The sequence below is a fragment of the Lissotriton helveticus genome, chromosome 1_1 (assembly GCF_964261635.1).
Source record: "Lissotriton helveticus chromosome 1_1, aLisHel1.1, whole genome shotgun sequence".
NCBI lineage: Eukaryota > Metazoa > Chordata > Amphibia > Caudata > Salamandridae > Lissotriton > Lissotriton helveticus.
Genome location: NC_136057.1, coordinates 1,481,064,884 through 1,481,209,062, shown reverse-complemented (window position 1 = coordinate 1,481,209,062; position 144,179 = coordinate 1,481,064,884).

Genomic DNA, 144,179 nt, shown 5'->3' with positions numbered 1-144,179 from the left:
GGAAAACTGAAAGACAAGAAAAGAAAAACGAAGTAAAACCAGAGACCCGCTCAGCAGCGACCAAGGCTGCAAGGGAGTCAACACTGGACCCAGAAGGGAAGACCCATCGCGTGCAAATGCTGACTGCAAAGGAGCAGATGCGGCAGTCGACCTTACCGGAATCCTTCACCTCTAAAGCATCCCCGTTGGTTAAGTTGCAGGTGGTTGACCCTCGGCAATCTGGGGCAGTGAGCGGACATCCGACGGTACCGCAGATTTAATCGGGAGCTCAGCGGCTTTCACCCGAACTGAACGCTGGTGCCGAGGAATTAGCAGACCGCGAGGACGCAAGCGTCGAAGTCCCGGTTGCTGGGCAACCACCGAATGCTGCGGGAGACAGCACGCAGCAAGCGGCGCAGAGCACTGGAGTGAAGACGGTGAGCGAAGGGGGAACAGAGAAAGCCGGCTCAGAGGGTAATGCACTAGAGCAGCTGGAGAGGCACAATAATACTCAAATGCTAGACGCGCTGTTAAGTGTGGAGATTGGACTAAATAATAAATCTCTGCAACACCCCGACCCGAGCTGGGGAAGTACCCAGAGCCTGGGAGATCAACAAGTGCCAGGGACAATGGTAAGAGTGGGAGAGAAGTGAGAGGCATGAGGGGAGGCTCCCCTGAATTTTTTTCAGTCAATGAGGGCTCCGACACAACAGATATTAGCGAACTTGAAAATGAGGAAAGGGGGAGCTCCACAGATCAGTCTTCCGGCTCAGGCACAAGCAAGGACTCCAGGGATCTAGCGACCAAGAAGAAAAAGAGGGTTGGAGTCAGAAGAGACGGAAGAGGGTCTAGAAATAGTATGAATAAGAAATTGTCGTGGGACTATTCTGCTACATCAGAGACTTACCAGGAAAATGATCAGGATGACGGGGAAAATGTTGGGAGGTCAAAACCTCAAAATGTAACTCTTGAAATGCTATTTGGAACTTTGAAGCAGATGCAGTCCGAGGCAAGAGCAGAAAGCCGAAGAGCAAAAAGAGACACAAAAAAACTTCAAGCTTCGCTGAGAAGAGTAAATAGAAAGCAGGAAGAAGTCGAGGTGAGAGTAACTCAAGTTGAAGAAAGGACTAGCAGAGTGGAAGATGAGGTAACAGAATGGCAGACTTTTAAAATGGAACAAGGAAAGGTGGTGGAAGACCTACAATGGAAGTTAGTAGGTTTTGAAAACCGCCAAAGGCGAAACAATGTAAGACTTTTGGGGCTTGAGGAAGGGCGGGAGGGGCCGGATCCTAGAGGATATGTGGTTAAAGTATTAAAAGAGGCCTTTCCAGAATCAAAATGGCACTGGGAACTAGAAGTGCAAAGAGCCCACAGGTATCCTCTGTTCGTTAGAAAAAATCGGGGGGGGCAAGAGAATGTACTACCAAGAGCAATGCTGGTCTTTCTAGGGAACTTTTTAGCAAGGCAAGAAATAATCGATAAAGCTAGGCCTGATTCCAGAAAGACAGCTGACGGAAATACATTTTTTGCCAGACCAGATTTCTGCCACATCACCGTGGAAAGAAGGTGGAAGTTAAGGCAGATGATAGTACCCTTCCAAAAGCAAGGTGCAGAAGCTTATCTGTTGTTCCCGTCAAGATTGAAAGTTATCAGGAAAGGGTACACCAAGATGTTCACGTCTGAGATAAGAGCAGCGGAGTATCTGGCAGAGATCACAGAGTTAGACAAAGGAAAGGAGAGTAGAGTCAGAACTCCACCAAAAACCCCAGCAAATAGCCCACCAAAAACCCCGTAAGTGGTAATATCAAACAAAAAAAGTATACACGGATATATTTAACAGATGAGAGATCAGGATAGGAGAGAGTAGCGACACTGCAGACTACAGGGGCTGCACATAGGCCAGGATTGGCCTATTTGCCTGTAGCAAGGGGGGGGGGATCCAAAAGGGAGGGGGCAGAGGGGGGTAGGGGGGGAGGTGGGGGGGGGAAAGACACGCACGTAGGAGGTGGTCACAAGCACAGTACACGTAGGAGACTAAAAGAAGATGTGTGGGACAAGTTACACAATAATGCAGTAATACAAAATGTAGGTAAGGAAACAATGAAGCTTATTGAATGCCGTCGGCATAGGTATATACAGAAAGTAGGAAAAACTATGAAGTGTTATGACTTGTAGAATAGTCTCAATAAACATCTGTGGACTTAATGAGCTAAATAAAAGGCTTAAAACTGCTGCCCTGCTAAAATCGCTAAATCCCGACCTAGTATGCCTCCAGGAAACACACATTGAAGGCACTAAGGCTTATTTACTGGACCAGCTTGGTTTCAATGTACTAGCGAAAACTAATCAAAACACAAAGACGAGAGGGGTGGCGATCTTGGGTAGGAGACAGGATACGCAGGTTAAGAGGAAGATGGAGGATCAGTGGGGTAGATGGGCCATAGCAGAACTAATTTTCAGGGGGGAAACTATTACGATTGTCTCGGTCTATGGATCCACAGGAGACAATCCAGATATTTTCCAATTTTTAGACACAGAACTGGCGCAATGGCCGGAGCCCATTATATTTTGCTGTGATTTGAACATACATGACGCAGACAGTAGTTTTTTAGATCCTGGCAGGAATTATTCAGGGAGGAAAAAGAGGACTTATAGAGCCTTAGCAGATATGGTAATGAATAACTCGTTGGAAGATCCGTGGTTAAATTGTCACCCAAATCTAGATGGGAGCACCTTTTTCTCAGCCCCTCATCAGACATTGGTTAGGTTGGATTATTTTTTAATTACGAGAGGACTGATAGATAGAGCAAGAATAGATAGGGAACCAAGGATCATCTCAGATCATAGCCCGTTAGTATTAACTGTAATAGCTGGGCAAAGGAGAAATAAAGAGCCAAGACAATGGACTTTTGATAGAACGCTGCTCCAGGATCAGTGCTATAGGGGAAGAATGAGTAAGTGGATTGAGGAATACTGGGAGATAAACAGAGGTACATCATCACCAGGGATAGTGTGGGATGCTTTTAAAGCTGGAATAAGAGGGGAAACCTTGAGGAATGTATTAAGGCTCAAAGAATGTTGAGGGCAAAAGCTGAACAAGCTAATAAATTAATCATGGAAGCAGAGGAAGCACTTATGATAGCCATACATACACATTCTCCAATCGATCAGATACTATTGAAAATAGTTGCTCTTAAAGCCGAAGTTATGGACGGGATGGCGAAAAAGACTGTTGAGAGGTACATTGCAAATAAAGAAAAGGTTTATGAACTCAGTGAAAGAGTGGGTCACATATTGGCTGTGCGAGCCAGGCAAAGGGATGGGATGACTGATATAAAGGAGATTAAAAATTCTCAGGGAGTTAGGGTTAAGGAAGCGGAACAGATCAGAGAGGTATTCAAGCAATTTTACACGGAGCTTTATACATTAGATGGTCAGGAAAGAGAGGAGGATATAAGGACTTACCTAAGTGAGATAGAGCCTCCAGTGTTAGCAGAGGCGGACAGGAAGGGGTTGGAAGAGATACTGCAGTTGGATGAATTGGTGGAGGCTTTGAGGGACTTACCATCTGGGAAAGCATCTGGTCCGGACCAGATTCCGGTAGAATTCTACAAAATATTTCAACCTTCTCTCCTAAAAGAAATGTTTAATGTGATGCTGCTAGCACAAAAGGGCGAGTCTGCTCCAGAATCATGGGGTGGCGCAGATATTATTGTAATACCAAAAAAGGGCAAACCCATAGACGTCCCGGGGTCTTATCGCCCCATTACTCTAATGAATGCAGATGTCAAGGTGTTCTCCAAAATTCTGGCGAAAAGGTTATCCAGGGTAATCGAATCACTGGTAATTTCTTCTCAGCATGGGTTTATTCCGGGTAAGGGAACAACTCAACATACCAAACTAGTAATCACGGCATTTGATGTAGCAAGCACTTTAAAAGATCCGATGGCAGCTCTGTTTCTTGACGCTGAAAAAGCATTTGGCAGGGTCTCCTGGAGGTACCTGTGGGAAGTTTTGAGATGGAACGGGATAGGTGCAGGATTTATAAAGGCCCTGCAGACCTTATACATAAACCCGACGGCCAAGATAAGGGTTAACAGAGGACATTCATCTGCAGTTAATATCCAGAGAGGAACAAGGCAGGGATGTCCCTCTTCTCCTCTGCTTTTCGCTTTATACCTTGATCCTTATATACGTAAGATGGAAAGCAATGATCAGATTCCACCGCTAGTTCTAAATGGTTGTAGACTTAAGACGTTAGCTTATGCGGACGACGTGGCCATTTTGACTGCAAAACCTACAGTTGCTATTAGGGCAATTGAAGACGAAGCTGTGCGATTTGGACAGTTTTCAGGTTATAGTCTGAACAATACTAAAACTCAGATTGTCAAAAACCACTGGGTAATATGTAATGATGACAGAGTGGCGGGAGCGGCAACTTATCTAGGGGTGCAAATCACAGCAGAAGTAGATAAGATTGTTAAAAATAACATGGGCCCTTTGATAGCTCAAGTTAAAAAGGATCTGGAAAAAATGAACAATCTACACTTGTCATTGGTCGGCTGTACAAACATTATCAAGATGATGATTTTACCTAAATTTCTGTACTTTTTTAGGGCTATACCTTTGTTGTTTGAAGCCAGTTGGTTCAACGGTATAGAGGCTTTATGTAATAGGTTTATCTGGGCACACGGTAAGACCCGGAGGGCCTATAGATATATGACACTTCCTAGGGAAAAAGGGGGCTGGGGTACACCAGATTTCCGTTTATATTATATGGCTACTGTTTTGCAATATATACAAGGACTTATTGGGGGGAACATTGATGATATAAGAATGCACAATATGTCTACTGGGGTTTATGCTGTTGCACTAGGGTCAAATGCCTATAATTGTTTTCTAAAATGTACAGATTTTAGTTACTTTAAGAGAACCAGGTTCAAAACTGTTATGACGGCAGTTACGGTATGGAATGCTTTTTTAAAGAAAGTTAAGATGGGGAGGTATAATAGATATGTCTCCCTGATTAATAACAGATCACTCCCAGCGGAAATATTTTCTGATCAGACAATGGCAGTGTGGGCAGTAAGTGGGATTACGCAAAAAGGAGATTTGTTCTCTCAGGATGGTTTTAAGCAATTCTCAGATTTGCGAGATACATATGGTATACACAACAGGGGTTTTTTCAAGTACTTGCAGATTAGAAGTTTTTTAAAAAACAAAGTGGGAGGTCCAGTAGGCTTTAATAAAATAGAAATAATGGAGAAAATAAAGCTGATGGGGGATTGCACAATTAGGTCCTTTTATGCAATTCTGCTGAAAGAAAAGCAGGATGACCTAGAGAAATTTAGCAAGAAATGGGCAGACAAACTGGGAGTTGAAAGCAACTTGTTTTTCGATTCTTTAAACTTAGGCTGCACAATATTAAGAGCAGCCCCTCTGCAGTCTCAGCATTATAAAACATTATATTTTCTTTATTTTACGCCTGCAAGGATAGCAAAATGGGGTGGGAATACAGGAATTAATTGCCCCCGCTGCGATGCATTGGAAGCAGATAGCATACACATTTTTGCAACATGTCCCCAACTACAAACATTGATTAAAGAGATAGAGGGTTTTTTAGCAAGGTCCTTGGGTATTGTGATTTCCCTTACACCATCTTGGATTATGTTAGGAGTGACTGAGCGGGAGCAGGATCAGTATGCAGAATTTTTGTTTGTAATAATGGCTGTTTACAGACTGACAATAGCCAGAGCTTGGCTAGATAAAAATCCCCCAAAATTGCAAAATTGGTTGGCTAATACGCTGTACGCATACAATATAGAGAAAAATATCTATGCTCGAAAAGGGAGGAGAGGAAGACGCTTGGGGAGAAGAATATGGGAGCCATTAAGTAAATGGAAAGAGATGCAAAGAAAGGATGACTAGGGGGGGATCGGGAAGATTGAGGGGATTTAATCTCCCTTTATTTGTTCTGTTTTCCTCCTTTATTGTTTGTGTTAGATTCCCTCACTGTTTAAAACAAGGTGTTAAATTATTTTGGTTGAAATTATTATCTGTATTGCATACTCCAAAGATGGAACTTATATATTAGAAATCAAGTAAAATACTGTAATTGTCAAAATGTACTTAGTGTAAGTTAAACTGTGCTTAGTTTGGTGAAGAAAAATAAATTAAAAAAAATAAATAAATAACCAAACCGGTCAATTCAGTTCTATGCTTCTGAAGTCAATCTGTTATTGAATCTGTCACCTGTGAGCTCAAGGACGTTCCCAGGTGCTGGTGAACCCTAGACAAGCAGTGCCCGAAGATAGCTTGAGAGAAAGCACGAACCTCTATCCTTTTACACCTTACTATCTGGATATCGATACATCTTTTTCCTGGAGTACAGCAGCAGGAGTCTTAGCCCGCTGAGCTACTTTGACTTAGAGCATGCCTATAAGACTGTGACATTTTCTTTGGTATTTGTAAAGCGCACAACTCCTCCCCAGAGGGATATCCCAGCACTAGTCTGAATCAGTAACTGATTCCTATTTAATATGACTAAAGTGGATATAGCCATGTATTCAATTCTTTTCTAAAAGTTAGTCAATCCGGCACTGTACGTAGATCGTGAGGGAGCTTATTCCAGGGGGTGGCGGCTAAGAAGTTAAAAGAGCGTCCAGCCATCCGGGATTATGCAGCCTGCACTAACTGGAATTTGTAAACAAGAACATAGCAGTAAATCAGAAGTTCTTGCCCTTTATCGAACTAGAATAAAAACATTCCATGGAGTTACTTCAAGGTGCATTTTGTCCCCTTTTTAAAAGCACTGATCACATTTTGGCTCATTGCTTCTCGCCCATTAGTGTTCTGCACTTCCGGGGTTTGCCTTTTGTACTTGGTATTAACTCCTAAAGTTTTCACAATACTGTTTACGTTTATTTTTTAACATAGGAAATACCTCTGCCTAACCATTCGTCTTCAATCTTTGTGCACACTTTTGCATTATAAAAAGGATTTTCAACATCCACAATAGTTACAATCCCTACATTTAATATAAATGTGAGTAGTTGTCCAGAAAATATGGTGTGGGATCCAGACCTTGTAAGCGAACGGTGGGTACCCATTTGTTGTGTTATGGTACTGCCCAATGCTCCCCGGCTGTCCCAGGCCCTGGCTGAGACACACGCAAGAAGGCTCAGGAATAGAGAGAGAAGAAAGACTTACAGCACAGGCAGGCACTGGTCCGCCAATATCAGTACCCATGCACAGATTTACTTTTCATTTTTGCTCATGTAAGGCTCAGTGGCCCTTCATGACGCAAATGTAAATGTAGTTGAGCTTATATAGCGCACAGCTACCCGCAGTGGGTTTCCCGGTGCTTGCTTAGGGAACCCTTCCTGATATTCCCCTGTGAGATAGCAGGGTATCCACAAGGTGAAAGTCAGGCATCCCACCGCGAGGGGCCGTTGTGGAGATTAAGCAAGCTATTGCCCAGAGTCGCAGAGTGTGAACCCGTGAGTCGAGGAGGCACCAGGGCGAGAATTATCGAGTCCGTGGAATTTTTAGCCCAAGACCCACCGAGGCAGGGAATTGAACCCTGGTCCAGGACCGATCTCAGCTTCCGGGTCTGCCGCCTCTAACCCCTGAGCCACACTTCTCCACAGCAAAGTGGCACTAACGGCAATGCCAATCAACTTTCATAAACAAAAGGATTTTTTGTAATATAAAGTTGACATGAGCACTGCCCCAATTGCCTTTTCGTTGCTGATCGATATAAAGTAGGAGTAACTGGAAAAACAGTGCAAACACTCCTGGATTTCAAATAAAGCCAAATCTACTACAGTAGCATGAGCTTTCTTTGCATTGACACCTAGCACCAAATTAAACCCCGCACAAACAATGGGCAAGTGGAATATCATGTTATATTTCCACAGGAACATGTGATATCTGTGACACAATGGACATTTTACAGGGCTTACGCATGCATGGTTGCCTGCACATAGAATTTTGTATTGGAGAGTATTCCTCGAGTACAAATCTCACGCAAGATGCCAATCTCTCCTATTTACACCATGGCACAATAAGAAGTGTTACACTAAAATGACATTTTTCCCCCACGAATACGGCTGATTACATCATTGGCACGCATTTCTGTGTAAATATTGTGCTTTTCAAAGTTTTTCTTTTCGTCGACACAGCACTGTAGAATTTAGTAAAACCTTCCTTCAATGTTTCATCTTAAGTTATTGCTGAAACTACCTCCAGATTTAGTGGGAGCATCTCAGAGTGGTATCTAGTGATTATGGAGTCTGGAGCTTTCAAAACATGCTCCCGAGGGCTGATTGGACAACCTCTTGTATTGAAAAACGTTAGACAAACCTCAGAAATATTACATGAAATCAGGTTGATGGGAAACAGGCTTCACAAAGTCTGATTCTGTAGTGACTAGCTTACATGAAGATAGGGATAGGGACAAGTCCGTGTGCTGGTGGCAATGAGCTCACATGCTCACCATGGAATGAAACGCAAGCGAGGAAAATGGGTCACTGAGCCGTACTTCGACAGGACAAAGCATCAATAATTGGAGTGCAGTGGGCCCTTCGAAGCCCTGGGCCTGGTGCTACTTCACCCGCTGCACAATTGATCACCATGCCCTGGCTGGTAGTGACAGGGTCACACGTTGGTAGTGAGAAAGCCCAAATGTTGTTAGTGGCACACTGAAATTCTGGTAGTGAACTACACATTACTAGTGCCAGGCTCACCTGTTGATGGTGGTATGCTCAAATGTTGCTAACAACATGCTCGCCGACTCAGGTCTTGGTAGTGAAAGGCTCATACGATGATAGCGACAGATTCACAGGTTAGCAGCAACAAAACTGGTGCGAGTGATGACCCGCTCAGGTGCTGGTGATAACAGGCTCACGTGTTGAAAGTGTCAGGCCATGGGCTTCTTGCGACATTCTCTTACCATGATAGTGACTAGTTAATGGGTTAGTAACAACAGACTTGTGTCAGTAGCTAAAAGCTCTCAAGTTGACAGTGTAAGACCCTGTCCCTTAACTACAATCTGCAGGCGTAGACACTCACTATTTCTGAGTAACTGTTTGCTACAACTACATGCATGAACTCCCACACTAGCAGTATTGCACACCTGTTGAGAAGTGACAGTACTCTCACATTCAAGTTGAAGAAGTGCGGGCACTTAATACCTGACTGAACCTGCCTATTTAAACACTTGGTGGCCTCAAGTCCTAGTGGCGAAATGTAGTGACAAGGTCCAGGTTAGTAGCAATAGACTCGTGTCAGGTAGTGACAGGTGTAAGTGGCGACAGCACGCGCACCCTGACTTCGGCCCTTGTCTTGTAATCCATCAGTGCGGCCCAGACCGAGGCCCTGGTGCACGCGCCCGCCTGCTTTCCCGCTCTCATCATGTTGGCTGCCATGTTTCATTTGTGGCGGGCGTCTGACACGGACTGTGCGCCGGACACGGGTGACATCCGCAGTGACAGCTGGTGTGCTGCCTCCAGCATCGTTGCAGAGACCGGGGAACTTCGGTTCATTTTAGTCGCAGAGAGAGAGAGGTATCTTTACCCTACCTTTGACATGAGTTCAGCAGAGGTCATTCTAGCCCCTGCAGGAGGCGCTTGTCTCTCAGCCTACTTGTCTAGCTGCTGGATGCGGTAAGTGTCTTTTACTCTACTTTGTTATTATGTACATTTTTAATTGTAGGTTAAATGTTTAGCTGTGAAGAAATTAAATTACTGTATCTTTTTTTAAAGCAAAGGCACTCGCTGGAAACTGATTTCGGTGTTACTGTAGTGTTCTGAGATTCTAAAGCACAGCAACCCCCGAGGAAGCCGTGAACTGCTCTGCCTTGATACGCAGAGTGTTAAGAGCTAAATAAGTGTGCTGGGAGCTCAGTTTGGGCGGAATAGTAAGGTAAGGAGTCAAGTCAAGTCAAGTCAGAGAATTTATATAGCGCACTACATACCCAGAGGGTCTCAAGGCGCTTAGGGAGGGGAGGAGGATTACTTGTCAAATATCCACGTTTTAAGTTAAAGTTTTAACTTGTTTAAGTGTTTTAAGGACACTCTACAAAAGCACTGACACTCACAGACAAGCAGTCAAACGCTACTGCCAGCATCTCACACCCCACCCTCGTATATCTCTTACTACTGAGAGAACTCTCACACCTCGCAAAGTCTAGCAGTCATACACTTCAGACTGCACTCTCACACTCACTAATAGTCTCACATCACCAACAGCACTCTCACACCACTCTTGAACTAGCAGTCACACACTACTGATAACAGCACTCTCACGCCATTTATAGACTACCAGCCAAACACTCTAGGACACACACTCACACACTAAGAAACTAGCGGCAAAAACAATCATTCTGGATCATAACTGAAAGTGTTTTCTATTTGATTAGTGAGTTTGTGTCCTGTTGTGGATTGACCTGTGGGTGAAAGCAAGAATAAGCCAATGGCTGGTAAATAGATGCAGGAATGCAAAAATTGAGTGACTGAGTACACAGATGATGAGTGATTGAGTGCATTAACAGATGGATACGTGGCTGCAGAAATGGTAGCCTCCAGAGTCCAGACACGTGTAAAATGAAAAAGGAATGGTGAACAATGTCAAACATTCACCCCCTAGAACGGAGATCTGGGCCTAAATCCATCATTTGTTTTTCTCACCACGCCATTCCAGCTTGAACCCAGCCAAATGCACTAAGTGACTTGCCATAGTGGGATAGTGCCATAGTGACTTGGTCTGATTTCTTTTTCTTGTATCCTTTGTGATCTCTGCCCTTTTTTCTTTGTCTAGCTGTGTCTGCTTTCACATGTCTAGCACCGGGAGGCCATGTCGGGTAGCTGTGCGCTTTATAAGTGAAATAACAATAATAATAATAATGCAAATCAGTCTTGACCCTGCCCGCCCCCCTCACCCCCCCTGGGAACAGTCCAGCCCGAACTGCCAGGCCAGGTCCTCCCTGGACTTGAAACAAGCATTCTAAAACCTGTTTCGGGGTATCACCTCTCGCCAGCCAGGATAACAGGACTCCAGTGTCATCGACAACACGGGATCCAAAGCCATACCGCTTAGGGCAACAAATGAAAAAAGAACAATTGCAAGCATTCCTTGCATCACCTTTTGTGTGTTTCATGCATCCAGGCACTTTCAGTATTAAGTCAGACCTATTAGTTTTACCAATACTTGTTACATATTAGGGCAAGGCATGAATCCCAGTATATATGATGGACACAAAAGTCACCTTTTCCCAAAAGTCCACGGTCATCATTTACATAGTGTTTTTGCAGAATGCTAACCAAACATGGCGGCAGATCTGCCTCTGTAGATCAAGTGACTGAAAAATCACATGATTAATATCGAAATACAATTATATCACACCACTAGATCGACTTACACAATATTGTTATGTAAGTAAAGGTCAAATTAGTAATTATAAATGGAATAAAGTACCCCCTGCCGTACATTATAAGGGTACCGCAAGTCACTGAGGAGTTCCATAACCATATAGGGGAACGAGACTGATGGCCGAGTTCTTTTTTAAGGTTATGGAATGCCTAGGTGACTTGCAATATCCTTATCATGTACGCCAGGGGGTACATTATGTGATATAATACATGGTCACACCACCATCTTTCCCACAAACCACCTAAAACATTGGTGTGTAGCTCTTTCATATGAAAGAGCAAGCATGTTTGCAAACATGAAGAATACAAATAAAAACTCTGGTGCAAAATTAAACACAACAAGAACCTGTAAGCTATTTGTTGCAAATATTAAAAACAGTTCAATAGAAGTCAGGTTTAAAAAAAAGTGTCTAGGAAGCGCAAAAACATAAACCTGTTCTCTCTGTTTGTCATTGTAAGCTAAAAAATTGAGCTGAAGAAAGAAAAGCAATATGTTTTTTAAATTTCTGTAAACAGCCGACGTCTAATCGGCAACTGAGTGTGTCACTGATTATAAAGGAATTAGATACTGGCATTTGTACGGGGATTACAGAATCCCATGTATTATATACTTACCTTGATCATTAGTAATTATCCCCCAGATGCATCAAGCATACATTTTGAGAATTCTAAATTGCGAAAAAATACCGAATTGCAATTTAGAATTCGCAGAATGGTATGCATCATGAGAAGCGATGGAAAAAAGCGATTCGCAATCGGCCGCAATTGCCGATTGCGAATTTTGCAAAATCGCATTTTAATTGCATGTATATGTATGTATAAATTGCGAACTCGCAATTACCGAAATAGCAAATTGCAAGATCGCAAAAACAGGAAGTCGCATTTCGAGCACATTGATGACATCACAACCAGGAAGTAGGCAGTTCCCTCCCTCATTCAGATCACTGAGCCTGAAAGTGGAAACAGCACTGGCCAGAGCACCACAACAGACCACCTGCAGCACTACACCAGGACACAAAAACCTAATTAAAATGTCCCAGGAAGCAGCAGGGAGCAGTGCACCAGGAAGGAAAAGGAAAATTAAAATTTCGGAGCAGGAACTCGAGTACCTCATTGAGGGAGTCACTAACGACCATGATCGCCTTTTTGGAAAGGAGTCCCGGAGGATGCCTAAGGCGGACATGAGGCGCAGCTGGCTGCGCATCCGCGCAAAGGTTAACTCAGTAGGAGTGACCCAGCGCTCCATCGATGAACTAAAAAAGAGGTGGTACGACCTCAGAGGGCATGCCAAGGAACGCATCGCTGAGAGGCTGGGGGAGCGACTTTCCACCGGAGGAGGAGACCCCACTGTTGCACCCAACACTCCACTGGAAGACCTTGTGGAGGACACCCTAAATCCTGCAGCCTGCGTGGGGTCACCCGGCTGGACTCCTCCCGACTCACCCAACGATCCCAAGGTAAGTGCCATGCGACTGCGACCCCGTCCCCTAATAATGCCCATGACTCCAGAGCAAGCCATCTGATAACCCCAGTAATGCAGGCCATGCACACCTGAAATGCCCTACTGCATTGTGGTACCTGTAGTGTGACCACAAAGCCCGGATACCCCCACACAGCCAGACCTGTCAAGTGAAAGTTATTCCTAAAGCCAGTCAGGGAAAGCAAGCCTGCATGCATGTAGCAACATCCCATGTGCAAGATACATATCATTAACCATGCACCCATTTACATCACAAGTGGATCTGAACAACCCAGCACCGACAGCGAGGCCCTACACATAGAGGAGAACCCAGAGGACACCAAGGGTGAGGGTCCTCCTGCCCCACGACCCGGACCATCTCACCCAGCAGCAGAAGTACCACCACCTCCCCATGTGGACATGGCCACCCCTGCAGCCACAGGTGCCCAGCAACCACCCCAAGTGACACCCATGGCAGTGGTACAGGCCACACCACCAGCACCCAGGAGGCAGACACGGCGCACAGTCAATGTGCGATCACAGCCCAGTAGACTGAGGCAGCAGCGCAACGTCGCAACACGCACTGGCAGGGGGGTACCTGTCCGGGATCCTGGGCTGGCCATCGAACGCTGGATGCTTGCAGTACACCAGAAGCAGGCACGGCACTTGGCAGCCATCCACCTGCAGCTGCATAAGACTGCGAGAAATGTGGGCCACCTCACGGAAAGCATGCAGGACATGACCGCAGCTGTCCGTGAGAACAGCCAGATCCTGGTGTCCCAGCAGGATATCACCCGCCGCCGCCACCGCCAGCTGCTGACCCGCCTGTCATCCTACACCAGATCCAACCACATAATAGAAAATGCCAAAATGCCACCTCCCAACTTTCGCGCCGCTCCCTAGCAATGCAGGTGCAGATGGTCCAATGCTGCCAGGATGTCGTAACGACCCTAGAACAGGTGACAACAGCTGTGCAGAGTCTGCAGGCGCCTGGCCATGGGCAAGCAGGTGGGGGGGATGATGCCAGCGAGGGCACTTCCAGTCACGGCAGCCTGTCCTTGCCGCTGGTATCGGAACGCCGCCGCAGCACCAGGCCCACTGCTGCATCACGGTCCAATAGTGTCGTGGAGGACGTTGAGAGGCGACTGGGTGCGTCCAGCCGGAGGCGCCAGTGACACTTTGTACTCTACCAGCAGGGCCATGCTGATTACACAAGCACGCCCTCTAACCCATAATGGAGCTGTATGAGGGAATACAGTTTGCATGAAACATGTAAAATAATTGTAGTACCCATTATTGTGAAAAAACAATAAGAATTTATGGTCTCAAGTGAATCCGACTCATGTCATTATTACATTTGTCATGCATGGGTGCAGTGTTGTGTGAGGGGAATGTGTGCACTAGTTAAGAATTCTTTATTCGATGATTAAAAATCACCATAAAAGCACATATGTATATATATACACAATTTAAAATTCCAATAAATCTTTGTCAGAATCCTGCTTGTGATACTATCTAATACATATAAAAGAGAAAAAGACAATCTAAAAAAATACAATGACAGTCTTGACAATCATTCCTCCCCTCTGGTTACCCTTAATCGGACCGCCATTTTAATGAAATTCATGATGCAACACAATGTCAACGGGTCAGATGCCTGTTGTAAGTAGATTAAGGCCTCTCGAGCATGTTTCATTTTAGCTTGTTTTAAAATATTTACCAAGAATCTACGCCTAGGCATTGAGTAAAAAGGACACAACAATACAAAATGAAGGGAATCCTGCGGAGACCTATTGTCACAACCGCAGGTTCCCTTCTGCTCAATTGTAGTTAAAAACCCTACTGGTGACGCTAATAAATACGGTAATAAATTGAGCCTAAAACGACACATTAAAAACCTATCCTGGGCGTTATGCATGAGGTACAAATATGGCTCCATTCCCTCGGTGCTCTTAACCAGACTATGAGCCCTCATAGTCTTTTTTGACCCTTCGGCCTCAGCTCTCTGTGTTGTTTTCTGGGCTAGAAAAGCTTTCTTTACGATCACTTTATGCTGGGGTACAATTACTGCCGGATCAGTAAAGAGATTCTTGTAGCCCAGACCTTCTAAGGTGGTCTTTACATAATTGAGCCATGGGATTCTCATACATTTCTCTCTTCCTAGGCAATCATTTAAAATTTCCCTGCTCAGGGACGCCTCGGGGTTAGACCAAATTTTTAACCAAGCCACTATAGGTCTAAGCTTTACCAGGTCTTCGAGGTATGGCCTCCCTAATTCCCTATGGGCTATTATGCCAGCGGTGCTTGGTGGGGCTTTCAGGATGGATCTTAAATATTTATTTTCTTCCCGCTGAAGTTGCGAGATGTTGGCAAAGCCCCATTCCTCTGCCCCATAGATGACTTTGGAGCAGCATATAGAACCATAAAGGTTCATCACCTGTTCAGGGCACCATCTACCTACATTCCTCCCATAACTTGCAATAGCATCATTGGTAGCAATCATTTTACAACAACACTCCTCTACCAGGAAATTAAATTGTAAAGACCTATCGAATAGTAAGCCTAGGTAGGAAAATGTTTTAACCTCTTCTATTTTATGGCTTCCTATCGTATAAGTGGATTTGGTGCAAGGTTTATTGCCAGCCAACAACACGTATGATTTACCCAGGTTAACGGACAGATCTAAAGGACCCATAAAGTTGACAAATCCGTCAATCAAAATCTGTAGACTCTTTGGCGTACGTGCAAGCAGGACCGCGTCATCCGCGTAGAGTAAAACAGGGATATGACGCGACCCTACTCTTGGACAGTCTGTCCTTAAATTTAACAGAAACTGCTCTAAGTTATTTATGTAGAGTGAGAATAAAAACGGGGCGAGAATGCAGCCTTGTCGAACCCCGCTCATACAAGGGAATGATTCAGTCAACCCACCCTCCATATTGTATCTGACTTTTGCTGAAGTGTCACTGTGAAGTTCCCTTAAAATGTTAATTAGGCCAACCTCAATCCCCATGAGGGACATCATGTCCCAGAGCTTATCCCTATTCATGTGATCGAATGCAGCTGCCAAATCCATGAACCCCATATAGATGGCTTCGTTGCTGGCCTTGGTGTATTTGGCAGTCAGCATATAGAGGTTCAAACATTGGTCACTGGTGGACCTCCCCATCCTAAAGCCGTACTGAGTGTCTGAAATGATGTTGTTTTCCTCGGTCCACTCAGTCAATCGGTTAAGGATCCCCCTACCCAGGAGTTTAGCAGACACATCAATCAGGGAAATAGGGCGATAACACTGGGGGTCGTCCCTGTTGCCCTTCTTGAAGATGGGGACGATTATGGCCATTGACCATGAGGGCGGCAAACCACAGGTAATGGCAGGGTTTATAACCCTAGTCATTATGGGGGCCCACAGTTCCACACAGCTCAGAAACAAATCGGGCGGGATCCCGTCTGGGCCAGGGGCTTTGTTTTTCGTCAAACCCTCAATTCCGGCAGTAATCTCCTTAATGGAAAAAACTACAGGTAAGCCCTGGTACGTCTTCCCAACCTGCTCTTCAGTTGTTCCTGCTTCATGATTATACAGCCCCTTGTAGTGGGAAACCCACTGGTCTGGCAGAATATTCGTCCCTATTTCGGGGACATTGTTTTCCTGGAAACTTGGTCTATTAATAATTCTCCAGAATTCAGACATGTCCCTTTTTCCCCCCCTTCTCTTAAGTCTGCCCATGCTTCCCCCTGTAGGGCTAATTTCCTCCTCTTAGTCTCACTCTAATATTTATTCCTACACAGTGCAACTTGTTGGGGGTCCCTTGGTCTAATTTTAAGACTGCTTTTAAGCTCCCTTAAGGCCTGTGAGCAATCTCGATCGAACCATCGTGGGTGACAATGATTCCTTGTAGGCGCCCTTGTTTTTAACAGTCCATCTATCAGCTTAGCAATCTGCCCAAATGCTGCAAGTAACGGAGAACCTTGTACAGCCATATCTAGACAATCCTCGAAGGCAGATTTACCAGTGTCCATCAAGGATTTATAGAAGATTTCCCCATCTATTTTGGACCACCTCAGTCGCCTACCCTGGTCCGTTACCTTCTCAATGGTTGTGCCATGCTGTCTCCTTCTGGGGCCAACCGAGTAGAGCAACTCTAATACACGGGGATTGTGGTCACTAAAAGTGCTCCATTTGATCCCTACACTAGTGATTCTATTTTTTAAAAGTCTAGAGACTAGGATGTAATTGATAAATGAGGAACACCCTCTGCCCTTAAATGTCGGTGGTAGACTGCCATCCCTCTCACGACCATCATATTGATTGTGTGCTCTAAATCATGGTTGTGAAGGAGTTTGCTGAAGGCCAGACCTTCCGGCGTGTGAACAAAATGCGGCCCGTTCTCCACGGGGCAATGAGACCATTCAGCGTCTATTGGAACTAGGGCCGGGCATAGGTGGCAATTAAGGTCTCCCATGACCAGTATAGCAGGTTCATGTGCCGCCTTCCTCACTGTAATTTCCTGGCCCAATCTGTCATCCAGTTCCCCTACGAGTGTGTTATAGTCTCCCCCGCCCCATTGTTGTAAACGTTGAACATGGTCAACCTAAACCCCTTCCCCATAAATCGTACGGCTTGAATGGCGTACGAGCTCCAGTCCGTGTTAGACCATGTGCCCTGAAGGTTCAGGTCTACATATATGGATAATCCTCCCATGGCTCTGCCCGATCTGGATTTTTGTGCCGGGACGAAGAAACATTTATACCCTTGAATATGAAAGGTACTATTATCGACCACCCATGTCTCCTGGAGGCTAATTATCTGGTAGCCACTAATATAGTGGCGCCACTCAGTGTTATTAAATTTGGATGCCAAACCTGCTATGTTCCAGGAGATAACTCTTACTACTTCTTGAGCTTCCCCTGTTCCCCCGCTAGACCCAATACATTCCAGGGTTTCCACATGGCCAGTTTCCAACCCATTTTCGCCTATAAAAGGTTCAGATGCTTTGGTCCTGGTCTCTATTATGTCTGCACCCCTACCCCCGCTGGAGGTGGTTAGCTGTGCCAACAGGCTTTGCGGCCCAGTTTCCACTGGTAAGCCCCCTCTATTTGCATCGCCTGGACACGCCCTTCCCCATGCCCTGGTATTTCCATCCGTAAGTCAGTCGTTAGTGTCCAGCGAGCTCAGCAGCTCATATTAATTGCTTGTTTTAATTAAATCGATATGGGGAACTGTTTATCCCGACTGGATTGATCTTCACCAATAGCACCAAATTTCTAAGGGGGGTAAAAAAAACGCAGCGGAACAACATTTACATAATCTTGATGAATATTTGCTGATCCCGCCTGCCTCAAAATGTCATTAACCAATCTAGGGGATCTAAAACTCACCACAACACAATCACCCTCCATACTTTTCTTGGATTTACCCACCCTTGGTACCCTTCTCACCATTTTAAAATTATTGTGCAAATGATCACCCAGCACAGTTTTTGCGGAAAGGAAATGAAGGGCTTTGTTTTTTAGCGTGGTCCAGTGTTCTTCGCGACCATCCTGGGTTTTCGGAACATTTGCCAGAATTACTGAATATGGGCAAGCCTCCGGGGGAAGGTGCAGTGAAAAAATGTTTTTAGTTGATTGTGCCAGTGGACTTAGTCTCCCTACAGGCCCCCGAGGCCCTTGTTTTGCTTCCTCCCTGGAACCTACAGCTGGGGAAGTCGTGGTAGGTGCTACAGTTTGGGCAGTATCAGGAGGCAAAGAAGTTATCATAGAGTCCACCAGGTCGTTTACTCTAGTTGTGATTGTATTCAGAGAATGAGCCGCTATTAAGTCATTCTCCGGTGGTGGACTTTTATAGTCTAGGAGATGTTTTTCAATGGCGTTTAATCTACCATCTATTTGCTCAAGTTTATTCATTAATGGCAAGATAAGGGACCTGAGGGTTTCGTCCATGAATCTCATTAGCTCGATCGTATTGCATCCCTGATTGGCCCCTGCTTCTTTTACCAACTGCTCATTTCTACCTGGTGTTCTGCTTTCAGACACATTGGGTATAACCTTATTTTGCTGCCCCCCCAACCCAGATAAGGAATTTAATTTTCTAGGTTGTTTAGCTTGTTGCTGACTACCTTTTGGAGCATTACTCTCCTTTCTTTTACCTGTTACAGTCTTAGTCTTGCTCACCGGCCTGGCCCGCTGCTGCCTATTACGTGTTACCGGGGGCGAGGGAACTAAACTACTAACAGAAGATGGGGAAGGTGGAGCCGAGCTAATAGATAAACTATCAACTAGGACTGACCCATTAGTAGCCTGCGGGAGATGTGCAAGGGCAGATGGGACCGTCAGGCTGTCCATTGTCTCTGGGACTAATATTGGGGGTACAATGCGACAAGATGGGTCCAGCGAGCGCCTTTTCTCCACAAGTTCAAAAATCTTTTGCCACTGCGCTTTTGGCTAATTTAAGAAAGGCGTCTAAGGTTCCAACCCTCCCAGACCCAGAGCACACTTTAGGGTTAGTTTTGATCATAATAGTACAATATTACACCCCTGGTATATATTATCGGGGCTCTCTACCCAAATGTGACTATACAAATGGCCGGGTTTAACAGTGCCTGGCAATATACAGAAGCCTCCTTACTATTGTCTCTGATGCTAGTCCGCCTCAAATGTAAGAGGGGTGGCCCGTCCCGGCCTCTTCGGGCCCCGGACGGCCACAGACGGTCCCGCCCTTGTCCCGGGCTTCTCCCGGGACGCTCCCGCACCCTCCCGCGTTGCGGTGATCGAGATCTACTAAATAGTGCCTGAGGTGATAGAGGGCGTGGCTTCCAGCCGAACGCGTGACCAGGTGTGTCGGGTCAGGCAGGGACTCCTGGTACTTGGAGTCCCTGCAGCGTTCGGCGCGTTCTTCCAATTAGCCCTCACGCCCCCAGTGAGCACACGCAGCTCCCCGGACAACAGCGGCTCCCTCAGAGGTTCAAGACCGCGATGCGGCACCCGCGATGCGGCACCCGCTTTGCGGGTGCGGCGAGGTATGGGTCCGAGTCTCCTCTCACTATGGCAACAAATCCAAAGGGCTCCACCCGGTCACGAAATCACAGAGAGTCCCAAATGCGGTGGTTTGCAGGGGAGATTTAACTGTGCCATGCGGGCGGGGCTTCCAGCCGAACGGGTGACCAGGTGTGTCGGGTCAGGCAGGGACTCCTGGTACTTGGAGTCCCTGCAGCGTTCGGCGCGTTCTTCCAACTAGCCCTCACGCCCCCAGTGAGCCCACGCAGCTCCCCGGACAACAGCGGCTCCCTCAGAGGTCCAAGACCGCGATGCGGCACCCGCGATGAGGCACCCGCGAAGCGGGTGCGGCGAGGTATGGGTCCGAGTCTCCTCTCACTATGGCAACAAATCCAAAGGGCTCCACCCGGTCACGAAATCACAGAGAGTCCACTAGAAACAGTTCATTGTGATTTGGTTGCGGCGCCTGTGTCCTTCAGCAGGATTTTCCCAGCGTGCATGATGCACATTTGCAGGTGGGCGGTTGTCCTCTTCCGACTCACTGACAGAGATATCCACAGGTATTCTCCGCTTGGTAACAATGTTGTGGAGTATTGCACACACGGCCACGATGCGGCAGCAGACCTCAGGCTGGTATTTGATGGCCCCACCAGTCTTGTGAATGCGGAAACGGCTCTTTAAAAGCCCAAATGTCCGCTCAATGCAATTTCTAGTGCGAATGTGAGCAGCATTGTAACGCCTTTGCTGTGGTGTGGCAGGGTTGAGGTATGGGGTGAGGAGGTACTCACGGAGGCCGTATGCGCTGTCACCTGAATGAAAGGAGCAGAGGGTGAGTGCCTGTCATGCGCAGCTACATGGTCTCGATGTACTGTTTGTTGGCATGTGAAGGTGTCCTTCGCCATAGTCTCCCCTGGCCAGTCGTGTGTGCATGCCGCTGTGCCGGAATATGAAGGAGTCATGCGTGCTCCCTGGGTATTGTGCCACTATGTCGGTGATGATTGTCTTAGCGTCGCACACCATCTGGATGTCCAGTGAGTGGTAGGACTTGCGGTTCCGGTACATGTATTCAGTCTCTGCGGGTGGGCAGATGTGGATGTGGGTACAGTCAATGCATCCAATTACATGGGGGAATTGTACTATGTTGTAAAATTGTAGCTTGGTTTGATTCAAGTCCTGTTGGGTGTTTGGAAATTTGATGTAATGGTGTAGCCGGGTCAGCATGGCCTCCAGGAAACTCCTTAGGCAGCGGGACATGGTGCTCTGGGAGATCCCCCCTGCAACCGGCAACTATCCCCTGGAAGCTTCCAGAGGCCAGGAGGTGCAGTCTGCACAAGACCTGGACATGGGTGGGCACGGCATTGGTCCTCCTTGTTGGGTGCTGCATCAGGGGGTCAAGGTCCCGGATGAGCTTTGTAATCATTGCCCCATTCAGCCGGTACTTTGAGTAGATTTCTTCCACAGTTTGGCTGAGTAGTGTGATCCGCTGGCGGAAAATTCGCTCCTGGATCCCGCGTCTGTTCCTTGCTGCAGCCTGGAGCCTTCACCGCCTAACCACCATGTAGAGTTTTGGCATTGTGAATGTCCGCATGCTCCTACTGGGTCTCCTTAAGTGTGTTTGATCAGCACCGCACCTGTGGCTAATTAGGAATTTTTTTGGGTAATTTTTTTTTAACTTCATGTTTACCACCTGGTTTGGCTTCTCCTTAATTTGCGGCTCGCAAATAGGGAATTTTTTGATTTTTCCCAATTTGCGATTTTTCATGCATTGGGTTTGCGAATATTTTGCAATTTCGCAAAGAAAATCGCAGTTTCGTTGGGAACTCGCAATTTCCGATTCGCAAAGGGGGTTCCACCTAGATTCTGCGAATTTCTTTGCGAAGTCGCAAAATATGTTTTGCGAATTCGCAATTTGGTCTGGTTTTACTTCATGAATTGCGATTAATTGAATTGCGATCGCAATAGCTAATTCGCAGCTATTGCGATCGCAATTTGGGTTGATGAATCTATGTGATATATCTTTACTTTGACAGTGTAGTAGTTGGTGATGTGCTGGATGTGACATTGTTGTAGGTCAAAGTTATCACCCTCGATATAGGTACTTAGAATTGGGGCAGCATAATTTTGGCTCCATACTTACACATCATTAATATGCTATATATATCTATGTGCCATTAGCACTAAATACTTGTGTGTCCTAATGATATTAAATGTAAAGTATTGCACTTGACATCACTATTGAAGTGCATTCTCTGTAGAATATGAGGCTCATATATAAACTGTGTTCCTTGACCGTATTAAATGATATGTACTTCTTAGAAATCTGATGAAAACTATCCTCACACTATTAAAATGTACTTACTTTAGAAACAAAGGCTTATGTAAAGTGTGCATTAATGTTTCATATTTGCATTCAAATGCAGTTCTTAGTTACATTTCAAGGCTAATACTCAAAGTTATTTTACATTTATGAAACCTTAACCTGAATCGAATGTACGGACAGTACTATTCATTTGTGGTGGAATATGGACATGTATAATGAATGTGCACCATTAGTTAAATGCGTTAACTGTTCATACCTAGGTCGTATTTCTTTCTGCCAAAAATGCTGTTTTCGTTTTCTGTTTGCGTGTCTTTTCCTTGCAGGTTCATTCACATGGTTTGTTAGTTTGAGACTAAATGCAACACTATACTAGTGATAGAGAGAGCCTGAGAAGACCTTGACATGGAGCATGTAGAGCCAGAGCATCCACTGAAGGTGTCCATTCAGTACTGTTGCAAAGACTGACAGGTGACCAAGTACAATACAGTTACCATGTCTGGACTGGGAGAAATCATTAGTTTCAGCTCATAACGTAAGAATGTAAAGGACTATGGAGCCCCTGATGATGCGCACAGAGGGGTGTTACTTTGGAGATTCTGATGGAAATAATTTGAGTTCACACTGGCTGAGGTTACGCCATGTTCCTTTGGACTTTTAGAGATTTATGTCTCTATGCTTCTTCCTTTGATTCTTGCAGAGTGTATCTTAGGCTAACACTCATTTCACTGTCCTAAGAAGACTCTTGACTGAGCTACTGAAATTCTGACACCTTCCTGTACTTTCCCACATTTCCTTTTTTTCTGCATTTAACTGATTTTTTAGATACTTTTAGAGTATTAAACCATCCTCTTTAGTGTAGACTTAATATAGATGATTTCATGTTTAAATTGTTTAAAGACATGGAAATATATTCCTAACTCGGCGTCAACATTCACCCTTGTCAGGCACATTGCAATATTTTCATATAACCAAATTAACTTATGGAAAGTAAAGACCCCCCCCCTAACTCCCCCCTTCCTCTTCCCCCTACTAGCCCTCCCCTGGGTACCTGCTCACTTCGGGTTCAAGAAAGATTTAGGTAACTTCTGCTGTTGTTGCTTCACTGGGGGCAAGGCCGGACTGAGAACCAAAACCGGCCCTGGCAAAGTGTTCGGGTGTGTTACTGCCACCCTCCTGATCAAGTCTATGCAGTTTCACTTGACTGTGATCCTGTTGCCTTTGTCTAACTTGGACATGTGTTTGCGAACGAGTGGGTGTACTGGGGGAGGATGGGGAGTTGAGCCATTGTGTGTAATGTGAGCTGTTATGCTGGACTTTCCATCTCCCCTGTGCCCCTCACTATTCCCTGGAGAAAACTGGTGGACTGGGCATTGACACTCGCTCTTCTCTGGATTTAGCTACACTTACTCTGCTAGGGGGGCCCTCCCGCCTTTCTGTTGTGTGATGGTCAGGTACCCTGGCTCTGGAGTTAATTAAAATTCCTCTATTGGGAATAGCCTGGGCTGGCACTGAGAGCCTGTCTGGGGAAAGACAGTAAGTCATCCTTTGCACGCATTGAACACATGGTGAACATGCCACAAATGTACTTCACAATTCGGGGGGGGAACCAGGATTCAAACATAGCAGACCCTCAAACTGGATCAGCCTATCAATCATAGGTGATAAAAGTCTAGCCTTAGTGGTCAGTTTTTGTTCAAAACAGTCTAACAAGGAGACCATACTAGGAAGCCAGCCAGGGCCCGTGGTATGAAGGCAGGATAAGAAGATTGCCCACCAAATCTGGAACTTGAGGAAGTTTTCTCTATGACTGGTGGATTATGCTGCAAAGGAATTTGCCAGTTTGGCGAGAAACAAGGACATCAGTCAGCATCAGTTGGAGGACCAGCTGTTCATATGAGACTTGTGAAGCGGTCATTTGGGAACACAAGGAAATTGCAGACAGCTGCTCAAGATAAGGAAGCTTGCAGCACATCAAGGAAGGCAGAGGGAGGCAGGGAAGCTTGATCCCAGTCCTTGAAGGTGAGATCACTTTGCCCAGATCCCTCCCCTGTGCTGTGGGATCCCGTGTGGTACTTTCAGTTACAATCTGTAGCTGGCAAAGATTGTCCTGTGGTACAAGCCCACGCCTTCCTTGTGTGTATCACGTTATACTGGCACTCTAGCCAGCCACTACCCTCCTACAACCAGCCAGTGGCTACTGGACAAGTGGGACTCCAGTAAACTGCGCCAACACATCAGGCACATGTGATCAGATCCCTGACCCCACTAGAGCAGTGTCCTCACTCAGGACAGGAGGGCACTTCTGTTTATTTGGGGGGCAGGTAAAGGGCTGATCAAGAACATTTGACTTCACATCAAATGCTGAAACCATATCATTTCAATACAAGGATTGGTATCATGGTTCTAGCCAATGACAGCAGCCCTGTGCAACATGGTCTGTAATATGTATTGCTAATTGTGTGTTTCCATGTTAACTGTGTTTGTTTTATAGTGCTTAGCGTCTAGGCGCTATAATACTGTTTGAGGTCAAACTCTGGCCCGGAGGATGTAGAAACATCTGGTGTTTACTGTTTATCCTAGTTTTATGTGTAGTATAATTCTCTTGTGTGTATTAACCCCTTATGTGCTGGTGACGGAACCACTCCGTCACCAGCCACGGACGCGCTGTGCTGGTGACGGAGTGGTTCCGCACAGCGCGCCGCCACGCCCACGCTGCTGCGATTCCGCGCCTACGTGGAGCGTTCTATTAAGGGGGCGTGGCCGTGATGGAACCACTCCGGTACAAGCACAGCGCGCCCGTGGCTCGTGACAGAGTGGTTCCGTCACGAGCATGGCAGCGCCGCGCGGCCCCCCTCGCCCCCAGCGGAATTACCGCCGCGGCCAAGGGTTTAAAGTACTTTTATTTTTAAAAAGTAAATCACTAATTGGGCATTGATTTTACTCGCTGGTAGTACGGTGTGCACTGTATTCTGAATGTCTAACCCCACCTCCTTGAGTAAGCCTTGGAATACGCTGTCTCTCTGCCCTGAGAGAGTCAAGTGCTGGAGAGGAGTACCTGACTATTCAGTTTTGCGTCCACCAGTACTGAGGCCCCAGGACACCAGCGGGCGACACTCCAGTTGATGTGAATGGAGCACAGAAACCCAAGTGCCCAGGAAGCTGGGTCTAACATTGGTAGGAAGCGGTGTTGGAACACTACACTTCAGGCTCAGTGGACACTGAAGCCAGTTGATAAGTCCAGCAGATACCCATAAGCGGATGTATGACATTACAACGCATGCCTTTACAATGCTGTTTTTACAACGCATGCCTTTAAAACGCATAGTGCTTTGGGGCGCTGGATAGTGATTAGTTTAATTTACTATTCCAACTCCAGTCCCCGTGGATAGTAGGGAAGGTGTTGGATAGTAAATTAAACCTATTCCCTATCTTAGAGCGCCCCCCAGCGCAATGCGTTGTAATGGTTTGCGTTGTAAAAGTTGCGTCGTAAAGGCACTGCGTGGTAAAAGTTGCATTTTAAAGGATGTTTCCCCCATAAGCTATATGTAAAATGTCGGATAACATTGGAGAGGAACGTGAACTGCAGAACTTGACTATCGTGGAATTAAAGCATATGTGTGCTGAAAGGGGGAGGAAGGTCCCAAGGTCTGAAACTAGGGAACACTTGTTATAAATAAACATGCTTTGAGGAAGTGGTCACTGTAATGCAGGAGGTGGAGGGCACTGTTGTCACAAGCCTGCCAAGTCTGTCAGTTCAGGCTTCCCCTACACCTGCCCCTAGACTTTCATCTCCCTCTATCTCTAGAGCTAACTTTTCCCCTGTCCCAGGATTTGCCTCCTTAGAAGGGACTGACCTAGCAGAGACCCTGAAAGTCCAGCTGAAACTCAGGAAACTAAGGATTTAGCAGAGGAAAATGCAAGAGATTTTGAAAGGGAGAAGGCAAGGATGGCCCGCCAGGCAGAAGAGGAGCATTGAAGGGTCAAACAGGAAGAGTGGGCTTGAAAGGAGAAGGAGAGGGAGAGGCAGGTGAAAGAGAAAGATAGGGAATTGGAGAAAGAGAAGATAGCCCTGGAGAAAGAGAAGCTCAAGTTAGCAGTGGATTGAGGGCTTAGCTCTCTGGATGTTGAGTCCGCTTCAAGGTCCCAGGGCAAGGAAAACACCACCAAGATACCAAAGGAGTTGATACTCATGTATGTCCCAGGCACTAATATTCTGGGCTGGATGTGTGCTTTTGATATCGCATGTATGGCTCAAAGTCTGAATGATCAGTCCAGAGCAGCAACTTTACTGAGTCACCTCCCAATGGAAGGGACTGAAGTCATTGAAAGGATGCCTGAGAAAGACAGTCTGGCATATGAGTTCATGAAGATGCCTTGATTAGGCAGTTTAGGTTGAAACTAGCTCAGCACTTGCAGCAGCTCCATGAGAGCAAGAAGGTGGATGGAGTTCCTTTTGAGAAAAGGGTCCATGACATAGTGAGAGACTGGAATGTGTGGGTGAACAGGATGGAAGCAAAGGGTTACCAGTCCCTAAATCAGGTGATGATAGCAGCACGTCTCCGAGAGGAGTACTCTAAACAACTCAGACAGTAATTGTCAGACCTTGCTGAGAGGGATCCCAAATAACTTGCAATGTTGGAAGATAAGTGGCTTGCCAACAGAGTGAACAAGGGGCAGGAACAACAAAGTTCCAAACCCAAGGGGGAGAAGAACTTCCAGCAGCCTGGCCCTAAACCAGAGGGCAAGGGCCAGTACAGTTCCCCAGGCTCTCAGCCAGTACAGGAGTATAAAGGGAATGGGGCCTCTAGTCATCACCAGAACGGGAAAAGAGGGAAGAATCCCTTCTCTCCCAAGGTGGTTAAATGCTATGTGTCACTGAGAGGTACGCTTAAAGCCGGACTCCCCAGTGAAAGACACGGTGCCAGTGGCACCTGTGATAGCAAGTGCGCGGCTTTCAGTGGGAGCTGACCTGAAGGGAGGCTCATCTGAGTTTAACTTAGGCACCAGGGACATCTGGAAACTTGACCTAGGAGCCTTTAAGCATATTCACCCTAACTCAAGGGGATATATGAGCGTAACAAGTATCAATAGAAAGAAGGTTCATACCATGAGGGATACTGGTGCCCACAGGACTATGGTTGAATGGAAATATCTCAAACCCAAGGAGATCATCCCTGGTTCCAAGTGTTATGGACTCGTAGCTAGCGGTGATGACATGGAGTGGAGGTAGAGGTCATTGGCAAGAAGGCTAAGGTCAAAATGGGGGTGAAGGAGAAACAGGGCGCTGGGCGCTCTCTGTGGAATGATCAGGTTGAACCAGGGTTAGTACCAGGCCCTGAGGCCTATAGGGCCTGGATTTCATTAGATGTACTCAGTAGGGCACAGACTGTTAAACCGCTTCCTAGTGAGGCGGGGACCACTCTAGCGAAAGAGAGACTATAAGAGAGTAATTCATGCTAGAAATGGGGGTAGCTAGTTGGCAGAGGTAGGTAGCTTTGTCCAAGTAGGGACCCTTATTCCTAGTCAGGGTAAGGGAGATACACTTCTAAAATAACCCCTTCTCATCCCCTTGGTAGCTCGGCACGAGCAGACAGGGTTATCTCAGAGGCAGTGTGTAAAGCATTTGTGAACACATACAGTAATACAGTGAAAACACTACAAATGGACACCACACCAGTTTAGAAAAATAGGTATTCTTTATCTAAACCAAAACAAGACCAAACAACAAAAAATCCACAATACAGTAATAAAAATAAGACTTTCAAATGGTAGAAATAGGTCAGTTCAAAGCAGATTGCAGATGCAACACTTTTCATACAAAGTACCTTGGATGTGTCACGCACACAAACAAAAAGGGTCACAGGGAAGGTGATGCATTGGCTCTTTACAATCAGGGAAGGTGATGCATCGGGTCCTTGCTCCGGGGGAGATGACGCGTCGGTTCCTTACTGCTGCGCAGGGGAGGTGATGCGTTGGTTCCTTATCGGAGAGAAGATGATGCTTCGGTTCCTTACTGCTGCGTGGGAAGGTGATGTGTTGGTTTCTTACTGCATCCCCCAATGATGCGACACACTTGGTGCCTCAATGCGATGATCCCCGGATGATGCGTCGGTTCTTGCAGCCGCAGAACAGGCCTTGTATTGGAATCAGTGCGGTCATCACGGACTTCAGAGATCCTTGCACTTGATGTGGCGTGCAGCGATTTCTCGAGCCGCGGGCAGGCGCTGGGACGATTTCAGGAGCGGATGCGTCGCGCTTCTTGAAGTTGCGTTACTTTTCCAGCTCCCAGTGGCAAACAGCCTCCAGAGGTCCAAAACAACAGCAGGCACCTCTTAGCAGGTCAGAACTAGCAGCAAGGAAGTTCAGGGGAGCTGGTGGTGATGTCTTTGTGTCCCTGAGACTTCAGAACAGGAGGCAAGCTCAATTTCAAGCCCTTGGAGATCTTTCTCAAGCAGGGGACACAGCAAACAGAAAAGTCCTTTCTTCTTTCCTTGGCAGCAAGTAGCCACTGCAGGTCAACCCCATACAGCAAACAGCACAGGGGCAGCATTTCTCCTCAGCTTCTCTGGTTCTCTCCTTGGCAAAGGTTCCTCTTAATTCACAGAAGTGATCTAAAAGTCTGGGGTCTGGGCCCATCTTTTTCTACTACAAAATCATTTGTTCTCTGTGGCAGAGAGGCTCTGCGCTCAGTCAAACCAGTTCTGTCCTCTCTGGTGCAGCTTCCTGGTAGGAGGTGGAGAAAGCATTGTGGAAGGCAGACCAGGCCCATTCAGGTGAAAAGAAATCTCTTCCCCTACTCTAAATTCCATCCAGGTCTATTCAGCCAAGCCCTGACTCATCCAGACTCTCTGGGGCCACTGCACCTACCCACCCCCTGTCACTCCAAAGACTGACAGTCAATACACATCCTAGCAGAGGCACACTGTATGGCTAAGCAAGAAAATACCTACTTTCTAAAAGTGGTATTTTCAAACATAGAATGTAAAAATCACCCTCACTAAAAGATGCATTTTAACATTCTGAGTTCAAGCATATCAAACTTTATTTTCCCATCTTTTTCCCAGGGTAGTTATGCTTATAAGAGGCTATAAGCAAACTCCCATTCTATCCTATGGGAACAGATAGCCTTACAATCGTGAAAAACAAAATTGGCAGTATTTCACTATCAGGACATGACACACATATCAGGGCATGTCCTACATTTCACATACACAGCACCCTGCCCACTCAGTGCTGCAAGCCCACTAGCAACATTTGATTAACACACACAGTGCTCTGTACTAGGGACTGACTAGTAAATCAAACAGCCAATAATGGAACCACCAATCCATAACAATAATTTACAAAGGGAGCACTTGCATTTTGGCCCTGAACAGCAAAGTGGCAAAGTGGCAAAGTGTCCAAAGCATCTAGACCAGCAAAACGAAATCCAACACACAGCAAAATACAGGAGGCAAAGGCAAAAAATGAAGGGGAAATGTACGCCAATAGTGCCAGTTCTAACAGTCCAGAACGAAAACCAAGGGCCGATTCTGAGAAGGCACCTGTCCTGGTGTCTGTACCTCCTGCTCCAGCTGGAGAGGGGGGGTGAGCATCCAGAGATGGATAAGGTGTTGGAGTCTGGGTCTCTGCCAGAGCTGCAGGAGCTGCTTGTGGTAAGGGGACAAGTCTTTTGAGGAGTTTTATATGGCACAGGCTGAGTGTCTTACACTTGTTGGCCTGTAGAAGACTGCTTAGGAACAGGTCCCTACTGGAGTAGTCGGAAGGCACAAGGTGGCTTGGGAAGATGGACTCATTTACAGTGAGCCCACTGACCCAGAGCCAGCAGAAGGTTGGAGGCTTCTCAGGCGCACAGGAATTTCCTGTTGCAGCTAGCCCATGAAGTACCCTTAGCTGGTCACTTGGGCATCAAAAAGACAAAGGACAGGTTAGCACCTCTGTTTTACTGGCCAGGAGTTGGTCAGGATGTGGAGAAGTTTTGCCGCACCTGTCTGGTTTGTCAGGCCAGCGGCAAGTCTGGTGGCCAGACGAAAGCACCTTTGGTGCCCCTATCTGTTATGGGGGTACCTTTTGAAAGGGTGGGTATTGATATAGTTGGTCCGTCTGACCCTCCATCATCCTCAGGCAACAAATACATTCTTGTGGTGGATTATGCCACCAGGTACCCTGAGATGGTGGCTTTGAGGAGCACTAGTGCCAAGGTGGTAGCTAGGGCTCTTTTCCAAGGTTGTATTTCCGCAGACTGTGATTATCGATAGAGGAACCAACTTCATCTTGTCTTACATGAAGGTCATATGGGAAGAGAAATAGGTGTGACTTACCACTTCTCCACCGCTTACCACCTCTAGACCAATGATTTGGTGGAGCGCTTCAATAAGACCTTAAAGAGCATGATGGGGACTCTGTCTGATACCCTCAAGAGAAAGTGGGATCTCCTCTTGCCAAGCCTGTTGTTTGATTACAGAGAGAAACTGCAGAAAGGAGTAGGGTTCAGTCCGTTTTAACTTCTTTTTGAGCATCCTATCTGAGGTCCTCTAACCTTGGTCATGGAGGGCAACCCTAAGTCCCCTGCCCATGAGTCGGTGGACTATCAATCAATCAATCAATCAATCACAACACTTGTATAGCGCGCTACTCACCCGGGAGGGTCTCAAGGCGCTTAGGGGAAGGGGTTCGCTACTGCTCGAACAGCCAGGTCTTGAGTTGCCTCCTGAAGGCGAGGTGGTCCTGGGTCAGTCGAAGGTGGACGGGGAGGGAGTTCCATGTCTTGGCCGCCAGGTAGGAGAAGGATCTGCCTCCGGCGGTGGCTCTTCGGATGCGTGGTACGGCGGCACGGGCGAGGCTAGCAGACCGTAGCTGGCGGGTGGGCGTGTAGAAGGTCAGGCGGTCGTTGAGGTGCTTAGGGCCCAGGTCGTGGAGAGACTTGTGTGCGTGGGTGAGGAGCCTGAACGTGATCCTCTTGTTGATGGGGAGCCAGTGTAGGTCCTTCAGGTGGCCAGAGATGTGGCTGCGTCGGGGGATGTCCAGGATGAGTCGGCGGAGGCGTTCTGGATGCGTTGGAGTCTTTTCTGTAGCTTGGCTGTGGTTCCGGCGTAGAGGGTGTTTCTGTAGTCCAGTCGGCTGGTGACGAGGGCCTGGGTGACCGTCTTCCTGGTTTCGATCGGGATCCAACGGAAGATCTTGCGGAGCATGCGGAGGGTGTGAAAGCATGAAGAGGAGACGGTGTTGACTTGTCTGGTCATCGAGAGGGAGGAGTCCAGGATGAAGCCCAGGTTGCGTGCGTGGTCTGTAGGTTTGGGGGCGGTACCCAGGGCTGGGGGCCACCAGGAGTCGTCCCAGGCGGAGGGTGATGGTCCCAGGATGAGGACTTCCGTCTTGTCTGAGTTCAGTTTCAGGCGGCTGTTCTTCATCCACTCGGCGACGTCTTTCATCCCTTCCTGGAGGCTGGCTCTGGCGGTTTCGGGGTCTCTGGTGAGGGAGAGGATCAGCTGGGTGTCGTCGGCGTAGGAGATGATGTTGAGGCTGTGTTGGCGTGCGATGGTGGCGAGAGGTCTCATGTAGACGTTGAAGAGGGTGGGGCTGAGTGATGATCCTTGCGGGACGCCGCAGATGACTTTGGTGGCCTCCTATGTCCTGGGCCTCCGGAGACTGATGGCCCAGCTCATGAGGAAAGCAAAAAACAATCTTCAACCTAGCCAGAAGCTGATACAGGAGTGGTATGGCCAAACGGCTATGCTGACTGGGTATCAGGAGGACCAGGAAGTTTGGGTCCAGAAGCCGATTAGTCCCCGTGCTCTGGAGAACAAGTGGAGTGGCCCCTACAAAGTTGTTAGGAAGATTTCTGATGTCAACTATTTACTTGCCACAGGTGCTGCATGGAAGCCCTAAAGAACGTTCCATGTTAATCGTCTGAAGCCGTGCCTTTGTAGGGATTGCACGGTTTCTTTACTACATGGCGAGGGAGTTAAGCTCACCTCCAATCTGACAACCTGAACAGCAGGTGGAGCGTGAAGAGCTTCTGGGGAGATTTTCCCATCTCTTTTCACTTACCCCAGGGCTGACGCCTGTCTATGTTCATGACATAGACACAGGGGACACCCTGACTGTTAAGAGCAGGGAGTACAGAATGTCAGACCGGGTCCAAGAGTGCATCTAGACTGAAGAGTCCAAGATGCTGGATCTGGGTGTTGTTGAACCCTCCCGTAGCCCCTGGGCCAGCAGAGTAGTGTTAGTACCTCAGCAAATGTCAGCTGACTGGCGCCTCTGTGTGAACTATTGCAGTCCAAATATTTTGACAAAAACTGTTGCCCATCCTATTCCCTGAGCTGGTGGATAGGTTGGATGTTGCAAAGTATGTTAGTGCTTTTGATCTATAAAAACACACAAGATGATGGACGGAATGTTGCACAATGGCAAAATATTCACCCCCAGTCACAGATCTGGGTTTAATCCATCATTATTTTGCTCACCAAGCCACCCCAGTTCAGACATGGCCATATGCAAATCAGTCTTGGCCCTGTGCCTCATGGGAACAGTCCAGCCCGAACTGCCAAGCCATGTCTTCCCTGGACCGGAATCAAGCTTCCTAGGACCGGTTTCTGGCTATCCGCCGTCTTCAGCCAGGATAGCTTGACTCCAGTGGCGTGGTGAGCACGGGACCCACGTCTGGGCATACCCTTCCCACATAGGGTGAACAGCAAAGCACACAAGATGATATACGGAATGTTGCACAATTGGCAAAACATTCACCCCCAGTCACAGATCTGGGTTTAATCCATCATTATTTTGCTCACCAAGCCACCCCAGTTCAGACATGGCCATATGCAAATCAGTCTTGGCCCGGTGCCTCATGGGAACAGTCCAGCCCGAACTGCCAAGCCATGTCTTCCCTGGACCGGAATCAAGCATCCTAGGACCGGTTTCTGGCTATCCGCCGTCTTCAGCCAGGATAGCTTGACTCCAGTGGCGTGGTGAGCACGGGACCCACGTCTGGGCATACCCTTCCCACATAGGGTGAACAGCAAAACACACAAGATGATGGATGGAATGTTGCACAATGGCAAAATATTCACCCCCAGTCACAGATCTGGGTTTAATCCATCTTTATTTTGCTCACCAAGCCACCCCAGTTCAGACATGGCCACTGCAAATCAGTCTTGGCCTTGTGCCTCATGGGAACAGTCCAGCCCGTACTGCCAAGCTATGTCTTCCCTGGACCGGAATCAAGCATCCTAGGACCGGTTTCTGGCTATCAGCCGTCTTCAGCCAGGATAGCCTCCAGTGGCATAGTGAGCACGGGACCCACGTCTGGGCTTACCCTTCCCACATAGGGTGAACAGCAAAACACACAAGATGATGGACGGAATGTTGCACAATGGCAAAACATTCACCCCCAGTCACAGATCTGGGTTTAATCCATCGTTATTTTGCTAACTAAGCCACCCCAGTTCAGACATGGCCATATGCAAATCAGTCTTGGCTCTGTGCCTCATGGGAACAGTCCAGCCCGAACTGCCAAGCCATGTCTTTCCTGGACCGGAATCAAGCATCCTAGGACCGGTTTCAGGCTATCAGCCGTCTTCAGCCAGGATAGCATGACTCCAGTGGCGTAGTGCGCACGGGACCCACGTCTGGGCATACCCTTCCCACATAGGGTGAACAGCAAAACACACAAGATGATGGACGGAATGTTGCACAATGGCAAAACATTCACCCCCAGTCACAGATCTGGGTTTAATCCATCGTTATTTTGCTAACTAAGCCACCCCAGTTCAGACATGGCCATATGCAAATCAGTCTTGGCTCTGTGCCTCATGGGAACAGTCCAGCCCGAACTGCCAAGCCATGTCTTTCCTGGACCGGAATCAAGCATCCTAGGACCGGTTTCAGGCTATCAGCCGTCTTCAGCCAGGATAGCATGACTCCAGTGGCGTAGTGAGCACGGGACCCACGTCTGGGCATACCCTTCCCACATAGGGTGAACAGCAAAACACACAAGATGATGGACGGAATGTTGCACAATGGCAAAACATTCACCCCCAGTCACAGATCTGGGTTTAATCCATCGTTATTTTGCTCACCAAGCCACCCCAGTTCAGACATGGCCATTTGCAAATCAGTCTTGCTTTTGATCTAACCAGCGGCTTCTGGCAGATTGGATTAACCCTTGATGCCAAGAAGGAAAAGCATTTCCACCCCGAGAGGGCTTTACCAATTCAAATGTATGCCTTTTGGATTTTAGAATTCTCTGCTATTTTCCAGTGCCTAGTCAACCATGTTTTGTCAGACCTCCTTGGAGAACCATATAGAACAAGTGGAGTAGGTGTTGGTGAGGATGCAGTGGGCCAAACTGACCATCAAGGTAACCAAGTGTCCAGTTGGGTAGTCCTCTGTTGTTTATCTTGGGCATCAGGTGGGTAATGGGAAGGTTTGCCCCCCTGGAGGCTAAAGTCCAGGCATGCTGGACTCGGAGATTCGCAATACCCTTGTAGGAGAGTAGGATCTGCCTCTTATGGTTACCCCCACTTTTTGTTCATGTATCACTGTTTTTGACTTAGACTGACTGGGATCCTGCTATCCAGGACCCCAGTCTATCTGCTTTCTCCTCTAAATTGATTGCATGTACTTTACTTTAGGTACATTCCAGAATGGATACTGGGGTACCCTTATCAGTCCCTAGTATATGGTACACCATGTACCCAGGGCATAGGTTCCCCCAGAGGCCTCCCAGGGGCTGAAGCATGTATTGTTCCACCCCTGAGAGACAATTCAAAATGGCACCACATATCTGCTACTGCAGCCTGTGTAAGGTGGTGCATGCACCCTTTACTTAGATATAGGTGACCTATATCTATTCTAAATCACTGCACATATAAAACTATCAGTCAGCCCCTATGGCAGGCCTTTTCAAACCTGAAGACAGGGTGCTGGGTTTTGTGTGAGAGGCTGCCCCTGCATGAGCAGAGCACCTCTGCAGCCTTCAGAGCCTTTTCTCCGGGGCTGACTATGATGCAGCCAACCATATATATTTAAGTCCATTATAACCTTGTGGTAAATGCTAACTTTAAAACGGCTACTTAGAAACATGTGTTTGGTGTCAAACACCTTGGAATCATACCTCCACACCAGTAACTGGTGTGGGAGGTATGATTCCTCCCTTCGAGAACCATTACTGTGGGTCACCGGTCTACCCGGTACCAGCTTTCTCGACCTGGACAGCACAAAATGGATGCTGCCAGCCACAAACACAAGTCTCCCCTCCTGCTGCTGAGCTGAGCTCGAGCAGGGGAAGGCCTGACAATAGGTTTCCTGTCACAGGGAGGTGTGACCACCTCCCAGACAGGCTTTAGTGTATTGGGGCTGGGTGGGTGCACTCCGAGAGTGCCAGAAAGTCTGCACTGGGGGCACATTTGGTGTCCCCATGCATAGTCCAGCTCAAACCAGTTACAGGAGCCATTTGCTCCTGCTCTGGCGCAGAACTGGCCAAAGACATGGGTGTAGCCACCCCTCTGTCCTGTCCCTACCCTAGGAGGGTCCCCAGAGTTAGTCCAACCCCTTCCCTGAATATAAAGTGGAAACCTGACTACAGGACTTTGGATTTTACCTGGACTAAATTCTGCAAGCAGAAACCAAGTACGTCAATGGTCTACACTTCGCTGGACAACAGAAGAATCTCCCTTGAAGTAAAGGCGTTACTCCCCTGCAGCAGAAGGCACCTTAACACATCTGACCGGTTTGCATCGCCCGAGCTCCTGAGGACTCCGAAGATTTCTGCAACACAGGAGGTGGGTTACCAAGCGTCTCTGAGGTAGATCTGATCTTTCAGCAATCCAGAGACCAGTGTCACTTGTGGTGACCATGCAACCCGAACCTCTGTGCACTGTGTTCTTTTGCAGCCACATATGATTTTTGGCAATCCCTGAGGCTGTGCATTGGACTACGTGTACTTCTGGCCCGAGCAGTATTTTGACTGAAGATGTACGGCCTCCACTCCACGAGTTCTCTGTGTACTGGTGCTTTGTGACTCAGCTCAAGGTCCCTTCGCGATCCCTGGTCCGTTGGCCTGTGGGTCCTAGCGAGTGTAACTTTGATTTCCTTTGGGCTTTCCTGGTTGCTCCAGACATGCCCTGACTCCCCATAGCTTAGAGAGTCTCCTGGACCTTGCTGATCCTAACCGTAACTTGTTTACTCTGCCCACGTGGGTTGCATTTGCCAAGGCTTGTCTGTGTTTTTTGCAATCCAGACACTGACCCTCAGCACTCGACATCCTTCGTGGGACAGCTCACCTCCGGACTTTGGTCATAGTCGACGTCTCCTACTCCCCGTGGCTGCAGAGTCAAGCATCCTATCTTCACACCTGAAGCACCTGACATCGGTGGGCATTCGTCTACCAAGCCCCTGGTCACCCTGAAGTGACCCAGACTCTGTCCCCTCTGCTTTCAGGTTTTTCTCACCTCAGATCCAGGCTAGGATCCCACCGGACTCTTTTCATCTTCCCAGAGGTAGCACTTCTTTGCATCACGCCATTGAAAACGACGAGGGTTTCCGACACCACTTGACCCCTATGCACCCGGCTCCTCTGGGATAGGTAACACGGGTACCTCGGTACTCACAAGGGTGCTGGCCTTAGAACCTTCTATGTTCCAAAGGGTTTCCTTGAAGTCCTCTCCGAAGTTTCCTTAAACTGTAATTTTCCAACCGCGACTTTCCCAGAGAGTTGATCGGAACAAGCATCTGTGTTCTCACACTGCACACGTCCTCTTTGGGCTCCCTGTGTCACTCCTTTGGGTGGTTCCTTGGGGTCCCATCGATTCTACGTGCTCTAGGCACTGTGTCAAGTGAAGTCGTTGTTGTTATATCATTTTTTTAGTATATGGTTCAGTCTTTCCCTGGAACCCGCTTTGTATTGTGCTATTTATTGTTGTTCTATTATTAAATATTGTGCGCTTTTAGCTCTAATGTCGTTTAGAGGTTAGTAGAGAGTGTTTAGTAATAAATACATATTTTTTATATAACACTTGTGTGGTTCTCCTTTTCATTTGATTATTCTGGAGGTTCTGATCTGGTAAAACAAGATGCTGTACATTCATTCAAGACTGAGCCTGAAGGCTGCTCTCCATAGGTAATACTAGGATAGCGTTCATAAAGGTAATCTTTAACCTTATCATCATAAGGGTCGTTTGGACTGGTACAGGGTGCCCACTTTTACTAGTGGACAGCATATACCAGGCCAACTTCTCACAACCATGACCAAGGTAAGGGCCTCGATGGGCCTTACAGGTTACTATCGGAACTTTGTAGCAAACTATGGGACAATAGGTGCTCCATTAACAGCCATGACCTCTAAGAAGCAGCCCAGGAAGGTGAACTGGACCAAAGAGTGCCAGATGGCATTTGATGAATTGAAGACAACACTGTGCAATGCATTTGTGTTGAAGGCCCCTGATTTCAGTCAAACCTTCATTGTGCAGAGAGATGCTCCAGACAAAGGAGTTGGGGCAGTTCTTGCCCATCTCAACGGGAAGGGAGCATTTGGTGGCCTTTATAAGTCTCTGACTATTACCCATCGATCAGAACGGGCCTGCTGTTAGATCTGGGGGTCTCTAGTTGGCAGAGGTAGGTATCAATGTCCAAATAGGGACCCTTGCTTCTAGTCAGGGTGAATCACTGACAAAATATAGAAAACAAAAATATAGAATACTAAAACTATCGAAGTAAAAATATAGAAAGCAAAAATATCGAAGTCCTATCTACAAACAGGTAAGTACAAAAATATTGAATCAAAAATAACGGGAAAAAAACATATAGTTAGTCAAAATATCGAATTTTTTTAAATGTCTTAAAAGTAATTTAAAATTAATAAAATAATAACTATAATTAACTAAAACATACTTAAAAATACTTAAATAACGTTAAAAGTATTAATTAATTAATTTAAGTTAAAAAAATAAACATACAATTACATTTTTTAGCGCATATATATATATATATATATATATATATTCTCACACAAAGTTCACCACACTGGAAGAAGCCACAAGGTGACTGTAAAATGTTCCGTTTATTTTCAGGGTACCTGCATTCCATGTAAATCACGAATGAACAAACTTCAGAGTTCAGACTGCCAGACCGGTTTCGGGAGTGCTTCTCCCTTTCTCAATGGCATGTTGTGAGTGGAAAAACGAAATTCACGTGCACCAATGCATTTAAAAGATCCTGCCTCAGTGGGCGTGGCTGTATGCACAGCCTGCTGGTTTCTGTAGTGTTCCGTGATTTTCCTCAAGTGAGTTCGTTTTTCAGTCACAGTCAATAATATTGTATAAAACAAACCCATGTGGGTTAGATGTTCATCCCTTCATAACACGAATGTCTCATTCAGATGCCGCTCGGAAATCACCTCCCTTTCACGGAGACACCTGCTCGGTGCCCCCAGGGTCCGCTGCTGCGGTGAGCTTCTTCCGCGGCCTGGTGTAGCCGCTCCAAATTCTCACACAAAGTTCACCACACTGGAAGAAGCCACAAGGTGACTGTAAAATGTTCCGTTTATTTTCAGGGTACCTGCATTCCATGTAAATCACGAATGAACAAACTTCAGAGTTCAGACTGCCAGACCGGTTTCGGGAGTGCTTCTCCCTTTCTCAATGGCATGTTGTGAGTGGAAAAACGAAATTCACGTGCACCAATGCATTTAAAAGATCCTGCCTCAGTGGGCGTGGCTGTATGCACAGCCTGCTGGTTTCTGTAGTGTTCCGTGATTTTCCTCAAGTGAGTTCGTTTTTCAGTCACAGTCAATAATATTGTATAAAACAAACCCATGTGGGTTAGATGTTCATCCCTTCATAACACGAATGTCTCATTCAGATGCCGCTCGGAAATCACCTCCCTTTCACGGAGACACCTGCTCGGTGCCCCCAGGGTCCGCTGCTGCGGTGAGCTTCTTCCGCGGCCTGGTGTAGCCGCTCCAAATTCTCACACAAAGTTCACCACACTGGAAGAAGCCACAAGGTGACTGTAAAATGTTCCGTTTATTTTCAGGGTACCTGCATTCCATGTAAATCACGAATGAACAAACTTCAGAGTTCAGACTGCCAGACCGGTTTCGGGAGTGCTTCTCCCTTTCTCAATGGCATGTTGTGAGTGGAAAAACGAAATTCACGTGCACCAATGCATTTAAAAGATCCTGCCTCAGTGGGCGTGGCTGTATGCACAGCCTGCTGGTTTCTGTAGTGTTCCGTGTGGCTTCTTCCAGTGTGGTGAACTTTGTGTGAGAATTTGGAGCGGCTACACCAGGCCGCGGAAGAAGCTCACCGCAGCAGCGGACCCTGGGGGCACCGAGCAGGTGTCTCCGTGAAAGGGAGGTGATTTCCGAGCGGCATCTGAATGAGACATTCGTGTTATGAAGGGATGAACATCTAACCCACATGGGTTTGTTTTATACAATATTATTGACTGTGACTGAAAAACGAACTCACTTGAGGAAAATCACGGAACACTACAGAAACCAGCAGGCTGTGCATACAGCCACGCCCACTGAGGCAGGATCTTTTAAATGCATTGGTGCACGTGAATTTCGTTTTTCCACTCACAACATGCCATTGAGAAAGGGAGAAGCACTCCCGAAACCGGTCTGGCAGTCTGAACTCTGAAGTTTGTTCATTCGTGATTTACATGGAATGCAGGTACCCTGAAAATAAACGGAACATTTTACAGTCACCTTGTGGCTTCTTCCAGTGTGGTGAACTTTGTGTGAGAATTTGGAGCGGCTACACCAGGCCGCGGAAGAAGCTCACCGCAGCAGCGGACCCTGGGGGCACCGAGCAGGTGTCTCCGTGAAAGGGAGGTGATTTCCGAGCGGCATCTGAATGAGACATTCGTGTTATGAAGGGATGAATATCTAACCCACATGGGTTTGTTTTATACAATATTATTGACTGTGACTGAAAAACGAACTCACTTGAGGAAAATCACGGAACACTACAGAAACCAGCAGGCTGTGCATACAGCCACGCCCACTGAGGCAGGATCTTTTAAATGCATTGGTGCACGTGAATTTCGTTCTTCCACTCACAACATGCCATTGAGAAAGGGAGAAGCACTCCCGAAACCGGTCTGGCAGTCTGAACTCTGAAGTTTGTTCATTCGTGATTTACATGGAATGCAGGTACCCTGAAAATAAACGGAACATTTTACAGTCACCTTGTGGCTTCTTCCAGTGTGGTGAACTTTGTGTGAGAATTTGGAGCGGCTACACCAGGCCGCGGAAGAAGCTCACCGCAGCAGCGGACCCTGGGGGCACCGAGCAGGTGTCTCCGTGAAAGGGAGGTGATTTCCGAGCGGCATCTGAATGAGACATTCGTGTTATGAAGGGATGAACATCTAACCCACATGGGTTTGTTTTATACAATATTATTGACTGTGACTGAAAAACGAACTCACTTGAGGAAAATCACGGAACACTACAGAAACCAGCAGGCTGTGCATACAGCCACGCCCACTGAGGCAGGATCTTTTAAATGCATTGGTGCACGTGAATTTCGTTTTTCCACTCACAACATGCCATTGAGAAAGGGAGAAGCACTCCCGAAACCGGTCTGGCAGTCTGAACTCTGAAGTTTGTTCATTCGTGATTTACATGGAATGCAGGTACCCTGAAAATAAACGGAACATTTTACAGTCACCTTGTGGCTTCTTCCAGTGTGGTGAACTTTGTGTGAGAATTTGGAGCGGCTACACCAGGCCGCGGAAGAAGCTCACCGCAGCAGCGGACCCTGGGGGCACCGAGCAGGTGTCTCCGTGAAAGGGAGGTGATTTCCGAGCGGCATCTGAATGAGACATTCGTGTTATGAAGGGATGAACATCTAACCCACATGGGTTTGTTTTATACAATATTATTGACTGTGACTGAAAAACGAACTCACTTGAGGAAAATCACGGAACACTACAGAAACCAGCAGGCTGTGCATACAGCCACGCCCACTGAGGCAGGATCTTTTAAATGCATTGGTGCACGTGAATTTCGTTTTTCCACTCACAACATGCCATTGAGAAAGGGAGAAGCACTCCCGAAACCGGTCTGGCAGTCTGAACTCTGAAGTTTGTTCATTCGTGATTTACATGGAATGCAGGTACCCTGAAAATAAACGGAACATTTTACAGTCACCTTGTGGCTTCTTCCAGTGTGGTGAACTTTGTGTGAGAATTTGGAGCGGCTACACCAGGCCGCGGAAGAAGCTCACCGCAGCAGCGGACCCTGGGGGCACCGAGCAGGTGTCTCCGTGAAAGGGAGGTGATTTCCGAGCAGCATCTGAATGAGACATTCGTGTTATGAAGGGATGAACATCTAACCCACATGGGTTTGTTTTATACAATATTATTGACTGTGACTGAAAAACGAACTCACTTGAGGAAAATCACGGAACACTACAGAAACCAGCAGGCTGTGCATACAGCCACGCCCACTGAGGCAGGATCTTTTAAATGCATTGGTGCACGTGAATTTCGTTTTTCCACTCACAACATGCCATTGAGAAAGGGAGAAGCACTCCCGAAACCGGTCTGGCAGTCTGAACTCTGAAGTTTGTTCATTCGTGATTTACATGGAATGCAGGTACCCTGAAAATAAACGGAACATTTTACAGTCACCTTGTGGCTTCTTCCAGTGTGGTGAACTTTGTGTGAGAATTTGGAGCGGCTACACCAGGCCGCGGAAGAAGCTCACCGCAGCAGCGGACCCTGGGGGCACCGAGCAGGTGTCTCCGTGAAAGGGAGGTGATTTCCGAGCGGCATCTGAATGAGACATTCGTGTTATGAAGGGATGAACATCTAACCCACATGGGTTTGTTTTATACAATATTATTGACTGTGACTGAAAAACGAACTCACTTGAGGAAAATCACGGAACACTACAGAAACCAGCAGGCTGTGCATACAGCCACGCCCACTGAGGCAGGATCTTTTAAATGCATTGGTGCACGTGAATTTCGTTTTTCCACTCACAACATGCCATTGAGAAAGGGAGAAGCACTCCCGAAACCGGTCTGGCAGTCTGAACTCTGAAGTTTGTTCATTCGTGATTTACATGGAATGCAGGTACCCTGAAAATAAACGGAACATTTTACAGTCACCTTGTGGCTTCTTCCAGTGTGGTGAACTTTGTGTGAGAATATATATATATATATATATATATATATTAACATACTATTAATTAATAATATACAATATTTTTACTGTAGGATAGCGGGAGGGTAGAATGAACTATTACCACTCCAGCAACTACAACAGTAGGGTAAACGTTGGATAGCGTAGGGGTAAAAATTACTATTCCCACTCCAGTGAGTGCAACAGTAGGAAAAGCGTTGGATAGCGTAGGGGTAAAAATTACTATTCCCATTCCAGAGAGTGCAACAGTAGGGAAAGCGTTGGATAACGGGAGGGTAAACATTACTATTCCCACTCCAGAGAGTGCAACAGTAGGGAAAGCGTTGGATAGGGTTGGGGTAAAAATTACTATTCCCATTCCAGAGAGTGCAACAGTAGGGAAAGCGTTGGATAGCGTAGGGGTAAAAATTACTATTCCCACTCCAGAGGGTGCAACAGTAGGGAAAGCGTTGGATAGCGTAGGGGTAAAAATTACTATTCCAACTCCAGAGAATGCAACAGTAGGGAAAGAGTTGGATAGCGTAGGGGTACAAATTACTATTCCCACTCCAGAGAGTGCAACAGTAGGGAAAGTAAATACTTCATATATTAATAAAAATAAATTACATAATAATACCAATAAAAAATTAATTAAAAGTAATTACCAATTTAATATAATATAATAATTAATCAACTAAAAATACAAATAGAAATTAATTATTAAAATGCATTACGTATTAATACTAATTAATTACTAATTAACAATTAATTAATTAGCAATTAAAAATGGATTAACAATTCATTCAAAATAAATACCAATAAATAAATAAAAATATTTAATTAATTACAATTAAATTACTTCCCACCCTATTCCCCTATAAACCCACAACCCGCTACGGGAAATACATTTATAAAATTGTCAACATGCCCAGTCAACATGGCAGTTAGCAACTGCACACAGGCACTGCGGTGGCAGGCATGAGACACCATTTTAGGACTACTCATGTGGGTGGCGCAATCAGTGCTGCAGGCTCACTAGTAGAATTTGAATCACCAGCCCTGGCACACTTAGTGCACTTTACTAGGGACCTACTGGAAAATAAATATGCCAATCATGGATAACCAATCACAATAACAATTTATACAGAGTGCATATGCACTTTAGCACTGATCAGCAGTGGTGAAGTGCCCAGAGTCCTATTGCCAACAACCACAGGTCAGAAAAAATAAAGGAGGAAGAAGCAACAAGCACTGGCGTTGCCAATAGGTCTCGCAGTAGGAAAGTTGGAGCTATTGGTTTTGTAAATGACACATTTTATATTTATGTGTTGGTTTTGAAAATTGCGAAATTAATAGTTTTGTCATTTACAATGGCAATACTTTTAACTTTTGCAAATGTGACACTCATAGTATTTGTAATGCAAATGTTTTGTATTTACGTGACTTCGATGTATTGATATTACAAATAACAATGGTTATGAAATTTCTTAAATAATTAATACTTAAATAAAAGTTATTGTAATTTACAATGGCAATAGCTTAAACTGTTGTAAATACCTTTTGTGAAGATTATGTTCAGTGTATTTTATTGTGAGGAAAATAAAAGAACAGAAGTGAAATATTAACGTCTTTTTGTGACATTTGTGTAATGTGAGAGAGTGAGTGAGTTTGAAAAGGGTGATTGATTGTGATATGATGTGTGATGCTGATAGGGTGTGTGAGTGTGTTAGTGTGTGTGATTTTTGAGAATGTTATTGAGGGTGTGTAAGGGTCTTTGAGTGAATTGTGTGTGAGGGTGAGTGTGTGTGAGGTGGTGTGAGGGGGAGGGTGTGTGTATTCCAATGGTGTGTGGTGTTGTGAGGATGAAGGTGTGTGCGTGTGCCTTTGTATGATGTAGAGGGTGTTATGGTGACGGTGTGTGTGTGTGAGGTGAATTTCCGTTTAAAATCATGATTTGAATGTTTGTGAAAAAACACTTCTGGTTTCAGCACTGGCATAACAGTTTCAAACCATGAGATAAGATGATGTCCCTGTGCCTTATGTTGCTTAGTAGTGAAATGACAGTGTTTATAAACGTCCTCTCGTAGTAGGAAAGAAAGGGTTAAAGAAAGGTTAAACAGTTCAGTTCCCACGGTGCGCATTGACGTCGAATCGCAGTGGAATGTCCAAGGTGTGTATTTGTCATTGACGTAGGCGCAATGTATTATTTGAGTCGGTTCTTTGTAGGTGTAATTTTACACCAGCATTTAATTGCATATTTACAAGAGAAATTGTGCCCACTGCATCGAGAGAGAGAGTGTGTGTGTTGGGGGGCGGGGGAGGTGGGTGTGTGTTTTTCTCAAATCTGTCTGCTGGTTTGGTTGTCTATCAGTGAATATGCTTTGTGATGTTATCAGTGGCCATCAACGCTGCACCTTGAAACAAAGAAGGTGCGGTACTCTGACGTATGTCTGTTCCACCATTAAGAAGGATGTTGGGATAACTGTGGCCAGAAACAGATGGGGAAGCCTTTCAGAAGTGGTGATAATATTTAAATGGTCCAATTCCAGAGGTGGAAACCGACTGTGGGACAGGGCAGACTGAGCACTCTCACCGCCATTCACCCCACTTAAGCCTCGGACTGAACAAGGCAGGCCTGGCTGCATGGGCATCGGTGAATGTGTCTGGGTGCCATCAAAGCAGAGCTCTGTCTGCAGATGCAAAACTCCCCGCCAGTAGTTTGCAGAACAATTGGCCCCGTTTTGATGTCGGCACCTTGATAAGAGAGGCTGCAGTGGGAGGTGGAGTCTGATGGGTGTTGGATGGATGGGTTTCTGATGGATGATGAGGGGTAATTGGCACTCACTCACCCTTTGTTGAGGCTCCCCTCAGGGCTGCAGCTTGCCTCCACTTAGGGCCAATGTTTATGCAAAAGTCCCAGGGGGCGCTGTAGGGGGCAGAGACCAAGAGTGACTGTCGGCATTGCAGGCTGTCTCGCGAGTCCCGCTCGGATCCCTCGAGTGGCCCGAGTGCAAAATGAAGTTATGGGGCCCAGCAGCAGGTGAAGTGAACGAAGAGCCGTACGGAAGCAGGGCTCCGTGCATCAGAGGTGGGCAGTTTATTTTCAGCGACCCCTGACGTCATGGTGTGGGGTGGGGGTTTGTTTACGAAGCCTTCCTCTCCAGTTGAAGTACCAGTTCGCTGGCCATGGGGTGAAGCGAGTGGAGCACGGCGATGCCGAGCTATTTACTTACAACGTAGGAACCTAGGTGCATGCAAAATAAATTAGCATACTTTTGCATACTGAGTAATATTGTTGCTGCTGGTGCGATGGGAAGTGTTACAGCGCCTAAATATTTCAAGTTCCTTATACGTACTAAGACAGCTTGTTTTTGTTCCGCAGAGAGCCAAAGGGCGCTGCTGACTCGGGAATGCACGATATGTCTCTCATTGAAGACGTGGGCTTGGATGAAAAAGCTGTTAAAACAGGCTGGGGTCCAATTTTACCTTTGCGATTTCAGCAAGAAATCGGAATTTAAAGCCTCTACTCCCGAGAGAAGGCAGATGCCTGTTGGTAACTCATTATTACAATCTAGCCGTTTTTCTTTAATGTGTGAGTTCGGGTCGAGTGCGTGCAAAATTCATTCGTTTATAAAAGTATGTGCGTTAGCAATAGAATCAATAAACAAGGGCAAAAAGAAATAGCAATCCGAGGGGGATGGTGTGTGGGGGCCGGCCTGCCGGCCGGCCAGCCAACCATGATTAATTAGGGGAGGAGAAGCCTTAGGGGAGGAGAAGCCGCAGAGCACACGCTGGGCGAAGCCCTTTGATGTGCTGTGCGGCCGTGAATGCGCGTGCTTGTTTGTTCACGTCATTCACGTGAACTGTAAGAAAACCGCAGTGCAAGAAGCCCTTAGTTTGACGAGGATTTCGAGCACTTGAATTCTCGATCCCTCAATGCGCTTGCGCGCATTGTAGGTCACGAGACCTAAAAAGTTTGGGGATAACCCTGCAAAAAGGGCCATTTCCAACTCAACCCCCTTCCAGCCTAAAGCCAGGGTAGACCAAACGATACCTCAATGGGGTTCCCTGCTTAGGGCGATAGAACACAGAAACTGGCCCAAAGAGCAGGGGACTCTTCCTGTTCTACGCCTTCCTGAACCCAGTTGGATCCCTCTATCCATACTCTTAGGGCCCACTAGGCGAAACCATGGGGGACCCTTCTCCTCACCTGGGGACGCCATCTGTGCAGCGCCTAGACTTACTTTGCTCACAGATGGGTCCACACTGGTAGACAGTACCCAGTTGGCCAACTCAGAGGTGTGGCCCAGTCAACCCTCAGGGTGTGACTCCTGCCCCCCTCCCTGGGGCAACTCTGTCCACCAAGATAACCAGCCACAGTGGCCACTGACATTGGTCAGTGATGAGAGCCAGGCCTCATGCCTGTCAGGCCTCTCTAACCTCTGTGGCGTCAGAGAGTGGGGGGCAGTAGCCCCAGGTGCCTGGCACCTTTCCTTCACTCTCCCTCCTGCCAAGTCAGGTAGGGCATCCTGACACTGGCCCGCTAGCCCAGGGTCTGTACCCTCATGCTGACCAGAGGTCACGGGTAAGGCTCTCCTCTCCCTACCCCACCTTCTGGGTTCCCGCACTCTCCTCCCAGGAGAGACACCCTCAGAACACAACTGTCCTACCAGTTCAGGACCTTTCTCCAGCAACTGGTCTCCCAACCTAGGGTCTAAACCCTCGGGTTGCACCGAGGTCAGAGGCGAGGACTCCCTCTCTCTGCACACCCTTCCGGAGGGCTGCACCCCCCCCCCCCCCAACTGGGGTGGTACCTCTGGAAGCCAAACCGGTCAGGACGCTGGTTACAGATGTCCTTACTTCCAGATCAGGCAGATCATGAACCTGGCCTCCCAACCCAGGAACTAAACCCTGCGGTTGAACACCTGCCTGGCATGCTAGGACTTCTGGTGACTCACACCGTATCCCCCGAGGGTGACACATGACTCATGTGTCTTGTGACAGTCCGCCTGGTGCAGATCTCCCGACCCCTGTCCACCGGACAGTGCGCGAAGATCCCCCATTACAGAAGTGGTGTCACCATGGTCACTTCTGGGAGACTCAGCCCTTTTGGCTAGTCCCTGACCCACTGGTTGTCCCACTGGGGAACACATCCCCCTCTCATCCCTCAGTCTGGACTGCACCCTCCCAACTGGAGCGATACCGCCAGACACCAGAACTACTGGAGCTCTGGTTACAGACGCTCCTGGTTCTCCTGATATGAGGAGGTCCCTCTCAAATGGCCTGCAAGTAGAGCCTAGTTCCCCCAACCTGGTGTTCCCTTAAGGAACCCTCCAGGCCCTGAGACTGGGTTTCGGCCACCTTGGGACCCACAGTCCCACACTCACTACTTCTCCACTGAGACAGGACGTGAGCCCCTACACCCCTCCCACTACACTGGGACCTAACTGGGCTACACTGACCCTCTTCCACATCATAGGTCTGGAAGATATCTGCGCCACTCCTTTTGGGATCACTCCCCAATGCCTCTTCAGACTCTCTGGAATCCACCAAGAGGTCTGCCTCCTGCGCAAATTCCCTGGACTCAGAGAACTCAGACTCTACCGGGTGTTGGCATAGCTCTGGAAAACAGGGACTTAAAATATGCTCTCCAACAAATGCATCACACAGCCCCCTACAAGGGTTAACTAAACCATCCTTCACCTCACCATCCAGTGCCTTGTACACGTACCCCACACCACTCTCCTGAAACTGGCAAGACAGTATCTGACTGTCTCTGTCACACAACCCACACTCTTCTGGGCAGTCTTCACAATCACACACCAAGGTTTCTACTATGGGGGAACCCCCTCCCTGTACCTCTCATCCAAAGTCAGTATAGTGTCCCTCTCAGCACTAGGAATATGGTCCCCTGTGTCAGTCCCCCAATGTACTTCAGGGACACTGCACCCCACTGGAGCCACCTCATAAACCTGAACCCCCTGATGTATGTCAAACCCCCTCCCTCAAGTCAGGTGCCACATCTCTGGGTGTTTGTACCTTTCTCTCAGCACTAGATACCATAATCATGCTGCCACCATCTGAGCTGGACTCCACCCCCAACTCAACAAAACTCACTTCCTGAGCTGAGACACTCATGGCCTCAAGCCTCTCGAGCTCCAAATCAAGCTCCCTCATTCTCAATGCATGGGCCAAGGTTAATTTCAATTCTTCCCAGGCATACATCTTCTTGCTCTCCTCTGCCTTGTTCTGGATTTCTATTTCCATCAGCTTTGTCTCAAGCCTCATGACTTCTAATTCATGATCTCTAACCCTTTGGTTTTCCTCCAACTCCTATGGGGAAAAACTTCTAGTGGAATGGTTGCTGCCAGCCCTGGAAGCTGCTCTCGACACAGGCAGATACTTTGACTTGAAACTATCCCCTTGGTCATCCTCATCCACCTCTGCATTATCTGTCTCCCCATCCTCTTTGGCCTCCGACCAGGCCCTTAAGCCCTTCCGTAGCTCCTCCTTCCTGGAGATGCTCTCCATGGGACATCCAAAGCTCCTGCAGAACTGCTTGAGTTGACCTACTTTGTAATCACTTAACATTTCAATATCAAACTCCAGTTCTGCAGCATCAATTGCTGGTTTACCCTTCTGAGACATGATGGGTTGATGACTCAAGGATCAGATCAAAAATAGAAGCAAAACAAAACATAGTATGTGGTTGCGTAGTGGTCTGCACTAGACTAGTGATGTACACCAGTTACTGTGGGTCAAGTACAAATTCAAGTTGTCTGTTAGTATCCTACTAGAGAAAGCACTTCCTCCTCTCCAGATGTTAAGCATCGCTCGCGTCTAGTCATGCATGACATCTGTAAACAGTTCTCATTGGTGGATATTGAACGCACACATCACCTGCCCTGCATAGCTTATACGCACTACTCTGGGTTCCACAACACTAGGACTAGGAAAGACTAGAGGTTAATTTCGCCTGAAGTTGCTGGTTGGTTCCGTGGGTTAGATACGATGCCAAGTACATTTTTAGATCACTCTCCGGTCATACTTCGCATTAACATTCCTCGGCCCGGAGGGATATGAAAGGCAATGACGTTTTCCTGGTAGGGCACTGCAAGATCCTGTGTTCCTTGAGAAGGTGAGGGAATCCATTGAGGCCTATTTTGAGATTAACACTGGGTCAGTGGATACCTGGGCGGTCCTTTGGGAGGGGTTGAAGGCCTATATCAGGGGGGTGTGCATTGCTAAGAATGCAGGGGTCCTGAGGGATCTACAATCCACTTTGAGCCATCTTGAATCCGACATATCCGCTCTGAATGTGAAGTTGCTGGACCATCTGTCGGAGGCTGGTGAGGCTCGTTGTTTGGCTTTAATGATGGAGTTTAGGGGGGCCGCAGAACGCAAACTCTTATTTCTCAGCAAGCAGCATGTGGCCAGGCGGTATGGTGAAGGTGAACAACCTGGCAAGATATTGGCGCATACACTTCGCCCCCCACATAGTAATGCCTATATTACCGAAATCAATGGTCCAGACGATCAGTTGATGAACTTTACTCCGGAGATATGCAACACTTTTCTGTCACATTTTAAAGCTCTATACACCACTAGACTCTCCGGGGACCTTCGTGAACAGGGTGAATATAAAGGCACGATCTCCCCGCCTTTCCGTCTGTCCCCCGGCACCCAACAGGGTTGCCCCCTGTCCCCATTGCTTTTCATTGGAATCACAGGTCGATAGGTGGTTGCAGCTACCTTTGTCCATAGCTGGCAGAGAGGCCATTATAAAAATAGTAGTCCTTCCAAGATTTTTGTATCTTTTTAATAACATTCCCATTCCTTTTACCCAGTCCTTTTTTTTTACAACTGAGCCAACTTCTTTTGCGCTTGGTAAGGGGTGGCAAGAATCCACGGGTGATATACTTGCTATGGCACTTGTTCGCATTCCTGTAATTGTGCTGTTGGGATATATGATTAACTTCCCCAAAAAAGTCAGAAAGCTCGATGCACTGGGATTCCTACTGGCCAAACAGGGGTGGCATTGCTCTGGGGTAGCAGGAAAGCCCCTACTTCCCATGCGTGGCTTCACAGTTTGGAGTACTGTAATGTGAACTGCGAGGAGTATGCTCCTCTTGTGCACAGCTCCTCCCTCCCGGTGGACATTTGGGCTCCATATAGAGCGTACATTACCCGTAGGCGTAGCAAAGCAGATACACAAGTTGCAAGTGGCATTGTTCCAGAAGGAGTAGGCTAGGAATGCCGTTATAATATTTGTATTCATTAGACTTGATTTTGCTTAAGTGCTACCTAAATGGGTCGCTGTGGATTAAGACTTAAATTTGGAAGGGGCGGCGGGTTGGGTCCGCGAAATGAGAACGCTCATGACGGATCGTAGACAATGTGGCTTAACCTGACTATTTTTCTCACTTGTTTCTGTGGCCTGGGGTGATAGCGGATAATGTTTTTCGTGACCTCATATGTGTGAAGGCGTCTTACCATTGTACCGATATGTGCATTGTTTATTGACATATATGTGTAAAACTGAAAATTAAGCTTTTAAAAAAAAGTACAAATACAAGTTCAAATCCCACCGCTGCCACCAATGTTATATCTGGGGGTCTCTAGTTGGCAGAGGTAGGTACCAATGTCCAAATAGGGACTCTTGCTTCTAGTCAGGGTAAGGGGGATACACTCTTTGGATAACCCCTGCTCACCCCCTTGGTAGCTTGGCATGAGCAGACAGGCCTATCAAAGGCAATGTGTAAAGTATTTGTACCAACACTGAAAGTAACACAGTGAAAACACCACAAATGGACTCCACACCAGTTTTAAAAAAAAGTCTTTTTATCTAGACTACACAAGACCAAAACAACAAAAATCCAACATACACTGTTCTAAAATAAGACTTTAAAAAGAGTTCAAGGGTTTGCACCAAAATAATTCACAGAGGCGTCATGTGTTGCCCAAAGTGCCTGTATCTGTAGTAAGAGTTCCAAAAAACAGCTGCAGCATCAAAAAACAAAGAGGTGCGGCACTCTTGAGACCTTGGGAAAGCGAGGCAGCGTTACGTGGCGTTGAGTCCGGTCTGTAGGGGAAGAACGGCGTTGAGTATTTGTGCTGGGTCCGATGCGCAGGTGATGCACAGGTACGATGTGTAGATCCTCTGGATGCGACGTAGTCAATGAGCGGCGTCGATGCGACATCGGTGAGCTTCTTGCGTCACCCTTGGCGGTTATTGGCGCCGCGGTAACAGGAGGCCGACCTCCAGCAAGGACCCGGAGCCGATGTGAGGCGCTGGCGTCGATCACGGCCGATCACTGCCGGCAACTGATCAGCAGTGGTAAAGTACCCAGAGTCCTATTGCCAACAACCACAGGTCAGAAAAAATAAAGGAGGAAGAAGCAAAACGTTTTGGGATAACCCTGCAAAAAGGGCCATTTCCAACACCTGCTGATGAAAAAGAATGCTTTGCCATAGTGTGGGCCCCTCGAAGACTCACGTTTTACTTGTTTGGCGCAAGGTCTGTGGTACAGCCAGATCACAAGCACCTCAAGTGGTTCATGGCAATGACGGGGGAAATCGCTGGCTTTTTCTATCGCGCTAGCGCCGCACCAATCAGTGAAGGGACTGCTAGTTTACCGCCCCCCCGGTCCGCTTGGGACGTTCTTTGCTGACCTTGATTTGGTGATGGCGGGTCTAGCCCTGAGAGCAGAACATTGTTTAGTGGCTGGGGACTTTAACATCCGGATGGATGATCCATCGGACCCCGCCGCTATTAAGCTCTTGGAGGCTATGACGCCGCTGGGACTGACCCCATACCTACAGGGTCCGACCCATGAGAAGGGGCACACCCTAGATCAGGTTTTCTCGACTTCTCCGCTGGTAGTGAAAGAGATTCTCCCGGTCCTGTGGTCGGATCATTGGCTTGCCAAATTTGTAATCAGTGGCAAGGTTAGGGCGTTGAACCCTGTCCCACAGCAGAGTGGACGTGCCTGTAGAGCATTTAGCAGGGTGACCCCTGAGATGCTAGCCCAGGCTGCTGTGACTCACCCTTGCCCTCGGTCGGGCGAGCTAGAAAGCGACCTGGAGGCCCTGCAAAAGTGGCTGACGGAGAGGCTGAACGACCTGGCCCCTGCTCTGCCCCCCCGCCCGACATCTAAGCGGGTTTCTGCCCCTTGGTTTACCTCGGCTCTGTGGGCTACGCGGCAGCAGTGCAAGGTAGCCGAGAGGGCCTGGCGGGCACATTACGACAGCAAGGACAGGTCTGCCTACAAGGCGGCGGCTAAAGCTTACCACCGCGACATCCGCCTCGAAAAGAAAGCCTACTTCGCGGGGAGAATCGAAGCAGCTTCGAACTCCAGTAAGGAGATTTTTACGATCGTTCGCGAATTCATCTCACCCCGGACCACCGCTTTGGAAGTGGGCCCTGTAGAATCCTGGGCAGCAGATCTGGCGTGCTTTTTCACAGGCAAGATCAAACTCATCCAGGACTCCTTTCCTTCGAGTGGACCGGTTACGCTGCCGGGGCCAGAGGGTATGCCCCCCCCAGTCATGCAGGGCGCCATATTGGCTGAGTTTCCATCTCTGCCAGCCTCCGCCTCCCTTGTGCTCATGGGCAATTTAAAATCTGGGTCTCCGCTTGACCCTTGCCCAGCTAAGCTTCTGGGTAAATTGGCGGAGGTGGTTAACCCGCTGGCTCACCCTCTTCTCAACCTTTCGTTGAGCTCGGGAGAGGTGCCGCTATCCTGGAAGCAGGCAATGGTGATCCCGTTGCTTAAAAAGCCGGGACTTGATCCGAAAGCCCCTGTTAATTACAGGCCTATTTCGCTGCTGCCGGCTTTTGTAAAAATCTTGGAAAAGCACGTTCAGTCGGTGCTCACCAACTTTTTGGAGTCTCATGAGATCTTGCACGACTCCCAGTCAGGCTTCCGCTCAAACCGCAGCACCGAGACCGCGCTCCTTGAGGTTTCGGAAACCATCAAAGGGGTGCTGGATTCCGGGGGCAAAGTCATGCTGGTGTTGTTGGACCTGTCGGCGGCCTTTGACACCGTCCCCCATGAGGGCCTGCTCGCAAGACTCTTTGAGATTGGCCTGCGGGGGACGGTGCTCAAATGGTTTTCTTCCTTCCTGGCCGGCCGCCGGCAAACGATCTGGACATCATCGGACACCGCTGTAATGCCGCCTTTGGGAGTCGGGGTCCCTCAGGGCTCTATTTTGAGCCCGACCCTTTTTAATATCTATATGACCCCTTTGGCGGCGGTGGCGGAGTCTTTTGGTGCCCGGATCGTGTCGTATGCCGACGACACTCAGCTCCTCTTCTCATGTGAGAGGGGGGCTGACTTTGACGGGGAGAGTATCCAGAATTGCCTTGGGGCTGTGTTTGCATGGTTCCAACTGCACAGCCTCAAGTGCAATTCCGATAAATCGGAGGTTCTCTTCTTCGGGTGCGATTCGGAGCCTAGCTGGCAGGCCTGGTGGCCCATCGACATGTTCCCTCCGTCCGGCTCCTCTCCCATGGCTAAAAACCTGGGGGTCAAGATGGACAAGGGGCTGACGATGAAAGCCCAGATTCTGGGGGTAACTGGCACTTGTTTTGGCTTGCTAAAAATGTTGCGGAAGTTTCTGCCTCTCCTGTCCGAGGATCACAGGAGGCTGACGGTGCAGGCGCTGATAGGCTCCAGGCTGGATTATGCCAACAGTCTGTACCTGGGCCTACCAGAGTATTTGCTGCAGAGGCTTCAAGTGGCACAGAACGCGGCGGCCAGGGCCATTTTTGGCCTAAGTAGACGTACCAGCGCCTCTGGGTTGTTGGTGAAACTACACTGGCTACCCATCCGCAAACGGATTGCCTTTAAGGCGCTGACCCTGGCCTATAAAGCTCTCCATGCGGTGGGAGCCAAACATCTTCGAAAGAGACTCACTTTCTACCACCCTACTCGCGCGTTGAGATCGGAATCTTTACTTCTCGCGGCTGTTCCGCGTGTGAAGAGGGCTCGCCTAGGTGGCCGCTCCTTCAGTCTTCTGGCCCCACAGATGTGGAATTCTTTACCGCTCCCCTTGCGGGGGGCGACCAGTCTTCTTGAATTTAGGAAAGGCCTCAAAACCTGGCTGTTCTCTCAATAGGTTTGCCAGTAGCCCTGTTTCTTTTGTGGACTTTTAAACTGTTTTTATCTGTGTTGTGTTATTCTGAAACCAGCTTCACCTTACCTAAAGCGCCGGGATTCTCTTTTTGAGTAACCGTTGCGCTATACTAAATAATAAATAACATAACATAACATAACATAACCCAAAGTTGCTCAAGTGTTCCATATCTCTGCAGGGACTAGATTTCACTGTGGAAAATAATGCAGTCGTATAGCACGGTAATGCAGATGGCCTTTCCTGCCTGGTTACCCAATCAGATGATCGGTCTTTCCCACCTGGGAGAAAGTACGAGCCATTCTGATCTGGGGGGCATATGTTGGACAGGAAGTCTTCTGCATGTCTCTGGAGAGCGTGCTTCCCCTACCTTGGGCTGATCTCCAGGCAAGTCACTTAAAAGATACTGTATGGGCTCTAGATCCCTACCTCAGTGAGCATGAAAATCGTGCATGTCCACTGAGGGTCTTCAAGTTTACATGGACTGAGACCCTAGAGCTGGGTTCTGAGGTTCGAGGGGAGCATGCCTAGTGCACCCCGAGTTCACAGTGGGTGACTACTGCCCTCTCTACCCAAGCTGTGGTAGACTGATAGTGGTGACAGCAATAAATCTATAGTCAGGTATCCCTGTATTCTAAGAAGGGTGGGTTACTAGCCACCCTCTTGATCAAGGCAGTGCAGTCTCCCTTACCTGTGGTTCCGTTGCCTTTGTATTCCTGGAATGTGTGTTTGAGTCAGGATGGTGAGCTGAGCCATTGTGAGCTGCTCAGCTGACATTCCAGCTCCCTTGGGCCCCTCCCTATTTCTTGGAGAAGCCTGGTGGGCTGGGGGTAGACACTCGCTCTTATATGTGTTTAGCTGCACTAACTCTGCTAGGAGCGACCCTTCGTCTTTATGTTGGGTGATGGCCAGGGCCCCCTACTCTGGAATCAATTAAAATTCCTCTCTTGGGAATTGCCTGGACTGGCACTAAGAGCTTGTCCGGGGAAAGACGGTAAGTCACCCTTTGCATGCTTTGGACATGCAGTGAACTTGCCACAATGAGTGCCTCATGATTGGAGGGGCACCCAGGATTCAAAAGTAGCAGACCCTCTGAATGGATCAGCCTATCACTAAGAGGTGGTAATAGTCTGGCTAACGGTCAGTTTTTGTTCAAGACTGGTCTACTTATGAAGGTGATCCACACATTGTGTGTCCAAGAAGCCAGCCAGGACCCGTGGTGTGACGGCAAGATAAGAAACGTGCTCACTACGTATGAAAATTAAAGAATTTTTCTCTATGACTGATGGATTACTCTGCAAAGGAATTCGCCAGTTTGATGAAAAAGCAAAGGCATCGGTCAGCATCAGTCGGCGGACCTGCTGTTCATGTGAGACTTGTGGAGCGGCCGCTTGGAAACACCAGGCAACTGCAGACAGCTGCTCAAGATAAAGAAGCTTGCAGCACATCAACTGAAGCAGAGGGTGATGGAGAAGCTTGATCCCAGTCCTTGAACATGAGATCACTTTGCCCAGACCCCACTCCTGTGCTGTGGGAGCCTGTGTGGTACTTCCAGTTACAGTCTGTAGCTGGTGAAGAGTGTCCGGTGGTACAGGCCCCACCTACCTTTTTGTGACATCATAGGATATTGGGTTATTCTGGCAAGCTGGCCAGCCACTACTCTCCTATAGCTAGCCAGTGGCTACTGGACTAGTAGAACTCCAGTGAACTGTGCCTAGACATCAGGCACGTGTGATCAGATCTCTGATGTCACTAGACCTGTGTCCTCGCTTATGTTTCTTTGTGTGGCAGGTTAAGGGCTGATCAAGAACATCAAATTCTGAAACTATATCATTTCAATACAAGGATTGGTATCATGGCTCTACCAAATGAAAGAAACTCTGTGAAACGTGGTCTGTAATATGCAATGCTAGCTGTGTATCTACTTGTTAACTGTGTTTTTTTTATAGTGCTTAGCGTCTAGGTGCTATAACACTGTTTGAGGTCAGAACTATGGCTCAGAGGGTTGTAGAGAAATCTTGTTTTCACTGTTTATCCTAGTTTTATGTGTAGTATAATACTCTTGTGTGAATTAAAGTACTTTTCTTTTTTAAAGGTACAGCAATCTCTGGACATTGATGTTATCATCTGGTAGTACAGAATGCACTGTATTCTGAATGTCTACCCCCTCACCTCCTTAAGTAAGCCTTGGACTACTCTGTCTCCCTACCCATAGAGAGTCAAGTGCTGGAGAGGAGTATTTTGTTATCCAGTTTTGGGTTCACCAGTACTGAGGCCCCAGGACACCAGCGGAGAACACTCCAGTTGATGTGATTGGTGCTCAGGAAGCCGGATCTAACACATGTATAGAAGAGGGAAACAGAAACTCTTCTCTGAGCATCAAATTCTGTTATTGATCTTTTGTATTGCTGTGACTGAACTTCTGGTCTGCCTTATTCTGGTACACCGGAACTTCTTTAAGAGGTTGGGTTCCGCAGTTATTATTCTGTATCTTTACGGCATGATTTTGAGATTTTATTTTTACCATAACCTGACTGCTAACTTGTAATAAACCTACTTAACTATAGTCACTGATTCCTGGTCCTCATTGTGAAGCCAAATGGGTTGCACTGTTAATTAAAGTGTTTGATGAAGCGCTAACTCCCTTTACCTCTCAGGTCGGCAAAAAAGGACCATCTGACAATAATGATAAGAGTATCGGCCCAACACTGCATCAGCAGCAACTACTGGCTTTGATGGCCGAACCAGCCATGTTCCTGCTGGAGGGATGTCAGCCATGCACTGAGCTCTGAATAGGGAAAATCATCTTTCAGTGTTTGTAACATTCTCCCTTACCCTCAGTTTTAAATAAGGCCCATGGAGTCTTGCCCCTCTGATCAAAGACATGTGCCAGCTCTAGATAATGTAGAAACGTGTGTGATCTGTGCAGTGAAAATGAGCACTGCAATGTGAACCTTTTAATGCCTTGCATAACTGTCAATATCAAAGCCGGTCTTGTGCCTTAGAATGTGTGGTTAAATCGCAGACAGCTCCTTTCCTTTACTGAGCTCCAGCAGTGCCATACATACACAAAGTCTTCTTCAATGATTTACTATCAGCTAATGAATGATTTCAGAAAGAAACCAGTTTGTTTAAGTGACATTCAGTGCTCTGGCGTGGAAGTTGCCATTCACTCCATCAACAATGCCAAGATTTTTGATGCTCCAGGCAAAGAAATAAAACATACTTGAGGCATTCCCCATACACTAATACAATGGCCATTTGTTTTGTTTTATGCCGCCATTTCGTGCTCTGTAGTGGTGGTACCGAAATGCATCTACCGTATCGTGTCTTGTAGATACAATTACCTTGATTCACGTAGTGTGGTGGAAGACATGGTTACGCCCCCAACTCAACTGCAATATATAATTGCAGTGAAATATTAATGTAATTTTCCTATTACAGGGGAGTAGTTCTGCCAGAACTACAATGTGGTCAGGAATTAGGCACTTCGTTTTGTACATGGATTGCCGGCTGCTTTGTATTATAATTATAAATTGAGGGCAATCCTTGAACTCATGGGCCTGGAGGCAGACCTAGTGTCTTTCCTTAGACTCCTACATCGGGATCCCATAGCCTCAGGAAGGTTTGTTGAGGCCAAAGAGTGCACTTCTCCATTTAAAGTCAATCGAGGAGTATGCCAAGACTGCGTACTCACTACCATAATCTTTTTATTGTATATTGATGATTTGGAGAGGATAATAGATGTTGCTGGGGCAGATGTACCGCTTGTTGAAAATAAAGCTACGCCCGCCTTATTATATACGGATGACGAAGTGCTCCTTTCTAGAACAGCGGTCAGTATGAGGTTATTACTAAGTAACTTTGTGAAATTCATTAAGGGTCTTGCCTTGGAAACAAATTACTCCAAAATGTTTGTTATGGTGTGTGGTCCAAAGAACACCAAAACTAGTACCCAATCGATTAAAGAGAAACAATTAGACAGGGTATTATCTTTGCCCTGCCTTGGCCTAGTTTTCGATGATGCTTGCACATGGCCCGCATGTTTTAGAACTAGACTAACCCGTGTGCGGTCGGCGCCATTTTTTCTCTTGCTGCTTGCATTGGTAGAAAGCCACTGACCCCATTCATAGAAATTAATAAAAGGAAATGCCTCCAACATTGATGTATGCATGGGGGTATAGGGTTACAGGGAAGTTGTCACCATTCAGGTCATGGAAAATAGATTTTGCTGTTGCCTGTTGGGGCTTTCTCCCTCGAAACTCCACTTCCCCAACACCAAGGATTAGGCTTGAGTATGATCAGGACCTTACTGGTGCTGCCCTGTAGCCCTTTGGTGTTCCATTTGGTCAAATAAGGAAGCTGAGCTCAACCTTGCAGTTGTGAGAGATTGACTTGATTGTGACCATGGATTGAAAATTCCATGGCTAAAGTATATTAGAGATAGATTTGATTTTGTAAACTTAAAATGATGTACAATGACTGCTTTCTGTTGGAGGCGAGTGCATCACAAGCTTACCCATTGTTTGAACAACACGAACCTATTATATTGTACTCAAGAACGGTTGCAATGCTATTTACGAACTGTATAAGACCCTTTGGGGATGTTGTTGAGACACGCTGCATAACTGATGTAAATGCATACAATATGTGCCGTACAAGTAAAATGTTAATATCATGCCTTTTCCTTACATGGATACTTGATGTGAAAAGTCAGTAAAAAGAAGTTTAAAAAAAAAAGTATATTAGAGATACCACTTTGGCTCTGAGCTGCGCACACTTGTTTGAGAACCCGGAAAGTATCACCAAGAAAGATAAAAGCTGGACCTGTGAATGTTTTTCTTCACACAGACAAGCCTCTAGGGTGGCTGTGGAAGTGGTGAAATCGTCTGTAAGAGATTATTGTTTAGTTCAGAAGACAACCAGGATTGCCCCATACCTATTATTTCTGCATAACGTGTACAAACGCAACTTACTGACTCGTTTTAACACGTTGGCTGCGCCGCCGATTTTGCGGAAGTGCGGCACTTCCGCAAAACGGGCGGGGCCACTTCGGCCATTGGCCGACTGCAGCACCAGCGAGGTAGTGCTGCCGTCAGCCAATGGCCGACGGCAGCATGGAAGGGGTTAAGTTAGAAACGATACGCTGCATGTTGTGTTTTACTTAAGAGAAATACTCCGTAAACGATATTTGTATTTTGCCCATGTGACGAGCAATCAAACCAGACCTTAATGCACATTGTTTTCTTTTGCAAGTTCTATCTTCCTTCACCAGGAAATTTAGATTACCTCCTACAGCCGCTAATTGACCAAGATACCTGGTATTTGGTTGGCCATTTTTCAAGGGGTATTTTAAGTGTAAGAAAGGCAATGTTATTCTAACCAAAGAATGCTCAATTCTACTTATATCTTATGTCCTGGCTTTTGTGACTGTATTGTTTCATATCATTTCACGGTTTTAGAATAGGTCTTTTTTAATGTTTTATGCCTGGTACGAATTTTATTGCTGTATTTAAAAAAAATGTAATTATTTGACTGTTTTATATTAATCTGTGAGTGTTTTAAATCATGTACGTCTTTTATGATCATCTAGGAAATGATCAAATAAAGATTATTTGATTGATTAATTAGAAATCCATCATATATAAAACTTTGTAAATAAATATCTAAGTCACAATATGAGGTAAGTACATTTCACCCTGACTGTGGAGTACCCCATGGTCTGACTGTTACCCGAGCTCTCATACCTTACCAATGATGTGAGGTGAATTATTTTTACTATAACTGTGGCATACGTCATACTCTAATTGTTACATGAGGTCTGTACCTAGTAATGTAGGTGCTGAGTAAGGTATACACATCTTTCTTTACACCTCATATGCTGCCTGTGATACCAAGCAAGTTCCTCATGCCCAAACCGCAGTGTGAGGTAAGTATACCTTGCTCTAGCTGGAGTGAGTCTCAAATCATACCATACAACAACATATTAAGTACCTCATACCATACTTGAACCTCTAACCTATTCACGGCATGCCTAATACCATGTCTGTGATATCAAGTAAGCCCCAGTGCTTTAAATGGGCCGGTACTTACCGGTACTGAGTACCGGCACTTCTTTTTTTCCCCCGTCAAGAGTACCGGCACTTCTCCGTTACCAAATAGAGTACCGGTAGTGATTCACAAGAATGGCAGTGACGCCATGGCTCCAAGGCAGAGCAACGTGCGGCCCAGGCGCGCAACACCCATTCGGATCAAAGGGCTTCAGCACCCCCTCCTCGTGTGTGTCAGCCCGGCTGAGATAGCTTCCCGGGCAGACACACACACCGCACCCGAGTACTTCACTGTTCACAGGTCTTTAAAACACCTTTACCTTGTTAATGACGCTTTAAAGTGTTTCACCCCTTCTTAGAGCCCCTGCAGCTCCACTCTGGCTTTTGCCTGAAGAATTCACCAACCCCCCCCCCCCCCCTCCCGAAATTTGACTTTAGTTGAGCCTCTGGTGTGACCTCACCCGCCCCCGCCAGGAAGCTGTGCACAGGAAGAAAGGGAAGCACAATTTGCTTTGGCTTTCCCTTTCTTTGATGCGAAAAAGACGGAAAGGATAGCACAGCAGCTGGCGGGTAAGAACGGGGACAACTGAGGAGAGCTTGTATAAAAGCACAGTCGGCTGAAGAAATCTGAAGAAATCGAGGAGTTATCTGAAGAAGAAAGGGGCAAGCAAACAATATTAGAGAATACACTGCGGCCGAGGGGCAGTGGGTTTAAAATAAAGCAGCTGATGGATGAGATGATGCTCATCTGATGAGAGTCGGGGGTGGGTAGGTGTCCCAAGAAAGAGCCAAGACTTTCGAGAATGACACAGGTCTTTGGAAGGGGCCAGTTGAGTGAGGACAGAGCGACAGCTGCAGTGACAGAGACTGATATTTTAAGTGGGGGAGGGGTATCCTAGAAAAGCAAGATAAGGACTTTGATTAGATGAACGAGGGGACATTTAAGATGAAAGGTGGCGTGACCACCTGAAAATAGAGAAAATGTAAAGAGACACATGGGGCATTGGAGGGGACATGGGGCTAGTAAGTAAGGGTTAGGGACATCAGAGGCGAGTATCTCGCGATCCAAAAAGTGTTATCTAAAGCGGGGGAGGCAGCTGAATAGAAAAATAATTTTGAGGGCAGGGTGGTATTTTTAAGTCATGTGTTTTTTTATCAGTTAATATAAAGTTTACCATAATGTGACTCATTTTTTTGTAACGAATTTAAACAATGAAAGGCCCAACAACCAATCATAAGAATTCAGATAGCATACTTGGAGGAAGAATGGATTTATCAAAATACTTAAACACAGTATACACCTTACTGGGACACAGTGGAAGGGGAAGAATAATGTGCACGGAGTTGAACATGCGCATTTACCAGAAAACACTGAACGTAGCTAACAATATAAGCATTCAAACACAACTAAGACATGACGTTACATGGCTTGGTGAATGTTTCTCATGCATTTCTATGATCTTAGATCACACTTTAAATTGCTTCCAGAATGCTTGTGTCTGATATCAAGCATTTCTCGGAAACAAGGCCTATTACAGATTGCCAATTACTCTTTTTTGCTGTCATACACATGCTCAGTCACACTTTTTAGTATTTCTTTGTTCTTTAAACCTGATAAGTGCTACTCTCTAAACAAAAGCGCTTCAACACCCCATATGGGGTAACAAGCGCTATATAAATGCAAACCTTTTTCCCTCTTCTATCCCTCCACTATCCTCTTGAAGCCAAATAACTGACTAAGCTATCCACCACTCAATTTACTTTCACATTTTCACTATACTAATTCAACGCTAATCCTTCTTGTGTTCCGGAGTAGCGTTCTACTCGCCGAAAAAGCGCTTCGACACCTCGTCAGGCGTAGTAAGTGCTATAGAAATTCAATTACAATACAATACAATACGATACAATACCTTCAGTGTGGGTAGATTTGGCCAACTTCTACAAGCCCATGATGGGAAGTGTTACAGTGCTTAAGGTACTTTCATGGGTGTCTGAATAGTGTTAAGGAGGCTAAAAGGCAGAGAATTGCCTCCATTCAGGTGGGTGAGGACCAGGGCTTCGACTGACACGGACATCTGGAAGGAATGATGTCAGAAGGCAGAGCTCTTACCATACTGGGACAGGCCAATATCCAGTTACCTGCCACAGATAAAGAAATTACTAGATTCCCCAAACAGTGAATGTTACTGACATCCTACAATAATCTCAAATGGGGAAATTCAGTTTTATTTCTGCATGTCCAAGACTGTCTGCCTTGGGGAAGGGGCACTTACAGCCAGCCCTTCACTTCCTTTTATTGCAAATTGATTCAAATTCACATTACTTTCTGGGGAAAATAACTGCAGTTTTCAGCTAAATAAAGTAAAACCATCTATTTTAGGTGTGGTTTATCTTTCATTTGATGCCTTCTTTTGGATGCACACCCAACACTCCAGCTTGGGAGTTCTACACCCACAGAGTGCCACTACTGTGTTGTGATAAAAGTATAATATGAACATGCTGTGAGCAGTACAGAGATATGAACGAGAAGTGCCAAATGTCTGCCCCTCTCAATGCCCCACCCAATTTCCACTACAGCAGGTTAGAAATCTGTAGGGTTCCACTGCACTATTAGGTGCACCAGACAGGTCATCACCCGTTGACACAACAGCTGGCAGTATCTGGTATTCATGAAAAAAGTGAGTCACACAGTAGGAGTGGGAGCACCAGGGAACCCAAAGCACCCAGGGAGGAAGCCAAACCTTGGACTTGAGGAAAAAGAGCAGGCCTAAGGGAAGCTTTGAGCATCAAACACATGTGGGTGCAGGGTGCCACCCATATCAGAAAGAGTGGCTACAGCAGGCCTGCTGACCACCATCATCAGTGACACCGTGCTCATATGTGCATGGTTATATGTGCCTTCATCCCTTTACTTGCCCCTCAGAATTTTGGACTAGGTTTTGCTGGATGGCACAGTATCTGAAAGTGAATGAAAGGGTGAAATATTATTGCTCTTGTGAGAACCCAGATAACGTTCTTCTCCAAGGATAACTAGCATGAAATCTGATGGCTTCCTTCCACCCGATGCGGGTCAGAGTTGCATTTTAGGATGCAGTCTTTTTTTCCTGTAATTCATTTTCAGTAAAACAAGTTTCTGCACATTTTAATGTTTTGCTTAATATACAGGTGCCTGTGACAAAAAGGGAAACCTGATAGTTACCTTTCAACAGTCTGTCAACTAGTACAACGTAATACATGCTAGGACATCAACAATAAATTGCAGAAGGAAGCAATTTGTCATCATTCGCAACCGAAAAAAATTCTTGCGCCCTTCAAATGTTTTTCATTAGACCTACCCTTAGTCCCGCCTCTATCCCTGCCTTCTTGCCACGCCCTCAGCTCGATCTGATGAGTACCTGCACTTTTTTTCCCGATTTAAAGTACTGGTAAGCCCTGAGACCATATCAACAGTCTGAGGTAAGTACACCATGCCGTAGGTACGCCAAGTGCAATGCTTTACCTGTGACACAAGGTCACAGGTAAAGCAACCTCATAACCAGGGCCACTTGAATTATGCGATTGTGCTGCGATTCTCGCATAAGTATAGATTTGCAGCATTTGTCACATTATCCATCATGTGCTGTATAATCTGCTGATTTTAACAAAGTTACTAAAAAAGCAGCAACACATATTGCGCGCAGTGGAAGGCCATTTACAATCCCGGACTGGTTACCTTTCTGTTGCTTGTTGCTATATTTGGTTTATTAAACCAGTACTAATGATGTGCAAGCAATGACCATACACTGTTACCAAGTTTAAAAATGAAGAAATAATGAAGTGAAGCTATAACAAAATGTGCTGCATAATTTTGCTTTTCTCGCCGCATAATTTGCTCAACACTGCAGCATAATTGTTCCTCTCTTGACACATAATTCCAGTGGCCCTGCTCACACCGTACCGTAGGTGCACCAAGTGAAATGCTTTACCTATGACACAAGGTAAATATCATAGTTAAGGAGTGCGGCAGGTGCACCTGAACAAAGTCGTGGGTATCTCATAATCTGCGAACTCTCCGTTAGTCGATGGAGTTCTTGTTTCCATCAGGCGGGTCACGGTGAACAGAAATAAAAAGTGAGACCTACCAAATACGGGTGACTGCACAGGCAGAAAGCACCTGCGTATATGCCAACACTGGGAAAGCAGAATGGGGGGGGAGTGTTAAAAAAGCAATCTGGGGGTAATTGAAGTAATTGAAGTGAAGTGAGGTTACTTTCAGGTATGAGAAAGCTAAATTAAAGCCGTTTTATGAGGTTAAAAATCAGTAGTCTCTCGCCTGAATAGGGTCGGTGGGTATGTATGGATGTGCCAAGTCAGTAGGCCGGCCTACTGCGGAGCGGGCGCAACGGGCACCGCCCGAAGATCTTTCGGGAAGACGAGCATCAGTGACGCCGGTCCCCTCGTCGCCCACGTGCCCGTTCCCGGGCTCATTTTTAGCGCCTCTCCTGCCAGGGCCTTTGACAAGGTTGGGCGTCCAGGACGGCGCTGACGGACGGGCTCAGCGCGCTCCCCGCGCGCCCGTGGAAAGAAATCAATAATTCTGACCTTTAACTGGCTGCGGCGCTTCCATGCGCAACGTGTTCGCCTCAAAGTGAGAGAGAGAAAAAAAATTAGCCGGCCTGATTAATTTGGATCTCCTTGACAAGGCGGCCGTCGAGGACCCAAGAAAAATGGCGCCGGGGCTGCGAATTACCCGTGCTCGTCGGGCTGGCTCCAGCCGCCCCCGGGGGCCTGCGCAGATACATATTCCAGAGTCATAGCCTGGCCGGCTGAATATGCGCCGGTTTGGGAGCGAGGGAGCTTCAGTCTCCTCAGCCTCCGCGGCTAGCTGCCTCATGGTAGGTAACTCAAGCCGTCCGAGGGCCCCTGGGAGCCCTCGCGCTGCCTCCCTGTCCATCATGCGTGTATTTATTTATTTATTTTTGAAGTTTTTATATAGCGCGGACCACGCGCCTCTCCGTCGTTCTTCCACTATCCGTCCCTCAACCCTCCCACCCTCTCTGCTGCTGCTCTCCACCTGTCTGACAGCTCATAAGCCTGTCGTCTGATTGGCTGTCAGGTACCTGTCCTTCGATGGCGCCGCAATCAGCAGGAAATGCCAACTGCATGCATCTATGACAAGCCCGAAAACAAGGGGCTCGGGGAGGCGGGGGCCCTCGCGTATCCCAGCCCCTTGCGCCGACCCCCATGTGCCAATCATCCCGTGCTTTCCCGGAGGTTGGCAGACACCGACTGGCCCTGCCGCAGCCATCTCCCTGCGCTGCCGGGGGTCTCCCTGGCACTGTACAGGAGAGGCTGTCGTGCGCAGTCTATAGGGAGACTCTGAAGTTCTGTTAAAAAATAGCATTTGGCGCAAAGGGACAAGAGAAACAACACAGACTACAGACTTGCAAAACAATCTTCTAAAAAATATAGACTGACAAAATATCGACTTTTCATAAATCTCTTTCAGTCAAAATGTTGCCTTACATCTAAACCTACGATGACACTTTTTCCTTCAAATGTGCAAGGAGTGGAATTAGAATAGCAAATTACCTTGGATTACAACAAGGGGTGGGGTGGGGGGGTGAGATTTTGGCTTTATTTAAGCATATAAATCGCAGTTTTTATGACAATTTTTATGTAATGCGAAATGTTTTTGTTTTTTTTGGGTGGTACAAAGGAAACTCCGCAGGGGTTGGCCTATAGGGTAATCAGGCCGTTACCGATGGGCTGGTCTGACAGGTCATTAGGAAAGCCAGTTTTTTGGCTGTTTGTGGGCCTGTTTTATGTGCTTGTGGGACAGTTTTAACAGGGGATTTCCCTATTATTCAATGTGCAAAAACAAGACCCTCTGCAAGTAATCAGGACTGCAAGGGCAGGCTAAATATACTGTATGCAAAACACCCTATGGCAGTCTATATTTCACTTTACATCTAGTGTTATGTATACATGACTAGAAAGCCAAGCAGCACAACATTTAAACAAGCATTTGCAATGCAATAGGTCTCGCATTAGGAGAGTTTGAGCTAGTGGTATTGTAAATGACACATTTTTTATTTATGTTTTGGTTTTGAAAATAGCGATATTAATAGCTTTGTCATTTACAATGCCAATAGTTATAACTTTCGCAAATGTGACACCTATAGCATTTGTAATGCAATATGTGTTGTATTTACGTGACTTACATGTATAGCTATTACAAATAACAATGGCTTAACATTTTTTTAAATAATTAATACTTAAATACAAGTTATTGTAATTTATAATGGCAATAGCTTAAAGTTTTGTAAATAACTGTTGTGAAGATTATGTTCAGTGTATTTTATTGTGAATAAAAACCAAGAACAGAAGTGAAATATTAACATCTTTTTGTTACATTTGTAATAAAGCTTGAAACATTGAGAGAACATATTTGAACCAGGTGTTGTTGAATGGTTGCACAGATTGATGCTGTGGTGGCGCTGAGTGATGTGATGGCGAACGAGTGATGCTGTGGCGTTCAGTGATGCTGTGGTAGCACATAGTGATGTTGTGGTGCCCCTGAGTGATGCTGTGGTGGTGCGGAGTGATGCTGTATGCTATGCTATGTTTTGTTATGCTATGCTATGTTTTGCTATCCTATGATTTGATTTGTTATGTTATGTTATGCTGTGTTTTGTTATACTATGCTATGTTTTGTTATGCTATGCTATGCTATGTTTTGCTATGCTGTGCTTTGTTATGCTATGCTATGTTTTGTTATGCTATGCTATGCTATGTTTTGTTGTGTTTTATTATGCTATGTTTTGCTATGCTATTATATGTTTTGCTATGCTATGTTTTGTTGTGTTTTGTTAAGCTATGCTATGTTTTGTTATGTTATGCTATGTTTTGTTATGCTATGCTATGTTGTGGTTTGCTATCCTATGCTTTGTTATGATAGGCTATGTTTTGTTTTGCTATCCCATGCTTTGTTTTGTTATGCTATGATATGTTTTGTTGTGTTTTGCTATGCTATGCTTTGTTATGCTATGCTATGTTTTGTTATGCTATGCTATGTTTTGTTGTATTTTATTATGCTATGCTATGTTTTGCTATGCTATGTTTTGTTATGCTATGTTTTGTTATGCAATGCCATGTTGTGTTTTGATATGCAATGCTATGTTTTGTTGTGTTTTGTTATGCTATGCGGTTTTGCTATGCTTTGCAATGCTATGTTTTGTTATGTATGCTATGTTTTGTTGTGTTTTGCTGTTTTGTTATGCTATGTTTTGTTATGATATGCTTTGTTTTATGTTATGCTGTTTTGTTATGTTATGCTGCTTTGTTCTGCTATGTTTTGTGTGTTTGGTATGCTATGCTGTGTTTAGTTCTACTATGCTATGTTTTGTTTTGCTATGCTTTGTTATGTTATGCTATGCTTTGTTTTGTTACGCTATGTTTTGCTATGCTATGCTATGTTTTGTTGTGTTTTGTTATGCTATGCTATGTTGTGTTTTGCTATGCTATGTTTTGTTTTGTTATGCTATGCTATGTTTTATTATGCTATGCTAGTGAGTGTGTGTGAGGGTGAGTGAGGGTGAGGGGGTGTGAGGGTGCGAGGGTGTGTGAGGGGGGTGTGAGGGTGAGGGTGTGAGGGGGTGAGGGTGAGGGGGTGTGAGGGTGAGGGGGTGTGTGAGAGGGTGTGAGGGTGAGAGGGTGTGTGAGGGTGAGAGGGTGTGTGAAAGGGGTGTGCGGGTGAGGGGGTGTGAGTGAGGGGGTGTGAGGGGTGTGTGAGGGTGTGAGGGTGAGGCGTGTGAGGGTGTGTGGGGGTGTGAGGGGGTGAGGGTGATGGGGTGTGAGGGTGAGGGGGTGTGTGAGGGTGAGGGTATGAGGGTTGGTGAGGGGGGGTGAGGGTGTGAGGGTGGGTGAGGGTGGGTGAGAGGGTGTGTGAGGGCGAGATGGTGTGTGAGGGTGAAAGGGTGTGTGAGGGTGAGAGGGTGGGTGAGGGTGAGAGGGTGGGTGAGAGGGTGAGTGAGGGTGAAGGGGTGTGAGGGTGAGGGGGTGTGAGGGTGAGGGGGCGTGAGGGTGAGGGTGTGAGGGAGGGTGAGGGGATGTGAGGGTGAGGGGATGTGAAGGTGAGGGGGTGTGAGGGTGAGAGGGGGTGAGAGGGTGTGTGAGGGTGAGAGGGTGTGTGAGGGTGAGAGGGTGAGTGAGGGTGAGTGAGGGTGAGGGTGTGTGAGGATGAGGGGGTGTGAGGGTGATGGGGTGTGAGAGTGAGGGGGTGTGAGGGTGAGGAGGTGAGGGTGAGGGGTGTGAGGGTGGGGAGGTGAGGGTGAGGGTGAGGGGGTATGAGGGTGAGGGTGTGTGGGGGTGAGTGGGTGTGTGGGGATGAGAGGGTGAGTGAGAGTGAGGGTGTGTGAGGGTGAGGGGGTGTGAGGGTGAGGGGGTGTGAGGGGGTGTGAGGGTAAGGGTGAGGGGGGGTGACGATGAGGGGGTGTGAGAGTGAGAGGGTGTGTGAGGGTGGGAGGGTGAGGGTGTGTGAGGGGGTGTGGGGGTGTGAGGGGGTGTGAGTGAGGGGGTGTGAGGATGAGGGGGTGTGAGGGTGTGTGTGAGGGTGAGGGTGTGTGAGGGTGAGGGGTGTGAGGGTGAGGGGATTTGAGGGTGAGGGTGGGTGAGAAGGTTTGTGAGGGTGAGAGGGTGTGTGAGGGTGAAAGGGTGTCTGAGGGTGAGAGGGTGGGTGAGGGTGGGTGAGAGGGTGAGTTAGGGTGAGGTGTGTGGGGTGTGAGGGGGTGTGAGGGTGAGGGGGTGAGTGAGGGTGAGAGGGTTGTGAGGGTGAGGGGGGTGAGGGTGTGGGGTGTGAGGGTGAGGGGGTGTGAGGGTGAGGGGGTGTGAGAGTGAGGGTGTGTGAGGGTGGGAGGGTGAGGGGGTGTGGGGGTGTGAGTGAGGGGGGGTGTGGGTGAGGGGGTGTGAGGGTGAGGGGGTGTGTGAGGGTATGTGAGGGTGAGGGGGTGTGAGGGTGAAGGGGTTTGAGGGTGAGGGTGGGTGAGAGGGTGTGTGAGGGTGAGAGGGTGTGTGAGGGTGAGAGGGTGGGTGAGGGTGAGGGTGGGTGAGAGGGTGAGTGAGGGGTGTGTGAGGGTGAGGGGGTGTGAGGGGATGTGAGGGTGAGGGGATGTGAGGGTGAGGGGTGTGAGGGTGTGAGGGTGAGAGGGTGTGTGAGGGTGAGAGGGTGTGTAAGGGTGAGAGGGTGAGTGAGGGTGAGGGTGTGTTAGGGTGAGGGTGTGTTAGGGTGAGGATGAGGGGGGGTGATGGGGTGTGAGAGTGAGGGGGTGTGGGGGTGAGTGGGTGTGTGGGGATGAGAGGGTGAGTGAGAGTGAGGGTGTGTGACGGTGAGGGGGTGTGAGGGTAAGGGTGAGGGGAGGTGACGGTGAGGGGGTGTGAGAGTGAGAGGGTTTGTGAGGGTGAGAGGGTGTGTGAGGGTGAAAGGGTGTGTGAGGGTGAGAGGGTGTGTGAGGGTGAGAGGGTGGGTGAGGGTGGGTGAGAGGGTGAGTGAGGGTGAGGTGTGTGGGGGTGTGAGGGGGTGTGAGGGTGAGGGGGTGAGTGAGGGTGAGAGGGTTGTGAGGGTGAGGGGGGTGAGGGTGTGGGGTGTGAGGGTGAGGGGGTGTGATGGTGAGGGGGTGTGAGAGTGAGGGTGTGTGAGGGTGGAAGGGTGAGGGGGTGTGGGGGTGTGAGGGGTGTGAGTGAGGGGTGTGTGAGGGGGTGTGAGGGTGAGGGGGTGTGTGAGGGTGAGGGGGTGTGAGGGTGAGGGGGTGTGAGGGTGGGTGAGAGGGTGTGTGAGGGTGAGAGGGTGTGTGAGGGTGAGAGGGTGGGTGAGGGTGAGAGAGTGGGTGAGGGTGGGTGAGAGGGTGAGTGAGGGGTGTGTGAGGGTGAGGGGGTGTGAGGGTGATGGAGGGTGAAGGGATGTAAGGGTGAGGGGATGTGAGGGTGAGGGGATGTGAGGGTGAGGGGTGTGAGGGTGTGAGGGTGAGAGGGTGTGTGAGGGTGAGAGGGTGTGTAAGGGTGAGAGGGTGAGTGAGGGTGAGGGTGTGTGAGGGTGAGGGTGTGTTAGGGTGAGGATGAGGGGGTGTGAGGGGGTGTGAGAGTGAGGGGGTGTGAGGGTGAGGAGGTGTGTGAGGGTGAGGGGGTGTGAGGGTGAGGGTGAGGTATGTGGGGGTATGAGGGGGTGAGGGTGAGAGGGTGAGTGAGGGTGAGAGGGTTGTGAGGGGGGTGAGGGTGTGAGGGTGAGTGAGGGTGAGTGAGGGTGTGTGAGGGTGAGAGGGTGTGAGGGTGTGTGAGGGTGAGGAGGTGTGAGGGTGAGGGTCCGAAGTAAATGGTGGCAGGACAGACATCATAAGACAGAGAGAAGAGACTGCATGGTGACTGCGTTGGTCAGTTTCAGAATCAGGAAGGGCAGAGTCAGCACAGTCTGAGAGGGATCAACGTGTCTAGAGGCAAAGCATAGCGGATGTAGCATTGCAGCTAGCAAGTTGAGTGTTTTCAAGCTGAGTGTCCCTAGAGAGATGGCAACACAGCAACAGCATTTGAGGAGCAAGGCTACTGTAACCAAGCACAGTAGGCTTTCACTTTCGTCCAGGTAAAAAAACGAGAAAGGTGCAGAGAACGGCGAACAAAACACGGCTTTCCCGCAAAATGGATGCAAAAAAACTCCAAGCTCTCGGTATTGCTGTGGCCGGGGCGGGGGAGCAGGAGCGCATTCCTTTGAAGTCTGATGGGGGGATAGCGGCTTGGGTGCGGATTCCTTTGAAGTCTGATGCCGAGGCACAGACAAATGTTGGTGTGCGAGCGGCCTCCTTTGAAGTCTGATGCCGAGGCCGATGGTGTTTGATGTGCACGCGTCTGCCTCACATGCCTGCCTCCCATGAACTGTATGCGATCCGCAGGCTAGGAAGACTTTTCGGACTGCTTACTATAATCTTGCCTATTCAATCCCTAACGGGATAGAATAGTCGAGACCTAAAAAGAAAGTAGGACATTTTAATGATCAGATATTGAGTTAAATACAAAAGATAAATACAATAAATATAAATTACACAATGCTATCCTATGAGTAATCATAGACTATGTATCCAATAACAATTTATAGTCTGGATATGAATGTATAGCCTAGCGCTCGATCCTACCAGGCATCAACTATGATCTAAGTCACTTTATGATACATAAAGAAAATATATGAATTGTTCTGTATAACAATTTAAATAATTCTTTCAGATATAGACTATACATTCATAACCAGACTGTGAATTGTTATTGGATACATTGTCTTAGATTACTCATAGGATAGCAGTGTGTCATTTATATTTATTGTATTTATCTTTTGTATTTAACTCAATATGTGATCATTAAAAAGTTCTACATTCTTTTTTACATTTAGTTTTGCTTGGCCTTTCTGGTCATGTACACCTAACACTTGATGCAAAGTGAAATATAGACTGCCATAGGGCGTTTATGCATACAGTAGATTTGCCTATTATTATCACAATCATTGCCTACGGCAAGCTCAATTCCTTGCATTTTTCTATACTTTGCAAAACACGTATACAGCTCATTGGAAACAGGGCAGTTTTTTTAGCTATCTAATTCACTAATGGAGGGCTGCATTTATTTTGGTGTCCAGGCCTTTTTTCTGTCTCAGTCCAACCCTGAACTCCAGGCTCGCCAAATTACACTAAACAAACAGAAGTTATCAGAACTCTGTTTCATCCTCAAAACCACTCACCCCCATACAGCTCAATTTATATAAAATTAACTTGCAGCTTCAGGTTTCTTCTATTCTAAATTAATTTAAGCATTGAACCATCCAAATTGAATAGCCTAGAGTGAGGTATTTATCACGTGTCTTCTATTCTGAGTTCTTAATAGTAAAATGAGACATAATATGCAGAGTTGGTTTTGAACACCGCAAATTACATGTTTGGCCTTTTTTTCCGGACTTTTCCCTCTCAATAATTTTTAACAGATTTGACTTGCTGGAATGCATCAGGGAAAACTGCGAGACTGTGATTATTATCAAAGCTCATAATTACGATTTCTGTGCAAACTCTTGTTTGCAGAGGGTTCAGAATTTAGCCCTTAACTTGTAATGAGGAGCTTAGTATTTAAAATGGTTTGTGAGTAACACAGACAGCGTGAGGTGGAATAAATGCCGGTGGTGCTGAATCCGTAGGAGATCCCACTTGAAGTGTTGACTTCACTATCAGGATAGCATAGTCGAGGAAAAATGTCACCAGCTTTTTCTTGTCCAGATATAGTACTTTCTGCGCAAATCTGGTGATTTTTCATTATCGCCTAACTCTACAATAAGACCAAATTCAACACATTCCCTAACTTCAAACAAAGCCAACCATGGGCTATCACATATTCCCCTATCAGGAGTGCACCTGTATTCCAGTCCTCACTTTAAATTTTTAAATCAGAGCAGCCTTGTCTTCATTCCACCTCATTTCTCTTTCTTCCTCCACCCAACACCTTCTGCCTCTTTCTCAGACTATTGCAGGATCTTCATCCCTTCTTTCTACCTTCGTCCCAGTTTCCACCTTTCTCTTCCTCCTTCTTTCTCCCTTTTCTGACTGTATCTCTCTTGCTCTGGATCAAAGTCCCTTAATAAAAAGAAGTCTTGGTTCCCAGGAATGAGTGCCATGCTCATTACCTGCACACACCCATGCAAATTAAGCACTGATCACAACTGAAAAGCGCAAAAGTCCGGAACTGTCAATTTTGTGCCCTATTCGTGACCCCAAATACAGTTAGTCCGGTGTACCTTTTTATGCAAGACCGCTTTTTATACAAGGTATTTTGATGAACTGTTTAATACTTTTAACAAAATTCAAATAAAGCGGAACAGTGCTTCCACTGTTTTTCTTCTTAGTATCCCAAGTTCAATGTTAATATGTTTTAGTATTGAACTTATGTCTGCCTCGTTTGTAACCTTTATTATCACCTCTTTTCTTGAAAATATCACAATTTCAACCTCGATATTAAATGCATTAAATTCAGAGAAAGCAACAGAAATTGATTAATTGACCTCTAAGCTGATTCTCAAAGTCTTTTTTTCCGAGTTTTTTCGGAGGCACTGACATGAGCCGTTTTGAGGGTTTTCTCCAGACATAAAGGACAAGGTTGGTAATGAATGTGCAGTTTGTACGTACAGAAACAACAGGGCGCTCAGAAAAGACAGGGCGTAAGCTAATTGGAAGGGCCTGGCAGGCCCTTGCCACGTCACATGCCGTGTCTCTGAAAAAGCACATTCAAACAGGGTGGTACAAACGCACACAAGCTGTTCCCTGCTTTTGCAAAGGAATGCTCGTTTTTACACAGCGATACATACATACACCCACCTTAAACCTAAAAGGACTACCCTGCCAATGATTCTACACACCACCTGTACCTCTCAAGATGGCTATTGTGTGCCCTCACAGTACCCCCTTTTGTACCCATGCTTACTGGTCTGCGAGGTCACCCAATGGATACCTCCTAAGTCTTCCACTTGAAGCAAATGTTCAAAAGGTGAAGCTGCCCCAAACCAGTTCTAACAGGTCGCTACTGCGAAGAGCTGAAGAAAATCATGGAAGCAGGTGTGTCAGTTCCTCTGTGCAGCACATCGCAACTATTTCCCGAGGTCGAACTAGGGCGCTCGACCTCAGACCTGGGGAGCTGGGTTCGAGTCTCAGTAATGATGCCAAAAACCTCCTGTGAATCTGAGGAAATCCCTTACTGGCAGATGCATCAAACAAAATAGCTCCCGGTAAAATAGCGAATCGGTAAAACAGGCCGTTACCGAATGCAAAACCTGAAATCCCAATGCATCAACCCCAATTCCGAAAAAAGAAAGAATCGCAAAATAACCCCGCGGTAAATTACCGAATCGCAAATTAGCCACTCGGTAATACCGAGAATGAAATCAGCCCCCGGAAATACCGAATCGCTATTAAAAAGTCACTACGATATGCACCAAAAATTGCAAATAACGGAAATGCACCAAATCGCTGTTTTGCATGAGCAAAATAAGAGGAATCTCAACCAGGAGTAAAGTTGGTGGAAGGAATTTTTTTTTTTTTTTTTTAAAACAGGCAGGTGTATACAATCAGAAACCCTTCAAATATGCCTCTGGAGACCCTGTATGTTTTCCAAAATGGCTGCCCTCTACGTGCTTGCTAGGAGGATGAGAATCAACGCTGCTGCACAGCGCAGGTGGAGGATCCAGGACAGGGTTTTCAGGGTGCGCATCACATTGCTGGGCCAGACAGAGGAACTAATCTATGACAAGTACAGACTGAATCATGCAATGATCATGCACCTCATTGCTGACCTGGAACCACTACTGCAGCACCAGACCCTTGGACCAACGCCATCCCTGCCCACGTCCAGGTCCTATGCAGCCTGCACCTGCTGGCGTCTGGAGGCTTCCAGGGGGTCATAGCAGAAGCTGGAGGCGTGTCGCAAAGCGCACTTTCACACTTCTTCCAAAAATTCCTAAATTCCTAGATGCCATGCTGACATTGATTCATAACCACATCACCTCCCCCACAGCCCCACAGCAGTTGAACCGCACCAAACAGGACTTCTACCAGGTGGCACAATTTCCCCATGTGATAGGATGCGTTGACTGCACACATGTCCCCATCTGTCCCCCTCAGCCAACGAATACATCTTCCGCAACCGGAAGTCCTATCACTCCATTAACGTGCAGGTCGTGTGCAAAGCCAAGCACATCATAACGGACATTGTAGCACAATTTCCTGGAAGCACACACGACGCATACATATTCCGACACAGTGGCATCCACAGGCATCTGCTCAATGGTGAATTTGGAGAGGGACACCTACTAGGTACATACTGATGCCTCATCATTAACTCCATCCTCACATAAGTAATTGTATTCATGCTGCTAACCCTTTGCTCCCTACCCTGCAGGTGACAGCGCCTACGCCTTGTGTGAATATCTCCTCACTTCCTACCTCAACCCAGCAACAGCTCAGGAGCAGCGCTACAACGCAGCACATATCAGTACCAGGAATGTGGTAGAGCGAACCTTTGGCATCCTCAAGAGTCGCTTCGGATCCTACATAAGACAGGAGGTGCATTGCAGTATGACCCGGTGACCTGCTGCCGGATAATAGCGGTGTGTGCCATGCTGCACAACATTGTTCGAATTGGTGCGAAATTGCACACCAAATCCAGGGGCACAGCGGAATGTCACATATTCAGTAACTTTTTCCATTTGTTTACCACACTCATTAATCCAAATTCAATCCATGTACTCCAATTCTTTTAATTTCATTCCATTTTATTTTGATCTTTCCACACGTCATTTGCGTTACGCTGCACAACATTGCCACAAGAAGGGGGATACCAATAGAGGTGAACAGAGATGACGACTTTCGTGCACAGCAACCCCCCCCCAAACCAACAGGCACACGTGCCTAACACAGCTGAAGGTCAAAGGAGGCGGACATACATCACACAACATCAGTTCAGAGACAGGTAAGAATGAGCCATCACAACATAATCTGGTGTGCAAATGTTTAATGCACATGAGCACTTGTCAGGTGAATATTAATGAAACGTCCACATGACGCAGACTCAAAACATAGGTGAGGATACATGTCCGTTGTCATCACGGGAGTATCTTGTAGTAGTGTAGGTGGCCCATGGTTACATCACCATGGCCAAGGACCCTATGGAACATGGCTATTTTGCGCCTCCCACGTACCCCCAGCCTCCTGTCTCGTGACTCCTCCACATCACCACGATGTGCGTCAGTGGCTGTGGAGCTGCGTGAACGGCGCCTCCTCTCGCAGGCCTCCGGCACAGAGATGCTGCTGACGCTTGATGCAGCCTCACTCCCCTCCTCCACTCCCAAACTGCTGGCACTAAAAGTCCCAGACTGCAGATGATCCACTGCAGTGGTCACTTTGCCCAAGGCCTTTGCCACATCTCCACAGTAATGGCCCAGGTCGACCTGCAGGGACACAGATCTCCGTGACAGTACAGCTGTGCTGTTGCAGAGCTTAGTGATGGCCCTAATGGAGGCATTGGAACGGAGCAAGTTCTGGCGATGCCTCCTGCGCTCGCTCTGTTGCCCTGCTATGACGGCACGTGTGAGCTCCTGTAGGCACAGTTTTTTGTCTCTGTTACCCTCAGCAACGGCTGTGGTCATTTCACGCACAGCGTCTGTCATGGTGCCCATTTTGTTTGCCAATTTTGCAATGTTGATGTTGATAGCACCCATGTGTCTCCCTTGCAGGTGCTGAACACGCAGCATCCATGACTCAACCACACCGTAGCCGTGTGTTGGCTCCTCAGATCTCTCTACAGCTCTTCCCAGGGGCCTGCCCCGCTGTCGGACTCGGACACGTGCTGGTGTTTGAGCTGGCGGAGTGACAACTGACTGCCGTGGAACATTTGTGGCTGCTGGCCTCTGCTCCGTCTCCATCACCTGCAGGGTGGGGACATTTGCCCTGCGGCTTGGTGGTGTTGGTCGCGGTGGTGGTGGTGGTGTTGTCCGGGGTGGTGGTGGTGATGGTGGTGATGGTGTTGGTGGTGAGGGTGTTGGTGGTGTTGTGGGATGACGTCCCTGCAGAGTCTCTGCATCGGTCCATGCCGGGGTTTCTGAGATTATGAGGCATCCGTTGTCATCTGAATCCAGGGGTGATGCATCTGTGTGTGAAACAGTGCATTGTTATTATTTTGTCTGGATGTATATGTGTTGCATACTTTCAACTACATAAATGACATATTTGGACAGACTATTGGCCCTGTGCTGCTGGTCTCATTTCATTAACATTGGGGATCATACATGCAGACTTTGATGATATGACTACAACTCACATGATGCAACACTTTGGTGAGGGTATATGCGTTAGGTACTACTACATGTGCACTGTAATTGCCCTGGGGGAATGGGCAGGGGTAGACAACACGATGCGTATCTGCACTGGCAGGCACCTTACCTTGTTCTCCTGCCGCAGCGCCGGAAGTGTCCAATTGGGTGATCCCCACAACTGCTCCGGCTCAATGGTACCCTCAATGAGGTCCTCGAGGGCTGTGTTGGATGTGACGTTGGATGTTCCCCCTCCTGTGCCAGCTGCATCCTTCACCCTTTCTGCAATCCTCTCCTTCGCCCTTTTCCTGAGGTCATACCATCTCTTTTTCAGGTTGTCTATGCTGCGGTGGGTGACTCCTACAACATTTACCCTCTCCTTGATGCGCAGCCAGATCTAGTGCTTCTCCGCCTCAGGCAACTTTATGGACAGCTTGCCAAACAGCCTGTCATGTTTGCTGCTCACCCCCTCGATTAGAAGTTCAAGTTCTATGTCTGAGAACTTCTTCCTCCTCTTTCTGGGCGTGTCCTTGTTCTGGGGTGCATCCTTCTCCATCCTGGTATGCAGTGGAATAGCTGGTTTGTGGTATCACTGTTTCTCTCCTCAGCTCCTGTGCTCTGCCTCCTCCTCTGAGCTCCTCAGGGCACTGAATGAAGCAAGGGCTGGGAGACTTCCTGGTTGTGATGTCATCAACCTGCTTCCAACGCGACCTTTTTTTTGCGAATTCGCTTATACCGATTCGGTATTTGCTAATTCGGTATTTGCTGTTCTTTATTTTGGACACTCGCTATCGTGGTTTCGGTATATTTTACCGATTTTTAGCGATTCGGTATTAAATACCGAATCTGTTGATGCATCGCGGAATGCGAGTCCTTATTTGCGATTCCTTATTTTTCGCAAATAAGGACTCGTTTTACCGAATTTTGTTGCATATGCCCATTAATCTCCCCGTGCCTAAAATGAATGTGTGTCCTCATGTAACGTAACTGGTGCTATGTAAAGCGCTCTGATACCCGATTCGGTTCGGGTCTAGTTTGCGCTATATAAAACTCTGCAAAAAAAACATAAGGACTGGTTCATGCCATTTCAATATTGGTTTTGCTAGTTGTGGGCCATGAGCCCCATATTAATTCTCAGTTTAAAATTATTTTTGTCAGGAAAGGTGTGCATTTTACATAACAAAAATAGCAAGACTTAAAGTGCTCTCCCACCCCACCTGCATGGGCATCTGGTCCTTCTGTCTGAGGGGTGAGAGGCTGAGCGAGGGCATCCGTCGGATGTCACTCCACAAGAAGGCCCTTGAGATGGAAGCCTCCGGAAACGTTCCTTTGGCCAGCCTCTTTCATGCATCGGGAACCACATCTCAAAGAGGAAGCCTAACCAAGAGGGTGGGGGCTCGTTGTCTTCCAAGCAATGTGGCAGCAGTTTCAGCCTTTAATTCTTGTCCTACGTTTAGCACCACCCACCAGGGACTAGTAACGTGCTGTCCTATTCCTGGAACGTGGTTGCTCAACTGCTGCTTCAGAGCTCTTAAGTGCCAAAAGAGTACAAAGTACTGGATTCAGAGGCCTGGACTGCTTGGCACGGGGGCCCAGGCACAACGGCAGAGCCCAGTCAGAAGGTGTGCCACTTTCAGAACCCTTGGGGCCATCAAACTAAGCAGGAATTGTTTTCAAGCTCACTTTTTCAGGTGTTATACGCTGAGAGGGAACATCTGATAGGCTCTTATGAGGATTAAAAGGCCAATGCCAGACTTGCCAACTCTAGGCAGAAAGTTACTAGGCATTACAGGGCTTGCCTTGCGCCAGGCACTAAAACAGGCCTTCCCCAGGTGTGGTTGCTGGTCAGATCTCTGGTCAGATGTATATCATAGTGCACAGCCCAGATAAGGATAGAACTGCTACAAGATCTCTGCAAAGTAGTTGCCCTGCCCTGCTCCAAGGATAGGGAGGCCAGAGGCCTCAGACCTAATGCAGAGAACCTCCATCCTATGCAGGGCCTTTGGAATCATGGGGTTCTGCAACCGTGGCGTGTGGATTTGCTGTGTTTACCACATAATGCATCCTCTATTGAATAATCTTTAGATTTTAACAAAACTCAAATGGAGCAAATGAGAGGAAAATGGTGATGACACGTGTTCCCGCACAGTGGATGGCCCCATGCAAAGGTTGACTGATCATCTTTCATTTGCCTATCGACGTGTTTTGTTGTTAAACTGGTACTAAAGAAGCGAAGTCTTTGCCCAGTGTTACCATGTGTAAACATTGACAAAGTAGAACTATCACAAAATAAGCTGCATTGTGCTGCATAATTTGCCAAGCTGCATAATTTTGTTAACCCTGACACATATTTCCAGTGCCCCTGATCCCGTGTTACCTCCAGTGTGTACTCGTACAGTGCACAGTTCAAACAGAACATGGGCTGTACACATGCCCAACCTTACACAAAAACTCAGCGCACAAGTGCACACTCAGGGTGAACTGAGGTTCTTCCTGTTATGGGGGAATGTACAGATGTTAGAGACAGGACCTAGGGGTCTCTCTTAGTATGTTGAGGACATCCTCTGCTTTAGGTTACGGTAGTCCTGGGGTGCAGTTGAGATCAACAGAGTCTATAGTGTCACTGGGGATCTACAGATAACCACCACCTCAGTACACTAGAATGAACAGAGTAAGGAGAGAGCATGAAAATCATGAAAAGGCCACACCATGCCCGGGCCCTCCAACTCACAACGGACGCACACTTTTTGGCACCCACACACTGGTGTTATCATGCAATAAAAAATGTGCATGCACATGTAAATTGGTGCATAGAAGTACAATCACAAACACACAGGCTGGTGCCCCCTGGTGCACACGCACACTATCAGTCATACACTCCACGTATGGGTGTGAACACAGTGCTTCCAGGTGAGGTCATGTTATGGGTGACACCTTTCATCAGTCCTGCCTTCGTACATAGCTCAGATGCCAACAGTGGTAAAGGGCCATAGAATTGCTCCATACATTCCATTCCATTACTCAGGCATGGCTGCATGTGGAATGGTTCTGCACAGGGGTTTTGGCAGCACGGTTGGGTGTTGGACACTTGCTTCTTCACGGTTGGCTTGTGGTAGGATGTGTTGACAGCTGGTTATACCTTGATTATCCCATAAATGCTGGTTTGAGGCATCGTTAGGTGGGGAGCCGTTCTGGCTGGATGTGGATTGATTCCTTATAGAAGGTTGTTTGGGGCATGGGTGGAAGATTAAAGGTTTCATAGATGGTGGTTCTGGGGTGGGATCAGGGGGCTGAATGGGGAACGATTCATCACTGGGGGGCGGGGGTGAAGGCCGAGCTGTGTGCAGTGATTTCAGAGAGGGGGGGCTCAAGCACAGATGTTTGGCAGCAGCTCGTCCATAAATGTTTGGGGGGCACGGCTGAATCAACGCATCTCATACTCAGTGACTGGATTATTGCCTTGCTCCAATTTCTGTAAAGCGCTCTGATACCTTCGGGTATAGCTAGCGCTATATAAAAACTATACAAATAAAACAGTGATTCCATGCATGGGAAAGGTAGGTGGAGGCCTGCTTGGGTGACTGACACGTGTGTGTGTCTGGGGGTGGTTTGATTAGGAGTGGCACTTCACCTGGGGGTGATTTGAGGGCTGCACAATTGCCGTGTAAGTAATTCCACAACTGGCAGTCCTGTGAGTGTGGTCACAGTTAAGTGCCAAACCATTCCAAACTGCTGGGGGGTGATGAGTGAACTCATTCACGGTGTTTGTAGGGGGTCACTCTTGGACGTATACTGAGAGTGATGTGGAACCGTCCTGGATCGATGTCAAACAGGTCTTTACAGGCCAGGGCCCGGGGCCCAGTCAGTGGTGGCACAAGATATTTTTTTAAGAGGCAGACAAAAAGGCCACAGATAAAAGCTGTGGGGACACCTATAAAAGACAATCATAAAACGTGTGCATATGTGTAACATATACACACTCCAACCATGGCCGGACATGCCTTTTATTCTATCGGTCATTCCCCCGGGAGGTTGGAGCCCTTGGAGGTAGTTTTGAAAGCTCTCTTGAAAGCTCTGGGGTACTCCTGGTACCCCTGTCACTTTCTGTAGCTGCCTGAGGTTGATTGCAGCAGTCATGGGATAATTCAAGTGAGAAAGAGGGGGAGGGAGGGTAGGGAACGGTAGTAGCAAAGTGATCAGGGAGGGAGAAGCGAAAGAGGAGAGAAAAAGAGAATGGATGGATGAAAGGAAGAAGAAAGACTGCAAGGAGATGAGGGGATCAGGGCCAGTTTGAGAATTTTTGCCAGGGCTCTTATGATTCCGCAGTCCGACCGACATTAACGCATACAAAGTCATTGAAACATTCCAAGCAGACTGAATTAAACATTGCTAAGGTGTGTGGTGGGGTAGTGGTCTTCAGAGTGTCTCAATCACTCCAGTTTTCCTCTTCACTCTTCATTCTTCTGCAGTCTCTCACAGCTAGACACGTCATTTTTCTCCTGGTATCTTTTGAAACCCTCCATCTGCATATTTCACACCTCATCTCTTTACACTTCAGCACCCTCTTTTTATTAATATTATTATTAAATGGAATTTGTAGAGCGCGTTGACACCATGGGTTTCCTGGCGCTGTGAGACATCGAATTCCGGAGCTGAGGTTTTAGTGCGGGGTTAGCAGAGTGAGGGGAAAAGAAAAGTTTTTAGCAACTTCCTAAAATGAAAGAGGGAGCTGCTTGATTTGATGTACAAGGGAAGGGAGTTCCAGAATTTCGGAGCCAAAAAGGCGAACCTTCGTCCACCGAATTTGTTAGTTCTAGTTTTAGGTGTGATGAGTGATTTGAGATGGGTAGAGCGAAGGTTGCGGTTTGGAAGGTAGGGGGTGATCAGGGAGATCAGAAAGGCAGGACTGGGGCAATTGAGGGCTTTATACGTGAGACAGCCCAACTTGAAGGCCACCCTTTGTTCCATTGGAAGCCAGTGGAGTTTGAGTATCATGGGTCTGGCAGATTGCCATTTTGGAGATTTGAAGATGATCCGGGCTGCCTGGTTTTGGACCACCTGTAGGCGGTGAAGGAGGGTTTTGGGAAGTCCGTGATAAATGCTGTTGGAGAAATCCAGACGGGAGAGTACAAAAGAGATGATACCCTGAGTCAGGGCAGGTGTGGGGAGCAGATGGCTGACCTTCCGGATCTTCCTAAGCTGGAAGGAGCAGGATGAAATCACGGAACTAATATGAGGTCGGAGGGAGAGTTCGGCGTCAATTATTACGCCGAGGCTTTTTACAGAGGCGGAAGGGGTCGGCAGGGGGCCCAGTTCGGGAGGCCAGAACTGGGTGCCCCAGGAAGAGAGACTGGAGCCTGGGAGGAGGAGCTCGGTTTTCCCGGGGTTTAGCTTCAATTGGTTGGAATTCATCCAATCTAGGATGTGAAGCATGGCAGAGTGAAAAATGTCTATTGCATTGGGGGAGTTGAGTGGAAAAATGATCTGCAGATCATCGGCATAGTTGAAAACTGTAATGTCCCAGTTGCGGAGTGAGTGAAGTAGGGGACGGAGGTACAGGTTGAACAGGAGGGGTGACAGAGAGGAGCCCTGATGGACTCCGCAGGTTGTGGGGGTCTTGGGTGCTGTGTAGGGGCCCAGGCGGACGGCTTGGGATCTGTCAGACAAGAAAGACCGCATCCAACCGAGAGCGGAGTCCTGGATGCCAGCCTGTTCGACACGGTTGAGCAGGATGTTGTGGTCAACCGTGTCGAACGCGGCCGAGAGGTCTAAGAGAACAAGAGCCTGGGGGGTTCCTGAGTCGGCATTTCTTCTCAGCGTGTCGAGCACAGCTAGGATGACGGCTTCAGTAGAAAATGAAGGTCTGAAGCCAGCCTGATTAGGCTCCAAATAGCAGGAGGACTCAATGAAATTGGAGAGGCATCTAGTAACATGTGCTTTGAGAAGTTTTGAAAAGTAAGGCAGAAGCGAAATAGGGCGGTAATTGGAAAGTTCCGCTGGGTCCACGCCAGGTTTTTTTAGTAGCGGGACCAGGATGGCTTCTTTGAAGGATCTCGGGACGGTGCCTGTGCTGAGTGAACTGTTCAGGAGAGGTAGGATGCATTCAGGTAAGGAGTGACATAGTCTTCGCAAGACTGAGGGTGGACAGCCGTCGTGCGGGGAACCTGATTTTATCCGGGATGCGAGCTGTACTAGGGAGATAGGGTTAATAGGGGGGAAATCAGTGAAAGTAGGAGTGTTATTAGAAGGGATTTCCGGGGTGATGGTCTGAGGGACAGTAGCGATTGATGCCTTAATTTTAATGATTTTTTCGACGAAGAAGAGGTTAAGGGCGTTGCAAGTTTCTTGGGTGGGAGTCTGGCCTGGGAGGGTTCTGTCGTCAGATGTCAATTGTTAGAAAGGCGACCCCGGGGGAGGCAGAAGATGTCTGACTGACCACCCCTAGGTCCACCTCTCCGTCAAGAAGTAGCCGAGCGTTACTGAGAGGCCTCTTGGGTGAGGGCCCTCTCCTAGGATCGCACAGCAGAGTAACCACACACTACAAATGGACACCACACCAGAGGTCGAGTTCGTAAGCTTTATCAGGAAATAAAGGCTGCTGGTTCTCAGTGATATGTACAAGTAGACCGAGGGGTCTGTAAAGTCTCGCAAGAGGGGATCAGGATAGCGGGACAGTCTCGGTTGGGGTGTAGGCAGGGATACCTTGCGCACAGCTCTCAATCCTCGAGCCGGGGGTTCCGAGAGGTTGAGCCGCGGCAGCGCCAGCAGGCTCTCAGGATGGTTCGGCTAGGGTGGGCCGCGGCAGCGCCAGCAGGCTCTCACAATGGTTCGGCAAAGGTGGGCCGCGGCAGCGCCAGCAGGCTCTCAAGATGGGTTGGCAAAGGTGGGCCGCGGCAGCGCCAGCAGGCTCTCCAGATGGCTCGGCAAAGGTGGGCCGCGGCAGCGCCAGCAGGCTCTCACGATGGTTTGGCAAAGGTGGGCCGCGGCAGCGCCAGCAGGCTCTCAAGAGGGTTCGGCAACGGTGGGCCGCGGCAGCGCCAGCAGGCTCTCAAGATGGTTCGGCAAAGGTGGGCCGCGGCAGCGCCAGCAGGCTCTCAGGTTCTCTTCAGGTTACAGGAAATGAGTTCTTCTGGGGTCGGCCGTGACAGCGTCAGCAGGGCTCTCCAGTCCAGGATACAACTGACGTTCTAATCCAGGGCTGGCCCAGATATAGGACTGGAGTCCTTTGATGTCCGGACCCTCGCGCCTGGGGGTCAGAGGGGCCGGGATGATGGTGTCCAGACACCCAGCAGGGGGGTGGAGCCAGCGCCCAGGGAGGCTGGAGGGCGATCGAAACCAGGCGTCCGGGGACGGCTGGAGGGCCATCGAAACCCCCTTTTCTCCGGGATCTGTCGAGTGGCCACTCGACCACCTGGGTGGATCTTGGTGCCTCGATGTCTGGGCTGCGCTGGGGCCTGGGTCGGGGCCGAGGCCACGTGGTCGTGACGTGGTGGGCCCAAGATGGAGTCGGGCGCGGCCTCGTGCTTAGGTTGTGAGGGGTCCACGCTGGAGCTAGGTCGGTAGTGGGGGTCCGGGATGGTGGCTGGACCAGCAATGTTGGGGCGTGCAGTGTCGCGCAAAAGGGCGGCCCGATGCTGGGTGGAGGGCCAATGTCGTCCTGGGCCCGCCATGCGGGAGGGGTAGGACCACGCCAGGAGGCCGGGTCCAACACGCGTCCCCCCCAGCTGAAGGCAGGGGAGAGTCACCCATCTTCTTGGGGATTCTCCTCGCCGAGGCGGAAGAATCTGGAGAGGCCGTCAGCATTGGCGTGGTCGTTGCCGGGGCGATGCTCCACAGTGAAGTCCATCCCTTGCAGGGAGATGGACCATCGCAACAGTTTCGGGTTCTCGCCCCGCATCTGCATCAACCACCGCAGGGGCCGGTGGTCGGTCTGGACCCGGAAGTGGGTGCCAAAGAGGTAGGGCCGGAGCTTCTTGAGTGCCCACACGACGGCGAAGGCTTCCCTCTCGATGGTGCTCCAGCGCTGTTCTCTGGCTAGCAGCCGCCGGCTGATGAAGGCAATGGGGAGGTCGATTCCCTCAGAGTTCACTTGGGAGAGGACCGCCCCAATGCCGTGCTCCGAGGCATCGGTTTGGACCACAAACTCTCGGCTGTAGTCGGGGGCCTGGAGCACAGGGGCGGTGCACATGGCAGTCTTTAGAGTCTCGAAGGCTGCTTGGCACTCTGGGGACCAGCACACCTTCTGGGGTAGCTTTTTGGAGGTCAGTTCTGTGAGGGGCCCCACAATGCTTCCATAGTCCTTGATGAAGCGCCGTTAGTAGCCTGTGAGCCCCAGGAAGGCTCGGACGGCTGTTTGGGTGATTGGGGGCTCCCAGGCCCGGATGGCGTCAATCTTTGGCTGGAGGGGAGCCACCCGGCCGCTTCCCACCTGGTGTCCCAGATACGTCACGGACCCTTGGCCGATCTGGCACTTGCTGGCCTTTATTGTTAGTCCGGCCCGTTGGAGGGCCGACAGGACCTCCCGGAGGTGGGTCAGGTGTGCATCCCAGCGGAGGCTGTACACTGCAAAGTCGTCTAGGTAGGCGGCGCTGAACTCTTCTAGCCCGGCCAGCACTCTATTCACGAGTCTCTGGAAGGTGGCCGGGGCGTTTTTCATGCCGAAGGGCATCACCTTGAAATGGTAGTGGCCATCCGGGGTCGAGAAGGCTGATCGCTCTTGCGCTCCAGGGGTGAGGTCGATCTGCCAATACCCGGCCGTGAGATCGAAGGTGCTGAGATACCTCGCAGCCCCCAGGCGATCGATCAGTTCGTCCGCCCGGGGGATGGGATGGGCATCGGTCCTGGTGACGGCATTCAGCCCCCGGTAGTCAACACAGAACCGGAGCTCCGGGGGCGTGCCGGGGGCGGCGGCTTTAGGGACCAGGACAACTGGGCTGGCCCACGGACTGTCGGAGGGTTCGACTACCCCCAGCGCTAGCATCTTGGCCACCTCGGACTGGATGCAGGCCCGAACTCGATCGGGCACTCGGAAAGCTCGGTGTCTTACAGGCGGGCTGTCTCCGGTGTCTACATCGTGGACACACCACCGGGTGACTCCAGGGGTGAGGGAAAACAGATCTGCAAACTGCCCCAGCAGCTGCCGGCAGTCATGGTGCTGCTCCGGGTTCAGGGTGGAGGAGAGCATGACCCCTTCGATGGAGCCGTCCTTCTCAGTGGTGCTCATGAGATCTGGCAACGGTTCGGAGTCGTCTTCAGCTCCTTCATCGGTCGCTAATAGCAGACTTAGTTCAGTGCGGGCAAAGTGCGGCTTGAGCCGGTTAGCGTGTAGAACCCGGAGGGGGTTCCTGGGGGACTCCATGTCCACCAGATAGGTGACGGGGCTCTTGCGCTCCACCACTCTGAAGGGCCCCGTCCACTTGTCTTGGAGGGCACAAGGTTCAACCGGGGACATGACCCAGACCTGCTGGCCCGGCTCGAATTCGATGGACGAGGCGTTCTGGTCATACCAGCGTTTCATCTCCTCCTGACTGGCTTCAAGGTTGACTTCGGCAAGTTCCCGGAACTTCCGAGTCTGGTTGCGGAGGGTCAGGAGGTACTGGTAGACATCGGGTGGAGCACCTCGGGCAGCCGTCTCCCAGCCTTCTTTGACCAGGCTGAGGGGGCCCCGGACCGGGTGCCCATACAATAGTTCGAAGGGGCTGAACCCCAGGGACTTCTGGGGTACTTCGCGGTACGCAAACAGGAGGCAAGGCAGCAGAACATCCCATTTGCGTCGGAGTGGCTCCTCGAGGCCCTTGATCATTCCCTTCAGTGTTCGGTTAAACCGCTCCACAAGTCCATTTCCTTGGGGGTGATACGGGGTGGTGAACTCATAGGTGACCCCGCACTGTTGCCACAGGGATCGCATATACTTGGAAATAAAGTTTGTGCCCCGATCACTCACGACTTCTCGGGGGAAGCCGACTCTGGAGAAGATCCCCATTAGGACTCGGCCTACTACTGGGGCCGTGATGGTTCGGAGGGGGATGGCTTCCGGATATCGGGTGGCATGGTCCACCAGCACGAGGATGAAGTGGTGCCCTTGAGGGGTGCGGGGGTCCAGGGGCCCCACGATGTCTATCCCCACTCGCTCGAAGGGGGTGGTGACCACGGGAAACGGCTGGAGCGGGGCTTTGACTTTCCCCCCGCTCTTCCCGCTGGCTTGACAGGTCGGGCAGGATCTGCAGTGATTGTGCACATCGTTGCGCATTTTCGGCCAGTAGAAATGAGTCACCAGGCGGCTGTAAGTTTTGTCCTGCCCCAGGTGCCCGGCGAGGGGCACATCATGTGCTAAGTTCAAGAGGAAGTCTCGAAATCGAAGGGGAACGACCAGCACCCGGCTGGCCCCTAGTTCGGCAATCTTCTGTTCACTGTAGAGAAGGTCGTTGTCCCAATAGACCCAGTGGGACCCCGCCGGGTCTCCAGCGGCTTGAGTGGCGGCTTGCCGTCGAATCCCCTCGAGGGAGGGACAGGTGCTCTGTTCTTGTCGGAATTGTTCGCGGGTGGGGCCACCTTCTTGGCGCCACTGAGCTAGTTCCGGCAGGTGGCCGAGCTCGGTGATTTCCTCATGGCTGGGCCCCGGGAGGCCGGGTTCAGGGTCGGTGTCCTCAGGGACGGCGGGCGGTGGAGGTGTGGGCCACTCCGGCTCCTCGATCAAGGCTTCCTCCGTTGGGGGGGAGGCCCGGGCGGACATGGAGCGGGTGGTCGCACAAACCCACTCGGGAAGGCCTAGCATCCCCAGATGCTCTCTCCGCTCTACGCCGGCCCAGAGGGAACTTTCCAGGTCGTTCCCGAGGAGGCAGTCCACGGGGCATCGTCTCGGACAGTCACTTTCAGCATGCCCGACACCCCTCCCCACTCGAAGGGAATGCGGGCCATCTGGCACAAACTTTCAGAGTTGTCAGCCGACCGCACTGGGCACAAGACGTTGGGGAGGATTTGTTCGGGGGTCACCAAGTGGCAGCGGACCGCCGTCACGCTGGCCCCAGTATCCCGGAGGGCTTCGGCCCGGCGTCCATTAATGGTGACCCATTGGCGGTATTTCTGGGTGTTACCTGGGATCGGGTCTCGGGGGATCATGTCTCGATCACCCAGGCAGGCTAAGATCATGGCTGCGGGCTCCCACTCGGCCTGCTCGGTGTCGTCGCCCTCTTCTTCGCCTCCCTCTGCACTCAGGGCGGCGGCCGCGATCTGGCGGCTCGGGGGACCGGTGGTGCCAGGTCGCTGGTTCATCGGGCAGAGAGGGTCGTTCGCATAATGGCCCTGTCGCTGGCATCTGTGGCACGTAACATTCGGGCGGGGCCCAGGCTTGGCTGGGGGGCCTCCCCTCCAACCCAGGGATGGCGACGGGGAGGTAGGGGATGACCCCGCGGGGGTGTCTCGGCCCCGGCTCTGGCCTCCTCCGCCGCCTCGGGGTCGGTGGTTTCCCGGGGATCCCCGGCCGTAGTCTCCCATCGGACTCCGGGGAACTCGGTTGCTCACCCATCTATCCGCCTCGACAGCGAGTTTTCGTGGCTCTGTCAATTTGCTGTCGAGGAGGTGCTGCCGGAGTTCGACGAAGCAATTATTGGAAAGATGCTCCCATAGGATGAGGTCGACCAACTGCTGGTAGGTGGTGACCTGGCAGCCTCTGATCCACCCTTCGAAGGCTCTGCTGTAAAAGTTCACGTACTCCACCCAAGTGGTACTGGGGATTTTTTTACAGTCTCGGAATCGCTGCCGGTACATTTCGGGGGTGAGTCCGTAGCGAGTAAGGAGGGCAGTCTTCATGTGTTCGTACGAGGTCATCTCGGCGTCGGGGAGCTCTAGCAGGGCGTCTCTCCCCGCGTTGATGAATTTCCCCCATAAGCCGGCGCCCCAGTCTTTGAGGGGTACTCGATGGGCGGTCATGGCGACCTTGTAGGCTTTGAACCACTCTTGGATGTCGTCGTTCTTATAGTATTCTTTGACGACCTCCTTGGGTATGTGCACCTTCGTGTCCCCCGGCGGGGGTGAGTCTTACCCCCAGCCGTGCCGGTTTCTGTTGTTTTGGCCTTGATTTCCAGTTCTTTGAGGCCGCGCTCATGCTCGAGCACGAGTTTCTTTTCTTCAAGGTCTCGTTGTCTTCGCCTTTCCTCCAGGTCTTCTTCCAGCCGTAGTTGCTCGAGGGCTAATTTCCTTTCTGCCAGCTGTATCTCTCCTTCTTGTCGGAGTCTGGCGAGCTCCAACTCGTGGAGCCGGTTCCTCTCTCGTTCTCGGGCGTCTTCGTGGGAGAGGCCCGTGTCTAGGTCTGCGGGTCTTTCCCCCGCTGGGTTCGTGTCGGTCTCCGGGCGTCCATGCGGGCCCGGGTTATCTTCATTCTGGGGCGGCGCGTTATCGGCGTCCGCCCAGGCTTGCAGGGCTGATTTAAAGTCCTCTTTGGTGTTGAGGCCCATGGTAGCGATGCCTAGGTCCTTGCAGAATTGTTTTAATTCCTTGTGGCTGTAATCTTCCATCTTTTCTTTCTGGAATTCCGCTGTCGGTCTGGTTTCCTGAGTAGTCATGGTCGCGGTGTGTTTTTCTCGGTAGTGAGTGAATTACTCTCTTGTACGATCTGCGTCGGCTCGGATCCCACCGCTGCCACCAATGCTAGAAAGGCGACCCCGGGGGAGGCAGAAGATGTCTGACTGACCACCCCTAGGTCCACCTCTCCGTCAAGAAGTAGCCGAGCGTTACTGAGCGGCCTCCTGGGTGAGGGCCCTCTCCTAGGATCGCACAGCAGAGTAACCACACACTACAAATGGACACCACACCAGAGGTCGAGTTCATAAGCTTTATCAGGAAATAAAGGTTGCTGGTTCTCAGTGATATGTACAAGTAGACCGAGGGGTCTGTAAAGTCTCGCAAGAGGGGATCAGGGTAGCGGGACAGTCTCGGTTGGGGTGTAGGCAGGGATACCTTGCGCACAGCTCTCAATCCTCGAGCCGGGGGTTCCGAGAGGTTAAGCCGCGGCAGCGCCAGCAGGCTCTCAGGATGGTTCGGCTAGGGTGGGCCGCGGCAGCGCCAGCAGGCTCTCACGATGGTTCGGCAAAGGTGGGCCGCGGCAGCGCCAGCAGGCTCTCAAGATGGGTTGGCAAAGGTGGGCCGCGGCAGCGCCAGCAGGCTCTCCAGATGGCTCGGCAAAGGTGGGCCACGGCAGCGCCAGCAGGCTCTCACGATGGTTCGGCAAAGGTGGGCCGCGGCAGCGCCAGCAGGCTCTCAAGAGGGTTCGGCAACGGTGGGCCGCGGCAGCGCCAGCAGGCTCTCAAGATGGTTCGGCAAAGGTGGGCCGCGGCAGCGCCAGCAGGCTCTCAGGTTCTCTTCAGGTTACAGGAAATGAGTTCTTCTGGGGTCGGCCGTGACAGCGTCAGCAGGGCTCTCCAGTCCAGGATACAACTGACGTTCTAATCCAGGGCTGGCCCAGATATAGGACTGGAGTCCTTTGATGTCCGGACCCTCGCGCCTGGGGGTCAGAGGGGCCGGGATGATGGTGTCCAGACACCCAGCAGGGGGGTGGAGCCAGCGCCCAGGGAGGCTGGAGGGCGATCGAAACCAGGCGTCCGGGGACGGCTGGAGGGCCATCGAAACCCCCTTTTCTCCGGGATCTGTCGAGTGGCCACTCGACCACCTGGGTGGATCTTGGTGCCTCGATGTCTGGGCTGCGCTGGGGCCTGGGTCGGGGCCGAGGCCACGTGGTCGTGACGTGGTGGGCCCAAGATGGAGTCGGGCGCGGCCTCGTGCTTAGGTCGTGAGGGGTCCACGCTGGAGCTAGGTCGGTAGTGGGGGTCCGGGATGGTGGCTGGACCAGCAATGTTGGGGCGTGCAGTGTCGGGCAAAAGGGTGGCCCGATGCTGGGTGGAGGGCCGATGTCGTCCTGGGCCCGCCATGCGGGAGGGGTAGGACCACGCCAGGAGGCCGGGTCCAACATCAATTCATTCATAATTTTGAAAATTTCTTTGGATTTATTATCTGAAGAGGAGATTCTGTCCGAGAAATGGGTGGATTTGGCGGAGGCTATGGCAGTTTTATAGTCTCTGCGAGCTGAGATGTATTGTAATCTAGCTAGATCGGAATAGTTACGTCTCCATGCCCTTTCTGATTGACGTACCTTCAATTTCAATTTTTTGAGGTCGTCCGAGAACCATCTATGGGAGTTTTGATGTCTGGTTGGGGGAAATTTATTAAGAGGGGCAAATTTATCACTGGCTGACTGCAGCCAGAGGGAAATGTCATTTTCTAATTTATCCACGTTAATGCATGGGACAGGGGCAGGGCGGGTGTCTGACAGGTTCGCAAAGAATCCTTCAGCGTCATATGCATTCCATTTACGGGATAGACCACCAGCCATCAATGGGATCTGGTGTAGCCACTGATCGAGAGAGTGGTGTCTATTAAATGGAGGTCGGACCAAGTACAGGGTGAGACAGAGGGGGTGGAGAAAATGAGGTTTTGAATCCATAATTGGTCTAAAATGCGGCCCTTGATATGTGTGGGCGAAGAGATTTGTTGGGACAGGTTCAGACTGGTGAGGGCCTCGAAGACCTCCAAGGCGTGGGGCCCGGCATTGGTGTCATTAAACCAGTAATTGAGGTCGCCAAAAAGGGCAAATCTGGGGTGGGAGGTGAGAAGGTTGATCAGCTGATCAGACAGGGAGGCCGCGAAAGTTGGCATCGGTTGAGGGGGGCGGTAGAGAAGAAGGAAGGTTACGGCCCCGCTATCCGTGTTTAAGCTAAAAATAAGATTGTCAACTCCCGGGAGGGAGATGGATGAGGTAGAGGTGGAGTTCAGGTGTTTGGAGATTATGGCCGCTACCCCACCCCCAGGGCGGTTTCCTGGCCGATCGGCGCGAAGGATGTAATAATCTGGGGGAGGGCTGCCAGAATATCAGGGAGTGAGTCCGCAGTCAACCAAGTTTCAGTAAGCAGGAGGACGTCGGGTTTTTCGTTAGAAAGAAGGATAAAAATATCGGCGTGATGTTTTACTAAGGATCGAGTATTTAAATAGAGAACTCTAATAGTAGTATTGCTCTGAGTGGGCAGATTAAGAGATACGGCCGAGTTGTTAAGATGCCGATCTGGTTGGGCGATGCCGGTCGTGGAGATGCGTCTGATGGTAGAGGGGGAGAGTGTGAGGTTGGACGCCTGCAAATCCCTTAGGGAGGTGGCCGAATATGTGATGATATGACCAGTCCGGCTGGCCCCTGGGCCCGGTCTGTCGCGGACGGGCGCAGACGGGCTTGCCTTAGGCGCGCCCGCTGCGCTCGTCCGCTGCGCCTCCTGAAATGGCACATTTTTATGGATGTCGCGAGGCGGCAGAGGGGGGGGGCGTGGCCTAAGAGGGGGCATGGCCAGCAATCTCGCCGGTAATGGCGGTGGGGTGTTTCCTGCACTTACTTCCTTCCTTCTTTCCTCACGTTCCCCCCCACACAACGCACCAGCTGACATGTAAGCACTGCCTTTTCTTTGTCTATCGTCCAGGCAGTATTTTGACAGCTGTGTACCTTCCTCACACACCTTCGTATTGAATCATATTTGCAATTGGCACACCTGAACAATTCTGTATGAGCAGAGAGGCCAAGAATTGGATGAGCATGTATTCAGAACCCCTTTATGGCCTACTGACGGGTTCTATAATTGATTCACTCTGCTTTTGTATGTCCCTGGTATAATGAGTCTCTCGCAGAATTGAAAAAATCGTGCCGAAAAACAGAGAGGGAATGGAGACGCTCCTATGACCCTGCTCTGAAAACTCGGTATTTTACTGAGCTGAAGCTCTACCATAGAGCCATCTGTAGAGCACGAGCCGCATTTTACGCTCACGAATTTGCCACCAGCCCCAACCCATCAAAACTGATTTTTAAGGTATTGAAGGACCTTATGAAAAATAGATCCTCATCAGAGGTGATTTGCACAGATTCTCACTGTGATAAATTGGCCTCTTTTTTTGTGGAGAAAGTGAAAAAAATCTACCATGGGTTCGACACACTCCACCAGGATCGAGAGGCTACTGTCCCTGACATGACGGACTTTGAGCCCCTGGCTTTTTTACCTGAACTGTCGATTGAGGCCTTTGACAAACTCAGCCTCAGGGTCAAGTCAGGTTCCCCTGCGGACCCGTTAAAGCCAGCCTTTATTAATACACTTTCCTCACTATGCCGTGACCCCATATTGAATCTTATCAATATGTCGCTGTCTGGTGGAACGGTACCCACGGCATGGAAACAGGCAGTGGTCACTCCCATACTAAAGAAAGCCAACTCCGACCCCCGGCTGCCAGAAAATTATCGACCTATCTCCCTGCTGCCTTGGATCGCTAAAGTAACAGAAGCCCATGTCAACTCTGTTCTGTCTGAGCATCTGGTTCGTAACCAGATTTTGGATTCCAGTCAGAACGGCTTCCGGTCGGGACACAGTACCGAGACGGCATTACTTTACATCACGGAACATCTTCGCCAGGTATTGGACTCAGGTCATACTGCAGCGCTTATATTATTAGATCTAAGCGCTGCCTTCGATACTGTGTCCCACCACATACTGATCCAACGCTTACAGGAGGCAGGAGTGACGGATGTCGCTCTCCAGTGGTTTCGGTCTTTTCTGGCGGATCGCTCCTTTAAAGTGGCTATACCACCGGGCCAATCCGCCACCTTTTCCTTGGAGCTGGGGGTACCACAGGGATCTTCGTTGAGCCCTACAATGTTCAACCTCTATGTGAAACCGTTGGCTGGTGTCGTCAAACAGTGGGGTCTCACGATGGCCTCATATGCGGACGACACACAGCTAGCGGTGACACTTAGTGGAGACCCTGAGGTGGAGACCCCCAGATTCCGTGCGGGTCTTTTGGCAGTTGCAAGCTGGCTTCGCACCAACTGCCTTCAGTTGAATGCCACCAAAACGGAGGTGTTGGTATTAGGGAAGCACGCTAAGCTATGGGGTGACCAGTGGTGGCCACCAGAGTTAGGTGTCACTCCTATTCCAGCTGCTGGAGTGAGAAACCTAGGAATCTGGTTGGACTCTGCGCTCACCTTCAGGGACCATACCCAGAAGGTGGCCGCCACGTGCTATGGAATTCTTCGGGGTACTAGGCCGGTCTTAAAATACTTCGATCCCCCTACTAGACAGCTTGTGGTCCAGGCCTCAATACTATCTCGGCTGGACTACGGCAGCTCACTGTTGTTAGGGGTGAATCAAGCGGAGGCTTCTAGGCTCCAAAGAGTACAAAATGCCGCGGCACGAGCCATTGTGGGCCTTCCCAGACACTGTTCAGTGTCTGGCACCATCATGGCCTTACATTGGCTCCCGGTCAGACAGCGAATCAAGTTCAAGGCGCTTTGTCTGGCCTTTAAAATTCTGAAATCTTCTTCGCCGCCGGCACTTGCCAATCTACTCACGCCCTATGTGCCTGTGAGATCCTTGAGATCGGAGGGGCTCCATCTGGCTGTTTGTCCACGCTTTAAGCTGAGCAGAATGGGTGGCCGTTCCTTTAGGGTGCTAGCGGCAGGCTTATGGAATTCGCTCCCGGTATATATCCGTGCTCTTGATGACTTGTTCGCCTTCAGGCAGGCGATTAAAACTTTTCTGTTTCCTGTGTCTGGTTAATTGCCTTCTTTTACTGTGTGTTATGTTATAGTGTCTGTCAAAGCGCCAGGACGCCCCTTTGCTGGGGCAGCTGTGCGCTATAAAAATTTAATAACATAACATAACATAACATTTTGGCATGAACTCCACAGATCACAATCGTTGTCCATTATAAACACCTACCCACACCCTGAGCTCACACAAACATACAGAAGTGACTCTTTTCACAATACATGAACAATGTGTTGCATGAAAAAAACTACAGAAACACAGCATCCTTGAAAAATCCTTACTCTAGGGAATTCAAGAGTAAGTGTGTCCTTGGCCTTACTGCGAGAAAGGAAATGGTCCCACTGGCTGCTGTTTTAATGATACAATACAGACATAATCAGGGGTCAGTGCCCCCCCCCCCAGGCCTCTGGGTCCCAGTGACTCTGCATCAATGGAAGTATTGGGATGCTGGGGGCATGGTTGATGTAGCGGAAGGGTAGAGTCAGAGGTCGTCAGCTTCATACCTGGTAGGGCTGTGGCCCAGTTGAACTGCAAGCCGCCCAAGGCATCTGGCGAAGCAGGTGGTGGGTGGAAGGGAGGGTGCAGGGGACGGTGTACCTTTGGACAGCGAGCGGTTCCATGAATGCCATCGAGTGAGTCGCCTTCGTATTCTCAGCACGGTCAGCGGAGTGGGAGCACGGGGGCCTTGATTGGCCTATTTGTATTTCAGGCTGAAGGCTCACGATCCGGCTGCGGATGGGAAAGGCAAATTTGACATTTTTAAATCCAAATACTTAAAAAAAATCAATGTGGCCGTGAGAGGCGGCGGCAGCAGTCGATGCTGTGATTCCGGGGTTAGCCAGGCCTGGGGGGAGCTGTAAATCAAGGGACCTGATAGCCAGCCGGGCCACCGAGGAGGAACCCGCTCGTGCACCTTCAATCCCACAAGCCAACAAAATAAATTAAAGGGATTGTGAATTTTCTCATCGCCAACTAGGATGGCAGAGCCTTTCTTTCTTGGATCTGTGGGCGCTGGGTTTGTGAGCAGGGTTGTCACAGGTTTTAATCAGGGCCACCGGAATGATGTGGGCAATTTATGCGGCAGGGTTGACTTTTGTAATCCGGACATATCAGTTATTGTTCCATGTTTATTCAACACAAGTCGAAAAATAACAACCGGTGGCAGGTTATCTCCTCCTCTAGCCCCGTTCAAATGCCAACCTCCGGTGCTCAAGATTCCAATTACCTCATCACATTCCATACATGCACAACAAAACAACATTGACTAAATCATGTGGCAAGAAAAGCCAATCTATGTCGCATAATGCAGCACTTTTTTGATAGAATTACTTTATTATTTTGGATTTTTTACACATATTAATAGGACCTGGGCAAAGATTTCACTTCGTTAGTACTAGTTTAACAATCAAATACAGAAATAAGCAACTGAAAGATGACGAGTTAACCTTTGCAAAGGGCCTTCCACTTACTACCCCTGATTAGGCATTGAAGCACTTTTCGGCAAGTAGCACGCTACTTTTAAACCCAAAGTGGATTAGTGGTGATTAGTATAGGGAAATCTAAGTTATTAATTAACATGTTTTAAGTAACTTTTGATCGTATGAGCTAGAAACAACATTTTCTTTGTTAAAATCAGCATATTATGCAGCAGATGATGGATTATGTAATAAATGCGGCAACCCCACAATTCGGCAAAAAAGCCTCACCCACAGAATTACATAATTCCAGTGTGCCTGGTATTATTGAGGGCCGGCCTGATACACTGATACACTCCAACACCCTAGCACAACCTCCCTGTCCAGCCCCATACATCTCCAGTACCCTCAACCTGCTCCATCATCAAATGCCACCTCTCTCAAACACCAAGGGCCAGATGTAGGTGGCCAATTACCGGTCGGTAACGGCCGAATTCGGCCGTTACCGACCGGTAATTGGATTTTGAGATGTAGGGCATGCATTTACAGAATCGGTATTTTACCGATTCTGTATTTACCGATTCGGTAAAATTACCGAATCGGTAAATACAGACTCAGTAAAATACCGATTCTGTAAATGCAGATGTAGCTGGCACATGTCAGAGTGCCACAGGGCTTTAAGAATCGGTATTTTACCACCCAATCCAATTGGGTGGTAAAATACCGAATCCAGGTGTGCATGCACATGTGTGCATGCACACCTGTGCCATGTGACACACAGACATGCCCTTAGGGCATGTCTGTGTGCCACATGGCGCACATGCCTATTTTTGGGGTGCCAGAGGGTGTCAAAGTGACACCCCCTGCACCCTTGCTAAAATCGGTATTTACCGATTCTGTAATTACAGAATCGGTATTGCCCATTGATTCCTATGGGCTGCAAGGCCCATAGGAATCAATGGGCAATACCGAATCGGTATTTACAGAATCGGTAAATACCGAATCTTAACGATTCGGTATTTACCGAACCTGAAATACCTACATCTCCCCCCCCTCTATTTTACCACCTCTTAAATACCGATTCGGTATGAATCGGTATTTAAGAGGTGGTAAATTAAAATTACCTACATCTGGCCCTAAGGAATTTAAATTTGTGCAGTAATGGAACATTTCCCACTTTGAGGAGGAAGTGTTATATTAGCAAGAGATTCTTGCAGTGGAATTTTCTCCGCCCTAGGATTGGCCCCCCATCATGAGATGGTCAGTACTTGGGGCTGATAATACCATGGCCGTAGTTACTGATTCAGGCCAATATCTGCACTCAAATTCCCAACTATCACAAGTTTTTGGGTCCTTATGTTGAACATGTGCACCCCTTAATGCGTTTGTGGCAGGGTACCCTGTCCTCCCAAACTCTGAATCAGGTGTGACATCCACAATATTACTAACAAAACAGAGAATTAACATTTTTGTCATTTTCACAGGGGTGAAGTATTCATCATTTGGAGAGGCCACCTCTTTGTCACATTTTTTTCTGAGTTCACAACTGAATGAGTTGAGTGTGGCTGCTTTCTTGACAAAGAGTGAGGGAGATCCATAGTTTTGGAATCTCTCCGGAAAAAGACAATTGCAATTTTTGCCTGGACTTCAACACATGAACACATTTTGCTTCTGGAGGAGTGAGCAACCGTAGAGATCTTTCGTTTTTTTAGACAGACTGCTTTATATGCGATGCAAGTGAGCTTGAAAGAGCAGCTTGCTTCAATGAGGAGCCATCAGAGATAATTTAGTCCTGGGGTGAAGTGGTTTTTACTGCAGGTGCCTGCCACATGATGTGCAGGTGTATGCCAATTGCTTTAGGGGTGAAAGGCTGAAAGCCTGATTTCGGGGAGGCCAACCAAGAGAGCATCATCATAGTGGATTCTCTTAACACTTGGGCTACCACAACATTTTTAAAGTCTTAGTTAGAAATGGAAGTTTTTACTTTTTTAGGGATAGACAAGGCAAGATTTTTTAGAAAATGTTTTTACGTTTTCAAACTTCACTTGTTTAAACATTAAATCTTTTAAAATTGACCTTTTAAACGATTTGTATGTTGATGTGTTAGAGCTCACACTGGCATTGTTCTGCCAATTGGTTCCGAGCTATCGCGCTAGTGAACCTCTGACATTTGTAATACGAGACTCTCTGCAGTAAAGTCTTTTAACTCACTGACGTACCTCACTTGTATTATAACTATGCGGGAAATCGCTTTGAATCGAAACTGTGCAGTACGTTTATTATTCTCTTGAACAGTCTTAGAGTAGAATCTTACCTACAGGATACAAAAATACATATTTGTAACGCTATCTCATATTTTTTTAAGTCTATGACATGCAGTTTAGATGCACAATTCTGCAATGGGTTTATTACTTCCATGTGGTATTTTATTGGCATTTTAACCTGTTAGTAATTTTAATCTGTTTCAGCTAAAAAAGACAATTTTTGTTAAAATTTGCAAATTACTCAGCAGATTATGGATTATGTTGGAAGTGTGTGAAATCCATGATTATGCAGAAAATACCGCCACCACAGAATCAAATAATTCCAGTGGTCCTACATATACACCTTTCCTCGGGTGAATTGATATGCAACAGATCCTCAGTGACCATGATCCCTTACAGCCACAGCTTCCAGTGAATCTGTTTGCAGGCCTCAGCTACCATACTTAGCCACAGACTTTTGTTCTAACAGGTGCCTTTTACCCCCCCCCCCCTTAGGCCTCTTACAACTTCGGTTTATGTTCACCATTTTGCCACCCCTGCACGCAGCAGAGGCAAGTGTGTATTCCTGACTCACACTAAATAACTCAGTGTGTAGTAATTTTATAGCTATTCAATCTCTAGCGGAACATTACCCAGGATAATATGCTGCATGGCTAAACACTTCTAAGGTCCCAAACGCAACACCAATTGCATTGCAAAGGCTTGTTTTTCTCTGACTTCAAAGAAAGATAATTTATGTGACAATCTTGCTGGATAGTGGGGGTAGGTAAGAAAGAGTTTTTTTCTAGCACACAACACAATTTAAATGAACTCTATAAGTCTTTCATAATATATCAGAATTAGGAACGCAAATGAAGCACATTTTATGTTATTTCTTAAGTGTGCTTGAAACAAACACTTTAATATGATCAAAAGAAATCATTACACTGAGTTGATGCAAGTTCTACTCATTTTGTCTGTGGACTGTATAGTGTTATTGGAAAATGTAAATGTAATGGTCATTTCAAGTGAAAATGTGTTGTCTGTAATGGCAGTGTGCTACCACACCATGCATACTCCACTCTACGCCATTCCACTCGACTCTGCACCACTTCACTTTACACCACACCACCACACTCTGCACCAATGTACTCTACTCTGCACCACTGCATTATGCACCACTCCAATCTACGCCACTGCACTCTACGCCACTTCACACTACAACTTTCTACTCTACCCTGTACCACTCTACGCCAATGCACTATTTGCCACTCTTCTCTACACCACTGCACTCTTCGCTAATGAACACTATACCACCCCAATCTGGAGAGAGCCACAGAACTAAATCTTGGTTGGTGCAGTGGAGAATAGTGACTTGTGTCTTTTTTGTGCTACAAGGTCACAGCCTTTCACATAAAGCACTGTGAATATGTAAGTTGTTATTTTATACGTGCATTACACACAGTATAAGATAGACTGAATACAAATGTGCTAATAATTTTACGATAAAATGTTGCTTCCAAAAGGTAGATATTAGTGATACCAGAGTGTATATATTGGAATTTTTGTTTTCATAACTGTCTCTTCAACACCACTTTAGGGGTACGAAGGGCTGCGTAATTTCAATTAAGATTAAAAGCTCGCACCTCACAGCCCATTTGTTAACTCTTTGCGCTACCACAAAAAAAATAACAAATCTTTGTTATCATAAAGATTGGAGTGATTCGATCAATTAAAGCCAGAACTGGCTCCCAATCACTCTTTACACTTACAGATTAACTCATAGTGCACATTTGCATTTCATTCAGGCAAGCAAGCACCCTGGCACGAAGGCTTTTCACAGCACAGGAAACTCAATTAATGAAACCTCAGCTGAAGCATTTTAACAATCAAAATAAGCCGTCCCTGGATGGTTGTCTTTTTTCAAATCGAAAGCAAACGTTTTGGATTCCAGACAGAAGTGAGCAAGTGAGGCCAGGGAATGCACACCCTCCCTTCCCAGGACTACACAACCTGCCTGGGGGTCGCACCCCACAGATTAAAGACCTCTGCTCTAGGGATTCTAATTATTAATTTCACTACTGTATGGAATCTGGAGTTACAGGACTGTGATAACAGAGTAAGGATATACATCAATAAGTAGGTACAGTGGTGGCTCAATCCAAGACATATACTAAAAGAGGTTCATCTGTCCCCTCCTATATCATTCAATCAGTAGATTTGAAGAGCACAATTTGTCACCTGTGAGGGTATCCAGGTGCTGGCAGTCTGAATAGCCAGGTCTTCAGGGACTTTCGGAACTCTGGAAGAAGGGATGGTTCATAAATAAAAGTGTAACTCTTTCCATGTCTACATTGCTGGATAGGAGAATGAGCGGCCTCCACATTTGATGGTAAGAGAAAGGGGCGTGGAGCTGAGGTGTCTGGTTGACTGATAGAAGTTCAGGCAGTGTTTTAAGTAGGCAGGTCCGCAGTTGTGTAGGGCCTTGTATGCATGGGTCAGGAGCTTGAACTGGCATCTTTTCCGTTCAGAGAGCCAGTGGAGGTCTCCAAGGTAGGGGGTGATGTGTGTTCATCTAGGGAGGGCCAGGATAATACAGGCTGCTGCGTTCTGTATGGTCATACAGAACGCAGCAGCCTGTATTAAACTGGCCCTCCCTAGACGAACACATCACAGGACGTGAGCTGCAATCCCTGCCTAGAGAGTGTTGCTGTAATCCAGTCGGCTGGAGATGAGGCCCTGCCTGATGGTGCGCCATGAGCTTTGCGCTACCCATTTGAATATCTCATTAAGCCTGCGGAGGATGAAGAAGCAGGAGGAGGAGACGAAGTTGACCTGAGTCATCATGGTTAGCTTGTTGTCCAGAATGATGCCTAAGTTCCTAGCATGGTCAATGGGAGTAGGAGTATGTCTGAGTTCTGAGGGACACCAGGATGCGCACCATGGTGAGCTTTTGTTTCTGATAATCAGTATCGCTGTCTTGTCCGTGTTGAGCTTCAGGCAGTTGTCCTTCATCCAGTTGGCAAAGTCTGTCATGCAGTTGTGGAAGTTGGTCTTGGTGGGCTCTTCAGAGACGAAGAGTATGAGTTGTGTGTCATTGGCGTAGGATATGATGTTGAGAATGTGGGCTTTAGAAATGCAGGCCAGAGATGTCATACAAGTGTTGAAGAGGGTGGGGCTGAGTGAGGATCCTTGGGCTACTCCACAAATCATTTCCTTGGGTTCAAAAGTGAAGGGGGGGTGGACATTCTGAATTTTTCCTTTGAGGAATGGAGGGATCCATCTGAGAGAAGCTCTTTGTTTTGGAGACGTGTGATAAGCGTGTGGTGGGAGACCAAATCAAAGGCTGCTGAGGGGTTGAGGAGAATCAGAGCCACAGTTTCTCCGCGCTCGAGTAGGGCTCGGATGTTGTCAGCAGCTGCAATGAGGACTGTCTTGGTGCTGTTGTTGCTGCAGAATCAGGATACGGAGGAGTCTAGTAGTAGGTCCCTTTCCAGATGTAAGGAGAGTTGTTGGTTGCTGACTTTTTTCTAATACTTTGGCCGGGAATGGGAGCAGGGAGACTGGTCAGTAGTTGCTCAGTTCGTTGGGGTCTGCCGATGGTTTCTTAAGAGGGACATTGACTTCTGCACGTTTCCAGCCCTGGGGGAAGGTGGCCATGGCAATTGAGGTATTGAGAAGGTAGATGATTCAGGCTTTGTCTAAGTTGAAGATGAGGTGAGGGCATGGGTTGGTTGGGCCCCTGAGTGGACCGAGTTCATGATGAAGGCAGTCTACTGTGAGGAAGCTGGCTCCATTCAGTTAGTCAGATGTCTATGGTGGTGGCAGGGGGTTGCTTGAAGAAGTCGGTGGCCTTGGGTTTAAAGTTTACGTAGATGTTGGCGATCTTGTCATGGAAGAAGAATGCAAGGTTGTCGCAGAGTTCCTGTGAGGGGGTAATCTTGTTTGTTGCATCTGAGGGTTTGGAGAATTCTCTGATGATGTTGAAGAGTTCTTTTCTGTTACTGGAGCTTGATTTGATGCATGAGGCTAAGGCCTTTTTCTTCGCTTCTTTCAACTGTCTGTGGCAGATGTTGAGGACCGTCTTTTTGGTCATGTCCTTGCTAGTGTGCCATCTCCTTTCCAGTTGTTTCCAGTGTTGTTTAGCAGTTGCTAAGGTCTTCATTGTACCTGCTAGCCAGGTCGGGTGACCTTCTGTTGGTGTTGTTGCTGATGGGAGTGATGCTGTCAGCACAGTTGGTGATCCATTTGTTGAAGATGCTCTTGTTCTGGTCTAGGTTTTTGGAGGGAGTGAGTAGTGTGGAGAGCATTGATCCATACGTCCTTTGAGACTTTGCTTCGGTTGCGGTGTGGGGCATTGAGCAGACTGGGGGCAGAGGTTCATGAGCTGGTGATGTGGAAGTGGATGATGGAGTGGTTAGTCCAGGTGAATTCCATGGTGTGGCTGTACCTGATACGGTTCCTGGATGTGAGGATCAGATCTAGCGTATTGCCAACGGGGTGCCTGGGGTCATGGGAGAGTTGGGGAGTCTGATGTTGTTCATGTTGTTGAGGTGGTTGGTAGTATTTTTGTAATAGTGGTTGTCAAGATTGAAGTAGAGTTTGCTGAGGAAAATGTAATTGTTTGAGTCTATGGCAAGGGGAGCAATAAAGTCAGCGATGAAGCTGCAGAATGCTGGACGTTGTCATGGAGGATGGTAGGCGAGGTTGCCTCTGATGGTGGTTTTGCTGTCTGTTTGGAGTCGGAAGTTGAGGTGTTCCATGGCTGAGGTGATGTTGTCATCTGTGGTGGTTCATTGGATGGATTTCTTGTGTATGATGGCAATCCTTCTGCCAGGCTTGTTGATGCAGTCACAGTGGGTGATCTTGTATCCTTCGATAATTGCGATGGGGATGTCGGGTGCAGAAGTGGGGTTGAGCCAGGTCTCAATGAAGAAGAGGACTTCGGGTGTGGGGGTGGAGATGAGGTCTCAAATCGCTGTAGTGTGTTTCCATAGTGAGCGAGTGTTGAGAAGGGTGCAGGCGAGTTGGTGTTTTTGTCCAGGTGATGTCTGTGGTGTGTTTGGGGTGGGGCTGGTAGGTGCACTAGAGTGTGTGCTGTGGCAGGTGAAGTGGCAGTGGGTGCAGGTCAAAGGTCCTACAGTGGAGCGTGGGTCAAGGCTGGGGCAGTGTCTGTTGCAGCATCCAAGGTCGAGCTTGTAGAGCTCAGTAATGGTGTATCTTCGGGGGTGGGGGGCCAGGGGTCGCAGCACTGAGCACGTCCAGGTGCAAATGGTTACAGACTGGCTTGTTTTTGGTGCGCAGCATGCTATTGATCATGCTGCCGCCTGAATAAAGTAGGTTGTGGGGTCAGCAGTGCTACTGTTGGTGGGAAGATTGGTGAGTGGGAAAACCCGGGTGGTGGTGGTGTCACTGAATCAGGCTGGAACAAACAGGACCTGGAGGCCACAGACAAGTGGCAGGCTAGTTGTCCAGGTGCCTACAGATGCGGTCCCCCTGCAGCCTGCATTGCGTAGGTCCTGGGCTGGGTGGGGCTTCTGTTGGTTGGAAGAATAGGGAGTGGGGAAAGCAGGGCAGCAGCGGTGTCATTGGATCAGGGTGGAACAAGTAGGAACTGGAGGAAATAGGCAACAGGCAGGCTAGGTGTCCAAGTGCCTATATAGTATTGACAGTACTATCTACTCCCGTTCTTTTGGATGCAGGGGTTTGGGCCAGGTCAAGGGACCCGGAGTGTAGTTGTCTGGTGGGCTGGTGGAAATTACCCCTGTGGGTGAGGTGGGCAGGGCCTGAGTTGTGGATGGCTTTGTAGGCATGGGTGAGTAGTTTGAACTGCCACCTTGTGTTTACAGGGAGCCAGTGTAGTGTTTTGAGGTGGGAGGTCATGTGGGTTTGTCTCAGGGGATTGAGAATGAGTCTTGCAACTGCGTTCTGTATGATCTGGAGTCTCTTCAGAAGTTGTGTGTTGATCCCTACATAGAGGGTGTTGCCATAGGCCAGGCAGCTGGTGATGAGTGCCTGGGTGTCTGTGCATCTAGTGTCAGTGGGTAGCCACTTGAAGATTTTCTTCAGCATGCGGAGGATGTGATAGCATGCCAAGGAGATGGCGTTTATCTGCTTTCTCATTGAGAGCTTGCTGTTGAGGATGATGCCTAGGTTTATCGCATGTTGTGTGGGTGTGGGAAGGGGGCCAAGTTTGGTTGGCCAACATGTGTCATTTCAGGGGGGTTGGTACTCCTGAAGATGAGGACCTGCTTTTTGTCAAAGTTGCGCTTGAGGCACATGGTCTGCATCCCACTAGCAACATTGGTCATGTATTTGTGGAAGCTTGCTTTGGTGGTGGTGGGATGTGTGGACAGTGACAGGATAAGCTGTGTGTCATCAGCGTAGGAAATTATTAGCGAAGCTCCTAGGGTTAAGCTCAAGGCAAGTTGGGGACCAAGTTAGCTCAAAAGGGGCACCCTCAGCGGTGCTAGGGCAGCTGGGTGCAGGGTGCTGTTTTGAGGTCAGGTGCCCTGTTGATTTCAATGTAGATTCTCCGGGACAAAGAAACACTGCAGGCTCAGGACGAGGATCTTTCAGGAGTGACCACACTTTGAGGGGTAAGTTGGGATGTAGATGGATGGTTAGGCACAACTGGGTTGGGCCCACAAGGCTGTGGCGCGTCGGGTGCCGGGGTGCCTTTGGACATCGGATTTTCTTACCTGCTTTGGTCGTGGTAGGGAGGGGCCCCCGGATTGAGGCTGCAGGCGTCGTCTGGAGACTTGGGGCAGGTCTGGGGTCGCCGGATCTTGGGTCAGGATCACCAGGGGGACCTCCGTGGTGTTTCTTCACTTAAACACGTGCCGGGCTTGGCGGGTGCAGGGTGTGCTGGATTGGTTCCTGGCTGGCACCAGAAACTGCAGTTTAAACTCGTCCGGTGTTCACGGGAGAATCAGCTTGGAAAGTGAATTCAGGCAGGTCCTCCGGGGTTTTTGAGGTTGCTGGTCGCTTGACACGCCAGGGTTTCGCAGGAGCAGGTTCAAGGGGAGACAGACCTGTAGGGCAGGGGCCAAGTCAGTGGGCGCCGACCTCTTGTTAGCTCCGCACGGCTTCTCATCCTTCTTTTCTTGTGGTTGCTGGATCTGTGGAAGGAAGGTTTAGGGTGCCCCTAAATACTAAATTTAGGGGCGTTACAAGTAGGTAAAGGTCAGGGACCAATGGGTCCCTACCCTGGGGTGGATCCACTCCTATTCTGCCACTCTCCAGTGGGAGAGGGGCAGGAGCCTGTCCCTGGTTGGCTGGGTCCCCCATCCTCAAGATGGCGGGACTCAAGGCTGTGCTTCACCTCACCTCCCCCAGCTTAGGGGCGGAGTTGGCAGAGGTGGGCACACCTCTCTTCCTCGCTTTGTTTTTCCTGCCGGGTCTCTCATCCAAAGTAGGGGGTAGAACCAGTGGGGACCAGTTGCTGAGTACAGCAAGTGGAATGGAATGGGATTTGTAAAGCACATGGCTACCTGGGGGCATCCCAGCGCTGCGGAGTTAGCTAGAGAACAGATGAGATTTAAATGAAAAGCCAGGTTTTCAGGAGCTTGCGGAATTTTTGTAGGTTAGTTTTCCCACGGATGGCAAGGGGAAGGGAATTCCAGAGGCCCCCCGCCCACGCCTTCTTGATTCTGGGAGTGACGGCTAAGTGCAAGTGGTCGGAACGTCGCTTTCTGTTGGCTTTATATGGTTTAATCAGAGCTCTTAGGCTTGGGGGCCCTTGCCCTGGAGGATTTTGTGTGTAATACAAAGGGATTTGAAGTTGACTCTCTCCTGAATAGGGAGCCAGTGGAGGATGCTTAAGGCGGGTTTAGAAGAGCACCGATATTTAGTGCCTGTGAGAAGTCTGGATGCCGAATTCTGGACTAGTTGAAGTTTAGAAATAACTGTTTTAAGTGCGCCAAGATAGAGGGCGTTGCCATAGTCCAGTCTGGAGAGGATGAGACCCTGAATAAGGAGTTTTCTAGAACGGGCAGGTAAGAGGGGGAGGATTTTCTGTGTGGTTCGTAGCAGGCCGAAGCAGACTCCTGCAGTTTTCATTGCTTGGGTTTGAAAGGTGAGATCCTGGTCGAGCCAGATATCCATGCTTTTTATCTCTTTTTTAGGAGTGGGAGCTGTCCCCATACAGGTCGGCCACATAGAATAGGGATGAATTTTGATTGGTTGCCCAGGACCAGAAGCTCAGTTTTTCGCCGTTGAGTTTAAGGTGAGATTTGTTCATCCAACTAGAAATTTCTTTGAGACAGGAGCACAGGTTTTCCGGGGAATGGTCCAACTGCTTCAGCAAAACAACAAGTTGAGTATCGTCCATAAGTGACCAGTTTAATTCTGAAAGGGGCTACTATTTCCTCCAGTGGGGACATATACACTTTAAAAAGTGTAGGGTTCAGGTACGAGCCCTGAGGAACCCCACATTGGAGTGGAATAGCTCTGGAACGAATATTGCCTTCAGAGACCTGGAAGGTTCTATTTTCTAGGAATGATTTCAGCCAGGATAGGGCCGACCCTGTAACTCCTACTCTGCTAAGCCGGTGAGCCAGGATATGGTGGTTCATCATAATGAAGGCTGCGCTTAGATCCAGGAGGATCACAGCTGCAGATCCTCCTGAGTCAAGAATCTTTCTCGCCTCTTCTACAACTGCCATCAGTGCAGTGTCAGTGCCCTGGCCAGGGCAGAAGCCCATCTGAGAGCAGTGTAGAAGTCCACCGGACTCAAGGAAGGCGGAGAGCTGTCAATTGACAAATTTTAACGCCACCTTGCTAATTCCTGGTAGTAAGGAGATGAGCCGGTAGTTACCCATCTCAGTGGGATCAAGGTGTTTTTTTTTGTTTTGTTTTTTAAAACAAATTTTTATTGAGAGATTGCACAGATAAAGCAGCCCCTCGCACACCGAGGTCAACTGCACAATAAAATGGCTCATTTCAAATCGGCAATCCACACAGTCTTTTCAAATCAAATGTTACAGCAAAATGAACTCACCCTTCCCCCCCCAGCCCTCCCCCAAACCCTATCCCAACACCCCCACCCCGGATCCCACCCAGCCCGAGTGCACGACAGCGAGTTCCAAATTCTCCAATGATAACTACATATCAGTAGCGTGTGTGTACCTCCTCCTCAGCATCTCTTATCACAACTCCTGGTTCATTTCCCTTTCCACTGGGGGTTCCAACCAAAGCCCCCGATATTCCGCCCACCTCTTCCATATCTTGTAATGCTTTCGCGGGCATCCATGGGCCTCAAATATCGGCAGTTCCAGGCCCATACATAAGTCAAGGCCCTTCTTCCACACCAAAACTGAGGGAGGGCGGGGGTCCTTCCATGACTGCGCTATGTCCCTTTTGGCCAGGGTGAGACCCAACAGCAGGCGATGTCTCTTATAAATGTTACCCCCCACCCCTTCTAAAACATGCAGCAACCCAAGTTGTGGTGTACGAGGGAGTTCCCATCCCAGCACCTCATCCAGACAATTCCACACTCCCGTCCAGAATCTAAGCAGCATACCACAGCTCCACACCGTATGAATCATCGTCCCCACCTCTAACCCGCACCTAAGACAGTCCGATGATGCTATAAGGCCAGCCCGCCACAGTCTTTCTCTTGTGAAGTAGACCCTATGAAGGTATTTAAATTGGATCAGTCGCAGCCGTATTGCTATGGCTGCACCCCTCGGGGCCTCCAGCGCCTCTCTCCAATCCTCCTCCTCCAGTGCCCCCACATCCCACTCCCAGGACTCCCGAAGTTTCTGAAGAGGTGGCGAGCAGTGTATAACTAACGTTCGGTAGATGCGGGATATCTTCTTGTCTCCTATGTCTCCCATAAAGACTTTGGCCTCCAGTGGGCATGACTCTGGCAGGGAATCCAGATCCGCGATACTCGGTGAAATGGCATGGCGGAACTGCAGGTACCGAAAAAACTGGGAGTTGTGCATACCATACTCCCCGTGCAAATCCTGAAAGGATTTGAGCGTCGTACCAGACATCACATCTCCCAGGGACGAGATGCCTATGGCATCCCAACCTCCAAACCCTTGGAGGGACGCAAGAGCCGGTAAACGCCCATTGCTCCACAGCGGGGTCTCTTGCGTCAGTCTGCCCCACCAACCCATACGACGCAGAGCCTGCCTCCAGACCTGAAACACCACCTGAGTGACCGGCAGTAGTCCTCTTCGCAGCCGTGCCGCATAGAGGATTGTGTGCAGCGTGTTAGAGCCCATGAGGTGTCTCTCCAGGGCGTATGCCGGATCTCCCCTATCCCCATACCACCATTCATTGAGGACTAACAGATGGGAGGCCTGGTAGTAGGACAATACATCAGAAGTCGCCAATCCCCCATCATATGTGGACAAAAAGCAGGTGCGCAGCGCTACCCGCACCATCCCCCCGGCCCACAAATACCGCCCCAGCGTAGAATCCACTTGGCAGAACCACTGAGGCATAACCGGGTATGGATAGTTTCGCAGTTGATAAAGAAGACGGGGGAGAGCCACCATTTTGAAGATGGCTGACCAGCCGTATATGGTGAGGGGCATCCGGGACCACGTCTTCATCTCCGAGCGGACCCTATCCCAAACCGGCAGCATGTTACGCTCCCAGGACAACTCAGGACTCGCGGAGATAAACACCCCCAGGTACTTGATCCCGTCTTCGGCCATCTGCAGCGTAGAAGCCCAATTCCTGACACCTGGACCTTCCCCCAGGACCCACAAAGTCGATTTTCGCGGATTTAAGTAGAGACCAGACGTTTCGCCAAAGATCTGCATGATTTCTAATAGACGCGGTCTCGATCTGTCCAGCCGTGTAAGAAAGAATAAGACATCATCGGCATATAATGCGATTTTGTCCGTCAGGCCCAGACCCCAATTAAAGCCGTGGAGCTGTGCATCAATTCGCACCCATGCCGCCAGCGGTTCCATCGCCAGGGCAAAGAGGTATGGGGAGAGGGGGCACCCCTGACGCGTACCACGCTCAATGGAAAACTTAGTAGATGTCGCCCCCACTACCCTAACTGACGCCATCAGATTCGTATATAAAAGTCTCAGGTAAGACAAAAAGTGGGGCCCCAGGTTAAGTCGGGGCAGCAACGCAAATAAATAAGTCCAGCTCAGGGAGTCGAAGGCTCGATCAATTTCTGCGAGGAGAAGCGCCACCTGAACTCCAGTATTCTGAACAGCCGCCACAGCCACATGCGCTCTACGTATATTATGTCTGGTGGCCCTACCCGGCATGAAGCCGGCCTGGTCCGGATGCACAAGCTCCATGATATGGGGCAGGAGACTGTTAGCCAATGCCTTGGCTAGGATTTTAGCCTCAATGTTTAAGAGCGATATAGGACGGTACGACTCATGTCGTTCCGGAGCTCTGCCAGGTTTCTGAAAGACCACAATCTCTGCATGCCGCCAATCCGCCGGGAGTGTGCCCCTCTTCCTCGCCTCCTCCAGGGCTGCTCCATAGTGGGCGCCGAGCTGTATGTGATAGTACCTGAAGAATTCACTGGGGAACCCATTGGGCCCAGGGGCTTTCCCCGCGTTAAGTTCCCCCAACGCCTGCCCCAGCTCCTCTGCTGTGAGGGGGAGCTCCAGTCTGTCCCATACCTCATCTGACACCGCCCGGGGCGGCAAATCTGCAATGAATTTGTCTACCATGTAGGCCGGTATACACTCTTTTGGGGCGTATTGGGCCGCTTAGTACGTCGCAAAGCTCTCTGCCAGCGCCCGTGGATCTGTGATCGGGTCGCCAGCCGTATCTAGAAGTCCCGGGAGGGCCTGTGCCTGAAATGTATTCTGGCAGATGCGGTGCAACATTGTCCCGGATTTGTCCCCCCACTGATATACTCTGCTACGCGTCGCCAACCATACCTGCCGCGTCTCATCCAGCAACCGTGACGCATAAGATTGTTGTGCCAGCAGGAGCTGCCCCACCGCTTGACTATCGTCACCTATACTGCAACGGCTCTCTAGGGCCTCCATTTCCGCTGCCGCCCGAAGCAATTCTGATTTCTTTCGTCTGCGCTCCGCCGCGCACCAAGCAATAGCTATTCCCCGGAGTGTGGGCTTCATAGCCTCCCACAGGGTACCGGCCCTCATGCCAGGTCCGGCGTTTTCTGCCCAATAGAGTGCTATGGCTTCCCTCTTATGTCTCTGGTATTCCTCGTTTTGGAGATGCCACGTGGACAGGCGCCATCGGAACGGCTGTCGCCCCCTATCCAGAGCAAAGTCCAGGACTACGGGGGAGTGGTCTGAGAGCCCCCTAGGCTGTATGTCCCCCGACTCCACACTCCCAATGACAGAGCGGGGGACAAATATGTAATCCAACCTAGAGAAGGATTTGTGTACTGCTGAGACATAGATATACTCCCTCCCATGTGCATGTAGATATTGCCAGGTGTCCACCCAATCCAGACCCCTTACCAAATCCCCCAATTTAGTGACCCCAGGAGGCGACTGGCCGTCCCAGGACCTACACCTATCCAATCTGCCATCCATGACATCGTTCCAGTCCCCACCCACTATCGCTGGAGACTCGCGGAAATCCACCCAGATCATGAACAACCTCTCCACCAGGGACCACTGCAATGGGGGAGGGGCATATACGCTACCCAGCACCAGGGGCTCCTCTCCCACCCTCCCCCTGATGAATATGTACCTGCCCTGTGTATCTACCCACTGGGTGGAGTGAATGTAGGAGAGCCTGCGGTGAACCAAAATGGCTACCCCCCGGGACCCCCTGACAAAGCCTGCATGGTAGACCTCCAGATAGCCAAAACGCTGTAAGCATAATATCTTATTACCCAACAAGTGAGTTTCCTGTAGGCACAATACGTCAGCACGTTCTCTCTTCGCCTGCCGCAGGGCTGCACCCCTCTTAATCTTATCCAACATACCCCTCACATTCCAGCTCAGAATTCGTAGTGATGCCCAACGGCTCAGGGCCTTTGTCGCAGCAGTCGCCATCTGGATCCCAGGAAAGGAGAGCGCCCCACAGCGGGCCACACCAAAGGAGACACAGATACATAGGAGGTACCGTTACTGTCGTGCAATCGTATTCCCCCAAACCCCCCCCCCGGAACTCACCAACTTGCCCCCCCAACGCCCACCTTCCCCCCCCAACCCCCAGAACTGTGAAAACTCCCAACCCCCCTCCCCCGCCCCATACCTCAAGAACAGTGAAGTACCTGTCGTGGAGTAGCAACCTACTAACACCCAACTGGATGCTGGCAGCCCCCTACCCCAATGGATCCCCAATAACTCTCCCAAACCCCTCTGACCCCTGCAACTAACGCACTTCCTGGAGTGCTCCCCCGCCCAACCCCCCCAAAACCCCCACAGCATAGCACCCCTGCAAAGAATAGACCTGACGATGAACAGTCCCAGGTGCAATATCTATCCGTCCAACCACCACCAGACCAAGGACTAGAATGAAAACAAACTACATATAGTCTGGGACACAGTGAAATGGTCGAGTCTCCATAGGCTGGGGACCCAAAGCATCATCAGCGGCAGTTCGAATTCCATCACTGCGATCCTCCCGAGCCTCCGGCCGTCTCTCCGTCAAATTCTCCGATGCCGAGCGCTGCCGGGAGCGGGATCTCCAGTTACCCTTCCGACGGGCCCCTTGGGCGGTCCGCGTCTGCGCCCCAGTCCGAGCGGAATCAGCATCCACCCCCGGTGGCATATGCACTCTGATCTGGACTGTCTCATCAGTGCAGCGAAATACCTCCTCCGGGGTGTCGAAGAAGTGAGTACGGGACCGGTACACCACCCGCAGACGGGCCGGAAACAATAGGGCATAGGGGAGCTTCAACTCACGCAAGCGGGCCTTTGCTGCCATGAATGATTGTCGCTGCTGCTGCACAAGGCGCGTATAGTCCGGGAAAATCATGATCCGATGGTTCTCAAACATGGGCGGCTCCTTGTCCCTGGCTAGCTTGAGGATAGTGTCCCGGTCATGATAGTTCAGGAGCTTAGCAATCACCGGACTCGGCCTCGCCCCCTCCGGTGGTTTCTGCATTAGGGCCTTGTGTGCTCTCTCGATGACAAAACAGCAGGAGAGAGAGTTCTGCAGAAGCCAGCTCTCCAGCCACCTCGATAGGAAGCCCTCCATATCGCCCTTCTCGCAACCCTCCGGCAGGCCCATGAAGCGCAGGTTATTTCGCCTGGCGCGCCCTTCCGCATCCTCCACTCGGAGCGCCAGACCCTTCTGGATGGATTCCATACTCGCCATCTTGCGCTTCAGAGTCTCCACATCATCCTCAACCCCGGAGATGCGTGTTTCAGCTTCCGTGATGCGAGCATTTCGCAAGTCTTGGCGGAGCAATGTCACATCGGACCCGACAGCCCCAATCTTAGCATCCAGAGCGTCTCTAGATTGCGTTATGGCAGCCATTAACGCTGCATTGTCCGGACCGGAGTCCTGGCGGCCGCCGGACGCACCAGCGCCCCCACTAGGGCCAGTGAATTTGTCAATTGGGCCTTGCTTGGGGCCTCCCCCTCCTCCACCTCGAGTCATTATCACACACGCGCCGGGGGTCGCCGCCTATGGGGGACTTGATGTCAGAGTCACCACCCGGAGCTCCTCACCGTCCCAGCCGCCTCGATCTCAGCCCAGGCCGCGGTCTCACTGTGTCACTAGACTGCTGGTCAGGATCCGCACATTCCCAGACCTGGCCAAGAAGAGAGCCCCTGGGAGAAGAGGCGCGGGCCACCCGGACCCCAGCCGTGGCCCGGCCCGACCGCCGAATCAGCAAGAGGAAACAGGGAGCCCCCCGAGGGGGCCGCGGCCCGACAAAGCCGCCGAGCAATAGGGTCCCTGGACTGGGTAGCCCTCTAGCTACTGCAACAGAAGGGACGACTGATTAGGGCCACCACCACGTTCCCTCTGCCACCAGACCTGAGGTTCCGTGAATTCTGAACCCGTTTCATAAAGGTCATGGTTTCGTTACGAATTAGATATTAGCGAACCGTAACTAGTTAGTGCGGCAAGTCCGAGTGTTTTCGTCATGTTAGACCGATGGATTCACTACGTATTTAGAGATTTCGTTCTGAACCCTTGGGTTCCATTTTGTGTATGGCAGCCATTTTGTGGTTGCCCTCACATAGGCCGATGACTGTGGCTGAAATAGTCTTTTAAGGACATGTACACCTTAGCTTGAGTTCATGCTGACTCCTGTTTGACCTGAGTGAACTGACCCTGTTGCCTGAAGCTGACCTTGTTAAACAGTTCCTGCCCTTTAGCTGATCAAGATTAAGGATCAGAGCACAGGACATCATAAAGTTTTACTGCACACAAACATGCCTTATCCTACTTCTTTCTGTTTCTGTTTCTTCTTTTATGGTCTATTTACGATATGGGTTGTGGTCCTTTTTATTATGGGTTTGTCCGGCTTGTCTAAAGAAGAATGTTGGGTTTGTTCAATGATCGATTATGGGCCGGACAACTGTAAAATGGGTTTGTCGTCATGCAATACTTTTGTTGTGGAAACATGTGATTGGTTAAACTGTAAACAAGGAATGTTTGCCTGAAGCATAATGTTTGGCATAAAAAGGGATGACTTGCTTTGTAAAGTTGAGCAGTCTCCTGAGAACTCAAACCGCGTTGACTTCTAGGACTTCTGTTACTGGCTGCAGCCAATAAAATTGATATTTGACGCCACTCAGAAGTATCCCGTGTCTCTGTATTCTAAGACAGGTGAACCCGAAGACTTTGGGCGTGCCCCTGGCGCCGCTGGGTTCTAAAACCCGGTTCTTCAGTTGGCGCCCAACGTGGGGCGACATCAAGCGGTACCGGTCCAAGCCTGAAGATCGTGAGGAGCTTCGTGAGGAAATTCTGGAGGACGGCCACCACTTCATCGACCCCGGCATGTCGAACGTGGACTGAAGGTCTTTGCTGCGAGGCTTCCCGCTTTCCTGACGGCTACGAAGGACTGCTGCCCTGACTGTCGCCCTGTCTTGGACCCATTTGTGATGCTTTGTACGGCGAGACGATAGTCGGGTCTTCTGGTGGCGTGACTGATACCTCAGTTAAGTATAAGTGGGTCGCTCCCAGTCCTTAGTTTCTTTTTGGTTCTTTGGTTCTTAGTTTGTTTGGTCCTTAGTTTTGATTTGAAAATTGCAATTTCCAAAGCTGAGGAACTCGTATATTTGCGAGCCTATCATTGTAGATAATCCCTTGAAGTTTGAAGCTAGATTAGTGAGCAAAGATGCCTGGTCTTAGCAAGCTTGGAAAGATATTTTGTTGTGGTTGTAACAGGGATTCCCGATTGGAGGATTCATGTCCGATACCTCCAGTTGGACCTCCAACTTATGAGCTCTATTCTAAACATGGCGTGGGCCCCATTACGTTTAATGAAGTATGGGTCCGATACACTAGGAAAGACGGTGTTTTAAAATGGCCACATCATGGTAGCTATGACACAGAGATTCTAGATAATTTGGAAGTTAAACTATTTAAGAAGAAAGCCCGGCCGGCAATGTTTGACTCCTTTCGCCTTTGGCGTAAAGAAGCCAGACAACGAGAAATTAAACAAGCTAAAAGAGATAAAAGAGAAAAGGATGTATCAATAATGCAAGCTGCTAGGCAGTTTAAAGAAAACGAAAAAGATAAAGCAATTGAGGTGTCAGATAGGCAACATAATATGGCTATTGATAAATGTTATCCAGCTTTGCCATCTCTTCTTGAGAATGCAACGAAGGACCCTGAGAAGGATCCTTTGATGTCACATTTGTTGAGATTACCACCCCCTTATGCACAGAGTGCTACGGCACCTCCGCAACCCCCAGTTGCACAACCTCTTGTTGCTATTCAGCCACCGGCTCCTCCTCAGCTGGTTCTTCCTCCTACGGCGCAGCCTCCTTTGGGGCCGCCGACTTTGCTATCGGTTTTGTCTGGAACTACTTTGCCTTATTCTCCTGTACCTTCAACTTCTCTTGCTACTAACCCTATGCTTCTATCACCTCAAAATACTTTGTCCCCTGTCCTTATGACAGCTTCTCCTTCTGCTCGACAACGAATGACTGATACTGTTACTGGTCTTTTGTCTCCTTTCTTTGGGTCATTGAGTATGACCCCTGTTTCTGCACGTAAACAAATGCGTAGTCAGCTACCTGGTCCCGAAGAATGGGCAGTGTTAGATCTCTTGGCTCGCAGATGGGTTTCGAATGTTTCGAGGTATAACTTAGAGTCAGTTATGGATGTCTTCCTGCAGTGGGAAGCACCCAAGCAGAGATATGTGTTTGATGTAATGTGTACTTTCCTCCGTGAGGAATGGGAAGATATTGATTTGGGTTCAGTCCCAGTAGAGTTGCTAAATGTCCAGTCTGAGTTTGAGAAAGGGACGATAGTGGGTCCCGGTGTTGAGAAACAATTTGCGACGATACTCGCGTTTAGGAGCAAATTTCCGTCTCAGTCATTGTTTGAGCCTTTTCTTTCTTTTTCTTTCTTTTTTAACACTTATAAAGCGCGAACGAAGGCCCTTGGGCATCTCGGTGCTGAGTAACTGCAGTGTTCAACCAACGGGGGAGCTGGAGGTTCATTGATTAAAAAGCCAGGTCTTAAGCTGCTTACGGAAAGACAAAAGGGAGGTACTTGTTTTAATAGAATGTGGCAGAGTATTCCAAAGTTTTGGTGCAGCTACAAAGAATCTTCTATCTCCCCATGAAACCAATTTGGTACGTGGTACCACCAGATCATGTGAACTAGCTGATCGTAGCGTTCTGGAAGGATGGTAGGGGATGAGATTTTTAGTGAAAGCCTGATTCCACAGTTAGGAGAAAAGTGAGACAGTATCCAATGAGAGAGGTTCCCCCAGTTTGGAGAGAAGGAGACGCAAACGCTAATCCGCCTGTTCTGCCTCATTTTCAGAGAGTATGGGTACATGTGCCATGGAAGAGAGTAGAAGTTTTGGCCCTTAAACAGTCTTTACCTGATCCCCGTAAGAATCCAGCTGGCTATTACAAAGAATTGTCCCAGACAGTTGACGCATGCATCATGAATTTAGCCGACATAGATATGCTGTTGGGTAATGTAGTACCTCAACCTCTATGGGCAAAAATTCGTCATGAGGATCATGCGATTGAATTAGGTGACTCATGGCTTAATATTGCTGCTGCGGACACCAGACAAGTTGGTGGTTCTAAGCCTGAGGCTCTAGTGGCTGATCTACCTGGTAGAATTATAAATTTTATGAAAACGATGATGCCAGTGTTACGAGTAAATTGGGACAAGTTAGCAGCATGTAAGCAGAAGCAGGACGAAAGTGTATCTGACTTCTTCACTAGGTTTGAAGAGACATTTATAGATCACAGTGGTCAAGATATGAGTACGGAAGGTGGACAAAGATTGTTCGTAGATAAGTTTGTCTGTAACTTACTTCCTGAACTGTGTAATAAGTTGAAGGATTCTGAGAGTTCTTGGGCTGTTTCCTCGTCGGCCCAGATATTGGCGACTGCACAGGCCTATGAGAATAGGGATAAGGACGAGAAAGACAGAGTAGAGAAAAAGACAAAAGACTTAAAGACTAAGGTTCTTTTGCAGCAGGCGTATCCGCCTCGCTCAAATCAGCAAGAGTTACAGCAACGCCCACAGTTTCGGCAACATCCATCGTTTCAGAGACCGCAACAGAAAGCTGGGTATTTTCCTCCAAGACCACCTTTGGGCCTGAATCAGTGTGCGTATTGTAGGGAGGAAAGTCATTATAAAAATGAGTGTCCTGTTTCACGACAGCGCGCAAGTGCTATACTGGCCCGAGAGGTCGTGGTGGTTTCCAGCAAGTGTCTAGGGGTAGAGGACGTGGTGCGTTTCCTCAGAACGAACGTTCCTTTCCCCCACAAAATTCTATGAATTGTTTTGATCAACAGAAAATTGCGTCTGGTCAGTCAACTCCGTACTATGCTGATGACTATTATGTTGAGAGTGAGAATGCTGACTATAATGATTGTTAGGACAGCCATGGACAAAGAGAGGGAGTAGTGTCGGTTCCAGTAGATCAGAGTGGGCCTTATGTTGCAGTAGTTACATCAGGTGTGGTAGCGCCTTTTCTTTTGGATACCGGTGCAGCGAAGAGTTCTATCAATCACTCTAAACTCCCTGGCGCACCTTTGTCTGGCTTAACAAATGTTTCGGTAGGATTCTCTGGCGCCCCAGTTCGTAATCCAGTTTCTAGTCCCTTGTCTCTTTCTATAGGGCCTTGTGAATTGGAAGCACCTCTCATTTTAACGACAGGTTGTGGTGAGAATTTGTTGGGTTTGGATTTGTTGAAAAGATTGAATGCGACATTGCATTGTTCTCCTTCGCTCTCTTTACAAATATTAGTACAGCGCATCAAAGTGTGTGTATTGTTCCTAGGCACTTTAACAATGGAAACTGCAGTGCAGTACATACACGTGCGTATAAATAACCTATAGTTGTGTATATTGATGTGTTGTATTGCAACATTCGCGCAGAGTTTCATTTCCCTGACAGGGTCGCACAGCGCTGATTATAATGTGTTGGTTTGACTTACATGTATGGCAAACAACTGAATAAAGGAAAGTTGCGTTATTCAGCCATGAGCCATCGGAGCGTTACAGAAGAAGGAGATAAGATCTAGTTACTGGGTCGCTAATATTGGGTTAAAACATTACTAATTTCGGTTTACCAGCTTCGCCACAACGTGTGACCCTGGGGCAAACACTTTGATTTGCTCAGAACTCAATAACTCAGCTAGGAGCAAGACTGTGCTGCCTGCGGAGAGGTAGGACCTTGCTTTGAGTAAATGGATTGTAAAATGTCTGTTTTCCCTCTATCCCTATATACCCTGCACCCCGCCCTTCGCTACTGATGATACACTAGTATTATTTCATGCCTTTTGTACAACCCTGCGACTTTGTAAAGCGCTCTGATACCCTAATGGGTCAAGTTCGCGCTCTAGAAACACAAAAATAAATAAAAATAAAATAAATAAGTGTGTCTGCATGGTGGGGGGTTAAAAGCCTCTACAGGTCATTTCTACGTTTCTAAAACGAGAGCCTCTACTTTGGCTAGGGGCATGTTGTGCTAACCTTCTCTAGTCCATCTACTGGATCTGTTAATTTCTGGTTCCCCACCCCGTGCATTATGGGAATGGACATCGGAGAGCAAGCTAAACAGGTGGGAGAGTATCTATAATGCAGCCCAGGGCTTTAAGTGGGCCGGGTCTCACCGGTGCTGAGCACCGATAGTTTTTTAAAGGGGGCCTCAAAACGGGTCTCTATCGGGCTTTGTTTTGTGCTCTGGCACAAGCAGTCCATTTTTTCCTGGACAGCAGGCACATCAATGTGCTCCTGCTTATACTGTTCACTTCTCACTAGTGGAGAAGTTATGGCCAGGTGAGCGTTGTAGAGGAAGGGAAATCCTTTAAAGAGTTATTTTCTCTCTGGATTTCCCTTCTCTTTTTGAAACTCAGGAGCAGCATCATGGTGTCACCAGGGATTTAAGTGGAGGCTTTTTCAATATTATATACATATATATAAAAAGCCATAGTTGCTGCTTATTTATCTTATGCAAGTAACCACCATTGACAACGTCAATAGTGCTGACTTGTTGTAGGTATGATGTTACTTGTTGTATCATATATCTGGATGTAATGACAGAAGCAGCAAAATTCAAGTCAGACGGCACACAATGCTAAGCACAGATTTTTAGCTATAGTGTTTTTAAGCCATGCCCCTAATTACACTGCCCTCGCCCCTTTGAGAGACCCCTCAGTTTTTCCATCCCACTTAAAGCCCTGATGCAGCCTTTTCAAACATGTCTGGCCTCCTGTTTAGAATCCTGGGATATGCCAATGAATACAAAAACCCAATGCTTTCACAGCGCTATAAAGGTACAGCTGGAGACCGAAGGGGAGGAAAGGTTTCGGGTATTCCGTTTGTTTACCGAGGGGGAGGGTCAAGCCTCTGCTTGTTTTGGGTTCCAGGCTCCAAGATGACCTCAAGTTGAGACAGAGCCTGTGAAGGCTCCCCCACCTCTAATGCACAATCAGTGTATTTCGGCTTACGGACAGTGCTCTGAGGTAGACAATAAAAGTGACTCACACTTCTCTGAGGGAGCACTGTCAGCTAGCTGTTCACCAGAGGTAGGACCGGTATAAGAAATAAACAAGAGCCGCCTTCCCACTGCCTGGCTGCTCCTCCCTCCTGAAGTAGCCATAGGCATGCCCCACCAGTGCCTTGATCAAAGCTTGTATTGATTATTCTACCCTGCTGAAAGACAAGAGCATACGTAAAATAGCTACTGAATGTTATGTATTCAACTTTAGGCATTTGATACAGTGCAGACTTTGCGCCAGGGAGCAGCGATCGACTGGTAAAGAAATAATTATTTCAGATTAGACCTCTGAAACACGAGGTGCACACAACAGTATGGTGTGTGCGTGTGGCGACTAATACAGCATACATGAAAACTAGTTGTAATGAGGAGGTTCTCAGGCCTGGACATGCTGTGAAAGACATTGTTGTACGCTATTTAAGGAAAGGCAAGCTTGCGTGTGGTGTATTGCGAGACACTAGCGTGCACAACACACAGACAGAAGTAAAAAGTGTACAGTGCACATAAACTAGGTATGTGAAGTGCTGCAAAATATTTTAAAACACAGTACACAAAAAAAACAGTGGCATGCTGTGAGATATACTGGCGCACAACTCTCAAAGAACGATCAGCAACGATCGTTCAGTGAGATCATTTAACGCACACCAATAACATCATGAGCAGTCAAGGGTGTGCTGCAAAACCATGACACCATTAAAAACAAGTATAGTATGTTTGTATTGCGGCGGTGCAGGGCTTATTTATATTTTATGTAGCGCAAACATTACCCAAAGGTGTCAGAGCGCTTTACAATAGAACGAAGCACGTTACATAAGGTATTGGTGATGAAGTTTACAGGACTGGCGACTGGCAAGGAGGGGTCGAGGCAGGGAGCCGCAGCAGATGCCCAGAATCCTGTGATTCTTGGCAAATCACTTAATCTCCTTGTGCCTGAATGTGTAATGTAAATAATACGGTGCTCACGTAAAGCGCTCCAATACCTTTGGGTCGAGTTCGCGCTATATAAAATATGCAACAAAAAAGAAAGGTGAGGCTGGGCACCTGATGTACGAGGAGGGCGTGAATCGAGCTTTAATGGCACTTTGAGAAGGTGGGGAGACAATGAAGCCACGCACAGTGGTCGTGTCGAAAAGTTTGGGAGGCGCAGCCTAAAGAAAAGGAGGTGTGCCCGAAAGTTGGGGGCGTGTCGGACAGCGGAGGAGTAGTTTGGAAGTGTTGCATGCAGTCCACGCGCATGCGCCTGAGGTGCTCAGATTGCAGCGGTTGCTGAAAGGCTGCGCACCATGGCACCTTTGCTGAAGCTCGGCACCCTGGTCCTCCTCGGTTTATGGTGTTTGCGCAGCAGGGTGTCCCAGGCGGCGGCTGCGAGCCCCCGCAAGGGCGCAGCAGAGCAGTGCGGGCCGAAGGTAAGCCGGGCGCGCTGGCACCTGATGGCATGTCTGTCCTGCACCAGCTGGGGAAGTCCGCTGGCCCGGGCATGCCTTCCTTGGATCTCCTGGGGAAGTCCACAGGTCGCGGCTGTGCATAGCGCTTTGTTAGAAGGGGGGGTTTGGGAGCTATGTACCCCGGCTGTGCAGAGAACACCTGGACTGTGGGACACGCAGAAAGAGCCCGGTAAGTGGAGGGGGGGTGTACGTGCGTGTGTCTGTGTGTGTTCGAGTGTGTCTGTGCGTGTGTCTGTCTGTGTGCGCGTGCGTCTGTTTAAGGGGGGGTGCGTGTGTGTATGCAGTGTGTGTGTGCGCCTGTGTATGCGTGTGGCTGTGTATGTGCGCATGCGTGAGTGTGGCTGTGTGAATGTGTCTGCGCATGGGAATGAGGCACGAGAGGGGCACGGCGCCGTGCGCGCCCACGAGGTGAAATCTGCGCTCGTGCACCCTCTCGTGTCTACATTCCCAAATACGGCTGACAATAGGTCTCGAGCGGACTCTGCTCGACCTAAAAACGAGACTAAATCCATCTTATATCAGGTGAATGCATTGCTGCAGCACAAATAAATGTTCAAACTTGAACAACTAATAATTAAGGGTATATTGCAGACCTGAGCTCTGGTTGTCATGGGAAGACTAAGGGAGTAAGATGTGATGTTCTCGTTCTGGCATGTGCAAGTATCTCTCAAGGTTGCAGCTGCAGTGAGATGACTGCACTGTTTAACAAATGTTATCAATGTACCAGGAAGGACTTGTTACATGTATAATGAATGCACATATGTTTGTCATGCCTCAGACCTGACCTGTTAAGTACATTTCTGTTGTTGGACGAGAGGGGATAACTACGTATGCTTACAATTTCCTTTGTGTCAAAATCTTTTCTGGAGCTCCAGGAGCTCTCATGTCATCCAGCTGAATAAACACGTACTCTCAAAAAAACGACCATGCTTCTGAATTGTATTTATGGTTCAGATGTTAACAGGGGTTCCTATATGGAAGAGTAAAGGTAACAGCAAAGCAGTCCCTCCAGGAGCAGAATCATTCCTCCAATTAGATGGAGCTGGGGGCATTCCCACTGGCTGTCACTGAGTTTGTCCTCTGTTGGAGGGGAACGCTGCCTTAATTTGAACAAACAGTAACAGCCCAATCATACATAAACAGGCAGTGGGGACCCATATGAAATTGCTGCTCAAAATAGTGACATCAATTTTTAGTGGGCAGAGGCTCATCTGATTTCCTTTTCTGACATTTACGTTCAGTGGGTGCAGAACGGAATAGCAGATCAGCTCAGCAGAAGTTTTCACTCCTCAGGATTATCATTTGAATCCTTTCCTCTTGGCAGACTTGTCAAACATGGGATCTACAGTCCTAGATTTCTTTGCACTCAGAAGAATGTGGTTCTTGCCATCTTCTTCTCAAGGATTGGGGCTTGGATGCTTTTTCCTGCCCCTGCCATAAGGGGGAGCTCTACGAATGTCTCCCAATTTTCTCTAATTTTGAAAAGTCCGAACAGGATAAGGCAGGAAAAAGTTCAACAGTCATCCTGATTACTCCCTTTTGTGCCCGCTGGTTCTGATTTCTTCTGTTGACCTATATGATTGTTTGGCTAGAGTCGGTTTTGCCAACCGTCTATTCTCCCCTAGCTTTACCAGGACTGTCCCTGGGGTTTCTTCTTCATCTGTGCCTTACAGGCTAGAATTGTACAGGTTGGTCTACAAAGAAGGGATTTATAATAGAACTAACAATTGCGGTTCATGCTTCCAGAAAACAGCCCCCTCTTAGGTCTTATCCGCATCACTGGGAGTCATCTGTGAAATGGTGTGAGCCCAAGGGTTTGATTCTTTATTTTGCAAATGCATTAAGATGGTTTCTTCTTGGGTTAAAAAGTGGCTACTGTAATAATCAAATGGGCATCAATTGAAGCATTTAAAAAAAATGTTTAAAAAAGCTTTCGACAGTATTTAAATAAAGTCAAGAAAATGTTGAACTTTCAAACTTCACACATCTCTAATTATTTTGGGATGTCATTTGTGCAGCCTTTACTTATTGGGCAAAGGGCAATATCTAAAAGGGTGTGCTGAGCCATCTTCTCTGGTTAGGGGGTCTTCATGTGCTCCAAAAATACACATGTAGAGCAGCATTCTGGGGTCCTCTTACTGTTTGAAATTCATTAAGGAGGAGGTCCATGTTGTGGTCAACCCGAGAGTCACAAAAAATGATGCCACTCCCTCAAAAAGACACTAGACTCCCGGAAGGGTTGGGTCACGAGCTGCCCCGTGACTCGAAGAAATATAATTCATACCCGGAAACCTTAAAAGTCTAAAGGGAACTAGGGGGAGCATAAATCTTCTAATGAAGTGCAAAAATGCAAACTCTGTTTCCATCTTTGTATTTAATCATCAACGCCAGCAAATAGCACAAAATGTTTTGGTCAACTCAGATCCCGTATTGTATTGCATTAGCATTTATTTAGTACTTGCCACCCTTGACGAGGCGCTGTAACACTTCATATGGTGACAGTATGCTTCTCCATAACCCAAAGTAAATGGTTAACCCAGCAGTAATTACTCATTATTGTAAATGTGTTGGTTAGTAGGTTAGTCTTGTGCTCTGACGAAACTAAAATAATTTAGTCCAAATTCTAGTAGTATGTGAAGTTATTATGGGTTAGGGTTTAATTATTAGAGTGAGTTCATGCAGGTGTGCAGTTAGGACTTTATGTACCACACTTTCCCCTGGTAATTGTGTCCAGTGGGACTCGTGTCTTAATTAGTCACCGATTGTGACAAAGGGTCCCATATAGTCTGACTCTCCTCTGCTGCACCCCCAGTTTAGATGGAGCTGCCCCCTCCCTCGGCGCTTCTCCCCAGAGAAGATGCAGCTGCCCAGAGCCCATGCAACCATCCACGGCCAGACAGTCCAACGCCCACCGGTGTCGCTTGCCTTGCATGACGGCTTGCCGAGTCCTGTGCTCTGGGCGGGCAGCCAGCCGTTCAGAGCTGCTGCCGGAGGCTCCTCTCTGCGCTCCCGAGGGACTAGCCAGGACAAGGGGCCTGTCACCGAGGAAGGCAGCCTCCGTCACTCTCCAGCCTCCTTTCTCTTTTCTTTGTCCTCTTTCTGCGCTCTCCAGGTTTAACTCTCTCTTCCTTTGTTCTTTCTTTCTCTTCCTGCCTCTTTATCCTTTGGCCTTTCTTGTTCTTCTCATTTCTCTCTTCGTGTAATTTGCTATTGTCTCCTTTCATTCGCTTCACTCCAGTTTCCATTTTGATTCATCCTTTATCCCTATTTATTCTCTCTCTTCATTTCTCACGATTAGTAATCATCCCTTTTTATCATTTCCTCTATATTCTGCACTGCCCCAAAAGTATAGGTTGTTCTTAAATATCCATCCAAAACATACCATTTAAATATATACTGCACTATGGATAATACAATCCCTCAACACATTACACCTTACAGTGCACATTAAAGTACACGTCACATGAAACCGCGCCGTGTCAGCTCTGCATCACACCACCCACAGCACCCCACATCACACCAAACGAGACCCCACCTTTCCTCAGCATCAGGGACTGCGCCACATCGCATCCCGCCACACTGCGCCTTACCTCACCATATAACTAAGACTCACACTTTCTGTATATGCTGATGGAAAAGATATGTTTCCTTTCTAAATTTAGTTTGAAAAATGTAGAACTATAGCAATTTGATATTCTTTTCAGGTTCTCCCCATGCTGTCAGTCACTACTGCTAAGCCAAGAAATGTGCATTGTTGACTGCTTACAAATTAAAAAAAAAAGGGACAAGGGTTCCTGTGAAGTTTAACAGCTGCATAGGTGAACATTTACTAGCAATGCATTGCTAATGTTTTCAGGCGATTATATTGTTTTATTTTGTATAGCTACTTTTGTACTAAAACTCTAAAGACCTTTAAGAGTGAGCATGTATTTAGCAGTTACATAAGGTGGTAAAATAAGTTGGTCTTCCCTTGCTGCATAATTCCAGCAGCCCTGCCTATTACTTTCTCACAGCCTTCTTTCCACCAGCTCGGGGCTTTTCCTGTGTGCCCACTTAATTATGCAAGAGTTACCCCTCTTTTGCCCACAAAGTGTATCGTCACGATATAGTTCAAGTTGATACTTTGTTTACAATTTTTTGACAGATAGATATTTATCTTCCATATTCTGACATAAGCCTACAGAGCTTTGTGAAGGTAAAAGGGGTGTATTGGTAGAATAGGTTTTTGGTAGAGAGACATGTGTTATACTAATAAATCAGTGTATTGACATGGAAAAGGTGCTTTGCATAGAGGCGTGTGTCTAGAAAGAATGCTGTAGGTATAAAGAGCTGTGTCAGTAGAGAGTTTTGTGTCACTACATAGAAGTGCACTGGTGTAGATGCGTGTGTTGCTACAGAGGGTTGTGTCAGTTCATAGGAGTGCACTGGTGTAGAGGCGTGTGTTGCTACAGAGGGTTGTGTTAGTACATAGGAGTGCACTGGTGTAGAGGCGTGTGTTGCTACAGAGGGTTGTGTCAGTACATAGGGGTGCACTGGTGTAGAGGCGTGTGTTGCTACAGAGGGTTGTGTCAGTACATAGAAGTGCACTGGTGTAGATGCGTGTGTTGCTACAGAGGGTTGTGTCAGTACATAGGAGTGCACTGGTGTAGAGGCGTGTGTTGCTACAGAGGGTTGTGTTAGTACATAGGAGTGCACTGGTGTAGAGGCGTGTGTTGCTACAGAGGGTTGTGTCAGTACATAGAAGTGCACTGGTGTACAGGTGTGTGTTGGTACCGAGAGTTGTGTCAGTACATAGGAGTTTTTTTTTATGTATGACGTCACCACGCAAAAATACGTGGAGAAAGATAGGCGTGTAAATAGTATTCCGTGGTAACGCATGCGTGGTAAAGGCATGCGTTACAACGGAGTTCGTTGAAAAAACATACAACCGCACTGGTGTAGAGGCGTGTGTTGCTACAGAGAGTTGTGTCGGTAGATGGGGTGGATTGGTATAGGGATGGATGCTTGTCAATACTGTGGACTGTGACGGCACAAAATGATGTATCAAAGAGCAGTATCGCTACACAGACTGTAGGCGTAAACGCTGTGCCATAGAGAGAGAGGTATTGGTACAGAGACCAGGAGGGAACACATTTGTTTAATTTGGTTTTGATTGATTATGGAAAGTTTTTTGGCAAAATGAATCTAAATTATGCATAATTATGCGAAATACAAATCCAACCTCTTGCGCTATTTTTTCCGTGCAAAATGTGTCTTGCCTCAATTTTCGGTGCAAGGGCGAATTTAACAAGAGTACTGCTAACAGCAGCTCCTCGTATTCTGCTGTTTGGGTGCATTCGCTGTAAATGTCTACCGCAAAATGGGCCGTAAAAATGCGCGCAGGAGTAACTGTCGAATTACGCGTAACATGGGTGACAAGACATCCCTACAGGCGCGCAAATTACGCCATCGTGATTTACATTTCTCCCAGGCCTAACAGAGAATTGTTTCTTTACGCAGGGATGTATTGTTATAGAAGGGTGTTACCACACAGACTGGTCTCTTTGAACGGGAGGACAGAGGAGTGTACAATGAATGTGATGGTACAAAAGGGGTGTGTCCTACACAAATGGCATGTGCAGAGAGGTGTGATTTTATAAAGGGGGGGCACCGCTGTGATTTTGGATGGTAGAGTGGGTAAGTTTAATTTCAAGATTCATAAAAGTGTTAGGAAAGAGTGCAAGTTTTCAAGCCTGTGTATGCGGCTCGCACCCGCCCCTCCCCTCCTTTAACTGAAAATGAAGAGGGGAGGCAGCAGAACACACAGAGATAAATTAATATTAAACACTGACCCCGGCTCTCTGCAGACTGGTCTATAAATGATGCATGGAGTGCGGCGGGCACGGCCTCCCTGCGTGGAATATCTCTCTGCCATTACCGGCCCCCCCACGCCCCACCTTCGCAGCCCGGCTCCTGATGTGGAGGCGAATGGATTTATTAGAGAGATGTGAGGGGCTTCAGTCTGTGTCCCTCCTCTCTGCAGTGCTGTCAACCCTGGGTCCCCTGGAGAGCACAGGCGTGCCACCCTCCTTCTGATGTCCTCTCACCCTGGTCAGGGTTGCCCCGTCCTGTAAACCCAACATGTCCATACACAGGTCCGGCATGCCATGGTCTCCTTGCAAAGGCCAGTCACCATATCTCCTACAACTCAGTCTGCAAGAGGTATGCATATATACATAACGCCATTACACAAAGAGTGGGCCTAGTTTGAGGAAAAGGTCATGTTCTTGGCGGGCTGAATAGTTTCTAGTTTTGAGGTGTGCCTCTGGGCCTTGGAGTCTCCCCAGGTTATGATATGGGGCCCTTAGCTGAGGGAGCTAGCCCTTGGCTTAAGGGATTGGTTCTTGTCTGGGTGGGCAGGCTTCACAAACACAACCTTGACTTGCGGAAGGGCTATCTGTAGGAAGGGCAGATTTCCAACGTGACGAATAAGCTCCTGGATGGGGGTGCAGGCCCACTCATTTTGAGGAGCAGCGACTTAGCTGGGACACAGGACCACAGATTGGAAAACAGGCTCTCAGTATTGGAGCTGGCCTTTTCCCTTTAAAGGGATTTTCGATGGCCGTGTGGGGCATAGGTGGCTACTGGCTAGGAACTCTGGGTTAAACGGAACTGGAACTTGGCTTGGGACATTGGTTTTTGATTAGAGGAGCAGGTTTTTCGCTGGTGGAATGGGCTCTTGGCTGGGAAGAGCTGGCTCTTGACGTACACAGTGCCTCCGAGTTTTCAGTGCATCGGTTGGTCGAACGGGCTTTGGTGAGGAGGGCAGGTCCTTGGCCGAAGCATGGGCCCTTAGCTATTAGGACAAACCCTTAGGAATGAGCTCTCGGCTGAGAGAGAAGGCCATCGCTTAGGAATACGCTCTCGGCAGGGGATGCAGGCACTTGATTACTCGTCATTAACGGACTTGAGGTTCGGGGGGCACGAGGATTCAGTATTTAACCTTAACTGCTCGGGAAGCCCTTTGGCTTGGCAGGTTGCTGGCTTAGGAACAGGCTATTGGAGGGGCGTGCAGACTTTTAAGTTATTCGCTACTGATGAGTCCTCGGTTCAAGAGGCAGGCCCTCCTCTTAAGAAAGGCTTTGGTTACTGGAGGTGACCTTGGCTGAAGGAAGGAATAGTTTCCTGTGGCCGCAGGCCTAGGTCTGGGGCAAATGGCAGGTCCTTGGCTGGGAAAAAAAGCCCATGGGTAGGAGGAATTGGTCCTTGGCTGGGGAGGGGGCTCTTGGCCTGGGCAGTAGGCCCTTCGCTTGGGAAGTGAGCGCTTCCTTTGGACCTTGCATGGGGAATAGCCATTTAGCTAGAGGGAATACATGTCTGTGGTGACGTATTTGGAGACAGCAGGAACGCAAAACGTTTCTAAAAATGCTACATTATTTTAGAATGGCTTATTTTACAAGCGTTTCTATTCAGTTTGTTTGATTCTATAGTAATACATTTTTAGACCTAACACACCATGTTTAAAGTCCGCAAAGTCTGCTGTGATGAGGACCTCGGGTTCTGTCTCCATTGCCTCGAGCTGCTTGTGTGAGGGTGCCTGCTGACCCCTTCATCATGAACTGACCTCTTTTCTTAATCTGCCACCCATCTTCATAACATAACATAACAGGGCAAGTGAGGGTGCCTGATGCCCACTGCTCCATGAACCATCTTCCACTATTCTTAACCACCCACCTTCACCTGGTATGCGAGGGGGCCTGCTGACCCCAGCAGAATGTTCTGACCTCCACCACTCATCAAGATTTTACTTCCACCTTCAGAAAAGAGGTGCAAGGGTACCTGCTGAGCTATGCTGTGTGACCTGACCCGCACTCTATTTCACCTTTTTAGTATTAGTTTAACACCTAAATAGAGCAATCAGCAATTGAAAGATGACTAGCTAACCTTTAGAAAGGGCCTTCCATTGAGCGGCACATGCGTGGACGTGTTTTAGTAACCTTTGATCCATTTGAGCTGCAAAGTTTTTTAGGTCTCGCTTGAGACAGCGCACGTTATCTCTTCAACACATTTAGTAAGTGGCTTTTGAAAGTGCCACCAGAGGCTTTTGCTGGCCTGACTGGCCTGAAGCTTGAGTGCACGCGAGCGTGCACGCGCGCCGCCATCTGTCTGTCTTTGATCGCGATCTCGCCGCCATCTGTCTTTGTCTTTGACCGCATTCACTTTCACTGGCGGGCAGGCGTGCGGCCACGTCACTTTTGCTTGTTCCTTATGGCTCTCAGTGCTTCACCTAGGGGTCTTTAAGCCTTTGTGCTACTCTCTGTACCTCCTTGATGCTTTGTGGCTCTCTGATTTTCCTCATGGCTCGCGGTACCTCCTTGAGGGTCTGTGTCTTGTTGTGGCTCTCTGTACCCCCTTCTAGCTCTGTGTGCCCTCTTAAACCTTTCTCGGCCTCTTTGGGTAGTGTGCCTCCTTCCGGTTCTATATGCTTTCGTACACCGCCTTGTACATCTTTGTGTCTTTTTGTTCCACCCTCTACCTCTCACTGCCTCACACGAACAGCCACCAAAGCCTCCTTTCGATTTGTGCCTATTTTAGCCTCATTGCGGGCTGGTTCTGCATCATTATGTCACATTTTGCTAAATGTGTAATCCTTCTACCTCATTAATGATGTGTCTCATTGTGGATTCCGCCTTATTTTTGAGTCTTTCCCTAGAATGGCTTCTAAATCGGTATAGACTTTTTTTCATCCTTTCGCCCCTCCTTGTTGTAAAGTTTGGACACTGTTTCTTGACTCTTTCTCACTCGACTGTTCCGAAATGTCCTTTTCGCTGTCCTAACTGTTTTATTCTATTCTCTCTTATTCTTATCTCACTTCTTTCCCCTAAATCTTGCCTCTTTCCTGCTCCCTCCTGTGCCCACCATACTGTCTCATTAGGTCGCCTCACTATTCCCTCCTCTGGCACTCTTTACATCACACCTCATTATAATATCATACCTCCCAGGTGCCCTTCCCACCTCCATCTTTCAGCGTATATCCCTTTTTGTAGCACTACTTATTGGGATTAGGCACATGTGCTCAATGAGTAGGGCATCAAAGTGCTTTCTTTTCTTTGGCACCCTTTTGCCACGTTGCCCTTTTCTTCTGATTCAGCATTTCCGTTCAGCCACACACACAAACACACACACAACCACACACAACACCACACACAACACCACACACACAACACCACACACACAACCACACACACACACACAACCACACAACACCACACAGACACACTACCACACACATACACACCCAACCACACACACCCAACCACACACACAACCACACACACAACCACAACCACACACACAACCACAACCACACACACACAACCACACACACAACCACACACACAACCACAACTACACATACAACCACACACAACCACACATACAACCACACCGTCAGGCACACTTTCACCAGGCACAGACACCATCAGTCGTCAGTGCACGCTTTCACCGGGCACAAACACCACCAGCCATCAGTGCACGCTTTCACTGGGCACAAACAACACCAGCCATCAGTGCACTCTTCCACCAGGCACACACCACCAGACATCAGTGCACACTTTCACCAGGCGCACACACACCACCAAGTGTCAGTGCATGCTTTCACCAGGCACACACACACCACCAGCCGTCAGTGCACGCTTTCACCAGGCACACACCATCAGCCGTCAGTGCACTCTTTCACCAGGCACAGACACCATCAGTCGTCAGTGCACGCTTTCACTGGGCACAAACACCATCAGCAGTCAGTGCACGTTTTCACCAGGCACACACAACCGCACTGTCAGTGAACACTTTCACCAGGCACATACACCATCAGTCGTCAGTGTACATTTTCACCGGGCACAAACACTACCAGCTTTCAGTGCACGCTTTCACCGGGCACAAACAACACCAGCCGTCAGTGCACGTTTCCCCCAGGCACACACCACCAGCTGTCAGTGCTCGCTTTCACCAGGCACAAACACCACCAGCGGTCAGTGCACGCTTTCACCAGGCACACACAAACACACCGTCAGTGCACGCTTTCACCAGGCACAGACACCATCAGTCGTCAGTGCACGCTTTCACCAGGCACAAACACCATCAGCCGTCAGTTCAAGCTTCCACCAGGCACACACACACCACCAGCCGCCAGTGCATGCTTTCACCAGGCTCCCACACATCACCAGCCGTCAATGCATGCTTTCACCAGGCACACACCACTAGCCGTCAGTGCACGCTTTCACCAGGCACACACACCACCAGCCGGCAGTGCACACTTCCACCAGGCACACACACCACCAGCCATCAGTGCACAATTACTACAGTTCCTCTTTACATCACCCCTCATTATAATATCATACCTCCCAGGTGCCCTTCCCACCACCATCTTTCAGTGTACATCCCTTTTTGTAGCACTACTTATTGGGATTAGGCACATGCGCTCAATGAGTAGGGCATCAAAGCGCTTTCTTTTCTTTGGCACCCTTTTGCCACGTTGCCCTTTTCTTCTGAATCAGCATTTCCGTTCAACCACACACACAACCACACAGAACACCACACACACAACACCACACACGCACACCACAACAACCACACACACACACAACCACACTACACCACACACAACCACTCACACAAAGACACAACCACACACACAACCACAACCACACACACAACCACAACTAAACACACAACCTCACACACAACCACACACACAACCACAACTATAAATACAACCACACACACAACCACACATACAACCACACCGTCAGTGCACACTTTCACCAGGCACAGACACCATCAGTCGTCAGTGCACCCTTTCACCAGGCACAAACACCACCAGCCATCAGTGCACGCTTTCACTGGGCACAAACAACACCAGCCATCAGTGCACACTTCCACCAGGCACACACCACCAGACGTCAGTGCACGCTTTCGCCAGGCGCACACACACCACCAAGTGTCAGTGCATGCTTTCACCAGGCACACACACACCACCAGCCGTCAGTGCACGCTTTCACCAGGCACACACCATCAGCCGTAAGTGCACTCTTTCACCAAGCACAGACACCATCAGTCGTCAGTGCACGCTTTCCCCGGGCACAAACACCATCAGCAGTCAGTGCCGTTTTCACCAGGCACACACAACCACACCGTCAGTGAACACTTTCACCAGGCACATACACCATCAGTCGTCAGTGCACATTTTCACCGGGCACAAACACTACCAGCTGTCAGTGCACACTTTCACCGGGCACAAACAACACCAGCCGTCAGTGCACGCTTCCACCAGGCACACTCCACCAGCTGTCAGTGCTCGCTTTCACCAGGCACACACACACCACCAGCCATCAGTGCACGCTTTCACAAGGCACACACCACCAGCCGTCTGTGCATGCTTTCACCAGGCACAGACACCATCAGTCGTCAGTGCATGCTTTCACCAGGCACAAACACCACCAGCAGTCAGTGCATGCTTTCACCAGGCACACACAACCACACCGTCAGTGCACACTTTCACCAGGCACATACACTATCAGTCGTCAGTGCACGCTTTCACCGGGCACAAACACTTCAGCCGTCAGTGCACGCTTCCACCAGGCACCCCCACACCCCCAGCCGTCAGTGCATGCTTTCACCAGGCACCCACACATCACCAGCCGTCAATGCATGCTTTCATCAGGCACACACCACTAGCCGTCAGTGCACGCTTTCACCAGGCACACACACCACCAATCGGCAGTGCACACTTCCACCAGGCACACACACCACCAGCCATCAGTGCACAATTTCTACAGTTCCTCTTTACATCACCCCTCATTATAATATCATACCTCCCAGGTGCCCTTCCCACCACCATCTTTCAGTGTACATCCCTTTTTGTAGCACTACTTATTGGGATTAGGCACATGCGCTCAATGAGTAGGGCATCAAAGCGCTTTCTTTTCTTTGGCACCCTTTTGCCACGTTGCCCTTTTCTTCTGATTCAGCATTTCTGTTCAACCACACACACAACCACACAGAACACCACACACACAAAACCACACACACACCACACACAACCATACACACACACAACCACACTACACCACACACAACCACTCACACAAAGACACAACCACACACAACCACAACCACACACACAACCACAACAACACACACAACCACAACCACACACACAACAACACACAACCACAACCACACACACACAACCACAACCACACATATAACCACACACACAACCACACACACACACAACCACACACACAACCATACATACAACCACACCGTCAGTGCACACTTTCACCAGGCACAGACACCATCAGTCATCAGTGCACGCTTTTACCGGGCACGAACACCACCAGCTGTCAGTGCACACTTCCACCAGGCACACACCACCAGACGTCAGTGCACGCTTTCACCAGGCACACACACACCACCAGGCGTCAGTGCACGCTTTCACCAGGCACACACACACCACCAGCCGTCAGTGCATGCTTTCACCAGGCACAGACCACCAGCCATCAGTGCACGCTTTTACCAGGCACAGACACCATCAGTGCACGATTTCACCGGGCACAAACACCACCAGCTGTCAGTGCACGCTTTCACCAGGCACACACACCCACACCATCAGTGAACGCTTTCACCAGACACAGACACCATCAGTCATCAGTGCACGCTTTCACCGGGCAAAAACACCACCAGCCATCAGTGCACGCTTTCACCAGGCACAAACACCACCAGCCGTCAGTGCACGCTTTCACCAGGCCCACACCACCAGCCGTCAGTGCACATTTTCACCAAGCACACACATCACTAGCCATCAGTGCACGCTTCCACCAGGCACACACACCACCAGACGGCAGTGCACACTTCCACCAGGCACACACACCAACAGCCACCAGTGCACAATTTCTACAGGCATACACACCACCAGCCATCAGTGCACACATCAATTGTTAACGCATCCACAATTAACTATTGTAGCAATCGCAGTATGGCGCACTTTACTTTTAAACATATTCATCTAAAGCGCAGCATGACACCATTGCTACAAAAATAAATACAGATTTTTTTGGCCTATAATTTATAGACTTTTGTTGCACTTGGTGTTGCAATAGTTAGCAATGGCAAGACCTATCGCATTGCAAAAACTTGTTATTTGTTAAAATCTGCAAATTATGCAGCAGATGATGGATTATGTTGCAACTGTCACAAATCCATAATTATGCAGGAAAAAGCAACGGCTGCATAATAGCATAATTTCAGTGACCCTGGATGCCTGTTACAAGCTGTGCCTACAAAGGGGAAAAATTGTCCTATAGTTCAAAACTGAATATTTCGGATGCACCCTGGGTAATGGGAACTTCAGATTCCTGTCAGTGCGGCCTAGGGCCAGCTTTAGCGCTGGTGGCGCCCTGTGCGACAATGTTTGTTGGCACCCCCCACAGGCGCTCCCCACAGACTCCCTCACTACTACCCTTTAACAGTGCCCCCTCAAGTCTCCATAAGTCCTCTCTCTCTCAGATGTATTTAATCAATCATTGGTGTGTAAATCAGTGGAGAGGAAATGTTACATCAGACAGAGGTTTTGAAAGTGTGGGAGTTGCACGTCACCCATACTGGTAGGCAGTATAGTTTGAGTACTTGGTGTGGAGAAGCCCAAACTCGGAATTTAAAACTTAGCACCGTGGTTGAGGGTTACATTTAATGATAAGGGTTCATTTTTTTAACCAAATGAACCCTTTTTGAAACATTAGAATAATGAAAGACGGAGGAAAACATCATAAAGCTCTAATTTATACCTTGCAGTTTGCATGCAGCTCTTTGATGACAGTTATTAGCTCACTGTTCTATGTTAGGACTTTAACATCTACACTGCTAGTAACAGAAGGATCTCTGACAAAAGCACTGACCCATTTAAACTGTATGCACTTTGTGATCTGCATGGTACACGTATTTTTTTTCAAGCAGGCACATTAACCATCTGTGCTATCATAACATGAGGTAAAACTTCCACTTGACAAAACTCTCTCTCTCCAGTAGCAGCTCCTCGAGGGAGTGCTGTGAGGCGGTGAGGCATGGCGGGGGAGGGGCAGGGTGAGGGCTAGCAAACTCCGGCATTCGATGGACCGGAGATAAGTACATAAATAAATAAATAAATAAAATTACATTGCGCACGCTGCAACGCCATTTGCGTCGGGGCTTTTTTTTCCCAGCCTTAAAACTTGCCCCTCCCTCGAACCTTCAGAGCATGTGAGGGTGCCTCTCGTCCTAACCGCTGCCTCATGTCCTGACCCTCCACCCACCGTAACTCACCTCACACATCTTGACAGCAGAGCAGCTGAAGATGCCGTATAACCTTAGCTGCACTCATTGACCCCTCCTTCCCATCTGCCCCCCACCCCCGCCTCAAAAAGAGCTCTCAAGGTTACCACCATGTGCCTTACCACCCACAGCTCCATTACTGCACTGAGCATGTTTTTCTCTCCCCCTCCCACAAACAATCACCGCAGCCAGTTTACAGCACAACAATCTTGTAGAAGCGCTGGGCCCGGTGACAGCTCAGATTGTGACAGAGTGGGCTGCCCTGGAGGGCTCTGTCTGCATCACAATTGCTGAAGATGTGTCTCTTTCCTCACCTCCCTCCGAGTGCCCCCTCCATTGCCCTAACTCCCATCCTCCCCCTCTCCCCCTCTTACCCAGCTGCAATACTTTCATCTACTTCTTTTCTGTCACAATCGGAGCCACTGGAATTATGCGAATCTGTGGCCGCCGTGTTTTCTGCATAATTATGGATTTGTGGCAAGTTTCTACAGATTTTAACCAAAAAACAGACACTGCATTGTGGGCTGCATGCAACTTCGATAACGACCGTTCGATGTGTCTGCCACAGTAGAACACACATGCAGAGGCATGCAGTGTACTCTGTATGTTAAGTCCAATACTGCACTGCATGGGCCTCATTTATGAGCCCTTGCGTCACTTTTACGCCGCTGGTGCGTCACTTTTAGTGACGCACCAGTGGAGTAAAAAATGTGCCTTGTTGCACCACATTTACAAAGTGATGCATCTAAGCAGATGCGTCACTTTGTAAACCCCTGCGCTACATTATACCTGCGTCAGGTATAATGTATGCAGAGGGGGCGTTCCCCCGCAAAAAGCCTCGTAATAGTGACGCAGTGAAATCTATGAGATTTCACTGCCAACTCCAACATCTTTTGGACCTCTGTCCTGATACAGTCCCTGACATGGTCAGGATGCCTGTAGATTTTACTCTTCACAGGCAGAATGTCACCAGTGTCCACCTCATGGGTGCACCAGTTTGTCGGACTTGGAGTCAGTGAAAACATATGTCTATATGCCTGTAGAATTTGTCTGCAGTCCTGCTGCTGTTGGTCAGTGATGCTGCCTGCCAAGGCTACTCCATCAACTGAGCCATCATCAGGGTTCTGAGAAAGCAGGTCACTCTCCTCTTCCTGTCCCTCATCTGTAGCCATGAGCAAGCCCATGTCTGCCCTGTCAACATATGCCTTCAGCCTGTTGACATGAAGCACACTGTGGGAGCTCCTGGGAGTTCCTAGGTCAACCAGGTAGGTTACCTCTCCCTTTTGCTCAACAATAGTGTGGGGTCCAGACCATTTGTCTTTGAGTGCTGCTGGGGCCACTGGCTCCAACATCCACACTTTCTGTCCTGGCTGGTACACAGTCAGCACAGCCTTTTGGTCATGCCAGGCTTTTTGAAGTTCCTGGCTATCCTCAAGGTGTTTAGAAGCCTTTTTCATGTATTCGGCCATCCTGGAGCGGAGACCAAGTACATAATCCACTATGTCTTGTTTAGGCTTTTTGAGTGGTAACTCCCATCCTTCCTTCGCCAGACACAGGGGTCCTCTTACAGGGTGCCCAAATAGAAGTTCAAAAGGGCTGTAGCCAACCCCTTCTGTGGGACCTCTCTGTAAGCGAATAAAAGGCAGGGCAGCAAGATATCCCATCTTCGCCTAAGCTTTTCAGGGAGTCGCTTGATCATGCCCTTTAAGGTCTTGTTGAATCTTTCAACTAGACCATTGCACTGTGGATGGTAGGGTGTGGTGAACTTGTAGTTCACTCCACACTCTTTCCACATAGCAGTTAAATATCCAGACATAAAGTTTGCACCTCTGTCTGAGACAACCTCTTTCGGAAAGCCCACTCTTGAGAAAACTTCCAGGAGGGCTCTTGCCACAACAGGGGCTGTTGTGGTCCTTAAGGGAATAGCTTCTGGGTATCTGGTGGCATGATCCACTATCACCAGAATAAACCTGGGCCCAGAGGTGTTTGGGGATCCATTGGTCCAACAATGTCTATCCCAACTCACTGAAGGGAACCCCCACCACAGGTAGTGGTATTAGGGGGGCCTTTGTGGTGCCACCTGATTTGCTCTGGCTTGGCAGGTGACACAGGAGGGGCAAAACTCCTTGGTATCTTCTGACATGTGGGGCCCGTGAAAGTGAGGGACAAGCCTGTCCCAAGTCTTGTTCTGGCCAAGATGTCCTGCTAAGGGAATATCATGGGCTAAGGTGAGAAGGAAGCCCCTGAATGTCAAAAGTATGACCAACCTCCTGGAAGCACCAGGTTGGGGACTCTAGCCTCTGAATAAAGGAGCCCTTCATCCCAATACACTTTATGGGTACCTGTATCATTCCCAGCAGCCTCAGCAGCATCTTGCTGTCTGAGGGGTTCAAGAGAGGGGCAGTCCAGCTGTGCCTGCCTCAGATCTGCCCTTGAAGGTCCCCCTGTCCCAAGACACTCAACCTGATCAGGCTCAAGCTCTTCTAGGACAGTTCCTTCTTGGGTTTCACTATCAGCTTCCTCAGAAGGTTGATCCTCATTCTGAGGCAGGGGGAGGCACTGCCTTAACCCTACTGCTCTTTCTCTTGGTAGGCAACTGGTCCATAGTTTCAGGATCCAGTGTCTGTTCAGTTTGGCACTTTTTGGCCTGTGACCTGGTCACAGCAGGGACATGTGCTGATATGCCCAGCATCTCTGCATGAGTCCTATAGTCCACTTCAGACCAGACTGGAGATTCTAGATCATTGACCAACAAACATTCTACAGGGAGGTCTGAACTAACAACAACCTTTTTGAGGCCAGTTTCCCCTCACCAGGAGAAATTAACAATTGCCATACTATGGGTGGTAGTGACATTGCTAGCATTGGTCACTAGGTAATTATCACCTAGTATGATCTGTCCAGGGTCCACAAAGTTAGGAGTCACCACGGTGACACTGGCACATGTGTCCCTGTAGGCTGAGCCACTTTACTATTGATTAAAGGTGTCTGTCTGTACTTGCCTAGGTTACTGGGGCTCACAGTAGAGGCCATATCCATGTCCACATCACAGACAAGGACAGCTTGAGTTGGTAGTCTGACCAGGCCAGAGTCCATCTCAGTTCCCAGGGTTAACCCTACTACACCCTTCTGTTGAGAACCACCACTATTAGCTGTACTAGGGGGAACAGTTGCCTATGGGGCAATGGTGGTTGGGCTGCCTCCTTCTTGATGCAATCACTGGTCCAGTGAGTATTACTTTTACAAAAATTGCACCAGGGTTACTTTGGACCTTATTTCTTCTTGGGTTTCTTGGAACACCCCTCGTTAGAAGCTTTTTGGGGACCTGGTAAAGACTTCTGGTCTTGCTTCTTCTGATCACCACTTTGGTTCTTGACCTTCTGCTTCACCCTGGTTCTGACCCATTTGTCCGCCTTCTTTCCCAATTCTTGGGGAGAGGTCAGATCAGAGTCAATCAGGTGCTGATGCAATAACTGGTTCTGACAATTATTAAGTATTTGTTCTCTCATGATCAAATTATACAATCCTGTATAATCCTTAACTTTACTGCCCAGTAACCAGCCTTCCAGAGCCTTAGTGGCACAATCTACAAAGTCAGTTCAGTCCTGAGTCTGTGTCTTCTGGGTGTCTCTGAACAGCAACCTATACTGCTCAGTGGTTAAGCCAAACCCATCAATCAGAGCACTCTTCAGGGGTTGTATGATGGAACAACTACCACTTGAACAACTACAGTCAAAACAACTACTCCTTAACCACTACTTAGTCTAAACCACTAAAGTTTTAACAACAACTATCTTTTACAACTACTATGCCTTTACCTTGCTTGCCTTTACCCCATTCATGTACCTTTACTTTACTTTACCTTTACTGGTAAGTATAAACCCACATGGATATATATATATATATATATATATATATATATATATTACAGCCAAACACTCTCTTACGTGTAAAAGAAGGATCGTGAGAAAGCAGGTTTCACCTGCGAAACGCGTCGAGACAAGCCGTTTGTGAATTAAAACACGCTTTGCAAACTCGAAGTGGCCCGGATTTCTTTCTTTTTCACGTAAGAGAGTGTTTGGCTGTAACATTTGGGATTCGCTACCCCGTCCGAGACCCGCCACTGGAAGCGCCAGGGATCCGAAGCGAACTTGTTTTGTTGGATATATATATATATATATATATATATATTTACAACTTAATCCAACTATGTAGTCGAAAAACGGCAAGCACACTGGTATCCGGATTTTAAATATTTTAATGCAAACCCCCCTCACCCCAGACAGACGCGTTTCGCTATTCCAGCTTCGTCAGTGTCAGTTTGTGTGAACAATCAGTCGCCATTTTAAACCCACCGGTCATTGCTACATTCATTGACATAAATGATGGTAAATTTTGTCAAAAACGGTGGCCATCTTTAAACATATGTCTCTACATATATCATAAGTGTTTATCATGCCGAAAAATAAAGTGCTTAGTGCATAATTAAAAACATTTCTACAACAAACAATTCATAATTTGTGTACATACTCTCATTATGATACAGAGAGGATAGATAATCAGATCCTATATGGCCACACTACAATATTGCATTTTGTTGATGCCTTTACTTATAGGGGTGTATCCCCAATTGCATTATGTTATTAGTGCCACGGACCAGGATGTCTACCCTTTTATGCTTTTTTTGATTCTTTTTTGTTTTGTAGCCCTGTATGGGCAGAGGTATCTTACTATGTAATTCAATAAGCAGTGATGTCAGCTTTCGGATATATGGGTGTTGGCAGACAGTATCTCTATTTTTCAGTTAGAGTTTGGACATATGAGAGTGTTAATACACATGATCCCATGTGCATATTCAGAAGTGGACCCACAATTCTTTGTCATTATTAAGGCCCCATGGGGTCAGAGTTTTAAGGTCGATGATATACCTAGATTCTAGGACTTGAAGTGCCTTTTCTCTGTCCCCCCCTCGTTCCAGACGTTTTACCTGATCTATGCAGTAAAAACTCAGAAGATCCCTATCGCTATGATGGCATTCTGTGAAATGGCGAGCACCGGATAGGCTTTATCCTTATTCGCGATTGCTCGCATATGTTCTAGGATTCTGAGTTTAGTGGGGTTGATGGTGCTCCCAATGTATCTTCTTTTACATGGGCACTCTAGATAGTAGATGGTATAGTCTGAATTGCAATTTGGGAGTTTCTTTATTTTCCTATTTGGTCTATCCTCTACTGTTCTGCCCGGATACTCTAAGACTTTCTTACTGCCTTTACAGGCTTTACAGCACAAACTTTGATGTTGGTAAGTTCAGTGGGCTGGGCCTTTGAGGAAAAATGGCTACGGACTAAATGATCAGATAGTGACTGACAGCGTCGATAAGTTAATAAAGGCTGCCGAGGGAGATGCCCTTTCAAAACACTGTCAGTAGTCAAAATGTGCCAATTTTTCTTAAAAATGTGGACCAGATCTCCAGATTTGGTGTTAAATTTGGTGATCATTCTCACCTCATCTTCCACCTTTGGCACTTTCTTTGCCACCAGGAGATCCCTCCTGTTGACTATAGACGCCTTATTTGAAGCCTGTTGAAGTATGCTCTTGGAATACCCCCTATTTTGAAATCTCTCACTGGCATCAGCTTTAGCTTGTTGGAAATCAGTTTCTACTGAGCAGTTTCTTTTTTTTTTTATAAAATTTTTATTTTGCAGTATATCAAAGGAAATAGAGAGGGGAGGGAAAACTGTAAGAGGGGGGACAGGAAAGAAAGAAGAAAGACAGGCGACATATCGCCACAAAACCCCACACAGGGGGAGCAAAGACAGGGAGGGAATCCTTCAAGTATAAGGGGCGACAAGGCTCCAGAGTCCACAAGAAGCTAGCGATATTCCGACAAGAAAGTCCGTGCAGTTCAGCTCCCGTGCAGGGCAGATAACCCAACAGTGGACACGGCTTCCTCAGACATAAGAAATAGCCCGAACATCATCCAAGGTCAAGCGGTCATCCCTAAACAGAGCCAGTCGCAACTGGAGAAGGAACATAAAACAATTACCCCAACTAACCCCCCCTCCCTCGTCCCTCCCCAACTACTCCCTCCCCCCAGTGGCGGCGGCCAGCAAGCATACAGAGCAAAATAGACCTTCAGGAAATCAAATCTGGAAGAGATGCAGGGACCGCACCGCTGAGGGACATACTGCCGAGGGCAGGCCTCGGGATAGAAACCTCACAAGTGGGCCCCAGTTATACATAAAATTCTTGAAGTTCCCCAGGAAAATGTCAGAGAGACGTTCCATGCTTAACAGACGCCACAATCGGGCATGCCACAAGGAAATAGCGGGAGCAGATGGGGACTTCCACGCAGCTGCAAGCGTCATCTTAGCCGCACCTAGACACAACCACATAACACGCTTATCCGCCCTAGTCTGGTGCTCAAGCAGCGGGTCCCTAAGCCCTAATAAGACAAAAGCCATGGAGTCCGGGATCGGGTAACCCAAAATATCCTTTATGTGGGACAGAATCTCATTCCAGAATGGCTTGATGGTGGGGCACTCCCACCATATATGGCTAAAGTCTCCCAACAGCCCACATCCCCGCCAACACCTATCTGAAGTAGTGGGAAATATGTGGTGCAATTTAGAAGGATATAGGTACCAATCAAAGATAAGTTTCATGTGAGCCTCCCTGAGGTCAGTAGAGTGATTATGCGCCGTCACGTCCCTCCATAAGCCCTGCCACTCACTAGTAGAAATATCCCTTCCCAGGGTGGAGTCCCAATGGTCTTGATATCGCGGCCGCGGTGCCACGGCAGAGTCTAATAACAATTTGTACAGGAATGAAATTGCTCCTTTCATGGCAGACGTGCGGAGAAGGAAGGATTCAAATTTCGACAAGGGTCTAGTAGCAGCGTCCACTACCGCAGGCGACGTCGCCCAATGCAGGAGTTGGAGATGTCTGAAGCGTTCCGTCGGGAGAACGCCATAGTCCCTCATACAGTTGTGGAAAGTGAGGGGTGCGGTGCCATGAAACAAGTGGGTGAGAGCTCTACAGCCACCCTCCTTCCAAGCCCCAAAGGGACCTTCCGTTAGAGCCGGGGGGAAGGCCGGGTTGAAATGAATCGGGGTAAACGGGGACGGGAATGTGGTCCAGCGGTCGTCGCCGCTTAGCGTGTCCCAGATCTTCAACACTGTGCTCGTGGGAGTGCTAATGTAAGCGTTTTTGGGCCGGTCTGCTTTAGGCAACCAGGCCAGATCCCAGATGGAGCGGCCTGCAACGCTCCGGTCCATGTGGAGCCAATGTTTCTCCGACAACTGTTGGGACCACTCCACGATGACCCTCAGTTGGGCGGCCTTGTAGTACAGATGCATGTCCGGAAAGCCAACCCCCCCCTCCAACCGCGGACGTCGCAGAACCGAAAACGGAAGCCGCGCTCGGCCACCCTGCCAGATATATCTCAGCATCATAGTCTTCAAACGGCGGAAGTAGTCTAGCCCTATCGGAATATGCAAAGCCTGAAACAAGTACAACAGTTTAGGAAGGAGCACCATCTTAAGGGCGTGTATCCTGCCCAGCCACGAAATGAATTTGGGCTTCCATCGCTCCAATTCAGTTTTAATGGAAGACAACATCGGGGGGAAGTTAGCATGGAACAGGGCACCCACTGTGGAGGTCAACCTTACGCCCAGATAAAGCAAGGATGCCGACGCCCAGGCGAGTGGAGTAAGCAGCTGGGTCTGTTGCACCTCCCCTGTCGATAAGGTTAGATTTAGAATGTAGGATTTATCGAAATTAACTTTAAAGCCCGCCACCCTCTCATAGGTAGAGAGCACCGCGTGAACATGAGGTAGCGACAGTGCTGGGTCCCTGATGGATAACAAGACGTCGTCAGCAAAAAGTGAGATCTTATGCTGCTCGCCTGTAAAGGGAAGCCCCAGAATCCGCTCGTCCTCTCGCACCGCCAGTGCTAACGGTTCTATACAAAGGGCGAAAAGCAGAGGCGAGAGGGGGCACCCCTGGCGCGTCCCTCGGGAATGACGAAATCTCGCCGATCTATGGCCGTTGATTAACACCCGAGAGGTAGGGCCACTATAGTTGGCCTCGATCATTCTAATGAAACAGGGCGAGAATCCGAAGGCTACTAACATCCGGTGCAGAAACCCCCAGTCGACACGGTCGAAAGCTTTCTCCGCATCGAGCCCGACCAGCACTGCAGGTATGCGAAACCGTTCCGCCTTTTCAATGAGATGGACAACGCGACGTAGGTTATCGTGAGTCTGCCTGCCCTTAATAAACCCAGATTGATCAGGATGGATCAAGGCAGGCATCAGGTCCTGTAGTCTACCCGCCAGAATGGAGGAGTACAGCTTGGCGTCTAGATTGAGAAGCGCTATCGGGCGGTAAGAGGCACAAGAGGTAGGATCCTTCCCCGGCTTGGGGATAACAGTGATCAATGCTTCGGCCATAGAATCCGCGGTCCTACCATCAATCGCCATTGCGTTGAAGAGGGAGACTAAGTAGTCGCAAATGTCAGAGGAGAACGTTTTGTAGAAGAGTGCCGTGTAGCCGTCAGGCCCAGGTGCCTTGTGCAGCTTCAGGGCCTTAATGGCATCTAAGACCTCTTCTCGGGTGATGGGGGAGGATAGTAACTCGTTCCATTCTTTAGAGACTTTCGGGAG